Source organism: Bombyx mori, chromosome 28 (genome assembly GCF_030269925.1).
Source record: "Bombyx mori chromosome 28, ASM3026992v2".
In the NCBI taxonomy this organism is placed as follows: domain Eukaryota; kingdom Metazoa; phylum Arthropoda; class Insecta; order Lepidoptera; family Bombycidae; genus Bombyx; species Bombyx mori.
The window spans coordinates 1985318-2129496 of NC_085134.1; the positions used below are offsets into that span (position 1 = coordinate 1985318).

At 39.5% G+C, this 144179-nt stretch overlaps 3 protein-coding genes across 5 annotated transcripts in view; 2 read left to right on the plus strand and 1 right to left on the minus strand.

The window, feature by feature from the left end:
- Positions 1-5985: 5985 nt before the first annotated feature.
- Positions 5986-57845, plus strand: LOC101740566 (homer protein homolog 2). Of its 3 annotated transcripts, none has more exons than XM_012696685.4 (10): positions 5986-6123; positions 13419-13575; positions 14451-14582; positions 15393-15560; positions 16839-16907; positions 18064-18206; positions 47037-47203; positions 48022-48137; positions 48525-48641; positions 50901-57845. In XM_012696685.4, the coding sequence occupies exons 1-10, from the start codon at positions 6098-6100 to the stop codon at positions 50940-50942; spliced, it is 1137 nt and encodes a 378-aa protein (XP_012552139.1). In that variant the 5' UTR covers positions 5986-6097; the 3' UTR covers positions 50943-57845. The 3 variants fall into 3 exon arrangements, with proteins under 3 accessions (XP_012552139.1, XP_004933593.1, XP_062532753.1); XM_004933536.5 differs by having other exon boundaries at positions 48025-48137; XM_062676769.1 differs by lacking the exons at positions 47037-47203; positions 48022-48137; positions 48525-48641; positions 50901-57845 and adding an exon at positions 36165-38524.
- CPR133 (cuticular protein RR-2 motif 133) lies at positions 23757-26475 on the minus strand (the record flags this gene model as incomplete). Its single annotated transcript, NM_001173166.1, is given in 3 exon segments — positions 23757-23971; positions 25052-25148; positions 26323-26475. Coding segments are annotated over 3 exon segments (465 nt in total), but the record flags the coding sequence as incomplete, so codon positions are not given.
- A 6590-nt stretch (positions 57846-64435) lies between the features above and the next one.
- Positions 64436-144179, plus strand: part of LOC101740701 (uncharacterized) — a 186290-nt gene continuing 106546 nt past the window's right edge. Inside the window, exons 1-21 of the mRNA XM_012696631.4 lie at positions 64436-64600; positions 74767-74994; positions 75344-75481; positions 81045-81203; positions 87460-87630; positions 87967-88073; positions 88669-88793; positions 96732-96823; positions 99534-99628; positions 100587-100710; positions 101549-101758; positions 102006-102176; positions 102775-102918; positions 104957-105083; positions 105872-106014; positions 106987-107161; positions 110878-110969; positions 120348-121759; positions 136253-136397; positions 136841-136954; positions 143487-143612. Coding sequence (XP_012552085.2) covers positions 74992-74994; positions 75344-75481; positions 81045-81203; positions 87460-87630; positions 87967-88073; positions 88669-88793; positions 96732-96823; positions 99534-99628; positions 100587-100710; positions 101549-101758; positions 102006-102176; positions 102775-102918; positions 104957-105083; positions 105872-106014; positions 106987-107161; positions 110878-110969; positions 120348-121759; positions 136253-136397; positions 136841-136954; positions 143487-143612 — 3873 coding nt within the window. The 5' untranslated portion in view covers positions 64436-64600; positions 74767-74991. The remainder of the gene's footprint in view (positions 64601-74766; positions 74995-75343; positions 75482-81044; positions 81204-87459; positions 87631-87966; positions 88074-88668; positions 88794-96731; positions 96824-99533; positions 99629-100586; positions 100711-101548; positions 101759-102005; positions 102177-102774; positions 102919-104956; positions 105084-105871; positions 106015-106986; positions 107162-110877; positions 110970-120347; positions 121760-136252; positions 136398-136840; positions 136955-143486; positions 143613-144179) is intronic.

Consider the following 144179-nt stretch of genomic DNA (forward strand, 5'->3'; position numbering starts at 1 on the left):
TAATCCTTCGTCTGACACATACGTAGTCCCAAACTAGATTACCCTGTATTATACAAACCATAGACTGATATACTTACTTATCTATATAATATTAATACGTGAAGCAAAAACCATATGCGTATAATAAGATGTTGAATTTTCCAAAGTTTCTCCTGAAAAATTACATAATTTGCATAAGTGACGTTATCGCATCGTATGTGCGATGTGTTCTCATGATGAAAACAATAATATGAGTCGTCTGTTATCAAAGGTGGCAATCTGTGCATTTGGACAAAAAAATGTTATTGATATGTCAATACAGATTGATTTGAATATAATCGTCTCCTTCAAAGAATACGGTTCAAAACCTGCATTAAATAAAGTATTAACTTAACCTGCTATTTATCTAAGATGTCGTTCAGAAGAAATTTTGTGACTGCCAATGGAATACAAAGTCAATAATTCGTTTTTTCTGATTTACCAATAATTATCCAAAAGTCACATTGCCGGCTTTGATAATAGTCGACTCAATATTTTGATTGTTGTATAACTGGTATAAACTGTTTCAAACAGCTACCGGAATATACGGGCATAAATGATGTCCTTGACATATTATTAATTACCTAACAAATATTTATGTTTTCACACCGCCATGACGGGTAATTCGTAAAGAATATACACACACACACACACACACATACACAGACACATACGGTTAAAAACAATTTTCCTTTTGCAAACACGTTTTGCAGGAAATAACCTTGGTAAGTACATAACTTCCTAATGCGTCGGAAGGAGTACCTTTGTAGCATAGTTAAATTAATTCAACTAATTTACCAGCGAACCTTTTTTACAATTAGCAAAGGTGTTATAAAAAGCAATTTAAATTTACGCCCCAATCATTACAATATATCATCTCACAATCTTGAAATGTATTTATTTAAAAGTGAAATTTATTTAAGAGCTTAACAAAAAAACTAGTTAAACTTACCTAAATAAAGTTACAATTTTGTTATACTAGACACATTATTAAATCATTGTCTATGGCTTTATTAGAGTGGAATATCTTTATATACTATCTCTCTTGGCACTCCAATATGGCGTCTGTTCGTATCGCGGTGAAGGCAGATAAAATTAAATACAAATATTATATTTAGTGATATTATAATATTTAAAAATATATATTAATAGTATAAATACTATATTTATAAGTATACAAATACAATTGTTTATTGTAAGACCCTGTTATTTATTGGACGTTATCTATATTATGCATCTGTGTAACGGACCAAGTTCAAGGCGTCTAAATATCTAGAAAATTTGCACGCGTTTCGATTACGTTTGATAGTACGATATTGATACTTTAGCCTTTAATCTTGACGGCGATCATGACGATGAGGTTATTTTTTTATGTTTGTGAGATTACTGTTGGCCCGGAGGCCTTTCCAGATTTACTAGGGCAGGTGGGCGAGCAAGGGCTCATCCAGGAGTGGTGGGATTTGCTAACAGCTGCCCGAGCGCCTCGCCGAGCCGAGCGCCGAGCGCCAAAGGAGACCTAACAATTCAAGAGCAGCTGCTCCGCCTATGAATCTACTACCGGATCGGAATCGCAACCCGCTGACAAGATCCGGCGAGAAACTCTGCGGGCTAAATTTATTTCTAGTTCTGCTTCATATTAACCATTTGACTGGTATGTGGGTCAAAGGTGCCCTACGTAAAGCACTGAGCGCGTTTCACACTGGTGGTAGGACCTCTTGTGAGTCCCCGCGGGTAGGTACCACCACCCCGCCTATTTCTGCCGTGAAGTAGTAATGTATTTCGGCTTGAAGGGTGGGGCAGCCGTTGTATACTGAGACCTTAGAACTTGTGTCTCAAGGTGGGTGGCGCATTTACGTTGTAGATGTCTATGGGCTCCTGTAACCACATTAACATCAGGTGAGCTGTGAGCTCGTCCACCCATCAAAGTAATAAAAAAAAAACTGAAGTACTTGTGTCGATTTCTGTTATTAATCGCCCGGATTCGCTAACTTCGCCTTCTTTTGTTTTTAATGTATGTTAGGTATGTTATTCGTCTTTTAGGTCTCTTACCAATAGAATCATTCTCAATTTGGGGAGTCTTAACGACGAAAGGAAAGATCTTCCACCGAGCGGGTGATATTTGCTCGGTAGACCGACGGTCCGAATGTTGTTGTTCGGAACTTGTATATATGCGCTTTATCTTGAAAATGTCGTAAGCGAGATTCAGGCATCTGTCAATTATCTTGCGTCGTATGATGGCTACCCGCCACATCACTCCCCTCCGAGACTGAAGGTCGTGTCATTTTTTTTTTTTTTTTTTTTTTTTTTTTTTTTTTTTTTTTTTTTTTTTTTTTTTTTTTTTTTTTTTTTTTAATTAGCGTTGTCCGTGCTGAGATTAGCTTGCAAGGGCCAGTGCTGCTCGAAGCCTGCGGTGAGTCGAGGCTGAGCTTGAATGCTGCGTGCGTGTAGTCCATGTGTGCAGAGCTGCCACGCCGGAGATGTGTGACCCCAAGCGTTGATGATCCGGTCGTGGGCTGCGATGAACTGTTGCGGCGTGATGAGGCAGTGAAGTTGCGTGCCGTAGGACCAGGAAGCGCGGTGAGTCGGCTGCGATGGTCCTGTTGAGGCTGCGATGCTGGCTTGCTGTGGGACGACTGTCAATGACGTGCTTTTATCTGCGAGAATGCGGGGATTGTGGTAGCCGGAGTTCTTGATGCGCTGAAGATGAATCAGATGGTTGCGTGTTCACATCACGTCGCAGGTCACCAGTTTATGGAGATATACGACAAAGGGAAGATCTTCCACCGAGCGGGTGATATTGCTCGGTAGACCGACGGTCCAAATGTTGTTGTTCGGAACTTGTATATATGCGCTTTATCTTGAAAATGTCGTAAGCGAGATTCAGGCATCTGTCAATTATCTTGCGTCGTATGATGGCTACCCGCCACACTCAATATCTACGGATTCGTCTTTCCCAGACTCTACTTGATATTCCGTAACAGAGCATACCCGATCCTGTAGACCGAATGGTAAACAGTCGACGTCGCCCTAAGCAGTCATTACAGATCCTCTCGATCCATTAGCGGTGCTTTTAGGTACCACAAGCACCGGTCACCGTCCTCGTAGAATCCGTCGCTTGCGACGAAGGGCTCGACGAGTGAATTAACCCATAGACACAGCCCACTGAGTTTCTCGCTGGATCTTCTTAGTGGGTCGCGTTTCCGATCCGGTAGTAGATTCTGAGAAGCGCTGCTCTTGCGGGAAGCTGAAATATCTAGGCTATCAGCATAGGTTGGAAAACAAGGAACAGAAATCGTTATAGGGTGATCTACATGGCAGTCAAAGGTTTAATGAGTGTTGTTTATAGTTTTTAAACTATATTTCAGAGGATTGTTTTATTTTATCAATATATTGATACGTGAAGCAAAAACTTTGTACTCCTTTTTACGAAAATTGTGCGGACGAAGGAGTATGAAATGTCCCACACTTGAGAATATAGAGAAGGAGTGCAGAATGCTAATTTTTTTTTTTATTATGCGTAAAAAAATACATTAAACCTTTCCAATTTCTAAGCTTGTTAGTTTACCGCGTAGCCAAATTCAAACACGAAGAGTGCTCGCGTTTAAGGCTCTTCCAGTAGATTATTAAGGCAAGGTCACTAAGTTATTATGTGGTTGGCACGGCTATAAAATAAATAGATGTGTCATACAATTACGTGGACCGTTCCTTATTGCTTTAACATGATTGATTGTGTTTATCTAGTCTTTTTTTTTAAGCTGTATCTTGTATTTTTGTTAATCACCTAAACATTAACGTATTTTGTTTGCGATTAAAGGTGGTAAGGCCAAGAATAAGCGCAGTAGATCGTTAAAATCAATATATAAATCTACAGTTGTTTTTACGGATGTTCCGTTATAACTACTGAACAATGCATCCGATTGACTTGAAACTTGGTATCCATGTAGAAAATACATGTACTTAATGGATAGGCTAATATTTATATGAGCGTTGGACTCCCTACACCAGTTGCGGGGGCGTTAACGAAGAGAATGTTTGTGGGGGTGAGAAATAATAATGTTAATTTTTAATGCCCAGCGAAGTGGACGGGTAGAGCTAGTATTATTATAATTTCGAGAGACGTACCGGTAGACGTAGCGTGGGTAGGCCTCCCACAAGATGGACTGATGGCCTATTGAGGTTCCCGGGGATCCGCTGGATGCAAGCAGCGCAGGACTGATCTTTATGGCGAGGCTTGGGGAGGCCTATGTCCATCAGTGGCCGTCTGTGGGCTGATAAGAAGAAGAAGAGATCTTTCAGATATTAAGCTGGAAAGAAGGATGCTTAGTAGGTAACTGCGCTTTGATTTTAGCGAAAAGTACGAGAAGCGACAATATCGAATACACGTCCATTATTGAGCTAGGTTCGGGTAATAAGGCCAACGTTCCAGGTTCAAGGTTCAAGGCCAAAGTTCAACGTCACCAAAGAAATGTAGCTAATAAGGCAGTAATTACATTTTTTGAGGATTTAATAATCGATTAAATCGTTTTTTATTTATTTATTTTTAATTTTTTATTGCTTTGGTGGACGAGCTCACGGCCCACCTAGAGTTAAGCGGTTACCGGAGCCCATAGACATCTACAACGTAAATGCCGCCACCAATCTTGAGATATAAGTTCTAAGGTCTCAGTATAGTTACAACGGCTGCCCCGCCCTTCAAACCGAAACGCATTACTGCTTCAAGGCAAAAATAGGCGGGGTGGTGGTACCTACCCCTGCGGACTCATAAGAGGTCCTACCACCAGTATCCACCACGATCGTTGGGTGAATTGAAAGTTTTCTGGCGGGAGAAAGAGGAAGGCTTTATACAATACCTATGAGACTTAGACGATCTCAAGGTGGGTCATATTTGACTTCTACGGCTTTTGGCAATCAGTTAACGCCAATGAGTCCTGTGATGGTTTGACAGAGTAACAGTAAAATAAGATTAGTTATAGATACATTTGTCTGATATAATATATTGATTTCAGTAAATTAATAATGTCATTACGTAGTAAGATTCAGAAATATGTTAAGATCCCAAAAAAATTATAATGAAATTTCTGATGCTACCGAAATAATATAACGACAGCAAAAACGCGAGATTAAGCCGTAAAAATAGTTTTAATAATGTCTAGAACTCGCGAAATCCAAAGAAATTCAATAAAATTAAATTCAATTGTTTTAATAAATTACAAGTGTGAGCGAATGAGTAATGTAATGTCGATCCGGCTTTTACAGCGTTACATAAGTTTTTAGTTCTTACATCTACAGAACGGTTTTATTTTTATTTGGTGAACTCAATTACTTTCACTCAGCTTACACCATGACTTAATGCGTGTGGTCGAAACGGGTTGAGAATGTCAGTACAGCACTACACTTAATATACAAGAAATGTCCTTAGGTATCTCAGTTGTCAAAGGGTCATATCCAATAGAGTAGAAAGTCGCAAAGACTTGTCGTTACTATTTTTTTAAATTGTTAACGATTAATTAGCAAACCAATTTTTAACAAATTTTAATTTAGTGACATCTAGTGAAGAGTAGTTGTACTACATCAACATAGGAGCATTAAAAAAAATGTTGCTCGGTTATTTTGTTTCCATGCTTAAAGACTGATTCAAGTGGTAAAGGACGGCAGGTCCATTCACACTATTTTAAAATGAAAATGTTTTATTTATAATTATTATTTTCAAGAAAAACAAAAATAGTTAAGCCTTTTAACAAAACAGACAAGACGTTCAGTGACATCTAGCGTGCAGTAGTAAAGTCATTGTTGAATGAAATGTTAAGAAATTAGGTGGCTTATGGACTACCGTGTATTTACAAATGTATTAATACAAGATTTTTTTACATAACTTTGTTAAAGTAGTAATAAAACAGTTCATGTTAAAAAACTATGAATAGAGTCATTTTTTGTACCATCCATAAACATTCTGTAGAATTTTGCTATGTTCAATTGACTTTTAGTCTTTAGTCTATGGGTACCGAACGCTTATGACAGATCTCAAGTGAAAAATTAGGGAAATATGAAGTAAAATATTTTCATTAATTTTGTGTTTTAAATGACCGCAGGAAAAGAAACAATGGGGTGAGTTAATTTTTATGCTTTAAGTTATAAATGTCGAAGGTTTTTTGGAAATCCAAAAGAGATTTCACTTCAAAATTCATTCCTGTTAACACATTACTGGGTATAGGGTGGGGATGCATTTACCACTTCGAAGGGATATTTTTGGACAAAAAATAAATGCCTTTAATTATTAACTTAAAATAAGTGTATACTAAAAGGAATGAAGAAATAAAATATTTAAAAATAAAAACAAAAAAATTACAGTATTATTTTGCGTTTTAAAGCGCCGTTAAGTATTTCCGCTTAAATGATTATTTGCACATCGATTGAATGATTTTGCCCGACCGCAGTCGTTGGCCCTTTGGCCTTCTATTTATAAAGCCTGCGTTTTCTAGTTCATTAAATTGTATCAATTCATGTGCGCCTGGTATCCTGTTTAGAATACCGAGAGGAATAACATAAATATATGAGGTTTTCCTCATTAATAATAAACATTTAAGAAAAACTATAAAAAAAAATAAGAATAATATTTATTAAAAAAATATATTTTCTTCAAAATTAAATATTCACTGTCATGAAAGACAAATTCAATTATTAATGAACAAGGAGCTAAAACTATACCAAAGTTATTGTGGGAACATAACGTGAAGTCTTAAAAATCAATATATCATTTCAACTCTATCATTCAATACTCATCATGGAAATGTATACACAACATATTGTAGGTTTTTTAAATCCAGATTGAAAACTTTTATAATATAACATTATTGACGTAGTAGTGACCTTGTCAATAGTGATAAAGGATCCAAGTTCAATTCCAGCTAGTCAGTATCTTTAAGATACTGTGCATGCATATTCAAAACCTAAATGAGTGTTTCTGGTACCTATAAAATAGGAAATCGACTCTTAAGGTTGTTGAATATAGTGCTTACTTTTGACTGAGTGTTTCTCTAAATTAATTCAAAAAATACGAGTTTAATTTTAATTTATTTATATTTTACATTTCGATCGTAGCAGGTGTATTGGTTGAGGCATGAAAGGAAATATTTATTTATACAATAAATACAAGTATTAATGATAAATACAACATAAATGATAAAAAAAATCAAAATAATAAATACAATTATGTACTGAATTACTACAATTATACTTTACTTTATTTACTACTAATTCCATTTCTAAATTAAATATCAGCTTAGATTTCTGCTGGTCTATGATTGAATATGATAAGTTGTAGTTGTATTGCTTAGGTTCTTTGCTAGACAAAAATAGATGAAGTATGTTGATCACAATGTCAGTGATCTTTCATGTGAATAATGTAGTAACAAATTTGTTTTGACAAAACATTGAAGTCAATTTTAATTCCGAATTACATTCAATACAAGCTGTACAATAATGAGAACAGCTCACACAACAATATGTTACAAAGTAATGAACATACCACAAAACATTGTAAGGATTGATAATATTTATGTATGTAGATAGACACGCTTCCTATAATTATTTCACAGGTTTTCATGGCACCAGCAATGCATCATATTTTTATATTCCTAGAACAAAGTCTGATCTGTCTTCATAAATAATCTATTTTTGTTGATCATTCCTGTGTAGTTCTTTTTGTGTGGTCTAATGTCTATTACATTTTGTTAGTTAAAATGATTTTGGTCTAAAATGTCTACTTAGACATTTTAGACCAAAATCTGTACATAAATAAATACTATTTAAAATGTTATCTTTGATAAGTTTTAACAGTGTATGTCTGGATTTATGTTTCTAATCATTAGAAATGGGTTTCTCAATTATGAACAATAGGGCTTTTATTTTATGGTTCGTTTTTTATTGTTGTGTGCAGGCAGACGAGAGGCTGCATATGCACTGTGATAACTATAGGCTGTAGAGCAAAAAATAAAAATAAATTGCAACATAAATGCTATTTCTATCTTGAGACACTTGAGATTGTAGTTAGATATGCATTATACTTTATCTCAATTCAAATGCTTTAGTATATATGTATGCCTGTTTGTATTTTAATAACCGAAATCGGTACATATTAGCACAATAAATCTAATAAGGCTTGTAAGAAACACATAAGCAGAAGTATCTTTAAACAGAAATACGATTAGTAAACTAGTAATAGTCCAAATGTATACAATAATATGCATGTAATGTATGTATATACATGTAATGTATATATATATAACATGTACATACTAGCTGTACCCACTCACTTCGCTAGGCATTTAAAATTAACATTATTATTTCTCACCCGCACAAAGATTCTCATCATTAACGCCCTCGCAACTTGTGTAGGGAGTCATACACTCATATAAATATTACCCTGTCCATTAAGTACATGTATTTTCTACATGGATACTAAGTTTCAAGTCGATCGGATGCATGGTTCAGTAGTTATAATGGAACACCCGTAAAAACCACTGTAGAGTTATATATTGGTATAGATGTATGTAATAATCTTCAAAAATATTACTGTATCCACTATGTTGTTGACTTGCTGACTATTTTAACCCAAAATGATATCTGAATGTTTGTTTGCATTACTTTAGAATTGAGTGGGTAGGTCATGTTTTTGTACTTTTATTATTGTTTTTAAAACAATCATGGTCCTGATGTATGTTAAAATTGCCCTTGTCAAACTATGTGAGGTCGCGCAATATGTCCTCTTTTCCGCTTGGGGTCATCATACGCCATCTCTCCACTGACACCTAGTCTCCATCCACACAAAATCCATCCATCCAAGTCTCTTTAGGACTGTTCGTAATGAAAGAAACGAAAAATCTTATTGTAAATCGGTTTATGCAATTTACAATAGTTAGAGTTTCAATGCTGCATCCGAATTACTTCTGATAGTTTAACATAAAATTTTATTATCGAAATCTTTCAAGTGGCCGCTCGTCGGATTGCAAAAAGATATCGTGTCGTCACACAATATCATTGCGTATTCCATATATTCCATCGGTCGCTTTGTTATCATTCGTCAGATATAGCCAAATATTGTTTTGCTAGTTCAAATAGAAAAGCGAAGATATGCAGTGATGATTTTTTTTTTTTTTATTGCCTTTGTAGGCAGACGGGCATACGGCCCACCTGATGGTGAGTGGTTACCGTCGCCCATGGACTTCAGCAATGCCAGGGGCAGAGCCAAGCCGCTGCCTACCGCTTAATACTCTCCACAAGCCTCGTTTGAAGAAGGACATGTCATAGCGCTCGGGAAACACCGTGGAGGGGAGCTCATTCCATAGCCGGATGGTACGTGGCAAAAAAGATCTCTGGAAACGCACTGTGGATGACCGCAGTGGCTCCAGGTAGTATGAATGAACTTGATGATGATGCTAGTTTATTAAAAACTTTGAACACCATCGCACTCTATGTAGACGGAATCATCCTTTTTGGGGTGCCTGAGAGAAAGTGAGGGTCAGAAACCCAACCATGGTTTCTCCGCAACCTTATCTGGCGCAGATTACCTTTGTTGGTTTTAGTTTTTTCTACCCATTCTAGTAACTTCGAGGGGTTATTCTAGATTCGCCGAATTAGTAGGTGAGCTCACGGGGCTCAAACCTGATGACGCTTAACTCAAACTAGCAAGAGCCGTGCTTCGCAGAATGTACCACCGGATCGGAAACGCGTCCCGCTGAGAGGATCCGGCGAGAAACTCAGTAGGCTATCTTTGTTAAGGATACTTGGCACCTACAGTTTTATGTAGTTTATCATATCGCTCTTATGTGCTGCATTCTTAATAGCTTCGTTCATAGCTTCATTAAAGTTTAATGTTTCTGGCGTTTTGATAAAGAGCTTTCTGTTGTTGTTCTTGCATTTTTTATACTAATTAATCTGGGTCTAAAGAACATGAATCGTATAGGCTGCTATGATGAGCCTGTGTTAAATTTATTTTAAATTTAAATTTATTTTAAAATTGGGTTAAAGTACTATTGCTATACTTTTTTTGCCTACCTATTTTTAGTAACCTCGTGGGGTTATGTTAGCTTCCCCAAACGTGTAGGTGTCTTAGCAAGAGCAGTGCTTCATTACTACCACCGCTTCTACCACCGAATCGGAATGACGACCCACTGAGTAGATCCGGTGAGACGGAATCGACGAGAACAGCGACCGGTGCTTAGAATTCCTGAAGGCATCGATACGGTATCGGGAACATCCGACGTGTTTAGTGAGAAGACGACTGTTTACCGTTTGACCATTTTGTTATGGTAATACTATGGGTCTATTAGAATATTGGATATTGGTACTCTGACTTTGGACTATTCTATGCGTTTTGTGTGAGAAGTAATAGATTTCTAATGAAATACGTACTCAACAGATGTTCACGATTGACTTCCACGGTGAAGGAATAACATCGTGTAATAAAAATCAAAACATGCAAAATTATAATTTGCGTAATTACTGTTGGCAGGACCTCTTGTGAGTCCGCGCGGGTAAATACCACCACCCTGCCTATTTCCGGTGGGCTGTAAGCTCGTCCACCCAGCTAAGCAATAAAGAAAAAAAAAACGTGTGGCACTCGGGAACTGCCGCGGTAAAGCTATTGCATAGCATTTTTTATAAACTTATGCAATTATAATTAGACAATGATAATTTAATATTAAAACAATAATAAAACAAGACTACGCTATATTAAACATTAATAAAAGCAAAACATTAATTGTCCCCTTCACACTCATAAGCTAGACCGCGCGAGAGAGAGAGATGGGCAGACTTTTCATGATGCGCATGCAGTGTGACGTCACGCCACGCGCTTATTCACAAACACTACACAAGCGCAACGTGTGAATGCGTTGAACGCGAGCTACATAGTAGGCGTAGTGGGGTTGTCAGGTTATTTTCGTTACAGAATTTCTTGATTCAGTCGCGCTCAAAGCCCGCGATAAAATCTATGCAATAGCTTAAAATTTATTCTGGACAAGGCGGCTCAAAAATTTTTTATTCGTGTCTAACGTAAAATATGTTCAGGAACGCTCCTGTTTGGCGATGTCCTCTCAGTGATGTTGACATTGTTAATGGAACACGCGTAGGCTGTGTGTAATCGCACGCTTGTCCGTCAACGTAAATAATAAGAACAAATATAACAAGTTGTATCGGAACCCGTCGGGTGTGTTTGTTCACTCTACACCTGTCCGTACTCCGTACACGCAGAGCGCTAAATTTAGTTTTGTTTAACCACAACTGGCTGTCTGTCGATATAATAATAAATGTAGTTTGCCACGTTTCGCCGTGCTATTTATTGAGATTAGAGTTCAATAACTTCGGGCCTTTTGCGAGACGAGAATTATATTTTTTAGATTTAACTACTTTACTGGCGGTAGGACGTCTTGTGAGTCCGCACGAGTGGGTAACACCACCCTGCCTATTTTGGCCGTGAAACAGTAATGCGTTTCGGATTGAAGGATGGGGCAGCCGTTGTAACTATACTGAGACCTTAGAACTTATATCTCAAGGTGGGTGGCGGCATTTACGTTGTAGATGTCTATGGGCTCCGGTAACCGTTTAATACCAAGTGGGCCGTGAGTTGAAATTTGTGGATACTTTTTTTCATATACACAGTCCACTGAGTTTCTCGCCGGATCTTCTCAGTGGGTCGCGTTTCCGATCCGGTGGTAGATTCTGCCAAGCACTGCTCTTGCCAGGGCCAGTATTAGCAACATTTCCGGTTTGAGCCCCGAGAGCTCACCTACACGCTAGGGTAACGCTGATATAGCCTCTCAATGCTATCGGCATAGGTAGGAAGCAAAAAGAAAGTTATGAGACAGATTCTCATTTATATATACTATAGATAATTATACGTATGTTAGGAATTAGACATGCACACAACCACAAAGTATATCACGGAATAAATAAAAAGGTCACTAATGTATCAAAGAGGGTGGCTTACCATATGTCTAATTAACTAACACTTATTACTACAACTTCCAATTGATAAGAAGCGAGAGTTTACTTGTAGACCTTATACTTACGAAATATATCAGCTGCGGAAATTGAATCGGCGACAAATACGTTGCTAAAACAGATTCTCCGGTGACCGGGAGCTAGGGGGTTTCCGGCGACCTTCAGCGGGCTACTGATAAACATCGTGGGAGTCATACCCACGCGGTCTCTTCCCTTCGTGGTCTAGATTTAGCCAATTATAATACACTAGCGACCCGCCCTCGCTTCGCTTCGGATACATTAAAACACACATGAAACAAAAAAAAAAAAAAAGTAGCCTATGTTCATCAGGGACAATATCGGCTTCTAATGGAAAAAGAATTTTTCAAATCGGTCCAGTAGTTTCGGAGCCTATTCGAAACAAACAAACAAACAAATCTTTCCTCTTTATAATATTAGTATAGAAGTATAGACAACAATACAAAGTGAAATTCAAAGTTATTTTGTCGAATATCCGCTTATTTATCTATATATCGACTTAACCTCAAATTTCAACAATGTCACTATCATTAATTGTCACAAATTTATAGAAAATCCAACTAAAAAAACCCCACGCCTTTTTACAATAAAATCATTTTTTCTTACACTATTTTTAATTCAAATTCATTAAAATTTATTTTCTATTTTTTAGTTGGATTTTCCATAAATTTGTTAGTTTTTTTAAACTGTTATTTTAAATTTATTTATTGCTTTACGAAAATGTAAAAAAATTTAAATATATGCTTCACGTACTCATTGATTGTAAATAAGCGAATCATGACGGCCCCGCGGCGTCCAGATTTTAAGCTGTCGATACGGTGCCGGCGTTTTTTTTTATATTTATTGCTTAGATGGATGGACGAGCTCACAGCCCACCTGTTGTTAAGTGGTTACTGGAGCCCATAGACATCTACAACGTAAATGCGCCACCCACCTCGAGATATAAGTTCTAAGGTCTCAGTATAGTTACAACGGCTACCCCACCCTTCGAAACGAAACGCATTACTGCTTCACGGCGGAAATAGGCGGGGTGGTGGTACGTACCTACCCGTGCGGACTCACAAGAGGTCCTACCACCAGTGAGTACGCAAATTATAATTTTGCGGGTTTGGTTTTTATTACACGATGTTATTCCTTCACCGTGGAAATCCATCGTGAACAATTGTTAAGTACGTATTTCATTAGAAAAATTGGAACCCGCCTGCGGGATTCGAACACCGGTGCATCGCTACATACGAATGCACCGGACGTCTTATCCTTTTAGGCCACGATGACTAAAACTTTAGTATGTAAATGTCTCAGGTGCCAAATGTTATCCGTTTTTGGGTGCAACTGGAGATCAGTAAATGGAAGTAAAGGCAACAGCTTATGTCTTGTTTCAGTGAGCAGCCGATATTCACTTGCAAAGCCCACGTGTTCCACATAGATCCCAAGACGAAACGGTCATGGATGTCGGCCAGTTCTGCAGCGGTTTCCGTTTCGTTCTTCTATGATTCGTCAAGGAACCTCTACCGCATCATCAGCGTTGAAGGAACCAAGGTATTTATTTATTTGGGAAACAAACAGTACAATACAAACATATAATATTTAAAAAAATAGCTAAAACAATAACCAAATATGTTTCCACAATTAAAATCACATATAGGTAGAAAGTGAACAGAGAAGAGGAATTTAGAAATTTAAGTTACAAAAAAAACAAAAGCAGCACAATACGCACATATTATTTTGTACATCAACTTACACTATAAAACTATAATACTCATCGGACTAAATCACCTTATAAATATTTTAAAATAGCTTTTCTATGTTTTATTACTGACATAGGAGGGGGAGTTTCGTGATTGTTATAGTGGTGGCGTTTGCTAAATACACCCGGAAATACCGCCCTTGTATCGAGCACAACCAGCCCCTCTGCTGAAGATTTTTCTTTTCCTCCCTTGTAGCATATGGGGCTATTCTAGCTACACCCAGATGGGTAGGTGAGCTAACGGGCTCAACCTGAGAGAATTTGCTAACACTAGCCCTAGCAAGAGCAGTTTCAATATACCCGAGTGACTTCCACGGTGAAGGACTAGCATCGTGTAATAGAAATCAAACCCGCAAAAATTATAATTTGCGTAATTACTTGTGTTAGGACCTCTTGTGAGTCCGCACGGGTAGGTACCAACGCCCTGCCTATTTCTGCCGTGAAGCAGTAATGCGTTTCGGTTTGAAGGGCGGGGCAGCCGTTGTAACTATACTGAGGCCTTAGAACTTTTATCTCAAGGTGGGTGGAGCATTTACGTTATAGATGTCTATGGGCTCCAGTAACCAGTTAACATCAGGTGGCCTCTGAGCTCGTCCACCCATCTAAGCAATAAATAAAAAAAACCTAAGTCCACAGTCGGTGGTGATAGGTCTTTATTGCCCGACAGGCGGTGATCAACAGCACGATAACGGCCAACATGACCTTTACGAAGACATCCCAGAAGTTCGGGCAGTGGAGTGACGTCAGAGCGAACACTGTCTACGGTCTCGGCTTCGCTTCCGAAGCCGAACTCGGAAAGGTGAGAAGGAACTGTGATATCTATTTTCAGAGGACCTCCTCCAGGTGTAATTGATGCTATCAGATCGGTTATAGGCTTACGACTTGTCTCTGCCCCTGACATTGCTTATATCCATGGGCGGCGGTGACCACTCACCATCAGGTGGGCCGTACGCTCGTTTGACTACCAGAGCAATAAAAATAAAGATTTCACGAAAAAAACCCAATAGAAAAATCCATAGACGCAATTGTTAGAATTCCGTAATCCACCTAGTGATATAATAAAGTAATAGTCTCAAGGTGGGTGGCGCATTTACGTTGTAGATGTCTATGGGTATGGGCTCCGGTAACCACTTAACACCAGGTGGGCTGTGAGCTCGTCCACCCATATATGCAATAAAAAAAAAGTATTGATTAATATCTTATCTGAAACGGATATTTGGTTGGATTAGGGTGATGGCATTGAGATGTGTTCTAAACTGTGTCAAATGATAGTATAGTCGTTTATGGGGGAGTGAGTCATGGGCAGAGCCAAGTCGTTGCCCATCGAAAAGGACTAATAAGTTAATCCTCCTTCGAAGAAGGCATGTGATTTCTTTAATGATTTAATTAGCGTTAGAAATGATGTTCAGCTTGGTTGCTCATCGGGGAATCTTGATGACCATCCATAACTAAGCAGCATTAATTAAACAGCAGTTTCATTGTTCTTTGATATAGTTCACGGCAGGTATTTTAGGCTGGTATGGTACCAGTATTTTATAAATAGCTATCTCGAAGCGTTCGTCCTATCCCAAGTGGTCCCTGTCTAGTATAGAAAATATTGTAATTCCAGTTTATCGAGAAGTTTCAAGAGGTGAAGGAAGCTATTCAGGCCCAGCAGTGCGGCGTCGCGGGTAAAGGCGTGAACGGCAACAGCGGGGCCGCCACGCCCGTCGCCAGCGCCACCGCCAGCCCGCTGCTCGCCGCCCGCCCCGCGCCCGACGACCAGCCCCCGGCCGTGGTAAGTCCGCGCGCCGCCCCCTGCGTGGGGGACCGGCTGTGATGAGTCCCTGCACAGGGGGACCGGCAGTGGTGAGTCCCTGCAAGGGGGACCGGCCGCACCGCATGTTACAAGGTGAACGGGAGCATACACGTTGATGTCACTTAAGACCAGTGTCTTTACTTTCTCGATACCGTAAAAGCTAACTCTTATTTGTATGCAGTGGGAACAGCGCCCCTAGCGGCAAACACTATACAAATTTGAGTTAACTTGGCACACAGGTAAGCCATGAGCTCGCTCACTGTTCTAAGCAATAAACGAACGAATCTAATAGTAAATGACCTACACTAATACTTAAAATATGTCCCACGGGTTGGGTTGAGGATACATTTTTTTTTATTGCTTAGATGGTTGGACGAGCTCACAGCCCACCTGGTGTTAAGTGGTTACTGGAGCCCATAGACATTTACAACGTAAATGCGCCATCCACCTTGAGATATAAGTTCTAAGATCTCAGTATAGTTACAACGGCTGCCCTACCCTTTAAACCGAAACGCATTACTGCTTCACGGCAGAAATAGGTAGGGCGGTGGTACCTACCCGTGCGGACTCACAAGAGGTCCTACCACCAATACATCACAATTACATCACCAGTGCATTTGTACATCACAAGAACCTATCATTTCAGTCAATCGAATTGGGCTTTAATTGTTTATGGCTTTGGTCGTGAATTGAGTGAAGCCGTTGCAGTATTTCATTCCCGATCCTGCGGACAGAATGGAAAGCAATCGACGTCGCCCAAAACACGTCATTTCGGATCCTCCCGATCCACCAACGGTGCTTTTAGGTACTTCAAGCACCGGTCACCGTTCTCGTCGAACCCGTCGCTTGCAACGAAGGGCTCGACGAGTAAATTAACCCTCAGACACAGCCCACTGAGGTTCTCGCCGAATCTTCTCAGTGGGTCGCGTTTTCGATCCGGTGGTAGATTCTGCGAAGCACGGCCCTTGCTAGGGTTCGTGTTAGCAACGTCGTCAGGTTTGAGCCCCGTGAGCTCACCTACTAGTTAAGGCTACGCTGATATAGCCTCTCAAGGTTCTCAGCTTAGGTAGGACAAAAAAAAAGGGTTATTGTATTGGTATGAGCAGGCCACCTCGCTTTGACAGTGGCAAGTCAAAGACCATACACTGTCTGAGTCTGTCGACCAGTACTGCTCACAGTTGATCAGAGACCACAAAAAGACTCGGTTATAAGAGAAGGGAAATATTTTTTTATTAATTGTAGTATAATTTGTTGCAGCCCAACAAACCGGAGACTGATGAAATGGTCGTTCACCAGAGAGCTCACTCTGTGTCTTCTACCATACAGGTAAGCGAAGGGTGTTTATTGAGCTTCTCATCTTCTATCTTATTGTTATTTAAATCAATCAAGTTACTGGTGGTAGGACCTCTTGTGAGTCCGCACGTACCACCCTGCCTATTTCTGACGTGAAGCAGTCATGCCTTTTGTATTGAAGGGCGGGGCAGCCGTTGTAACTATACTCGAGAGCTTAGAACTTGTATCTCAAGGTGGGTGGCGCATTTACGTTGTAGATGCTTATGGGCTCCGGTTAATCACTTAACACCAGATGGGCTGTGCTCGTCTACCCATCTAAGCAATTAAAAAAAATATGGTCGTAATTTTAAATGTAAAACAGCAATCTACAGCAAAGTTGGATAAACCCCGAGCAGGAGGAGGTCGTGAAGGCGGGCATTCCGATTGCATTACATTGCGTGTTCTGTTTAAAATATTAGTTACAAAAAAAAAGATCTCATATCGTCTTTTTGCATTAAAAGTGTACAATTTCCAAAAATATTCGAATTTGAGTTAATATGTGCTGTGAATGTACCACCTATAATATGCGGAATCATTTGGTATCACCAGTATTTTACTCATAAATATTGTCGAAAGAGCGTAGTTTAGTTTTAGTTTTTTTTTTTTAGTTTACCTATATTTTGACTACTATTAACAAAATTAATACATAATTTTATCTTACTTTAAAAGACAGATAATGTAACTGGTAAAAAACAAAATAAAAATGTTGCAAAGATGTTTAATATTACAAATATCACATGTTTTAAACCTTTAAAACACTCTCCTGTAAAATTGCTAAGTTTTTTTTTTTTCTATTTTATTTTTCTTAGTTGGGTCGACGAGCTCACAGCCCACCTGGTGTTAAGTGGTTACTGGAGCCCATAGATATCTACAATGTAAATGCGCCACCCACCTTGAGATATAAGTTGTAAGGTCTCAGTATAGTTACAACGGCTGCCCCACCCTTCAAGCCGAAACGCGTTACTGCTTCACGGCAGAAATAGGCGGGGTGGTGGTACCACCAGTAATTGTACAGTTTTAATGCGAGAAGACCATAATAATATGTAAACCTTTTCGTTTTTAAATAGACGACTGCGGTATTCTCTCATCACGCAGTTAGTTGAATGATAACGATTTCGTAAACGTATGTGTCGGTATTTGCTTTTCTCAGGGCGGCTACGCGACGGTGGGTCGCGCGCCCCGCGGCCCCCTGCCCCCCGCCGCGCCCCCCGCGCCCGAGCCCCCCGCGCCCGAGACCGCGGAGCAGCAGCTGCGCTACGAGAACGACCGACTCAAGCTCGCGCTGGCGCAGAGGTAACCCTTTACCAGTCACCTCGAGGGGTCGCTCGAGACGAAGGGCTCGACGGGTAAATGTAACCCACAGACACAGCCCACTGAGCTTCTCGCCGGATCTTCTCAGCGGGTCGCGTGTCCGATCCGGTGGTAGATTCTGCGAAGCACGGCTCTTGCTAGGGGCAGTGTTAGTAACTAGCACCTACTCGCGTAGTGACGCTGATATGGTCTCTCTAGACCAGGGGTGGGCAAATATTTTGATAGTTGGGCCACATAGCAGATGAAAATTTGACCTCGGGCCAAACAGTTTTTTTTCTAATTTTATATTGTGCATACATACTGTAATTGTTCAATTATCATAATTATATTTTCGAATAGGAGGCGCTGAAAAGAGCGGTTGTCCGGGAGAAAATTTTGGCTCCCACCGGCCCTGATAATGTGTATCAGTATTGCTTAATATTTTATCTAAATAATTTTATGCACCAATTTATGTTAGACAAAAACGAATATTTGTGTTTTTAATAATAATGTATACAATGCTTCACGGGCCTAGACAATCAGATTAGGTAGGAAAAAAAAGGGGTCCTTTACCGAACTACCGAACGAGTTGGTGACGACGTTGCTAACACTGGCCCTAGCAAGAGCAGTGCTTCGCAGAATCTACCACCGGGTCGGAAACGCGCGTGTCCGCATAAAGGAAACAAATTAAGATGGCGTCATAGTAGCTAGCTAATGGAAAGATATAAAAAACAACGCCATAAACTATCACAGTTCACTTCAAGTCATCACACTTCATTCTGTTTAAAACTGCTATATACTATATAAGAAGTCGTCGTGGCCTAACGGATAAGACGTCCGGTGCATTCGTGTTGAAGCGATGCACCGGTGTTCAAATCAGCTCACAGTCTACCTGGTGTTAAGTGGTTACCGGAGCCCATAGACATCTATGACATAAATGCCGCCACCCCCTTGAGATATGAGTTCTAAGGTCTCAGTATAGTTACAAAGGTTGCCCTACCCTTCAATCCGAAACGCATAACTGCTTCACGGCAGAAATAGGTGAGTTGGTGGTACCTACCCGCGCGGACGGGTCCTACCAGCAGCAAACCTTACTCGGGCAGATTTAATGCTACACGCGAACTTGGAGCTGGTATCTTTTAATGACTGAAGTCATCGTGGCCTAAATGATAAAACGTCCGGTGTACTCGCGTTGAACGATGCGGCTGTGCCGGTATTCAAATCTCACAGACAAGCTAATTTGTCCAGACGACAAAGGCATAAGATCTTTATGCATAAAAAAATTGTGTCAAGTTGTTTGTCCGCGATGAACTTTTGAACTAATAAACAGAATTTACTGCAACTTCGCATTCTATGTGTTTTTTGGTATAGCTTGAGATATAGTATAGTTTTTATCTACATTTATAATCATATTATTTTTGTATGGCAGTTATTTAAAGGAAAGAATTTTGCGGTAATTGTTTTACTTTCTTAATCAGTGTTTCTTCAGTAATAACGATGGTTTGTTAATTGCTTAGGATCTGTGAAAGTGCACAAATGTGCGATAGTGAAACAAAGTCGCTGGAAGTAGCTTCTCGGCTTCATCAAAAAAGTCCACTGAAAAGTCTCAGTTAGTAACGAATATTTTACTGAGACTAAACTTCTTTCCATCTCATCTCGATTCATTTGATGTCATTCCAATTGATAAAATTCTCAAATTAATTAACTTTATATCATTTTTCATATCAAAACGGAATTTAAGAAGAAAATTTAAGTTTTGGCTTAAAGGTCTCGTTACCAAGCCATAAAATTTTAAAGAAATTAGTTTTATAGATGTCAGTGTTGCTAATTTAAAGAATTAATGCTCTTGTATTCGGCTTCGGTCAGTATTTAACAGATGGCGCAAAATTCGAAGTCTAAATTTTTTTTAAAATTATCTGTATATACTCGAATAGTGATCGATTTTTATCTCCTGTGCGATCCTGAGCCACGGATCCGATTGTGATACAACACGGTGCAATTGTAGTAGGAGGGGCTTTAGGCTTTTGCCGTAGTACTACCCATGTACAATAGATGGCGCTTTAATAATGTCAACAAATCGATCTTTTTCTTACAACCAGCCATTGTCTTACGGAATCGACACCGGATTCTCTAATTGCGCTATGAAAATCAATTCTAATTATACGTCTTGTGACGGTGGACGCCGGTGGACGGTAGGCAGTGGCTTGGCTCTGCCCCTGGCATTGCTGAAGTCCATGGGCGACAGTAACCACCACCATTAGGTGGGCCGTACGCTCGTCTGCCTATTAGGACAATAAAAGTAAAAAATAATAAATAATAGCTTAAAAAAACTAAAAAACACGCTTTATATAAAATTATTATTTCAATAATATCTTAAAAAGCACCCCACGCTTTTTTACAATAAAATATATATTTTTTTACACTATTTTCAATTTAAATTTATTAAAATTTATTTTAGATTTTTTAGTTGAATTTTATATAAAGCGTGTTTTTTAGTTTTATTAAACTATTATTTATTTTTCATTTTTTAGTTGTATTTCAATTTTTTCAATATATTTTTCATTATTTTTTTTAAATATTGAATTGTCATCGGTCCTCATCCTCAATAAATCTACAAAGTTTGAATGAAATCTGGCCGTTTAAAGTGGGTCAAAATCACGTCTAAAGGAGTCGGTTACAAACATACAAACATACATACAATGCCAGGACTAAAGGCTTCGTCAACAGAACGCGTACTTAGCGCCGCGTACTTAACGTCGCGCTCTTTACATGTCACACAAATTGACTAGATGAGTCCAACGCTCCTTGACGCAACGCATATTAAGAAATCGAGTGATTCATATGTGGCATTGTATAAGTATGGATATTTTCTAACTATTTATATCATTTTGCGGGCGTTATCTAGTATTTTAATACACATTCACTCGGACGCTAAAATAAAATTTGTAAAAAATTACAACGCCTGACGTCAAAGCGTCCTAACGCCGCGACACAGCGCTGCGTACTTATAGCGCTGGCGTTCTGTTTGACGGTATGTTACCATAGTAGTACAACACATCTCTGCGTCATAGCGCGCCGTCAGTTTAGCGCTCTGACGCGCGCTAATTACGCGTTCTGTTTGACGAAAGCTTTACCATAGTAGTACAACACATCTCGGCGTCATAGCGCGGCGTCAGTTTAGCGCTCTGACGTGCGCTAATTACGCGTTCTGTTTGACGAAGGTTTTACTTTGTATTAACTTAGAGCGCTAAATCCAAGAACATTCCTAAAAAAAATTCGAGACCGTGAGTGAAACGAGCAGGAAACACTGGTGAACGGTCGAATGACTACTTGAACGGTCGAAAATCGCTTGAACATCTTATATAAGAACGGTCAATTATTAGGTATTCGTTCTTTTTCGTCTTTTTGTATGTCTGTCTTTTCAGAAGTCAAAAAGTGTACTGAGTCGCTGCTGGTCACGCCCTCGTTCCATTTATTTTCGAATTATTTTCAAATATCTGTCTTAGTTTGTCTATGTCTAGTCATTATAGGTTTTATGTCCTGTCAAAGAGGTTGCACGCCACGACAACTGGCGAATTCTAAATCTAAATAAAACCATAAAATTCATAACGATTCTTTAATTTTAATTTCAAAGCATTTGTTTTCTTTGTACAGAACTTAAAAGTAACAACAAATAAATGTAACTACGCAGTCTCATAGTCTTATCAACATTAAGACTTCAGAAATACACACAATAACATTGCCTATATCAGTACTTAGTGGACTTGTAGTCTGGCAATAACTTATGGTCTTGTTCACAACGGAAGACTTATCGAAGCCTATAGAACGTTTATAATGGGCTTATATTAACTATACTACAGCGTTTTAGCTTTTTCGAATGATTACGAATAACATTTCGAGACGGTCTTCTTGGAACAGCCTTATAAGCCTCTGTTAACTCATCATGAATAAGACCATTAGTGCACAGTTATAACAATTTAGTGGGAACTTGTAATTTTAGATTTTATTCATTCATTATATATTGTCTGTTGTATGTGCCAAATATAAGTTCAAGTCATCTAAAAACCATTCAATTATATGAAGCATTATTTTAAATTTGGGCCTCTCAAAGTACTATTATTAGCGAATTATGCTTACATTGTATACATTTAAAATATACGGATAGGAGTGATCAAAAAAATAATTTGTTGTACATTACATTAGCGAAATCATCGCAAGGACATTCAAGAATAAATAGGAAAACGTAAAAACAAACTTAACTAAATAACAATTATAATACCAATCGTATTTTCTTATAACACTATATTAACATCTAGACTTTGTCAGGGAGCAGCTATCTTTGTTACATCGACGATTTGACTGTCGGTTGTGTTTATAATTTGGAATGTTAATCTTCAATACCTTTGTGCCAGTAATTGAGTGTTATCCGGTCACCGTCCTCGTCGAACCCGTCGCTTACGACGAAGGGCTCGACGAGCGAACTAACCCATAGACACAGCCTACTGAGTTTCTCGCCGGATCTTCTCAGTGGGTCGCGTTTCCGATCCGGTGGTAGATTCTGCGAAGCACTGCTCTTGGTAGGGTCAGTGTTAGCATCACTACGGTTTGAGCCCCGTGAGCTCACCTACTAGTTAAGGTTACGCTGAAATAGCCTCTCAAGGCTATGAGCTTAGGTAGGAGATGAGTGTTATTTAATCTTGCCGAAAAGGAAACCAAAGTTAGCAACAGCCGATTGGCCCTTTAAAGGGTTTAGGTACCGACCACTCAAAACCTGGGCGCCGAAAAGATTCTCTTGTTTACTATCAATGAGAACGCGCAGAAAATATTTATTTTTTTGGAAAAAATAATAATAATGATAATCTGCGTAATCACTCACGGCAACAGAAGGCAAATTTCCATGAAAAATAATCCCGTATAAAGCTGCTTTCAGACTATGCACATAGTACATAGCTCATAGCACAATAATATCGCGCACCATACATTGCTATGGACACGTTCACACTGTACTGTACTATATATTATTGGCTAAGTATACGCTGCTATACTATACGGTATGATAGTATAGCGTAGTCTGAAAGCAGCTTTATCGCAGCGCTGGCGTACAATGCGTTAAAATGCTCTATGCCCTAAACGCCTTAAAATTCTTCAACTACCCACATAATTTAAAATAGATATCTGAATACCTTAAAGAAAGCTTTTAGATGCATTAAAAAAGCATTTCTCTGCAACTGAAAGGTATTTTAAATTCCGATATTGGATCTAACGAATTCATAACATTTCAATATTGAAATAATTATTACGTTATAATATACATCTTGTAAAAAGGAATATTTAAAAAAACCTAACATTTTTTTTTATCTATGTTTAAAAAAAAAAACATGCTCGCTGAGTTTCTTGCCAGTTCTTCTCAGTACGGAGGCTAGTTTTTGTGAATTGGCGGTAGTTCTTTTTGACGTTTTGAGAGAAAAAAAATGATTTGATTTGATAACCGATTTTTGTGTTAATCATGATAACCGACAGTAAAATCAGTCGACGTTGTACCTACCTATTGCCTTAGTGTTCGAAACTGGCCGATATCGGAGCGTAACCCTCGTCGAAATGTCCGTAGTCGTGCTGGTATTGGACCGGCTCGTGGGCTGGCTTGGCGTGGTACTCCTCGTGCTTAGGCGTGCCTATCTTGTGCACGACGGCATTGAAGCCGTTCTTATCGTCGGCTTCATATTCGACAACGCGTTTTGTGCCATCTGTCTCGACCAGGGTGTAGGTTCCTGAGAGATTTGAAAACGTCACGTTTTTTAATTGCTTAGATGGGTGGACGAGCTCACAGCCCACCTGGTGTTAATTGGTTACTGGAGCCCATAGACATCTACCACGTAAATGCGCCACCAATTTTGAGATATAAGTTGTAAAGTCTCAGTATAGTTACAACGGCTGCCCCGCCCTTCAAACCGAAACGCATTTGTGCTTCACGGCAGAAATAGGGAGGGTGGTGGTACCTACCGGCGCGGACTCACAAGAGGTCCTGCCACCAGTAAAACCGTAACCGATAGATCATCTGCGATTTGAATTCGGTTATTCAAGTTCAAAATGGGAATACAGTGAAAGATCCTTCATTCGCGTTTTTACTATTTGCGGATTATAAAAAAAAAAAAAGCCGAATTCCTATCTATCTTCATGGCTAAAGATTTATTTATCCGCGGATCTAATTGGTATATACACATTGATAAAAAGGATTCCAATATGTCGGTATCCAACCGAATATCCTTTATAGAAGCGTCGTCAAAAGGACTAATAAAAAAAGCTAAAACGGTCTTATACAGTGTGTCCCAAAAAATAGTGTCAATCCGAAGTCCAGAAGTAAAGCATCACTAGGATTATCCGAATCACTGTTATGTGTGTTCCGCTATTTTTTATAGTTTTCGAAATATGATTTTATTACCTTTTTTTTTCTCTGTGATATGGCACTTTTTTGGTCACTGTGGCGCGAATAGTTAAGGTACATGCTTGATTTTTTTTCATTGTTAGATAAACGCTAAGCCTAGCTAATTCAGAACTATTTACATTCCATAACACTAATGTAACCCAATTTTTTTTATTGAAACTAAAAAAGTCATAAATCTCCCTTTCTTTTTTGTAAACTTTGAAGCCCATGTTTTTATTTTGTCATTCTAAGAACGTATCCCCTATAATCCCATATATGTCAATTACCATTCCATATTCACAGTTTCTGTATTTGCAGCATATTTATGGACCATGTGCCCCACGAATAAAGAGATTTTACTGTACGCAAATATAAAATTGATGCAACTACATAATGTCTTTTGTTTATTAAGAAAGAGATGCTTTACCTTTAACCTTGTCACCGTCTCTAGTCTCCCAGTGCTCTTTCTCGTCGCCAGTGTGAGGATCTTTTACGGAATAATCGAAAGAATATTTCGGATGTGCCTAGAACATATATAGTACATATGTGTTAATTACTAAGATTATCGATGATTATTTTTGACTGGTAGTTGAGCGTTTTGTGGCCCGCACGGGTAGGTACCACCACCCTGTCGATTTCCACCACGAAGCAGCGAGCCAGCCAGTAAAAACTGATAGTTATAACTCATGTTTGAAGGTGAGTGGCTGCATTTATGTTGTTAATGACTGTGGACTTTGGTGACTGCTTGACACCAGCATGGCCATGAGCTCGCCCACTCATAAAAATAAATAAATAAATGACTATAGATATGAAATTCTGAAAAAAATCCGCATATTTTCCTTCAATGCCTATAGTGGAATCGTTCTCTTAATTAAATTTTGTTTGTAGGGTAGGTAGGCTTTTTTGCGTATGTGTGAAACGATTCATGACCCTCGTGTAATGTGGTTGTGAAAGAAATAGATATCACGATTTGATTATCGAGACCTGCCTTCGAATGTTTTATTTTATTTTATTGCTTAGATGGGTGGACGAGCTCACAGCCCACCTGGTGTTAAGTGGTTACTGGAGCCCATAGACATCCACAACGTAAATGCGCCACCCACCTTGAGATAGAAGTTCTAAGGTCTCAAGTATAGTTACAACGGCTGCCCCACCCTTCAAACCGAAACGCATTGCTGCTTCACGGCAGAAATAGGCAGGGTGGTGGTACCCACCCGCGCGGACTCACAAGACGTCCTACCACCAATAAAAATAAATAAATGAAGTCTAAAGAATGTCGGTCGAAGTCTTTATTGTATTGTTTAACGAACATATCTTAAACAGGACTGTCGTACCCATGACGGGTTCCTAATATACTTCATAAACACCAATATCAAAACTGTCGATCGATTCCTTTTATGAATATTAAAGGAATTGCAATTGTAGTCTGATTTTATTATCGTTTTTGTACGGCACGCAATGAACGTAACAGATGCGTAAGGTCATCGACCCCTGTAATGTGTTTTTTCTGTGACCACTGCTTCTTTCTTGAAATTGTAACTTCAATAACAAATTCGCAAAAATTCAAGTTTATGTTTAGAAAATGAGTAACGCTTACTCGTTATGCTTAATATATTATGATTTGGGCTTGTTTCTACGGGACAATGAAAAAATTTAATTGAAAAAAAAAATACCCTTCAAAGTGCTGGTAATACTAACATGGTAATCCAGTTCATATTCTTGGCCGTGGTGTTCATCGGATGCTTGGTGCTGTTGATGAGAAATAGGCTTGTGATGGTAGCCTTCGAAGCCTCCGAAGTCTTCGTATTGGGCCAAGGCCGATCCCACTACCAGCAATAGAGCGAAGGTTTTCTGAAATCCAAAAAAATGTATGATAAATATTTCTCAAATAGTCCCGTTTGTTTTGAGGTAGATTCAGAACTATGGCTTAGGATAAAGCGACGTTCGAGCCGAAACTATGTATGTATGTATCATAATTCATTCATTAGTGCGACGGGCCTAATACGCAATGGACATCAAAATCTGAGATGTTTAAAGACTCTTATCTCTAACACTGTTAAGAAGGGAATGCTAGTTGTGGACGAAGAGTAGTGGATAGGGAAATGAAAGAAGATTGTCAAGCGTCAAAGTGTTGGGTAAAAAGCCGTGAAAGTTATACGTGAAGATACTTAATATAGGTATAGAAGATAAATGAGGTCTTAGTTTTGAGATTGTATAGAAAGTTTTATAGTTTCTAAATACAGCCATAGTTTGTCTTTGTTAAAAAATGTTGTACACTGATAGGTCCTAATATGTATCGAAATATTATTTTAATATTTATCTTTATTAGAATTTTTTATTAGAAAAAAACAAAAAAAAAGCCCGCTGAGTTTGTTTCGCCGGTTCTTCTCAGGACTGTGGCTTTTTTTGGAACCGGTGGTAGAGTTAACATGGTTATTTATATTTTGACATTCAACAAGTGTGTCATACTGACATCTAAGTTGAAATAAATGATTTTGAATTCAATATCTCTTAATTCATTTATCGATCGTCCGAAAAAGTTCACTAAACGATAGTATTTCTAATGTCAAATTTGTTAGCTAATAAAACTATTTCCGTTGCATCTCATACAATTTTTATCGAAATACTCACGCTCCATGAAATTGACAATTATCTCAGCGCAAACACAGAACGATTTAGGGAGGAATCGTAACAAAAGTTACTTGTTTCCACCCTTTGTTTCTATTAAACATAGCCCCCATGCTCTGAAACCCGTTGCGAACTCAAATACCGCGACCGCTTAGAAACTCTCTGTCTATTTAATTACTTGATTTTGCTCGCGAGAGCGTAATCTCATATATCGATTTCTGTGGGTCCACTCTGAGAATTACATCTATTCGATTCGTTCTTCTTACGCAGTGAAGATATTCATTTGTTAAATAAATAACAGTTTATTGGATGTATTTGCGTTATAATTAAAACTTTATATATTTATTTATTTAACGGCCGTCTGGTGTAGTGGTTAGTGACATGGTCACTACATAAGGGGGTCGCGGGTTCGAATCCCGCCAAGGGAAGATATTTGTATGATAAATATAAATGTCTTTTCCAGGGTTATGGATGTATATTAAATATATGTATGTGTATAATAAAAATCTTATATTTATTTCCGTTATCTGGTACCTGTAACACAAGTTCTTTACGAACTTATCACGGGACCAGTTAACGTGGCGTGGTTGTCAGTAAATATTTATATATTTATTTATATATTTAAATATTTATATATTTATAAATATTTATATATTTATTATATATTATTTATTATTGCTTCGATGGGTGGACTAGCTCACATCCCACCTGGTGTTAAGTGGTTACTGGAGCCTATAGACATCTACGACGTAAATGCGCCACCCATCTTGAGATATAAGTTCTGAGGTCTCAAGTATAGTTAAAACGGCTGCCCCGCCCTTCAAACCGAAACGCATTACTGCTTCACGGCAGAAATAGACAAGGCGGTGGTACCTACCCGCGCGGACTTACAAGAGGTCCTACCACCGGTAAAAATGTTAAATGAAATAATTATTAAGGCTCTTGTCTGTTCACAAAATCTTACATACAAATAATAGCTGATATATACTCCCGGACAGATCTATCGGCCCACCTGACATTTATTTTTAGCTAGGGACCGTCAAAACTTAAAACACTAGGTGGGCCGATAGATGTGTCCGGGAGTGTACAATGTTCCTAGATGGTTCAAATTCGATACCGCTTTTGATTAGCAACGAGCTTGCGGTCCATCGGATGTTTAGTCGTGGCCGGAGCTCACAGATATTACGTGAATGCCACCACACACATTGTGCGATGTGGTGAAAGTATTTATTGTATTCGTAAAACGAATGTTACGCCTTTTAAAAAGATAAAAAAATAATAATCTTACCGTTAATTCAATTGAACAAGTAACGGTGATATATGGCATCTTTATAATTAAAGGGGCTTAACTAAAAAAAATTTAGTAAATGAATTTTATACTTTGTTTTATAGTATTTTTTTTTATTGCCCTTGTAGGCAGACGAGCATACGGCCCACTTGATGGCGAGTGGTTACTGTCGCCCATGGACTTCATTAATGCCAGAGGCAGAGCCAAGCCGCTGCCTACCAGAGGTATATAAGAGGAAGTGTGAAAGTAGCCCCGCTAAGCAACAAATAAAAGAGCGGACGGTTAGCGTGGTATGGACATGTGATGCGTAGAGAGAAGATGCATGTGACTAGGAGATGTATGGAAATGGTAGTGCATGGTAGAGGGGGAAGAGGTCGACCGAAGGAGACATGGATGGAGTGTGTGAATGACGATATGAGAGAGAGAGGAGTGAGTGTTGAGATGACGGCTGATAGAAGAGAATGGAAGAGAAAAAATAGCTGTGCCGACCCCCACCTAGTGGGATAAGGTGGAGAAAAAGAAAGAAGAACGACCTAGGAACATGTTTTCTATCAGTTTTAAAAAATTAAACAGCATCTTTTAGTCTAGAAAAGGATAAACGTACTCTTTCCGTCTCTTTGAAATCTAGCGCTTACCTTAAAGTATTATAATTGAAAAACAAAAAAATTAAATTTTTTTTTTGGGTTTTACTAAAAAATAAGGATATTGGATTAAACCACTTCAGGTCCAAAAGTGCGATCTCTCAAGCAGAATGTTTGAATACGAATAACGATCGTTATATTAATGAGGAAGCGCATAAAACGATAATCGGATCCTAAAGAAGACCGTAATCTCCGTTAAAGCGAACTTCGTTTCAACGTATTAAATGAAATCGAATAAAAGATTGGGAGGAGGGTTTACGATGTGATTTGCTATCGCGAAAGCGTTTCCGAGAGATTTGTGCGTCGTCCCGACGAAGGCCTGAGAGAAATCGTCTTGTGTTATACAAAACTTAATATTAGATAGTTCGATATTTTGTGTTGTATTGTGGGTATTGTTTGGTAGACGTGAACGAGGTCACGGTTCTAAGTGGTTACTGGAGCCCATAGACATCTACAACGTAAATGCGCCACCCACCTCGAGATATAAGTTCTAAGGTCTCAGTATAGTTACAACGGCTGCCCCACTGCTTCACGGCAGAAATACGCGGGGTGGACTCATAAGAGGTCCTACCACCAATGAACTTCGAGTGGCAACCGTTTGGCAGGAGAAAACCTGATCGCCCTGTACATGCTTGGCGACGCGTTGTCGAGAGCAAGATGAGGACTACCGGCAGGCCTGGAGTGATGTTAAGGACCAAGCGGGTCAAGCGTCAAGTGGAGACAACATGTGAATGAAGGCCCTATGTACCAGCGGGGTACCCTAGGATTACAACAACTTAGATATTATACCGACGTAATTACTGCCACGTACCTCAAGACAGCTTCTAAGTTTTAGATAAGTAGTACAACAGCTACCCCTACCTTTTTTTCCATACCTAAGCTGATAACCTTGAGAGGCTATGTCAGCGTAACGTGTAGGTGAGCTCTCGGTGCTCAAACTGGGAGGCGTTGCTAACACTGGTCCTGGAAAGAGCAGTGCTTCGCAGAACCACCACCGGATCGGAAACGCGACCTACTGAGAATATCCCGCGAGAAACTCAGTGGGCTGTGTGTATGAGTTAGTTTACTCGCCGAACCCTTCGTCGCAAGCGACAGTTTCGACGAGGACGGTGACCGGTGCTTGAGGTACCTAAAAGCACCTTTAGATCCGGAGGAGCCGAAATGACGTGCTTAGGGCGATGTCGACAGTTTACCAGATACGACAGTAATTTGCTGGTTCGCGCTTTTTACGTTTCCAACTGTTCTACTAACGGACTTGTAGTTTATAGACAGCAGAGTGACGAGTAACTCTTTATCGCGGGAAAAAACTGTTCCTTTAACGCAGCCAAAACCGCGGGGCTCGTCTAGTGATTTATGAGGTAGACCGCATGTGAAGCTGTCTTCTGTCTTATCTATAAATCTATAAATAACAATTAATGACGTAATGTCTTTCGAAATTCGATCGATATAAAAAAATTTTATGTAACAAGCTCACAAAAAAAAAACGTGTTATAAATATGACGTAAAAATTTATGATATCCAAAAGCATTTTCTCTAAACGACAATTTTACGATGCAATAAGTTTCGTTGTTGTTAGCTCGCGGATTATTGTTTTGTGGCTGTGGTTTTTTTGTTTATAGCTGTAAATGGTCAGATAGTTTATCGGTCCACCCGGTGTTAAGTGGGCTATCGGCGCCCGTTACAAAGTTATAGGGCGCACTTTAATTCGGTCCCAAAAAAGACAAGATGCCACTTAATGTTACTACGATACTATAAAAGTTTTTTCCCCCTACCTAATCGTTGACAGCCTAAGGGGCTATTCCAACTTCGCGCGGACCGGTAGGTGAGCTCACGGGCTCAACCTGAGAGAATTGCTAAACACTAGCCCTAGCAAGAGCAGTGATTCGAGGAATCTACTACCCGAGCGAAACCGCGACCCACTGAGAAGATACGGCGAGAAACTTTTATAAAGTTTGTAAAAATGGGCTCAACCTGAAAAAGTTTGCTAACACTGGCCCTAGCAAGAGCAGTGCTTCGGTATTACCACTGCTTCTACCACCGGATTGGAATCGCGACCCACTGAGAAGATTCGGCGAGAAACTCAGTGGGTACCTATATAAAAGTTTGTAAAAATGGGCTCAACCTGAAAACCTTTGCTAACACTGGCCCTAGCAAGAGCAGTGCTTCGCTGAATCTACCACCGCATCGGAATCGCGACCCAATGAGAAGATACGGCGAGAAACTCAGTGGGCCATTTTCGGGAGTGCTCCACGTAACAAAACAATCGACATATTACTTAACCGTTATCAAAAATGTCAAAGAAAGTTATATGATCAATGTTACACCTAAAAAGCTGCGAGCGGTGACTTGCTTAAAGCGCTCGAAAGTTGACACCTCCGCGTGATGTAACCAAGCCACTTGACATTTGTGTCAGACAATCCGCTATTTATGTATACTATGTTCAGTTGTGATGAGCATCATTTTTATATTTAATTTTAACATATTTTTTGTGTGTTTGCCAATGTAACGATGTTATTTCGTACAGAGATGGATAAATTTAATCCATAAATAAAATAGATTAATGTACCCAAAGTTTTTAATTGCTGTTCGTTAGTCTCGCTAAAACTCGAAAACGGCTGGACCGGTTTGGCTAATTTTGGTCTTGAATTATTTGTGGAAGTCCAGAAAAGGTTTAAAAGGTAGATAAATATGAAAATGCTCGGAATTAAATAAAAATAACAATTTTGTTTTCCCTTTAATTACCGGACGGATTTCTTTAATTTGTTTTAAGTTTATTTTATACAAAAGTTTAGCTCTTTTATATAACGATTGAGGCATTACGAAGTCTGCCGGGTCAGCTAGTCGTTAATATAGTGCGATATAAATACTTTTATGTTTCTCTTATGCGATAAATTAGTAATTGTGTGGTATCCTCGAGAGGGGAAAATATTAAAAGGACGACCGTTGTAAAGGTGGGTAGATGACATAAAGACCGTTGCAGGCTCAACGTGGAAGAGGAATTGCCACGACCGGGACTTAGGCAGTATTTGGGGGAGGCCTATGCGAAAGCAAAACAATCTTTGCCGATGTCAAATGCTTAGAAAAATTAGATTAATAGTATGTACCTAAATATGAGTTAAGGCTGTTAATAAAGACTTCTTTATCTTTTATTATATAGTGCTAGATTCATAACGCCTATCCAATTCCATTATCACATCTTTTATTGTATTGTATATAAGTATTGATTGTTACGACATAGTTAAATTTGTTTTGGTGTTCTTTACAAACGTGCCTAAATTGCGGATTAATTTTATGTTAATTTGTGGTTATACCCCTCAGCAGGTATCACGATGGTAGGGTAGTTAATTTAAAAAAAAGGGTAGTTAATTTCTTAGTTAAGTACCATGTGGGAACAATTATATTTGGATCCGCACTTTGTGTTTCTGCTCAGGTCGCGGACAATTCTCCCTCAGACACAGCCCACTGAGTTTCTCGCCGGATCTTCTCAGTGAGTCGCGTTTCCGATCCGGTAGTAGATTCTGTGAAGCACTGTCCTTGCTAGGGTTCGCGTTAGCAACGTCGTCAGGTTTGAGCCCCGTGAGGTCACCTGCTGAAATAGCCTCCCAAGGCTCTCAGCTTAGGTAGGAAAAAAAGGACAATCCTGCGTCTACAAAGAGCGTCTGTTTATCAACCTCTTGAAGTTTATGATAAAGCTCTTCAAAATTTAAGTTCATTCGTTTCTACACATTATTAATCACAAAAGTTCCGCGTCGAGCAAATTTTTTTTTCTTTTTCCTTTTCTATCGCTTAGATGGTTGGACGAGCTCACAGCCCACCTTGTATTAAGTGGAAGCCCATAGACATCTAAAACGTAAATGCGCCACCCACCTTGAGATATAAGTTCTAAGTTCTCAGTATAGTTACAACGGCTACCCCGCCCTTCGAACCGAAACGCATTACTGCTTCACGGTAGAAATAGGCGGGGTTGTGGTACCTACCCGTTCGGACTCACAGAGGTCCTACCACCAGTAAAACCACCAGTACTACGACACATTATTAATCATAAAAGTTCCGCCTCGAGCCATTTTGATTTGTTTCTTTTACAAGAACTTCCCCGTACCACAGTATGTATAATAAGTAAGACATTTATTACTTCCCGCCGTAGCTAGCGTGTGTCAAACGGACACGCGACGCGGTTTTCGCTTTCTTCTATCAGTTTCAATTCAGTTCCAGCACGTAAGGGTAATTGTTTGTTCAGTTTTCACTCCCTGTATAGTTTGAGAATTGGCGGACTTTGCATTAACAGGAAAAGCGTGTCACAAATTTGATGAATGCGTTGTTTAACATACAGTCGCTTCTATAGTTAATGAATTGGATGAGGTTTTTTAGAGGTACACTAATTACACGTCATAATGTTCTAATTGTAAACTTATACATAGTTCCTTTAATATTTCTATTGGGCAAATTAACACAGAACTTTTACTTTTTTTTAAAATAAATTTACCTTTAATGAGCAGTAATCTTTATGCCGTTCAATGTGAAACAGACATGAATACCGAGTCAAAATAAATGGAGTTTTGGTCCTGATGGAACTGGAGTGATTAGGTCAAAAGATTACGCCGAAATTCGTCAACAAGTTATTACTTAAAAGGACATGTGACTGGTCTTGTAGACGCGAGTATCTCCTTGAGTATCCCATCTCCATGTTAATTTTTAACATTTTAACTGTGTTAGGTCGACTTGTCATCCCATGGAGCTCAGACTTTAGACACGTTACGTTTCTTTTTATCGGGATTGAAAGCCCGAACGTGTGAGTGCCGAACCTACTGTATACTTCTGTGTCCTTAGTGCGAGTTTTTTAACTTCTCGATGGTATAAAAGTTTACTTAAATTTGAATGGAATTGGAACAAGTGCACTACGTTTGCCGCTAGAGGCGCTGTTCCGACTCCATACAAATCTGAGCCTGACGCCTTCAGCTCTAACACTAGGAGCAGGCTTAGGGACCTGGTAACCGTACTCGTCGAACTCGACAAAGAGGTGGACGTGCAACCTAACCCATGCATCAGCCCGCCGAGTTCGCCGGATCTTCTCAGCGGGTCGCGATTTCGATCCGGTAGTAGATTCATTCGCGAAGCAATTGCTCTTGAGTTGTTAGGTCTCTTTCGGAGGCGCTCGGGCAGTTATTAGCAAATCCAACCCCTCCTGGCTGAGCCTTTGCTCGCCCACCTGTCCTGGTGAAACTGGAAAGGCCTTCGGGCAACTAGTAATCTTTCAATAATAAAAAAAAAATCTTAGTTAACTTTTACGCGATCGAAAAGTTAAAAAAACTCGCACTAAGCTCACTGATGTTAGTTAATTGAAAGTCGAGAGATGGATAGCGGAAATCACGTTGTCATGTCTCCAGCTACCTAATGTAAGGCCGTACGACTATCTGGATCCAAGTCTGTGGCTTAATCGGAAGCCAAAAAAAACTAGAAGATAGTTTTGTTCGCTGACCAAAACCAATAATGTTTAAATTGCGATATTTTTCTTGATTGTTTGCTTCAACCAATCAGGTTGTCGACGGAGATTCGATATCTTAAGCCCATATATTAAAAAAAAATATAATAAAGTAAATCAAACTCACGCTTGTCAATTCCATATTAGTGACGCACACTGTGCACTTTATGATAAAATGTTATGCTTTTGTGTGTACACCGGTGTACGTTCACGAAATGTATAATTGTATGTTGGATATGTGTTCGAACTTATACCCGAGAAGTGGTTAATTCTTCTGCACTCCCCCCCCCCGCGCGCCCCCCGCGTGGTGGTGGTGACTTATGGCGGCGTCGGAAGGGGCCGTTTGAGTGCGGGCTATAGTTCTTTAGCGAAAATATAGCGAGCAATGTCCGAACAGTGTCTTCACGTGCGATAGTGTTTTTTATTTATTGCTTAGGTGGGTGGACGAGCTCACAGCCCACCTGGTGTTAAGTGGTTACTAGAGCCCGTAGACATCTACAACGTAAATGCGCCAATGGGCTATAGAATGAGCTCTCCTCCACGGTATGACATGTTCTTCTTTAAAGGAGGCTTGTGGAGATTATTAAGTCGTCGGCAGCGGCTTGGCTCAGCGGCAGCGGATGGCCTCACCATCAGGTGGGTATGCTCGTCTGCCTACGAGGGCAATAAAAAAAATCCATCTGGAGATGTAAGTTCTAAACTAAACTAAACGTTTGGAACCTCTGGGTCTGCGAAGGGACTTCAGTTCCGTCTGTACTTAATACCATATGTTCCATTGGGAGTGTTCTGAGGAATTGTTTGAGATGATTCCATCATCTCGTTTTTGCCATCGCACCATCTGACGCCGGAGTAGATCCATACTAGTCATCCATACTACGTGGAGCCACTGCGGTCATCCACAGTGCGTCTCGAGAGATCTTTTTTGCCACTTACCATCCGGCTTTGGAATGAGCTCTCCTCCACGGTGTTTCTCGAGTGCTATGACATGTCCTTCAAACGAGGTTTGTGAAGAGAACTTAAAGGTAGACAGCGGCTTGGCTTTGCCCTTGGCATTGTTAAAGTCCATGGGCGACGGTGACCACTAGCCATCAGATGGGCCGTGCGCTCGTCTGCCTACTAAGGCAATGAAAAATAAGATAAAATAAAGAGTAGGTTGATTTATTGAATTAAATTGAATGAGTTCTACATTGAACAGACTAAATCATCATTATTTTGGGCATTACAACCGCACCAAACCTGGTCCAGTAAACATCTCCGGTTCTATTTATTCGTGGCGTTCCTTCGAATAGACTAAATGGCTTTCTAAAATAGTATTATAGATATGCATAGTAAAAATAGGAACGGTGAATTTAAAATGTCGGCATAAATACGTAGAGAGAGAGAGAGAGAGAGAGAGAGAGAGAGTATTATTTATTGTACACCAAAAAACAAATAAACAGTGCGATACATTAAACACAAAAAAAGTACAATTGGCGGTCTTATCTCTAAGAACGATCTCTTCCAGACAACCATCAGGTGGACAAGAATCATTTGGGAACGAACTACGCGCGGTGTACCATTCCAGTGAAATACATATCCCTTTAAGGTCGATCAAACACGTTAGTGCACCTTCGTTTAAAAAATTCCCACGTCTTGCGGAATTAACTTTACGGGACGAAGACTGCACCACACGAGTGTGCATGAATTACGCTACACGCTTTATAATAATTTTTGCGCGATTGACCTGTTAGTCGGTCTTTGGTGAGGCGACAAAGATGACGGCGTTCTTTGACAATGGTAGCGGAGTGCGTAAGTTCTGATATTTCGTACAAATTGTTATTGAAACTTAAGCCATTGTTATTATTTAGTTACTGCTATTAAAAGTGATCTATTTTACTAGTTTATTTTCTGTTGAAACTTACGATTTCAAACTAAAATTACACCTTGAATATCAAAAGTCACGATAATGACGTTTAGGCTTAACTCTGTTTTGAGCATTTTTAACTATTGACTAACATTTTTTGAATTTAACAGCTATATTTTTTGTTTTTGTTAGTGAGACCGTTGGACAGCGATTTAATATTACATCTGCTTCAAGACGGAAACGATTCTGAAGTAGAAGGTATCGATGATGATGACGAATTGCCTCTCCAAAGGCCTTGTAACCCTGCTGTCATTGATGTTCCATCACCACAATTTCCAATACCGCCCCCAGCTCAACCTCAACGTAGAAATGTGGTTCAAAACAAAGCAAAAGCCAGAAGAAGACTTTGGAGACAGGAGGCTTTTAGTCAAAAAGAACATGGCTACCCACAACGCGTTCAGCCGGGTGTTATCAGAGAACCCTTAGAATATTTTAGCGACTATTTTAATGATGATTTTTTTGAGTCAACTGCGTTTTGTACCAACAATTATTTCATGCGCCACAATGGCCGTATCTTAAACACAAATGCCATTGAATTAAAGAAACTGGTAGGCATACATTTCATCATGGGATGTATCCCATACCCGCGGTTGTTCATGTACTGGCGAGAAGGATTACGATTGGATATAGTCACGAACGTCATGGCCAGAGACAGGTTCAAGACTCTGCGTTCAGCATTGCACGTCGTTGACAGTGACACTGCTCCGACAGGAAATACCAACACACTGTGGAAAGTACAACCAATACTTGACCGGGTTAAAAAAACATGTGATCGACTCGAAAGACAGCCGGGATATTTTTCCATAGATGAACAAATGATCCCTTTTAGTGGTGTATGTCCACGTGGGCTGCGACAGGTTATCAAAACCAAGCCTCGACCCCAAGGTTTAAAAGTTTTTGTGGCCACCACACATGATGGACTAATGATTGACTTTGAAGTTTATAGAGGTGCCAGCACTTCAATGGGTGACAGATCTTTGGGAGTTGGAGCGTCGATAATTTTACATCTTTCTAAGTCAATTCCAAGAGGCAGCTGCATTTATTTTGACCGGTACTTCTCGTCAATACCTTTGCTTGAAAAGCTAAGCACTATTGGGCTACACGGTACAGCAACGCTAATGATGAATCGAATACCTGAACGGAAAAACATCGATTTCAAACCTGATCGCCGTATGAAACGTGGTGAATCGCAACAGTTCGTGTGTGACGATGTCGTAGTTGTTAAATGGATGGATAACAAATCCGTGCTAGTTGCATCAAACTGCACATCTGCTGACGATACAACATTTGTACAGCGTTGGAATAAAAATATCTCTGCTTTCACTGATGTTACCGCGCCCAAAATAATCGCTAATTACAATAGGTACATGGGTGGTGTGGACATCCTTGATCAATCAATGGAGTACTACCGCACCTTTATGAAGACGAGAAAATGGACGTTAAAGGTCATACTCCATTTCTTTGATCTGGCTCTTTGTAATGCATGGCGCTTGTATAAATTGGAATGTGCAGCAGCTGCGATCCCAAATAGCAAAGTTATGGACTTGTTAGAGTTTCGGATGCAAGTAGCAGATGGGCTTACCAACACGCCTAATCGCCGAAGGAGGATTAGCGAGAGTGATGAAAATGCTGTCGAAAATGTAGTGCAAAATAATAATACAAGGTTTAAGAGAACAAATCAGCCCTCTCAAGCCAAAAAGTACGACGGCTACGACCACCTTCCATGTTTTGAAAGCATTGATAATCCTCGCGCATGCAGAATGGAAAATTGTAAAAGCAGGTCAAAGATTCGGTGTGTAAAGTGTGATGTGTATCTCTGCCTCAAAAGAGGACAAAACTGCTTTGCAGCATATCATACAAAATAAAACCTAGCTATATTATTTGTAAGACTGATTGAAACAATTAAAAAAGACTGATTGTTATAATAATGTTAGAAGAAATAAATATTGATTTTGATAAAATTTGGCTCTTATTTCCATTAACGAACACCATAATATTCAAAAACCCAATAACATCACTATCGTGCTCTAGTTCATTTAAAGCCTAAACATCACTATCGTGCAGAGGTAGTACCTGACTCTGGAGGCATTTTGGATTTTTTATTTTATTTTTTAATGAAGGCATTAAAGCTTCCCTTCCCTTGTATTAGAAAATAAAATGAAATTTTAGCAAAAAAAATTTTAGACCTGAAAGGGATATACATATATGTACACATGCATATAAACACACATACATATCTCCGTAAATATACATACAATTAATACAAAGTATTATATATAATAATTATTATTAAAAATAAAAATAAAAATTAAATTTTGCTTCTTTACACATAAATAAGAATAAGCAATTTACATACAAAAGATACTTAAAAAATACCTTTGAAACATATACAATTTAAGTAGATACCAATTTCAGAAATCTACCTTGTCACGTATTAAATTGGTTGACTAATATTTACGTAGCTCACAACTTCAAATTTTACCCGGTGCTTTCATAGCGTATATCTTGCGATGTCCAACAATGCTTAAGCTATAACAACAAAAAAAAAGTTAAGCGATCACTATCGATGATTTATATAAGCGAATGAGTTGATCGGTTTTAGTTTGGTTACATGCTGCGGGCTTGGGGTATGCGTCGAAATCATTGTGTGATTAGGGTCTTTGCATAATCTCATTATGTGTGCCGATGCGTAATGACGAGTAAAATACTGGCCTGACGTCAGTGGTTACTATTGCACATGTGATTTTAATCTGTATATTAATACGTGAAGCCAAAACTGTGTACCCCTTTTTAGGAAAATTTCGCGAACGGAGGAGTATGAAATTTTGCACACTTATAGAGAACTAGCGACCCGCCCTCGCTTCGCTTCGGAAACATTAAATTTTATTATTGATAGGCGAAGCCCGCCATGTTGCGCGCGGTACGACAATAACTGCAGGTGACGCCGCGGGGCGAAGCTAGTCTAAAAAAAGTAGCCTAAGTTACTCCTTATATCATCAGCTATATATTAGTGAAAGTCTCATCAAAATCGGTCCAGCCGTTCCAGAGATTAGCCGGAACAAACAGACAGACAGATAGACAGACAGACTAAAATTGTAAAAAATGTTATTTTGGTGTATGTACCGTATATATATTCATATGCATGTAGTAAAAAGCGGTTATTTCAATACTGCAAACAGACACTTTAATTTTATTTATATGTATAGATATAGAGAAGGAATGCAGAGTAATAATATTTTTTTATTATGCCCAAAAAACGGTGCGCATGCAAATTGGTGCGCGTGAATGAAGTGAAACTTCTTTTTCGATGTATAGTTTTTCTTTATTGCTTAGATGGGTGGACTAGCAAGCCCACAGCCCACCTGGTGTTAAATGGTCACTGGAGCCCATAGACATTTACAACGTAAATGCGCCACCCACCTTGAGATATAAGTTCTAAGGTCTCAAGTATAGTTACAAGTTAGCCCCACCCTTCAAACCGAAACGCATTACTGCTTCACGCCAGAACTAGGTAGGATGGTGGTACCTACCCGCGCGGACTCACAAGTGGTCCTACCACCAGTAGTAAATGGTAGGGAGTAGTAGGTAGTATTGTAGTTTTCTTCATTTTTCATCTTTAAATCAGATTGCTCTTGTTTTTATTAAATTCTCATACGTTCTTTTGGGAAATTAATTTTTCGTTTAATCATGACGGCCAAGATGTTTGAGGTCATCCGCTAAACGACTCACGAGTACTCTTGCTTGAACTTCAGATTGGATCGACTAGCGTGCTAATAGTAACATAAAACAATACGGCTTATACGGCTACCGAAAAAAATATTATCGATTTTCTGAGATTGATTCTTTAGTTAATATCGATAACATAATCGATTTTTTTTTATTAGACAATCGATTTGCATACGCATCGATCTCAAATCTCCCTATTTTATAAATTTAGTCAAAGCATAACGTGGTCCTACGAGAATACCTTTTTGAATTTGAGTTCAAGAACATTACGGCAGTAATGAGCTTAATGGCAACAAACTAAGACCATCTGAAAGAATTACATGAGGTATCTTTAAAAAATTCTAAATTTAATGGTACGTGCCCCATCATGAACACGCGACTTTTGCATTAGAGGCATGCATGAGACCAACGAAGTATGAACGTTACACGTACAATAAATTATGATGTAAAAATGTAAGTAAAATGTGCATATTTTTCCGGGACTCTTAGTACTTATGTATAATTTATTTATTTATTTAATACGTTACTATATGTATTTTCTTTAATAATTTAATAATAATAGTACATCGCAATATACCTGCTGTATCTTTATCTTTTCCAGAATTTTCTGAATTAAACGGTTGTCTGGACGAAATCGCTTTTAGCGATAAGACCGCCTATTGTACAAATGTATTACTGTTTTCTAAGGTTAATTGTGTTTTGGTGTGCAATAATGTTCTCTTTCTCTCTCTTTTTCTCTCTCTTTTCTCTCTCTCTCTCTTTCTCTCTCTCTCTTTCTCTCTCTCTCTCTCTCTCTTTTTTTCTCTCTCTCTCTCTCTACTTATTGAGGGCCGCATTCGGGATAATATATCAAAAATTTCTTCTCCCTACTTACATATTTACTGAAATGCGTAAAAGAGATAGAATATTTGTTACTGTTAAACTAAGATTAAAAAAAAAACACATTTGGTTATTACTCGTAGTATAGATACTCAGATAGAACTGGGGTAATTTTTATTCGGGCATGGTGCCTCATGCATGTGTTTTCGGGCACGCGGTGTATGTGGGTCTTGACGGTCCACAGATTTTGGAAGAGGACCGCGGGCCCATGGATGTTTTTGAGGCCTTAGGAGGGGGATACCTCATGAGGATTTCTTGGAAATATAAAGAAAATGGTGGGTTCCCACGTCGTTCCACGGCAGTGCTTTTCGAAGAGATTTAGTTCTTCGAGGCCGTTGAAGCCTTATTTGGCCAATTAACCGCAGACAGACATTCGGCGTTGACTGTTTTATGGTGGAAAGTTCAAAGTCCAACTCAATCCTCCTCTTTTATCATCCCGTCTTGGTCTTATTCTCTTGTTGCCAGCGCGCTATAGTGACAGTAGCGTGCGGATAGCTTCTATACCCTCTGATCGTTCCGTGCGACAGTCGTTCTTCTTCTTTTTCTCCACCTTATCCCACCGAGGGGTCGGCACAGCTAATTTTTCTCTTCCATTCTCTTCTATCAGCCGTCATCTCAACACTCACTCCTCTCTCTCTCAAATCGTCATTCACACACTCCATCCATGTCTTCTTTGGTCGACCTCTTCCCCCTCTACCTTGCACTACCATTTCCATACATCTCCTAGTCACATGTATCTTCTCTCTACGCATGACATGTCCATACCGTGCGACAGTCGTTATAAAAGATAAAATAGATTTCGATTTCAGATCCCAAAGTGTATTGATGGCTTTTATCTTTTAAAGTATATGGGTTCCGATAACCACACAATTTCAGCTGGACCGTGAACTCCTAAACCCAAATAAACTAGTCTGTTAAATACCATTTATTTATTTATTTAAAGACTAATTTAACCCAAAGTTTTGAGAACGATCGTCTTCTTGGCGTCTCTCTCTTGAATACCTAACTTACGTGTTATGTATGGACTTTAAATAACACATTATTATTGGGAACAGTCGAGCGTGCAACCCAATGGGCTGTGCTGATTATGCCATGTTTAATAAACGATAAAACCAATATGTTGAGACACATACGTGTAACGTAAGACCGGATCTACTGTTCCACCATTGAGCTCCAAACATTCTCTAGGGCAATTAGTCATTATTTACGCAGTGGGTTATTAGTGCTCGAATTTCGGCCGCATCCTAACTGATGATAGGTATATTTTACTTTAACCACTTTGGGAAGAAATAATCTTTGTATGTTTTTTTTGTTGGTTAACACTAAAGCTACCTTGCCTACCTATACTAGTACTCGAGGGGTCTTACTAGTTTCAACTAAGGTGTAGTCGAACTTACGGGGCTCAGCCTGGCGAATTATAATACTAGCCCTAAAAAGAGCAGTGCTTCGCCGAATCCACCATCGGATCGGAATCGTGACCCACTGAGAAGGGGTTTTAATATGTGACGCTCGAAGTTATTTTTTACTGGAAGTTAATTTTTTACTGGTGGTAGGACCTCTTGTGAGTCCGCACGGGTAGGTACCATTACCCTGCCTATTTCTGCCGTTAAGCAGTAATGCGTTTCGGCTTGAAGAGAGGGGCAGCTGTTGTAACTATACTGAGACCTTAGAACTTATATCTCGGGGTGGGTGGCGCATTTACGTTGTATATGTCTATGGGTTCCAGTAATCGCTTAACACCAGATGGGCTGTGCGTGCGTCCACCCAGCAAATCAATAAAAAAAAACTGAGACGACATAGGTACATAAGTTTCGCTTTACTTTTTATTTATTTATTTTTCTTGCCCTTGTAGGCAGACGAGCACACGGCCCACTTGATTGTGAGCGGCTACCGTCGCCCGTGGACATCAGCAATGCCAGAGGCAAAATCAAGCCGCTGCCTAAAACTTCACTTAAAAATTAGCATTCGGCATAGGACTCGTATCGACACAGTTGCGTCATTCGATTGGACTATCCCCGTGAATGACATACCCATTTCGGCGTAGACGCTCTAGGAAAAATGCAAAAAGATTGTGGAATTATAATTAAAATCATCCCTGAGTCATTCTTCACCAACGCAACCAGGCCACTTACAAAGTTTCCACATAACCAACTCGAGTTAGCGAACGTTGAAATGATCCTATCTCTGTCCACGTTGCGGAACGAACGCGTATTGATCGTAACGCTGTTTGATTGTTCAATTATCGTGTTTATACTATAAACCCCCTTGCTAGACATTCTTCTTCTTCTTCTGAACGGTCGAATGACTACTTGAACGGTCGAAGGTCACTTGAACATCTCATATAAGAACGGTCAATTATTATTCGTTCTTTTTCGTCTTTTTGTATGTCTGTCTTTTCAGAAGTCATAAAATGTACTGCCTCGCTGCTGGTCACGTACGCCCTCGTTCCATTTATTTTTGAATTATTTTCAAATGTCTGTCTTAGTCTGTCTATGTCTAGTCATTATAGGTTTTATGTCCTGTCAAAGAGGTTGCACGCCACGACATCTTCTATATCGCTCCCTCACTACTGAGGATCGCGACCACATGTGACGTTCTTCCACTGTGTTCGATCATGGGTGGCGTGGACCGCATGGTACAGATTACCACCAAGTGCTTCTGTTACTAGATCTGACCATCGGGCTGGTGTTCTGCCCTCGGCGCGCTTGTCCTCTATGCGACCCGCAATTATGAGCTTCTCTAGTTCATGTCTGGGAGACATTAGACCGCTTCAATCGTCTGTGCCCTACTAGCCCAAGAGCCCATGGGCGAATACCTGTTGTATTTGACCAGACCTGACTTTTTGTACATTGAGACCCCTATACCTACCATGCATGAGGTGGGGACTCACTGATGTCTTTTTTTTATATTTGATTTTTTTTAAATGTTCATTTTTACAATGAGTATTATAACGTTACAATTATTGCAATATTGAAATGCCCGGAGCGAGCAACTCATTCCCACTTTGTGCAATCTTCTAGATAATCATTGACTTTATAGTAAGCTTTATTGCACAGATGTTCTTTAATAGTTTTCTTAAACCTATGTATATAAATAACATTGTTAAAGAGTATTGAGTCATCAGCATTATCTCAGCCTGTCCACTGGCCATTGCTGAGCATATGTCTCTCCAATTGTAGTCCAGTGTGGCCGGCCCGGTTGACACTTAAATCTATTTTAGTGTTTGGGTGTTTCTTTTTTTTAACTTTTTTTTTATTTTATTGTTTAATGGTTTGGATGAGCTCACAGCCCACCTGGTGTTCAATGGTTATTGGAGGCCATATACATCTACAACGTAAATGCCACCACCTATCCTGAGATATGATTTATAAGGTCTCAGTTTTTGTTACAACGGCTGCCCCACCCTTCAAACCGAAACGCATTACTGCTTCACGGCAGAAATAGGCAGGGGTCCGCGCGGGTGGGTACCACCAGTACCCACCCGCGCGGACTCATAAGAGGTCCTACCGCCAGTAATGTTTTGAAATACAGAAAATTCTATTTCGCTCCGACCGTTTCAATATTATACTCGTAATCTAGGATCTCGGTAATTACTGTGTTAGGATCGCGTGTGCGAAGCTAAAACATTTTGTTGTGTAATTGATCTCCGATTTATCGAAAGTGACGTTTAAGTGGCTGTCGTAGCGTTAACTATGAGAGTTCGTTAACGTGAAGCGATGCTTTTGTTAGTGTTATCTATACTAATATTATAAAGAGGAAAGATTTGTTTGTTTGTTTGTTTCGAATAGGCTCCGAAACTACTGGACCGATTTGAAAAAATATTTTTCCATTAGAAACCGACATTGTCCCTGATGAACATAGGCTACTTTTTTTTTTTTTGGTTTCATGTGTGTTTTAATGTTTCCGAAGCGAAGCGAGGGCGGGTCGCTAGTGTTTGTAATAAAAGTTAGTGTGTCACTGGCCGTCTTGAGTATCACTTGTCCCCATACGCGCTACACAACACTGGCGACGAGGTACCCACACTAAAAAAAATATAAAAAATGTTCGAGGCTGAGGAGGCGAGCTTGGAGCCTCAAATTATTAGGGAGCCCAGGTTTCCTAAACGTAACCGTTCTAAAGTTAATTATAGACAGTTTTACTAAAATTGTTATGGGATGTAATTGTTTAGTTATTATGTATTAGTTTTAGTTTCGTTTAGTTATTGTTACCTATACGTCTTGAATTGTTAAGGGAGGAAATGTTATGTTTGTAATAAAAGTTAGTGTGTCACTGGCCGTCTTGAGTATCACTTGTCCCCATACGCGCTACACAACAGTTAGTATCACAGTTTAGTTTTGCAAGTAATTATGCTTTGGGATTGACAACGGATATTTGAACAAAATGACAGAGGCAAGTTTGAAGTCGTCGTCGCCTAAAGGATAAGACGTTCGGTGCATTCGTATCTAGCGATACAACGGTGTTCGAATCCCGCAGGCGGGCACCAATTTTTCTAATGCAATACGTACTTAACAAATGTTCACGATTGACTTCCGCGGTGAAGGAATAACATCGTGTAATAAAAATCAAACCCGCAAAATCATAATTTGCGTAATTACTAGTGGTAGGAAGTCTTGTGAGTTCGCACGGGTACCACCGCCCTGCTTATTTCAACCGTGAAGCAGTAATGCGTTTCGGTTTGAAGGGTGGGGCAGCCGTTGTAACTATACTGAGACCTTAGAACTTATATCTCAAGATGGGTGGCGCATTTACGTTGTAAATGTCTATGGGCTCAAGTAAACACTTAACACCAGGTGGGCTGTGAGCTCGTGCATCCACCTAAGCAATAAAAAAAAGTGCTGAAAATTATAAAAAAAAAATCTTAAATCGATTGTCAAAACAAACATAGTCTACTGTTGTTCCATTCGAAGTAGTTCGAAAAGACAGTTTAACTTGTAGATAAGTAGATATATGATGAATTTACATAACAATTTTCAAGATTGCTTTCGCATACACATCAGCATATCAACGGCGAAGCCAAGTTTGGGCTACCGCTAATGAGAATCCTTTCAAACTTGTGCGTCTAAACTATGATGACAAATCGTTTTTTGAGCGAAACACGACAAATTACAAATAACCGGGTTATCGAAATGCAAAATCATCGCACGTTTGATATGTAAGAATATGTAACGTGTGCGATTTTACCGCTTCGCAGTTCGCGCGTGTGTGTCGCGTGAGCTGTTTTAACTTGTACGTCTTGTTGCTGTGTGTGTATTGGACACGCGAATATCACGATAAAGGAGCTGTTCATGTGGGAGACTTGTGAAGCAGTGCGATATATAGAATAGATTTTAGATTCACCGAATTTGTAGGTGAGCTCATGTGGCTCAAGCTTGACGTCGTTGCTAACACTAACCCTAACAAGAGCAGCACTTCGCAGAATCTACCATCGGATCGGAAACGCGATCCACTGAGAAGAAGATCCGGTGAGAAACTCAGTGGGCTGTGTCTGTGGGTCAATTCACTCGTCGAGTCCTTCGTCGCAAGCGACGGGCACGACGAGGTCGGTGACCGGTGCTTGTGGTATCTAAAAGCACCGTTAGTGGACCGGGAGGATCCGAAATGACGTGACTTGGCCACGTCGACTGTTTACCATTCGGTCTGCAGGAATCTTTAATGCTTTCGTTACATGACTAACAAACTGTAAATTTTCATTTTATTTAAGGTCCTCTTACTTAATACTTATCTGGATTATATTCCAGTATGATAAAGGCTTACATTCGGCGAGAGTTACAACATGTCGTTGTTGTAACTCTCGCCACACGTAGTTGGAATAGCTCACTAGGCTACCAACAATTAGATAGGGGAATAAACAGCATATTTGCTCAACAGCTCTGCGAATGCCAAGAAGTGGGAGGTAGAGCTGGCCACGTTGAAGAGTAACAATCTTCGACTGACGGCCGCCCTGCAGGAGAGCACCGCCAACGTGGATGAATGGAAGCGTCAGCTGCACCAGTACAGGGAGGAGGTCGCCAGGGCGCGCCACTATGCTGGAAAAGGTATTCTCATCGAGCCGGTATATTTTAAAACTTAATATAGAAATGACGTGTGGATTTTTTCGATACGAAAATCTATACTTTTTTTGGTTGACTGATAGAGAATGCCTTGGGCATTGAGTTCGCCAATGTAAATTTTACATGAAGTGTAATAAATTAATAAATACACTCATATATAAATCTACAGTGGTTTATACGGATGTTCCGTTATAACTACTGAACCATGCATCCGATTGACTTGGAACTTGGTATCCATGTAGAAAATACATGTACTTAATTGATAGGCTAATATTGGTCGCGATTCCGATCCAGTGCTAGATTCAGGGAAGCACTGCTCTTGCTAGGGTTAGTGTTAGCAAATTCTCTCAGGTTGAGCCCGTGAGCTCATCTACCTGTCTTCGCGAAGTTGGAATAGCCCCATAGGCTATCAGCGAATAGGTAGAAAAAAATACTGTAATGCGCGCGCGAGCGCACGGCCCACCTGATGGTGAGTGGTTACCGTCGCCCATGGACTTCAGCAATGCCAGGGGCAGAGCCAAGCCGCTGCCTACCGAGCCAAGCCGCTGCCTACCTCACTTCGAGTAGTTCCGATTACTGATTGACTGCGTGCCATTCCTACAACGCTTTTATAGCCGATACCTCATCTCTAGAATTATCGAGAATATTCCACACCTCTCTAGTAGCAGTTTCCGCTATCTGACAATAGATGGCGTTGTGATTCTCGAGCGTTCTGGGTTCTACTAGATCCTTCGATATTCGTTCGACTATTCGGCGATAGATGGCGTTATTCGAACCGGCGTAACAATACATTGTATCCGTAGCAGGGGACGCGAACGAGGTTGAACAGCTGAGGCAGCGCGTGGCCCAGCTTGAAGCGGAGCTCGCCCAGAAGAACGAAGAGCTCGCTCAGATCACCAAGTCCAAGAAAATCGAGCAGGTATTCAGTTTTGTATCCGACAGACAGACGTGGCTTTGAATTTGCACAGTTATAAGGCAATGAACTTTTGGCCAATATCGGCCAAGTGGAAGTCTTCCCGCACAGTTCATCATTTGCATTTCAGGAAGTCAGCGAGAAAGCAAAGGACTGATATTGTGACTGAAGGGTGTTCAAACCGAAACGCATTACTGCTTCACGGCAGAAATAGGCAGGGTGGTGGTACCTACCCGCGCGGACTCATAAGAGGTCCTACCACCAGTAAAGAAGCCAAGTGGAAGTCTGTCCGCACAGTTCATCATTCGCATTTCAGGAGTCATCGAGAAAGCAAAGGACCGATATTCGAATCTGACAAATGAATGATTTTCATCAATTGTAATCTGTCGACAGGACGCGGAGGCCAAGTTAGCGCAGAGCCAGCTGGAGCTAGCCATAGCGGCCCAGGAGGGGCAGCGGCAGGTCGTGCAGGCCCTCGCCGACCAGCTCGCCCGCCAGCTCGAGGACCTGGTGAGTACACTGCAGCAGCGCTATTGCAAGGCCATTCAAATATTACGTAAGCCCTATAGGGGGGCAGAGTAGTCTTTGCTTTTTTTTATGACAGTCTAGAATATGGTGATTACGTCAGCAGTAGTTATTTACACATATTGGCATTGCTTGAAAACGAAACGCATTTCCGGGGATTCCCATAAATAATGAATACGTTTAGGTACTCGCTTGGAACCGATTAGGGGAATTGTCGCGCGCATATAGTGTTCTATCCTATGTGTTCTATCCTAAGTGTTCTATCCTAAGCTTACTTTCTTATTTCTAGATAATTCTAATTCTAGTTATAATTAACTGCAGCTCATGAATCATTAAAAAATTTGAATACGGGGGGGGGGGGGGAATAGAAAGAGAGAGTTAGAGTGAATGCGTAGCAGTCGAAAGATGAAAAATGAAGAAAACCACAATACTACAAATCGAAAATTAAGTTTCACTTCATTCACGTGCACCAAGTTACACGCGCACCGTTTTTCTTTTCCGGATCCCTTTGACGAGACGACGCGATTGCCACTCGCATTGAAACTCACATTGTGGTTCTCCTTGCGTCAATAATCCTCAATGCTGATGATCGTGGTCTCCTATAATAACTTTCTCCCGCGCCAGCCCTGTCTATCCTCAGCCCTGATGATAGCATTGTGGAGGTGTTGAGAGTAGAGCGTAACTGCTGGAATTTCTGCTTCCGTCAGTTAGTTCTTTTGTCGTCTGGTTCGTGCCCGTCTTTAAGGAAGTAAAAAAAGTACTGCCTTTTTTTAACTCTTGTGAATCCATTTACGGATACCCGGTCCGGTAACGAACCGGGTTATGTCGGACTCCGGTGCCTCCTGAGAGGAAGAGGGGGACGAGGATGGCCAAGGTCCTTCAACTCCCCGAATTCCTCGTAGGAGACTACGCCTTGAAAAAGCAAAAAAAAAAATTCTGCCTTCCGCTAGTCACGTACGCCCTCGTTTCATTTCTCTCTTAGTCCGTCTGTCTTAGTCTGTGTCTAGTCGCTGTAGGTCTTATGTCCCGTCAAAGAGGTTGCACGCCACGACAGCATACATTGCCTGTTACCGCCAGCTTTTCTACATGGTCACCTCTCTTTCTGGCAATGTCCATATTGAGTTGAAAGTCTCAATGTTATTGCTGCTCCATTCCATAAACCGAAACGAGAAACAGCGAATATTATTAGCTCTTTATAGATTTTATTGGCATATATCTAGCGCGTAGCACGAAAGGAGCCTCTGGGTCTGCGGAGGGACTTCGGTTCCCTCTGTATTTTGTACCGTATGTTCCATGGGGAGTGCTCTGAGGAATTGTTCGAGATGATACCAGCATCTCGTTTTTACCATCGCACCGCCCGCCACCGGAGTAGAGTTCATCCATACTACCTGGAGCCACAGCGGTCATCCACAGTGCGTTTCCAGAGATCTTTTTTGCCACGTACCATCCGGCTATGGAATGAGCTCCCCTCCACGGTGTTTCCCGAGCGCTATGACATGTCCTTCTTCAAACGAGGCTTGTGGAGAGTATTAAGCGGTAGGCAGCGGCTTGGCTCTGCCCCTGGCATTGCTGAAGTCCATGGGCGACGGTAACCACTCACCATCAGGTGGGCCGTATGCCCGTCTGGCCCGTAAGGCAATAAAAAAAAAAAAAAAAAAAAAAGGACCATACTCCGACAGCTCGTGTGATCTTATTAAATTTCGATGAAAATAGCCTTGTTTGAAATCTTCGTATGTCTGTGGCAGTAACATTGAGCTATTTGTAGCTTGTAAGAGTTTAGTTTATCTATATATTAATACGTGAAGCGAAAACTTTGTATCCCTTTTTACGAAAATTGCGCGGACGGAGGAGTATGAAATTTTTCACACTTATAGAGAATATAGAGAAGAAGTGCACAATGCTAATAATTTTTTTTAAATAATGCATAAAAGATACATTAAATCAATAAAGAAAACATTACACACACTACATACCATGTGTTTGACGCACACACGCATGCATGCTATTTATTGTCAAACTTTTGTTCTTGACGTCTGTTGTCAAATTGAGAATAGGTTATATATTGTTTCTTTGTTAATATTTTTTATAGTGATATAGAAATTTGTGTTTATAGAAGTATAAAATACAATCATAATAGTGCATACAAACTTACAATTCCAATTAATTATAGTCGAATTTCGACTACTGCGGGACCACTAGTATAAAATTATTTTGTAATAATGTATGTTTAATCAAATTTTACAGGCAACGATTCATCGAGAGCTGAACACGGCTCTGCAAACATGAGACGCGGCCTGCGCCCCGCCCCCCGCTATATACGCGTCCGTGTGTAAAGAACGACCGGATATTAGGGGTGATAGGCCGGAGATTAGGGGGGAGAGGCCCGAATTTAGGGGGGAGAGGCCCGATTTTCGGGGGGACCGACCTGAGATTAGGGGCGAAAGGCCTGAAATTAGGGGGGAAAAGCCAGAGATAAGGGAGAGGCCGGATATGAGGGGCGACAGGTCGGATCGGCGTTTGCCCCTCCTGTTAAGACCGGACGCTGAGGAGCCCACCTACGTCACAGTCAAAGCGAAGAAATGAAAAGGAATATCGGTATTTCGCAAGGTGCACGAGTTCTTTTAAGTGTTTTTTTTTCTATATCCATCTCCATTCGTTCTCCACAAATAACGATCTATGTTTTTCACGTCCATAGCTTTACTTATTGATATTAAGTGTGTTAATGATTTCAATTTTTTTTCGAATTTTTCTACGCCTTTAATAAGTTAAGGGGGATGGTCGATTGGTGTTGCCATTATTGAACACTAATGAATGCACAATTCCACAAAAAAAAAAAATTTAAATATATAGGTTTTTGACTTCTAATTAAATTTCAATGACATGTCTTCAAGTCATGTTTTTTTTGCATTTTCTTGTATTTTTATTTGTTTTTGTTTTGTTAATTTTAGAATAGAATAATAATAAAAATATTAATAATTTTGGAATAGAAATTGAATTTGATGTTAAAAACCTATAATAATTATAAAAAAAAAAAACTTTATTTAGTTACTTATTATTTGAAAAGAGCAGCACATGAATTTTTGATACTTGATATTAAACTGAATATCTTTGTACTGACACTTGCACAGAAAGTTGGATCAAAAATAATAAAAATAACGATCTGACAGTATAATTATATAAGAGATGTTTTTTTTTTAAAGTAGAGGTATCATCCCCTTCATAGTTGTTGTGAAATAACAACCAATACCTCTGTAACTACTCACCGAAACCTACTTAAGAGCAAAACGCATCAATTGTGATACGTCTAAAGTCATTATCATTCTGCCCCCATATGACGTCATATGTAATGAAGTTCTATTCGTTTGAGTCTTGTAACTTTTTTGGAAATTATAAAAATGAACTCTGTCCTATTCATTATTGACTAACTTTGGGGATGTGATTCCAACGTAGAGTTAGTCGGGTGTGAGGGGGGTTGGGACGTCAGTATTTGAACTAAATCCAAATGAGTTTTTTTTTTGTTCTTTAGAGATACATGTATGCTCTAAATTGTAAGCTGAAGGCGAATAGTTATCGAATACCCATCAAGTTAATTATTATATTAGTTATTTATTCGCTTGCTCATTGTTTGGGGCGTAGGTAAAAAACATAAATAAAATACTCTTTATTTTTTAATTCGAATTAGCCGCATCATGTTAACGCCAAAAACGTTATGAATAATAATTTAAATAGTATAATTATATTATTTACATAGATATTTAAAATGTTTATTATATGTATTTGTAATTGATTGATTGCATTGTATTTAGAAGTTGCACGGTGGAATACCGAATCATGGATTCTATCTATCTCTTTCTCTTTGAATACTCTATCTCGCTCTCTCTCTCTTTCTCTATGTGTATTTAAGTTGATTGTATATTTTAAAGGACGCATTTGCGAATGACGGTGCACAAAAACAAACAGATAATCATTATTATTTTTTTTGTTACTAAAGAAATACAATTTTTTACTAAAGAATGTGTTACTAAAGAATTACTGTTTGATGCATCCTCATTTGCCGGCGTCTATGAACTTACGGCGAACTGTGCCATTGTAGTAATCTTATTGTTAAAATAATATTTAAAAAAAAACATATAAATATATAACTATATAATTATAATAGATATTATATTAATTAATTATTAATTAAAAACATTTTAACGATTCGCGTTTGATCCTTTAACTGCGAGACGGTTGCAGGAAAATGTAAATAATAAAATGTTTTTGTCTCTTTCCCTCGTGGCGTACTGTTGATGTGTGCGAGCGAGAAGGAACGACGTTGGACTATAGTAGTTCTTGTCATGGGTCTCTGAATTGTATCGATAGAATAAACTTTAATCGTTTTATAGTAGTAAGTTTAAATATATATAAATTTTTTGTTTGTTATTAATTAAAGCCGGGTGGGCCGTCGATAAATCGATTTCAAACGCTTTCAAACGATCGATTAATCACCGAGAAATCTATACGGGAAATAAACCGATATGTTTTTATACGCGGGATGTTTAGCAAATATATTTGTAATGCTGTGGTATATGCGAATAAACAAAACAATGATTGTCGAATAACTATTAAAAAAATACATATCGAAGGGTGAAAGGCGTTTTTTTTTGTTTCGAGCGACATTTTTGCAATTTTACAGGAGATACATTTGAAGTTTTAAATTTGGAAAAAAATATCATAATAAAAAAAAAAAATTACTTCAGCTATTTCAATGGGGTAGATTTAATTGAAGTTCAATTAAAAACATCGAATTGTTGATGCTAATATCAAATAAAACGGACGTTTAATTACAAAGATAATTAATGTCACTTAAATAAAATAGTCTTTCACTTCTCGATATAAAAATGTATTTACAGTTTTATATTTTCTCGGACGATAGATGGCTCTGTCAGCCAAGTTTCATGGCTTCAGAGATAGTTTAATTTTGATTGATTGCTTGCGGATAATATCCACGATGTCTTCCCACGCCGGTTCGAAAGTGGCGAAGGATTAAGAAATAAGTTTACAATTAATTAAATACATACATTATTTGAAGGCTTCTGTCATGGCCAAGCTGACAGTTTGTTGACAGTGTATTGGCCAATTGACACCGTTAATAACACGCCTTTCTGGCTGCCGCTTAAAACGCTACCGATTGAATCAAATTTGTACGGATAATACAAGAGCATAATAACATTATGGTTTATTTTAGAAAACATTTTATATTTCGTTCCTACCGTGTAGGCTATTTAGTATTGTAATGTTATTATCTATGTATGTTTATTGATGTTTCGATGTTATTAATTAGTAGGTATGTAAGTGAAATAGTAGCTACGGGTGTATTTTTGTGTTGGAGTCGTGTGAAATTAAAATTTGCTTTAAAGTTTTATTGAAAATATCGTTAGTGCGTTTCGGAAGTATTTCTAAAGTTGGCCGGTAGATGTCGCTTTGATGCATTTTTTTTTTGAGATCCAATACTGTAATCTTGATGTGTGTTAACTCTTTTCGTATTGCGTAGAGAAGTTAAATCTGAAGATGCGTCCCAAGGTTAAAAGTATACTCGTAGATTCGTATAAGAATAGTTAGTTAGGTAGTCTAGGACGACCACGTCATGATATCCGTCTTATTTTTTTCTATCTCGAATATTTACCGGTTCGTTTTGATTTGATTTCTCATTATCGAAAGCCCTGTAATTTAATAGGATCCCCCTAGAAAACTAGTGATATTCGAATTTTGCACAGATAACACGGAGATGCGCATTTAAAAAAAAAATCGAATTGAAAATGCAATTCTGAAGTTTTAATGTTTTGAATGACCATTCGAATGCGTGTGTTATCTGTGCGAAAGTGAAACAAAAAAAAAATGAAACCTAAATAATATCATTGTCAAAGGCTGAGGACGATTTTTAAGATATACAATGTCTTCAAAACAGGGTAATTTTTATTTAAACGTTTTCATCTTTTTTTCCTCTTCCTTTCTCACTTTAGGGAACTTGTTGAAGTTAAATGGCAATTTAAAAATAAATAAAAGCTAATTGATTTGAAATACGGTACCGCAATGATATTAAATAAACACGAAACAATATCCGGATTTGCCTTGCCGACCAAAACGTACGGATTTAATTACGCGAAAGCAGCAGACTTTAAACCTTTGGGTCATGTTAATAATCTCACGCAAGATAGATGTTAATATATAAAAAAACAGTTTTAAAGTTTGACAAGCGGTGATCTAATCTGCAATCAATAATTTCGCAAGGTCATCGGTCACGTTTCCAATGGGTATGCACTGGTTTATTGGTATTCATCACGGAGGGTAGGGGTGAGGAGAACATCCTCAAATGGGAAGCAAGTTGTAGGTGTCTAGATGTGATCAGGAAATAGCGACTCGAAATCCTTACAAAATAGTACTAGCGAACAGTGGTTTTTTTTATTGCTTACATGGGTAGACGAGCTCACAGTCCACTTGGTGTTAAGTGATTACTAGAGCCCATAGACATCCACAACGTAAATGCGCCACCCACCTTGAGATATAAGTTCTAAGTATAGTTACAACGGCTGCCCCACCATTCAAACCGAAACGCGTTACTGCTTCACGGCAGAAATAGACAGGTCGGTGGTACCTACCTGTGCGGACGCACAAGACGTCCTGCCACTAGTAATTACGCAAATTATAATTTTACGGGTTTGATTTTTATTACACGATGTTATTCCTTCACCGTGGAAGTCAATCGTGAACATTTGTTGAGTACGTATTTCATTAGAAAAATTGGTACCCGCCTGAGATTCGAACACCGGTTGGATCGCTCAACCCAAATACACCGGACGTCTTATCCTTTAGGCCACGACGACTTCTAACTGGATCGGAGAGATCCCGCGAGAAACTCAGTGGGCTGTATCTATGGGACTTACATCGTCGTTATATGGAACGCCCAATTGATACAAGGCATGGCTGCGAGATAGTTGAACTTACCTGTGTGCTAAGTGCGAGTTTTTAACGCTCTCGATAGCGTAAAAGTTAATTTAAATTTGTATGGAGTTGTAACGTTTGCCTACGTTTGCCGCCAGGGGTCCTGTTCTAACTGCAAATTTGATTTAACTTTTACGCTATCGAGAACGTTGAAAAACTCGCACTAAGCACACTGCGTCGTTCGAAATCATACAAACAGTACTTTGTTGAAGTAATAAAGAAGCCATTTTAGTTTGCCTTTGACGAATAGTTTTGTATACTAAGAGATGGTACTCCTTACATTTGCCCTCCATAATGTATATTAAAAAGAAACTCTGATTTTTGGGTAAATTAAAAGTGAGAAACAATTTAATATATCTGGAATATACTAAAATTTATACTCCTTAAGTTTTTCTCGTAACAAACAGTATTATTTTGATCACACTTTATTTATTTATTGGATGTATTTGTAATGTATTTTCCTTTCTTAGGCAATTTGATAAGAAATCTGTTTATAAATATATATATAAATGTATGTGTATGTCGTTAAAACTTCGAGATTCACTGTGGTCGGTGTAACTGGGCAAACCAAAATTAGACAGGCTAGTTGAGGTCCGTTGGCCTACCAATTAAGACTCGGACCTCATGTCTCAAGGTGAACTTTCACACTGCAACACCCGCCTCTTTCTGCGGTGAAGCAGTAATGCTTTTCGGGTCAGGTCGGTCGTGTTTGACATCAGATGGGTAGTGAGTGAGCTCGTTCACCCCTCTTAGTAATAAAAAAGGTAGGTTTTTCTTTTGATTAAGAGTTGGACCGTCACCGAGCGTGAAGTTATAGGCCTGTGAAAGATACAGCCCTAAAACTTCAGTGTTCAGTTTTTTTTTTGTTAAATTTATATACAAATAAATTAGCCCTGGCTCAATCACGGCCGCGGTGGATTCGTCGCTTTGATTTCGCGTAGTGTATACATTATTCTGTTGAATAATAACTAAACGTATGTTGTACAGTAGAAATAATTGTTATAACCGATTTACAAATGTTTCTTTTCTTATTATTATTTTTATATAAATGCGTGTCTGACTGGGAGACACACATTTGTATCTGCAGTATGAGTCGATGAAGATTAACACGAATTAATAACTCTGTAGCGGTATTTACGATATCTGAATATCTGTTTTGGATGATTGGTCTGGCCGCGTTAAGGAAAAAGAAAAAAAAACTGAATATGTAAAATGTCTATTCTTATTGTATAGGTATTAGCGACTCGCCCTCGCTTCGGTTCGGAAACATTAAATTTTATTATTGATAGCTGAGTCCCGCGATGTTACCCGCGGCTATCGTCGTACCGCGGGTGACGACGCGAAAAAAAAAGTAGCCTTAGTTACTCCTTATATCATCAGCTACCTATCAGTGAAGGTCTCGTAAAAATCGGTCCAGCCGTTCCAGAGATTAGCCGGAAAAAACAGACAGACAGACAAAAATTGTAAAAAATGTTATTTTGGTGTATGTAAAGGTCATAAACGCATATTCAATTTAAGGAATTGTCGGTTGTTATGCTAAAACAAATAGGCGTTAGAATCGAATAGTAAAATCTACAGAGTTATTGATCGTACGTTACGCCATTAGGCTTTTCATAAGCAACTGTTATAATTGTAGTTTTAGTGGCCCGAACTGCCCACCGACTTTCCGAAAGGAGTGCCAATGTTTTTTTTGTTACTAAGCGTCAAAATTCGGGTCACTAAAAACACATGATTCGCGTGTTTTTTAGCCAGTAATTAATCAATCTACCTAATGTTATTCAATGGACTGTGTTGGGTTTTACAATGACGCAACTTATGGATTAATTAAATTGCTTTAAGCGCCACTTAGGGTATATTGTAAGTATGATTTTGAGCTTAATAGCTTACGAAATAGCGCAGAGTCTGTTTGTCTCAAATGTAAATATCGATATTGTAAATATATTTATTATTTGATCGTAGAAAGTTTGTATCTTTGGTAGTATTCTAAACTTTTTTCTCGGAACTACCCTCGTATTTTATTAAGATAAACGCCATCTATTGATTAAGGGACAAAACTTTTTATTTCCTTTGTTCGAAGTTAAATACCTAACCTTCACTGTCGTGAAATACAACACAGTCTTAAATACGTGTATGTAAGTAATATCTTCCATTAGTCTCGTAGTGACTGTGTCGTGCAGTTTGCGTATTAAAAATTAAACATGAATTTAATTGGCCGTTTTATTTTAATCGAATTAATATGTGTATATCGACGCTTGAAAGCCGAACGTGACTAAGCGACAATAACTGCTTTGTACAAAATGATAGGCAATAACCAAATTCCATGCGCAAAAAAAAAAAACTAGGTCTATTGAAATAATTTCAATCCTACAGCTAGATTCGTTAAAATAGCATTTTTTGCGTATTTCAACTTTAAATTATTATTAGTCTACTGTAAAGTTCACGCATTGTCGCTTAGTCACGTTTGCCTTTCAAGCGTCGATATATATTTTTCCTCCCACCTAATCGCCTATTCCTAAGAGGCTATTGCAGTTATTCTCGGGCGGGTAGGTAATCTCACGGGCTTAGCCTGAGAGAATTTGTTAACGCTAGCCCTAGCAAGTGTAGCGTTTCGCAGAATCTACCACAGGATCGGAATCACGACTCACTGAGAATATTCCGGCGAGAAACTATATGTGTCTATGGGATTGAACGTACGTCCGAAGAATGGTGACACGTGTTCATATAACCAAATATATTTATGATGACTTTTAAAATTTTTCTAAGACTCCAAAACGCACTGGTTACTCATAGATTTTAACGTCTCGGAATCCGATAGCTACGGTCGGAAGTGAGGACGCGCATTATCGTGAATAGCAACAAATCTTATCTCCTACAAAGTATTGAATGGTCTGGAAGAGATCGCTTTTACTGATAAGACCGGCTATTGTACAAATGTATCTGCTTGTTGACTGTTTTTGAATGTAAATTGTGTTTTGGTGTGCAATGAAGTGTATTCTCTCCCTCTATCCCTACCTCCCTCCCTTCCTCCCTCCCTCGACCCTCAGCAGCGAGGAAACGAAGCGAGGAGGCAGAATGTCCTTCATTCTTCAATGGAGGAAGTTCTATCCGCTGGATTGGTCAAGTGAAAATCTTTACTAAAACCCCACATAACGAGTGCGTGCGCCAAGCCTCAGCTCGCGAGCTATGGAGAGCAGCTGTAAAGGCTTTAATAAACAAGGATTCCACATGACCATGACTGCTCTGCCAAGTATAACCGACTATGATGATGATGATGATGAAGACTGTCCTTATAAAATTTCACACCTCATTGATGTGATGGCTGGTAAAGTTATTCAAACGTAAATGCATATAAGGATTTGGAATAAAGCTAAATACTTGAACTCTCGTGAAGCATAAAAATGTTGTGGCAAATTTTGTAGAATGGTTTTTCGGAGTAGTTCCTAAATCTAGTTCTCTGGCCTTGTAAGTTGTCAAAGTTCTATTAGAGTTGAAATATTGGCAATTAGTGGTAGTTTAATTGCTTTTTAAGCTACCCTTCTATAGAAAATCATTTAATTTATTTAAATAAATACCTATAAATTCTAGATAACATTGTTGCCTTAGGACAACAGATGGCACGACCAGTCTCATAAAAAGTCCCAAAATTGGTTCAAATTCGTCAACATTGTCGGTGACGATATTTTAAGTGAAATTTTCTTTAACGCTGTATTAGTTTTAAATTTGACGAAACGTAAAAGGGATACTGAAAGAAGACAAATATATAGATCTTCAGGACTTAGCATGTGAGAAAACGAGATAGAATAATTTTTTTTTTTTAAATGCTTGGATATGTTCACGAGCTCACAGCCCACCTGGTGTTAAGTAGTTACTGGAGCCCATAGACATCCACAACGTAAATGCGCCACCCGCCTTGAGATATAAGTTCTAAGGTCTCAAGTATAGTTACAACGGCTGCCCCACCCTTCAAACCGAAACGCATTACTGCTTCACGGCAGAAATAAGCAGGGTGGTGGTACCCACCCGCGCGGACTCACAAGAGGTCCTACCACCAGTAAAATTCTGAGAGTTTCACTCCTTTTTTTTTCTACCTATGCTGATAGCCTTAAGATGCTACTTCAGCTTTTACCTTAAGTGTAGGTGAGCTCACGGGGCTCAAACCGGAAGTGTTGCGAACATTGGCCCTAGCAAGAGTAATGCTTCGCAGAATTTTCCACCGGTTCGAAAATGCGACCCACTGAGAAGATCCGGCGAGAAACTCAGTGGGCTGTGTCTATGGGTTAATTTACTCGCCGAGCCCTTCGTCGCAAGCGATGGAATTGGCGACGACGGTGACCGGTGCTTGAGGTTTGACTCCTTTTTTTTTTTTTTTTTTTTTCGGGTAGAGGGCCGAACCTCCTACGAGGTCCCCGCGCAAAAGGGGCGCGCGGGGTATGTGAGACTCAACGATCTGCATGGTGTTGTGAGCAGACCGCGGGCCCAAGGATTTTAGGACCCACCCACTAAACGACTCCCCTGCACTCTTACACCCGACGTCCGATCCCCTCCGAGGTCAGAACCCGGATGAGGTAGGGGGGCTACCGCGGTCAACACTACAACCAGACGGCGCGGCTCACCCCAAGGACGCCCAGCCGACGGAGCCTTCGAGGCGAATCGAAGGCTCTGAAACGTCGGCCGTCTCGGTACGGCAGCCCGTCGGGCCGCCCAGACGGTGCCGCTGGTGTCCCGGAATACCCCGCTGGACCAAAACCAGCCTGCCGGGTCGGGACGCGATACACCGTCGACCGGTCGCTCTAATCACTCCACGGCGGCGCGCTAGAGTGCTGGTAGCGCGCCGCGCGGCCTCACCCCCTCAGGTCGCCCCTTGACCTTCACCGGGGGGAGGCCGCCACCTACAGGGGCCGGGACGTACGGGCGTATTCCCGCCTCCGGCCCCCGGCTCGACGGCGACGGATCGGTGCGGAAAGGGAAGAGCTCTCCCTCTCTCGCTCCGCCGCCTCCTTCTGCGATATGGTGGACTCGCAGAAGTCGAGCATCGCCTTCCAGGACGCCTCGCTGCCGAGCATCGTAGCCACGACGCGCGGCAGCGAGAGGTCCTCTCCAATGACCGCGACGAGGGCGGCGCGTTGCTCGTCAAATCCAGAGCAACGCGCCAATGCGTGTTCCGCTGTGTCTTCCTCGTCGCGGTCAGCGCAGTGGTGGCACTGCGCCGTCGGTTCCCTTCCGGCTATTTTGAAAAGGTACCGGCCAAAACAACCATGGCCGGTCAACATTTGCGTCAGCCGGAAGGTGAGGCATCCGCGGTCGCGGCCCACCCAGTCCGCGAGAACCGGGCGGACCGCCTCGACGGTACGGAGGCCGGCCGACGGGTCCGCCAAGCGGCGAGACCACGCCTCCAGCACGGACCGCCGAGATTGGAGCCTCCGCGCTCGAACTACTCCTTCGCCGGGGCGCCCTTCCCCCCTAGAACGAAGGTCGCTTCGCCACCGGTAATCGGCAGCGAGCGCCTCCGCCTCCAGGTCCCAGGGTGGCGCCCCGGCGAGCAAGCACGCCGCCTCGAAGGAGACGGTGCGGTATCCTCGGATCGCCCTGACCGCGATCGCGCGCTGCGGACGTCGCAGCGCCGCGACGTTCTTGCGGGTCAGGGCGTGGCACCATACGGGAGCCCCGTATAGTGCCATCGACCGCACCACCCCCATGTAGAGGCGGCGCGCCACCTGAGAGGTTTGACTCCTACCGTTGGAGTTGCACATAATTTTTTTTACCGTTCACCGTTTCACTTGGTCGTTGCGAACTGAAGATGCTGCTGTTGTAAGGATCACGACCAAGTCGCTGTATACCCTTACCACATCTTGCTCAAATTAAGTCGTGGTAGATCCTTAAAACCTAAACCGTAATCTATAGTCACTGGTGGACCTGGTAAACGTACACAGGTCTTATAACTGAAAATTACAAATCTTTTTGAATACGTTTGTAACAGTCAGTGATGAAGTCTTACAAATCTACGAACACCAGCAAAATGTCACGTTCCGCCTGAGCGTGCAAACGAGAGCGCGGAACAAGCGATAGAGAGGCACGATCGGCCCAAGCGCTGGTTTGTGACATATTTATCTCTCTACTCGCGTGAAGTCAGAGCTAGCTGCTCGAATAGTTCAGCTACTGATGTTACGACGTAGAACAATCGTCCGTAACCCGACTTTAGAGATACCCATTTTTTTTTAAATTTTTTAAGCTATTGCATAGCTTTTATCGCGGGCTTTGAGCGCGGCGACTGAATCAAGAAATTCCGTAACGAAAATAACCTAACGCCCCCACTACGCCTACTATGTAGCTCACGTTCAACACGCATTCACACGTTGCGCTGGTGTCTGCGCTTGTGTAGTGTTTGTGAATAAGCGCGCGGCGTGACGTCGCACTGCATGAGCATCATGAGAAGTCTGCCCATCTCTCTCTCACGCGGTCTAGCTTATGAGTGAAGGGGACAGTTAATGTTTTGCTTTTGTTAATGTTTATAAATATAGCGTGGTCTTATTTTTATTATTAATTTAATATTAAATTATTATTGTCTAATTGTAATTGCATAAGTTGATAAAAAATGCTTTGTAATAGCTTTACCGCGGCAGTCCCCGAGTGCCACACGTCTTTTTTTTATTAAATTACCGAATTTTGAATCTGAACCATTAACCCTAAGACCCATTCTCGAATTCACTACAACGCATAGAAAAAAAACCCATCAAAATCGGTTGAGACGTTTAGGAGGAGTTCACTAACTTACACACGGACAAAAGAATCTTATATGTATGTTTATCAAGATGAGTGTATAATTCTGTCGCAGAGCCAGATCAACTACGACACTCTATTTTATCCTATTGCGGCTACAACCTCATATCTTAGGGCGTTCTTTTGTCCATTTATTCAAAAGAAATAAAAGAAAATGATATTATGCTTAAACACTGTCAAGGTTAGTTCATTACAATCATGAATATCTCAACCTTAGATATTGTTTTAAACGAATTATTCTGTCCAATTTAAGATGCTTTTCAAATGACGCGCTTCGCTGCAACCTACCGTTGTTCACGAGAAAGAGCAGTATAAGTTACAGATTACAATTTTTTCTCGATTGGTCCTTGTTTTCCTGTTTGAAGCGAAATTAAAAAGGGTACGTGTACTTATGTACGCGCTTAAGAAGTTATACGTTATTTTTATTAAATTTCTTTTTTTTAAATATTGAATAATTAATAATAAATATTTAATGTTAAAAATGAATGCTAATAACACTTTTTTTCACGAGAGTACATACGCGAAAGTTCACCTGCGGCTATATTCAGACTCGCCAAGTTACGTCGGTCGTATTGTAATGAGCGATTTAGTGGGCAATTTCATTCTGTTAATTTTGTGTCACGGTGCGCGCGCATCGTAGAATTTCACTCTCATCAATTTTTCATAACGCGCCTAAAGAAGTATAACTTCAAAAAGTGAAGTCGAATATTTGCAGTTTTAACTTTTTATGTATTACTTGTAATTGGTTACTATTTATGTTTAAGAAATTTCCTTGCTAAGATTTCTCCATGTAATTAATGCTAGAAACTGTAGTCTAGTGAAGGAAATTCTATGATCGAGACAAAAAGTATGTAATTTATAAATGTAATAGAAGGAAAATCTTCAAAAGTATTCTATTTAATTTCCTCGGAGACTAAATTCTATGTATGTTATAATATAAACAAGTTCATCTTTTTTTAAATTCGCTTCTAAATTTCGATCCAGTTTCAAATAACAACGATGCTAAATAACTTATAACATAAAAAATCCGAACACAAAAAAATCTAGAGAATTTTACTGTTGGTAAGGATCTCTTGTGAGTCCGCACAGGTAGGGACCACCAACTTGCTTATTTCTGCCGTGAAGCAGTAATGCGATTCGGTTTGAATGGCGGGGCAGCCGTCGTAACTATACTTGAGACCTTAGAACTTATATCTCAATGTGGGTGACGCATTTACGTTATAGATGTCTATGAGCTCCTATCTGGACGATAAGACGAAGTGAGAGGGTAAAGATCGACGCTTTTGAAATGTGGTGTTGGAGACGGATGTTGCAAATTCCATGGACAGCACGCCGGACCAACCTGTCCATTCTTAAGGAGCTCGGTATTTCCACAAGGCTGTCCGCTATCTACTTCCAACGTATTCTCGCGTACTTCGGCCACATCGCTCGTAGAGGCCCCGATAACTTGGAGAAGCTGATGGTAGTTGGTCAGGTTGACGGGAGAAGATCACGCAGACGCTCACCTACCCGCTGGTCTGATCTGGTTAAAACACTCACCTGCCTGCGAATAACCGAGGCTATCAAGACCGCCGAGGACAGGAAGACGTGGGGAAGCATTGTGCATCGAGTGGTCCACACTTCAGACTAGACACGACCTTCAGCAATGAAGAGACCGACTCAGAAGAAGATGAGCTCCAGTAACCACTTAAAACCAGGTGGACCGTGAGCTCGTCCACCCATCTAAGCAATTAAAAAAACACGATCCACTGTTCTAATTACTTATAATTATAGTGCAGTAATAAAACAAGATATCGTCACTAGAGGGGTACTCCCTACGCTATGTTATCAAACCCCTAATAATATTTCTGCCCAACGAAACCAACACAAAAAACCGTTGACCGTATAATATAATGTCCATAAAAACTGACATTGGAACGTCAAAAAAGAAAATACCATAAAATTATAGTTATGTTCCTTGGCGTTATGCGTTGAATTTTTCGCCATCGATTTCCCTCAGCGCATGTCAAATTTGGCATCACCCAGTACAGCGCCGCGGTCGTCGCGTTTGCACGTGTCCCACTGTAACACGTAGCCAGATATAATGTAATGTTGAATTAATAAATGTAAACCGTATTACACATTCCGTTCGTATTATTAGCGGTTATTTCAAAAGGAGTTTTACGGATCATCGAATGTCCACAGAGGTAAAGTAAAAATTATCTATATATGAAAATTATTTTGTATAAGTTAGCTGTAACGAATGCTTTTGTCGCCGATGCCATAGTTTTTGTCTAACAAAATACTCTTGACGTTTTCAGGATTATGTAAATTAAAAAGGGCGAAGCCATTAGCATTTAATTCGGGAATTAAATCTCTTTCATTAACATGATGACGATATTAAATGTATATTGGGTATTTTAATTTTTGAATAACTTAACGAAACAGCCTTTGAATAATTCTAGTTCATAAATTTTCCTTTTTCCTATATTTTTTCTTGATTCAATATATTAAGACTGTGGTCGGAGTTAATAACAACATATCAGTAGTTTTTATTACAAATGCAGGTGTCATAAAAAATAAGACACGATAAATTTTAATTTAATGTATTTAATATTTATGTAAAATTAGATTTTATAAGTAATTTAAGTAAATAAAGGAAGGGCTGGAATTTAGTACAAAAAAAAAACGAAAACAATATTACACTTTATTAAGGTATTTATTTACATAGTGAATTATTGAAACCTTAAAAATTTCAATTATTAATATATCAAAATTTGAAAACTATTATTTTCTACAAGAAAAAATGTAGCTCACAAAACCAAAATTTAATACGTAAAATGAATTTAAGTCTTGCGGCGTCAGTGATTAATGTCGAATTTCAAACGCTGCGAACACCTAGTGGATATTTTCTTTAGAGTTTTCTTTAAAAGTCAGACGTTTAAAATTAAAACATGTACCACAGAGGAAAGATTAAAAGAGTAGATACGAGCAAAACAAGAACCAGGCAATATTCGTATTGGATTTGGGTCTTTCTTGTCCTCTTTCTTGACTCATTTAATCTGATTCTTGGATTTCATTTAATATTCTTAATTAAGTACATTATAACAATTTTTTAAAGGCATAGATTGGGAATTGTACATAATCACTATTTCAATAATAACATTTATATAGTTTTCTTATATACACATATATAGGTACATACATCACTTGTATTAATATATTTAGTATTCTTTTAATTGATGTCCATGAATTAACGCGTCGAGCCGACTTTTTATTCAAGAAAATTCTTGACAGATTAAAATTTTCAAATAGCTGTAAAGATTAATGCTTTTTTAAACATTCAGTGTTAATATCTACTGAAGTACATTGGAAATTTTTAATAAAAAAAAACAAGACTTGTTCCCACAACAAATAAAATTGTATATTCAATTGTTACGACAAATTTTAATTTATATTTTCTAAGGATTTTTTTGTTCAGTCTCGTAAATTCAGATGAACGCAGCGCTTCGCTTCGTCGGGGGTGGTGTTAAGCAGGATGGTCTTTTAAAATGATTTCCCTGAATTCCTACATAGAATGTAACTTACTGTAGAAAACACAGATAGAACCGAAGTTCATGGGGTGCCAGAAAACAACCGATAATTAGAACAGTCAATCTTTTACATATGAATGTCGATTTAAATAGATATTTTATTGCTTAGATGGGTGGACGAGCTCACGGCCCACCTGGTGTTAAGTGGTTACTGGAGCCCATAGACATCTACAACGTAAATGCCGCCACCCACCTTGAGATATGAGTTTTAAGGCCTCAGTAATTACAACGACTGCTCGACCCTTCAAAGCGAAACGCATTACTGCTTCACGGCAGAAATAGGCAGTGCGGTGGTACCTACCCGTGCGGACTCACAAGACCGCCTACCACCAGTACCTAATTACCCAAATGATAATTTTGCGGGTTTGATTTTTATTACACGATGTTATTCCCTCACCGCGGATGTCAATCGTGAACATTTATTACGTACGTATTTCATTAGAAAAATTGGTATCTGCCTACGGGATTCGAACACCGGTGCATCGCTACATACGAATGCACCGGACGTCTTATCCTTTAGGCCACGACGACTTCAAAACATTCAGATTATTTTCGTTGCTAGCTATTCGATTTCGTTCAGTCATGTTTATTGTTATTTTAATTTTTATCTTATGGAACGATGTTTTTAAATTCAAATTTGTTTGAGATGATCGTCTTTACGTCTTTTTTATATTCAATCGGAGCAACGCTCAGGCTTACTGCATGGAAATGCCACGAAAATTTCTTTACTGCTAAGGTACTTCTACCGCCATCGGAGCAGGATTCATCCATATTATCTGGAGCCGCTGCGTTCATCGACAATGCGTTTCCAAAGATCTTTTTTGCCACGTACCATCCGACTTTGGAGTGAACTCCCCTCCACGGTGTTTTCCGAGCGCTATGACATGTCCTTATTCAAACGAGGCTTGCGGAGAGTACTTAATGGTAGGCAGCGGCTTGGCTCTGCCCCTGGCATTGCTGACGTCCTTGAGCGACGGTGACCACTTACCATCAGGTGGGCTGTATGCTCGTCGTCCTACAAAAGCAATAAAAAAAAAGGTAGATCACAGTTCATTTGGTGTTAAGTACTTACCAAAGCCCATTGACATTGCTAATAACATCGCAACATCCACCTTGTGAGACATGAGATTTAAGTCTCAACTCTGATGAGTTAAAACCGGCAGTTCCCATCATGGGTTTCATTCAGTGACCGATTTGAACTAGATGTGTCTTTTGCTCAAACCCGACTTACATCGCGGCGTAGGTACATAACTCTCAAATGTTTAATCTTCGCCCTAATGCATTCTGTATCAAATATTAACGTCTTACTGGTGGTAGGACGTCTTGTAAATCCGCACGGGTAAGTACCACCATTCCACCAAGTGCCTATTTCTGCCGTGAAGCAGTAATGCGTTTCGGCTTGAAGGGTGGGCTAGTCATTGCACTATACCGCGACCTTAGAACTCATATCTAAATTGGGGTGGCGGTGTTTTCGTTGTAGATGTCTACGGGCTCCGGTAACCATTTAACACCAGTTGGGCTGTGAGCTCGTTCACACTTCTGCCGTAAAGCATTACTGCTTTACGGCAGAAATAGGCGGGGTGATGGTACCTACCCGTGCGGACTCACAAGAGGTCCTACCACCAGTCATTACGCAAATTATAATTTTGCGGGTTTTGATTTTTTTTACACGATGTTATTCCTTCACCGTGGAAGTCAATCGTGAACATTTGTTAAGTACGTATTTCATTAGAAAAATTTGTACCCGCCTGCGGGATTCGAACATCGGTGCATCACTACATACGAATGCACCGGACGCCTTATTTTTTTATTTTATGTGTTTAACATATAAGCTTAGGGGCATTCGCTACCAGATGTCGCTAGTTTCCATACAAAAAAAATATTTGTCTTAAAGTATCGTAGTTTCAGGGCTCTGATGTCTGATATAGGTTTCCGGATAAAAAGTTCTGCTTTTTACTTCAAGATTACTTAGTCATTCTCCAACATTGTCTTATTTTTTATAGGAAGGATAAAATAACAACAAAGGACTCCAGTAATACAAGAATAAATTACAAGACAACAAAAAATGTTTTCAACCCAAAATTATTTGTCACGCTACATAACTCGAACCCTTCGCCCTGTTATAAGACGGCCCTGTACCCTTTACTGCTGACACATCCCTATTTCCCTGCTCAGTCAGTGCTTTTAGTGGCCAGCAGTAAACTACAATTCCCATTAGCCTTAGTCCATTTTCGATCTCCGTCGCGACAACACGTTTGTGGTTTAAAACTTTTTTTTAAAAAAGGCTATATCCAGAACCCGTATAACAGCCCGATTCCGTGGGTAACACAAAGTTTCACCAATTCAAGAATAGATGACGTAACATTATTTTTGTTTTGTAAGCCCCAGGGAAAATTTCGCTACGTTCAGAGGGGGACACGAAAACATTCAACTCAAATAATTCAGTCGTTCTTTAGAAGGGAAATTCTTGGGGAACGCACGAATGACTTTGTTACGAGATAACTTATGAGTCGTCTATTATCAAAGGTGGCAATCTGTGCATTTGGACAAAAAAAAATTATTGATATTTCAATACAGATTGATTTGAATATAATCGTCTCCTTCAAAGAATACGATTCAAAACCTGCATTAAATAAAGGTTAATACTTAACCTGTTATTTATCTAAGATGTCGTTCAGAAGAGTTTTGTGACTGCCAATGGAATACAAAGTCAATAATTCGTTTTTCTGATTTACCAATAATTATCCAAAAGTCACATTGCCGGCTTTGATAATAGTCGACTCTTATGTTATTTGCTTTTGTAAGTCGATTTTTGATAAGCTTGGAATTCGAGCTACGAGTATACGTGCTCGCAGCTTAACTGATGAGTAGACGATGACCGAGCTTTGCTCGATTTTGGATAACGCCATCTTGTTGTGTCTTTAAAGCGGTTAGTTGCCCTCAATTAAGAAAAAATAGTATTATTATTCGCCAATAGATGTCGGGAAGAGTTGATTATTGAAAACACGAATAGAACAACATTTTCTGAAAATGAATCGTAGCTAGATCGATTTATCGCCCCCAAAATCCCCTGTATACTAAATTTTATGAAAATCGTTGGAGCCGCTTCCGAGATTCAGATTATATGTATATTAATATACAAGAATTGTTCGTTTAAAGGTATAAGATAAGGCGTTGTGATAAATCACTCTCTTTTTCAGGTGTATACGCATGAAATATGCATATAAATTTTAGAGTACTTCACAAATATTTAAGTATGGATCACAGAGACGAAAGTAAAACACGGCCGTCCGTATTAATTAGAATAAACTCTTCGGATAATTGAAACAATCATACCAATTTACCACCACCACCCTGCCTAGTTCTGCCGTGAAACAGTAATGCGTTTCTATTCGGTTTGAAGGGCGGGGCGGCCATTGTATATACTTAATTATACAGACTATAATTAATTGAAATTGTAAGTTTGAACATTATTAAGGTTCTATTGTCAAACTATTATATTTCGGTAAACACAGATTTCGCTAAGACTACGCTATAAACAAATAATATTAAAGACAAACAATACTAATCTATTTTCATTTTGACCACAGAATTTAAACAATAACCAAACTTTGACAATAAACAAAAGAGTATAAATGCGTGTTTGTGTGTGTGTGTGTCAAATACATGATAGTGTGTGTTATGTTTTTGTATTGATTTAAAGTATTTTTATGCATAATGCCATGAAGCAGTAATGCGTTTCGGTTTGAAGGGCGGGGCAGCCGTTGTAACCGTACTTGAGACCTTAGAACTTATATCTCAAGGTGGGTGGCGCATTGTAGATGTCTATGGGCTCCAGTGACCACTTAACACCGGGTGGGCTGTGAGCTCGTCCACCCATCTTTCATTTTTCTCTCGGAATTTTAATGTCGATTCGAGTCTAGTGCCTTTCGTATCGAGTTATATATAAAGGAGTACAAGGCTATTTGAGGACGTCAGCGCAAAAGTGTCCTAAGCTTATAGTTAGTATGGAGATAATGAGGTTGGGATTTACTTTTACATTGCTTCGTAGGCAAAAACAATACGCGCCAAAGATAATCTTTACAAAGCCATCTGTTCTCTATGGGTGAGACTAGGGATAGGCCGGTTTTGCATCAAAATTTATTATGTTTTAAATAAATTGCAATATATAAGCGCGAATGTGAAAAATAGTGGGTTAGGCCACTTTTGCACTGACGGTCGCATTTAGTTTAAGCTACATAATACGCAACATTTATCTTTGTAATTAAAGGTGCGTTTTATTTGGTATTAGCATCAACAGTTCGATGTTTTTAATTGAACTTCAATAAAGTTTACTCCATTGAGATAACTGAAGAAGTTTTTTTGTTATTTTTTTTATTGCCCTTGTAGGCAGACGAGCATACGGCCCACCTGATGGTGAGTAGTTACCGTTGCCCATGGACTTCAGTAATGCCAGGGGCAGAGCCAAGCCGCTGCCTACCGCTTAATACTCTCCACAAGCCTCGTTTGAAGAAGGACATGTCATAGCGCTCGGGAAACACCGTGGAGGGGAGCTCATTCCATAGCCAGATGGTACGTGGCAAAAAAGATCTCTGGAAACGCACTGTGGATGATCGCAGTGGCTCCAGGTAGTATGGATGAACTCTACTCCGGTGCCGGCGGTGCGATGGTAAAAACGAGATGCCGGTATCATCTCGAACAATTCCTCAGAATACTCCCCGTGGAACATACGGTACAAAATACAAAGGGAACCGAAGTCCCTCCGCAGACCCAGAGGTTCCAAAAATTGTTATGATATTTTTTCCAAATTTAAACTTTAAATACGTAGCTGTCGTGCAAAAATCTCTTTCAAACAATATTTCCGGGCCTTTTCCTTTTTCCCCCATCACATTCGTGAAAATACTCGAAATGAAGACATTTGATTTGACTTTTAATCAAATCAAATGTCTTCATTGTGGGTCAGTGGTTGCGAATATCTTATTTCTCATGAGGATAATGTAGCATCTCACTACTCAATCGGGTAAGGCACGCGATATTGTAATAACTATTATATAATAAATAAAAATCATCTATGATTAATCGAATTCCTGAAATCCAATATGTTAATTAAAAAAATGAATATTACGTCATCGACGTGTGCCGATTTGTGGCGGTAGCCAACATACAACGCAAGATATTTGACAGATTCTGGAATCTCGCTTACGACATTTTCAAGATAAGCTTGCATATATAAAAGTTCCGAACAACAACATTCGGACCGTCGGTCTACTGAGCAATATCACCCGCTCGGTGGAAGATCTTCCCTTTGTCGTTTAAACATCCCACACATTTAATATATTTTTTTTAATTTAACTTTTTTTGTAAACGTTTTGTTTAAAATATTTTTTTTTTAAATTCAACGGGTATCTTTTTCGTGCTCTCGAAAAATATCAATGGCTTTACAGTATTGAATTTTACGGATTCCTATTATTAATGAAGTAGTCGCCTTCTTAACATGCATTACTATTCACTCCGGCGTTAGCAAATTAGCTTGTTTGTCGCATTCGGCATTGATATCGCAATGGGGCCGGGCGAGTACGTGCCGAGAATCACACAGCATTAAGGGTTGCCAGCGCGCCACGAAACTTTATAAGTACAAATTTATTGCTGTTCTGGTAACACTTGTTTCAGTTCACCTTATAAATATTTCCGGGTGCGTATACGGAAGTTAACCTTTTTATTTGTTTTATTTCATAGATGGGTGGACGAGCTCACGGCCCACCTGATGTTAAGTGGTTACAGGAGCCCATGGACATCTACAATGTAAATGCGCCACCTACCTTGAGATATAAGTTCTAACATCTCAGTATAGTTACAACGGCTGCCCCACCCTTCAAACCGAAACGCATCATTGCTTCACGGCAGAAATAGGCGGGGCGGTGGTACCTACCCGCGCGGACTCACAAGCGGTCCTACCACCAATAAAAGTGTGAAAAATGAGTGAAAAGTTTCAAATTAATCTGGCTTCTTGGAGTTAGAAGGAGTTCTTCTAGGAGTTTTATTTGCGTTCGTGTATCAATGTCACCAGAGATTCCTTTAAATAAAAACAAACATCTCTACCGAGCAAATAAAATCGTCTTAATAAACAAAATGAACACATACGCTTGTGATAGAAAGAGATAAAGAAACCAGACTCTGCTCAAGGTGGTTTGTCGTTATTTTTTTAATTAAATTATATCTGTCGTCGTTTACAAGACTTTATAGTTTACCTTAAATTGCATATTTACCAGACCTTCTTGCTAGACAGTCGTGATGGCTATATCAGTCTTAATATACCAAAAAAAATTGGTACCAATATAGTATGCATGTGAAATGGTGGGTGTTCGTAAATAAAATGATTCTTGTAGTATATATGATATTATTATCATATATTGAACGGCGAATTTGATATCTTTTTCTTTATTGCTTATATGGGTGGACGAGCTCACAGCCTACCTGGTGTTAAGTGGTTACTGGAGTCCATAGACATCTACGACGTAAATGCGCTACCCACCTTGAGATTTAAGTTCTAAGGTCTCAGTATAGAATTACAACGGCTGCCCCACCTTTCAAACCGAAACGCATTACGGCTTCACGGCAGAAATAGGCAGGGCGGTGGTACCTACCCTTACGGAATCACAAGAGGTCCTACCACCAGTAGAGAAATAAATGAAGAAATAAAGAAATGAAGAATGAAGGAGTAATGAAGTTTTTTTTTTTTTTTTTTATTGCCCTTGTAGGCAGACGAGCATACGGCCCACCTGATGGTGAGTGGTTACCGTCGCCCATGGACTTCAGCAATGCCAGGGGCAGAGCCAAGCCGCTGCCTACCGCTTAATACTCTTATAAATGAAGGAATATAAAAAGCAAAATCAATTATACAATTCCGTCATTGCTGATGCCATGTAATTTAGATTATAAAGCTGTAATATTCCTCTTATTGAAAATGAAGCGGTCAACCCTGGGGTGACGTCAGGCCACGACACAAAACCTTATCTGACAATTTTCTCTGCCGTTTGACATTGAGTGAATTTATAGCATTTGTTCTCATGGCTTCACTTAATTACGTTTTTAACATTGAATTCTAATGTACTCCAGTGTTAATAATGCACGTGATTGCTTTGTGAAGATTTCTACTAATATATAATATGTATATAATGATATGGAGTATTTAAGAATGAATAAAAAATAAAGGACTTAATTGTGTTTTCTGTGATATAATAAGAAAACAACATTGAAATTTTTATTTATCGTTATTGCTTATTTGAGTGGACGAGTTCACGGCTCACCTAATGTAAAGTGGTTACCGAAGCCCATAGACATCTACAACGTAAATTCCGACACCCACTTTGAGATAAGAGTTCCCTTTCTCTTCAATCGGACCCTGATTGCTGAGGATCGTGACGTCCGTCCGATTCCATCAACTAGCTTTCTCCATCGATCCCGTTCTGTAGCTTGGTGGAGTGCGTTAGAGCTCTAAGGTCCCAGTATAGTTACAACGCCCTTCAAACCGAAACGCATTACTGCTTCACGACAGAATTAGGAAGGGTGGTAGTACCTATCTAGTAGATGTCTATTGGCTCCGGTAACCACTTAATATCAGGTGGGCCGTGAGATCGCCCACTCTTCTAATTCATAAAAAAAAAATTAAAAAGATATTAGCATTCTGCACTACTTCTCTATATTCTCTATAAGTATGAGAAATTTCATACGTCTCCGTCCGCGCAATTTTCGTAAAAATGGTTACAAAGTTTTTGCTTCACGTATTGATGTATAGTTTATGATAATTGTTCATGAAAATCGGTATAGTCCGACTTATTCATGGTAACCGATATAGTCCTATGTGATTGTGATGCTGAACTGTCAGTAGGCAGGGGACATGATTAGAAGAATCGCTACTGGAGCATAAAAATTCTCGAGTTGCGATTGAGTACCGATAGACGTAGTGTGGATGGCTTTACGGTGGACTGAGATAATACCCTGGATGTCGCAATCGCAGGATCGGTCGAGGATCGAGGAGGCATATAGCAGTGGACGTCTGTGGGATGATAGATTGATTAATTAATAGTTGATACACAAATAACCGACCGATAACCTTTGCGATAGGTTAAATAACTTACTGTTTACTGGTCACCGATATGAATCCGGCCACGCATTTTGAAAAATGAGATCGGAGTGTCAATTGTTTTGTTTAACGGTTGAAATGGGGGCAGTTCATTGAGTTTCTCGCCAGATCTTCTCAGTGAGTCGCGATTCCGAGCCGGTGGTAGATTCAGCGTAGTACTTACTGCTCTATTTAGGGCAGATATTAGTAAAGCCTCCCAGGCGGGCGGAGATTGGTCGGGTAAGAGAGTGTAAAGGGAGTCGTTTGGTGGGTAGGGCCCTAAAACATCCTTGGGCCTGCGGTCTGCTCTCAACATCTGCACACCGTTAAATCCCACATACCACGCGCGGCCTAGTCGCGGAATCTCTCATGAGGTTCGGCCTCATTCCCCGTAAGCTCGCAAGCCGAGTTAAAATGAATAGGTTCGCGATACCCACGAAATGCGATTCACATTCGTCTTTAAGGGAGGTTTGAAAAGAGTCCCCTAAATTCTGTGGCAGGGCCATAATCCATAAGCTATATTTAGTTTTAGTTATGACCATCCTCGTTGGAAATAAATAAAAAGTAATGAAAAAATCACTCATCATATTAAGATTGATTCTTCTACTAATTATTGCTTTACATGTGTAAATTATTTTCTTCTCTCTCTTTGTTCCAGAAAACAATACAACGAAGTTAATTCATCGAAAGATCTAGTGCTTTTAAATTAAAGACCAATAAAAGAATGAGTGACGTAACGATTGGATCTTCTTTCGCGACCTCCTCTGAAGTTCTCGGGTATTTCCGTGACAGCTGTCAGTGAGAATCAAACATGGCGGAGAAGGTCAGCTGATTGGAGATACGCCCGCGCAAATTTCGCAGCAAAAAGCGAATAAAGCGCATCATGGTGAGTGATTGTATTAAATAAAAACTATCTCCTTTTTAATTTTATTCTCCGGTGTTGGCTATAGAGGTTCGTGAATAAATTTAGACTGAATCTAAGCAAAAGTAGTGCCTTATATCCTGGCACGCCAATGACAGGAAATAGACAGCATCGACCGTGAACATTGGCAATCATCATCATCAGCCTATAGCAGTCCACTGCTGGACATGGGCCTCTCCAATTGTTCGCCACTGAGCACGATCCTCGGCTTCTCTCATCCAGTTCCTGCCAGTAAACAATACGACTTATTAAACAAATAAAATTGGAGAAGTCAAATATTTTATGTCACCGTTTCAAGGTTATTGTATTACAGCAGGTATTCGGCGAATGGGCTCAAGTTGAAGTGGTGGAACTAGTCAACGATGGATCCGGCTTGGCGTTTGGCATTGTCGGGGGACGGTCCTCGGGAGTGGTGGTCAAGAGCGTCCTCCCTGGTGGAGTTGCTGATAGAGTAAGAACGCTTTCTAATTACTTACATTCCCTTAGATTTGAGAGGGGGGGGGGAGAGGTAGAAAGAGAAAGAAAGAGAGAGAGAATATACACTGCACACCAAAAAACAACTAAGAACAAGAAATCACCGTTGAAGATATTTAATATTAAAAATTGTAATGAACGCGTAGGAGTGAGTATTATCACCCTTCCTATTGCTGCCGTGAAGCATTAATGCGTTTAGCTTTGCAGGGTAGCCGTTGTACCTGCTATAAAACTGAGATTTCAAACTCTTCTCTCAAGATTAGTGGCGGCGTTTACGTTGTTGATGTCCATAGGCTCTAATACCCAGTTAAAAGGAGGCGGGCCGTAAAAGCTTTTAATACGAAGCTTAGGAAAATATGCACTATATGTAGGATATATTTGGATTAACCTGTGCGAAGCCGGGACGTGTCACTAGTTATCTATTTAAACGAATATTAAAATTCTTTCTCGTTGCTAAGCTTATCCCTAGAACGCCATGGCCGATTTAATTATTCTTTAAACATCTTGAACATAATTTTTTTGGGAGAGACAAAACTGAAACAAAAAAAAAACTGTACTTCGACAAAAACGTCTTTCAATCTTTTCATTTAACAGGAGAGTAATTTCTTTCACTACAATAGAAATTCTGCTTAATAAATATGTCGGCGCTACGCCAGGGCTTTCACACATAAGGTCTATTACAATGAAAATATAATACGATTTACATAAATTTTAACATTACTATTGTTTATTACAAAAAGCCGCGTCTTAGTTCCTACACAATTAGCTAGCTATCTTGTGATGGTTATAGCCACTACAACTTCATTTATACAAACAAATGTAATTACTGCGAAACAATTCACAAAATATAGCTTAGTATTCACAATACATATTCTGACATTAATTTATTTTACATAAATTACTTTTAGCTAATATAAACTAACATTGTTATTATCCAGCCTATAATAGATAGTGTCAACAACATGATTTGCATAACAATTACAATACATAATTAAATTATTACTGTTAATTATAATATAAATTATTATCAATATTTATGTTTTATTAATATTTAATTATTTACACAGTCATTTGTGTTTTTAAACAATAATATAAACATTAAACATATTCTGAACATTTTCACATCAAAACAGTGTCTGCTAATTATTAAATATGGTAGAATAACAGTTTCATCTTTTTAATAATAAATAAACAATAACATAGAGTAAACTAAACTATATGCTAATTATTGTCAATAGTGGTGTTTGTGCCCATAAATACGTTTGGAAATTAACATAATACGCTAATGGTTATTTCAAAGAACTGTAAAAGATACATGAAAGAAGGAAATACCAATGTCGTCGCCGGTACGCATGCCAAGCCTAATGGGACATCCCTTAGTTCTTTGTTACATGTACACACAGATAGTTTTCCAATATAACTGAGCCGAGCGCCAAAAAGTCTCGCCAGTGCGTCTACTAAAACTACGGACCGATGCAATTAAATATTATCTATATTTTATTAAATTTCTTTTCTATGTCTAACGCAAAATAAGTAACAATAATATTATGAATACGGATTTTATTACCGGATGGGAAACCCCTTGTGCAATACAATTGACAGTTTGATATCATGTCTTATTAGTACATGACTATTTTTTCCTACCTATTCTAGTAATCTCGAGGGGTTATTCTAGATTCGCCGAGCTAGTAGGTGAGCACACGGAGCTTAGAGCTGACGATGTTGCTAACACGAACCCTACCTTAGCAGAATCTCCCACCGGATCGGAAACGCGAGCCTCTGAGAAGATCCGGTGAGAAACTCAGTGGGCTGTGCCTGTTGGTTAATTTACTCGCCGAGCCCTTCGTTGCAAGCGACGGGTCCGACGAGAACGATGACTTGTGCTTGAGGTACCTAAAATCACCGTTAGTGGATCGGGAGGATCCGAAATGACGTGTTTTGGGCGACGTCGACTGTTTACCATTTGGTCCACAGGATCGGCTATGTAGTTCCCGACAGCCACGTACATGGGAATATGTCTATCGACTCTAGTAAACACTAAACACCAAGCGGACGTGAAGGTTTCCATTCATCCACCAAACAAAAACAAAAACTGCGACGACCTAAACTAAATCTTTAGGTTGATACATTAAGATACCTTTTTTTTTACTTTGCCTAATCCAGTTTATACTATAAAGTTGCACTGTGTTACCAATTCTTATTTTACGGTAAATCTATTCAAATTCAAGAAATTAATATGTGTGCCGATCTTCTAAGTTCTGTGGGCTATGTAAACGAACAATTGGATTGACGTTCAAAAGGTTATGTAGCGTTAAACATCATAGAAGACAAGATATTAGGGTTTTTTTATTTTTTTTATTGCCTTTGTAGGCAAACGAGCATACGGTGAGTGGTTACCGTCGCCCATGGACTTCAGCAATGCCAAGGGCAGAGCCAAGCCGCTGCCTACCAATCTAAATTCCTAAATCTCGGTAAGACATTTACATTCTTGCATATAAACAAGTTCCAAACAATAACATTTGGGCCGTTGTTATACTACGCAATATCATCCGCTGGAAGATCTTCTCTTTGCTGTTACTTCTAAATTTACAGTCTGAACGAAGTTTTAACTAGACGGTTCTCGCTAGAGCAGAGTTCAATCTTACTGCCTGGAATTCCAGCTCTCGGAAGCAGTCCATAACCAGAGACTTCTTCTTCTTCTTCTTGCAGTGCCTCTTCAATCCTGAAGGTTGGCCGTTAGTTTCCTGTATTCATTTCTATCAGCAGCCAGCCGGAACAGCTGTTCGACGGAGGCAATACCGGTCCACTGCCAGATATTCCGGAGCTATGACTTTTTTCTTCGCCCAGCACGTTAAATTTTTAATTAATTAATTTCATTTCATTTTCATTTGATGTGCCCCCCATCTCTTCCGGTTTGAGGGCATACTGTTCTCATTAGCGACATCCCACTGCGGACTTGATTTGGGTGATTCATGGTTCTCTCTCTGGCAGTTGGTTAAAACACTTAATTTATTCGTCTCTTTTTAATTCCGTAACTGTCAATCATGTGTAGTTTGTTGTTTTTCGAGAATCTAATGTCTTACGGCGATGGAAACAAGAAAAACTGCGCGTCAATTCAAGTTTAATTCGCGACCGTCATACTCACGTTCATTTGATTATATGGAGCAATCATTCACAGTGATTTCACACGATTTACATAACATTCGGTCGTTTCTGATGTCCGCTCATACCGTTTCGCGCTCCGGAAGGTTAGAGAAAACGTCGTTTTGTTTTCATTGCGTTTTGTAAATACGCGCTCGAATTAGAATTAATGTGCGAACGCGGGAAACTATATTTGGATTACGGTTTGACAAACACGTTTTGTGAAGGTTAAATGTGTTAAAGTTATTAGTGTATTTTCGTTTGAGAATATAGAGAAGAAGTGCACAATGCTAATATTTTTTTTAAATAATGCATAAAAGATACATTAAATCAATAAAGAAAACATTACACACACTACCTACCATGTATTTGACGCACACACGCATGCATACTATTTATTGTCAAACTTTTGTTCTTGACGTCTGTTGTCAAATTGAGAATAGAATATCCCTCCCGCCCTCCAGGCAATGCGCTTCCAGGTCTGGCGGTTCGAAGCGTTGCGAGTACATTCGACCATAGTGGACTCAGTTGCCTTCTTTATTAGGTCAGTCCAGCGGGTCGGTGAGCGGCCGCGTGATCTTCTGCCTACCGCCCGGCCCTGGACTACCAGTCTCTCCATCGAGTGCTCTTTTCTGGAGATGTGACCAAAGAATTTTAAAACCCTCAGTTGCACTGTTGCACTTATTATTACTTTTATTGCATCCTTAATTATTGGTCCTTCATTAATACTTTGCAAAATACAGAGATTTTTGACAAGCTGCAGTGTAAATTACGTATTAGCCTTTCCGGAATCCGAAATGGTTAAGTCACTTTATAAAATAGTTTTGGTAGGCCTTCAGAGACGATAACAGTATCCCTTATTTTACTTCTTCTGTTGCACAATGGAGTGGCATATTCACTAGATGAATAATCTCCTTAAATAAAGATTTAAAAAAATTATTGGTCCTTAATAAGTATGCCAAATTCTGAGTTAGTCCGACGTTTTGAAGGGGGTCTAAATCATGTTCAAAGATTCCGTTTCATACTAACATAGATACATACGTATGAAACTAATAAAAGCGTATTAAAAAAATAAAATAGCGCTAGTATAGGAAATAGCGACTTGGACAAGGCAGAGCATACGCTCGTCGCCTGCCCCGCATGGGAGGGGTGGCGCCGTGTCCTTGTCGCAAAAATAGGAAACGACTTGTCCTTGCCGAGTGTTGTGGCATCGATGCTCGGCGACGACGAGTTGTGGAAGGCGATGCTCGACTTTTGCGAGTGCACCATCTCGCAGAAGGAGGCGGCGGGGCGCGTGAGAGACGCACAGGCCCGCCGCCGTCGAGCGGGGGCCAGGGAGGCGGATCTCGCCAAAGCCCTGGCCCTCTAAGTGTTTTGGGTCTCCTTCACATGTCGGCCTTGGGACCGGCGAAGGGGGCCTAAGAAGACGACATGCAAGCTACTCTGCACGCGTTTTATGCATGAGCATCCGGGTGATGGAAGGCCGGCTATCCTCAACCCACGCTGGTTCTGACCCAGCGGGGTATTCCATACGATAGACCATTCTACTCGGCGCCATCTAGGCGGGCTTCGGGTAGCCTGCCGACCGAGAGGGCTGGTGGTCGTGGCGCCGACGACCGCCAGTCCGGCGTCCCGAGGGCAAGGGTGATGGGAGAGATGTGCTCCGCACTAAACGCTTCACTTCCCCCCTTTGCTTTTTCATGAGTTCTGTCTCATGCGAGGTTTGGACGCGGGTTGTTGAGCGACAGGAGGTTTTAGTCGGTTCGACTCCGACATGCCCCGCCCTTCATCCCCAGTGGAGGGTGGGAGTCCGGCGATTTCCTACAGAAAAAAAAAGTGTAGGAAATAGAAATGATATGAATACAACAGTTTTAAACAGAATGAATTGTGATGAATTGAAGTGAACTGTGATAGTCTATGGCGTTGTTTTTTAAATCTTTCCATTAGCTACTACGGCGCCACCTTAATTTTCTCCCTTTCCGCGGACAGCGATCCGATCCGATGGTAGATTCGGCGAAGGACTGCTCTTGTTAGGGTTCGTGTTAGCAACGTCGTCAGGCTTGAGCCCCGTGAGCTCACCTACTAGTTCGGTGAAAAACCCCTCGAGGTTTCTAGAATAGGTAGGGAAAAAAACGGACACTTTTAATACACTGAGCTGGTGCTTCTTACTTCTATCCTCCAGTTTCCATAGACATCTACAACGTAAATGCGCCACCCACCTTGAGATATAAGTTCTGAGGTCTCAGTATAGTTACAACGGCTGCCACACCCTTCAAACCGAAACGCATTACTGCTTCACTGTAGAAATAGGCAGGGCGGTGGTACCTACCCGCGCGGACTCACAAGAGGTCCTACCACCAGTAATTACCATATTACAAGCATGCGTTTTTATCGGACAGGACGGCAGACTCAGGAGTGGGGATATGCTGCTCCGGATCGGGGCTGTTACCGTGGTCGGCATGTGCGCGAGGCAGGCCGCCGCCGTGCTACGACAGTGTGGGGCCTGCGTGCGCTTGCTGGTGGCCAGACCGGCCGCATCCAACTCTCTGCCCATGCAGGTATTTATAAAGTCTCCTCATTCGAACTTGGAGGTCGATTGGCTCTGACTGCCGTGGCGTAAATTCACAGCCTTCAGTGCAGAGATAATGTATGATGGAATGCGAAAGGGATAAGAAGATTTCCATCTCCTTTTAAATACATGTTTTTATCAAACGCTTTGTTTGCTTAATCTATACTATTAATTATTAATTAATTATCTATACTAATATTATAAAGCTGAAGAGTTTGTTTATATATACCGACTGCAGCGCCATCTGCCGGGCTGATTTGTGAATCTAAACCATCCAGGGTGCCACTGCAAATGCATACAAAAAAATCATTGAAATCGGTCCAGCCGTTTAGGAGTTCAGTGACAAACAGAGGAACAGAAGAAAGATATTTATTTACTAGCTTCTGCCCGCGACTTCGTCCGCGTGGAATAGTTCACAAATAATGCTTTATTTTAGAAGAAATTTGGTTAGCATAAAAAACGTTATTGTGAGCCAACCTTAATATATAGACATATGCTGTCGCGGACTTTTTTTAGATATTTTAAAGGGGAACAATTCTGTCATACATTATTTTAACGAAACTTTAACCGTTTCTGCAGCGCACGCAGCGGAAGCTCTCAAAAGGTAAAAATAACCCCGAATTTGAAACATTATTTATTTGTGCTCCGCTTGTATTGGTCTTAGCGTGATGTTATCTAACACTGAAAGATTTATTTAAGTCGGACCAGTGGTTCCTGAGATTAGCGCGTTCAAACAAACAAATTCTTCAGCTTTATAATATTAGTATAGATTTATTTATTTATTTGGGAAACAAGCAGTACAATACAAACATACAATCTTTTAAAAAATAGCTAAAACAATAACCAAATATGTTTCCACAATCAAAATCACATATAAGTAGATAGTGAACAGCGAAGGAAAAAACAAAAGCAACACAATACGCGCATATCATTTTGTACATCAACTAATATATAAAAATATTATTAAAATTAGTTGTACGATTCGCCTGCAACCGCGGAAGCTTTGAAGTATTTAATTTAAACTTCGGAAATAATAAGATTGCGCCAATAAAAGCGAGAATGAGCCGTGCAAAGAGTTTTGTGTTTACGTCTTTTCGACATATTACGAAATAAATGCACGTTCAACTTTATTTCCACCTTTAAGGTCAGTCTTCAAGATGATTCCTGTTTGATGTTTGTAAACAAACTAAAGCGTTTTTTCGCAAGATTTCACGGAAAAGTCCTCGGTAGGCGACCTACTTTTATTCAGTTTCAATTGGAGAAGTTTAAATGTAAATGCACATGGAGTGTTTCCACAAAATGTTGCCGCTGCTACACATCAGCGAACCGGGAACGCTGCTGATTGTTTGACGATAATTAAACAACTTTAAGACAATAGACACTCCCCGGCGAGTAATCTCAGCCCACTGAGTTTCTCGCCGGATCTTCTCAGTGGATCGCGTTTCCGATCCGGTGGTAGATTCTGCGAAGCACTGCTCTTACCAGGGCCAGTTTTAGCAACACTTTCGGTTTGAGCCCCGAGAGCTCACCTACACGCTAGGGTGAAGCTGAAGTAGCTTCTCAAGGCTATCAGCATAGGTAGGAAAAAAAAATCATATGTACATTAGTATAGTCCGGCCGCTGAAAGAAGATATTTCTGGCGGGTCGTGAGCGGACGAAAGATCTTTGAGGCAGCATTGGATTTGCGAATAGATACAATGTCCTTCATTGAACTAACGAATTTTTTGTCATTAAAAAAGAAATAATAATGTCATTTTGGGTGAACATGTTGTGGATTGCGCAAAATTTTGTGTGGGAACGATAGTATTTTCTTGTTGGCCGGACCATTTGCTTGTTACTCGTTTTTCTAATGTAGGTTGGCTGTGACATAGGTCGTGACACTAGTTACTTACCTACTCATTACTTTCTTCGGCGGAGAAAGTGGCGCGTTTCGGTCTAAATAAATTAATATTTGAAAGCAATTAACTATAGTTTAATTATAGCATTTCGTTAACAAAATTACTATTAGGACTACTATTCCCAGTTTTTATTTTATTGCCCTTGTAGGCAGACGACCATACGGCCCACCTGATGGTAAGTGGTTACCGTCGCCCATGGACTTCAGCAATGCCAGGAGCAGAGCCAAGCCGCTGTCTACCAAGTGCACAATTAGAAAAACATTGTTTGAACCTCATGTAACATCTTATAATATTAATTCTAAAATCTATTACCGAGATCTTTAATGTACAATTTCACATCGACTATTCAATAAATGTTCGAGCTTTATCGATCGATTCATAACGTATGAAGAGTTATTAAAACTTGCCAACGCAAAAAAAGCCGATAATTGTATGTATTTACTACAAATACTACAATCTATGTTTGTCTGTCTGGTGTTGTGTGAATTGTTAAAAAAATAATTGATTTACTAAGGGAATACCTTTTTTTTCCCTACCTATTTGCTAATAGCCTAAGAAACTATTCCAGTAACGTCAGGACGGGTAGGTGAGCTCACAGGCTCAACTTGAGAGAATTTGCTAATATTAGTCCTATCAAGAGCAGTGCTTCGCAGAATCTACTTATCTATTCTATCTATCTAATCTATCGAATCTACTAATCTATTTACTGGTGTTAGGACCTCTTGTGAGTCCGCACGGGTAGCTACCACCACCCCGCCTATTTCTGCCGTGAAGCAGTAATGCGTTTCGGTTCGAAGGGCGGGGTAGCCGTTGTAACTATACTGAGATCGTAGAACTTATATCTCAAGGTGGGTGGCGCATTTACGTCGTAGATGTCTATGGGCTCCAGTAACCACTTAACACCAGGTGGGCTTTGAGCTCGTGGACACCCATCTAAGCAATAACAAAAAAAAAACTACAATCAGATCGGAATCGCAACCCACCGAGAAGATCCGGCGAGAAACTAAGTAGGTCCGAGGGAATACAACTTAGCTGCTTGATACTGACTTGTTTTGAATATCTGAAAATGACATACGATAGTACTAGAAGACGGCAGCACAAATAGAAATTTATGAAGGCATTTCTGGCGTTCGGCACAAATAGGATCTCTTATTATTAAAATGCTTTGAACTCCAATTGAATGTTCTAAAGGAAATTTTTCAATCGTAATGAAATTGTATTCTCCTGTCAAATATTTTCGAGATTAAGTTCTCTTTTGCCCGACTGCCTATTGGTAACGTTCTTATAATTAAAATTAAGGCCTTTTTCGATATTAGACAAGGTTAGGACTATATTATAATCGAATGGAAAATGTGAAAAGATGTCTGCGGCTGTGATCGTTGTAATCAACAAATTCGTTGGCCTAATTTATTTATTTATTTATAACTTCTTATACTGGAAAGTATAAAGGCGGACTTAATGCCATAGGTATTCTCTAACAGTCTACCTTAGGGGAGTGCAGAGATGAACCTTGGTAGGTGTAGTGTGAAGGTGATATTACTTAAACATATGTGTATATATAACATACATAATATTTATAGATACAAATACTCGTACTTAAATAAATACATACACATAAATATATAGATATACATAAATATATACATATCATAAACATATACATATAAAAACATATATAAACAAATATTATCAATTAGATGACTCTGCTATCTCTCTGAGAAACAGTTCTCGAACCTTTGTCTTAAACGCTTCACGTGTAGTGGCCGACCTTATTTTGAGTGGGAGTATAATTAGTGGAAATTCAATTTTAAAAACTTGCATTTCGGATATGACTGTATGTAGGTATGTACCCTTTTCAAATTGTTAGGTTGAGTAGTTTTTAATTTGCTTTTTTCTCTAATCTACTCACTCTCGCCATACATTCCCGGTACTCGCAATGAACACGTTTGCAATGTGCTTAGTGCGAGTTTTTTAACGCTCTCGATAGCGTAAAAGTTAACTCAAATTCGTATGGAGTTGTAATGTTTGCCTACGTTTGTCGCTAGGATCGCTGTTTCAACTGTGTACAAATTTGAGTTAACTTTTACGCCATCGAGAACGTTAAGAAACACGCACTAAGAGCACACATATGTGTAGACCCAGCATCGCAATACCCAAAGTGCAGCAGTTTCTCGTCGAAAAGCGCGACTTTATTCGCTGGAGCTTATTAAGTTTTAATTGAGCTTATACATTATTTACAAGGCTTTATTCGAATGGGTATTGTTTTTTTTTGTTCAGCTAGCCGAGGTGATAAGTTTACTCCCTTCTTCTTCTTCTGAGTTGGTCTTTTCATTGATGAAGTTCGTGTCTAGTTTGAAATATTGACCACTTGATGCATTATACGTCCTCACGTCATCTTGTCCTTGGCGGTCTATATAGCTTCGGTTATTGGCAGGTTATTTATTTTTACCTTGATACACAATATCTAAGTCTCAGTCGTTTAGCATGGCTGTCCAACTCTTCAAGCTGAATTACTGTTACGCGGCAGAAATATGCGGAACGGTGTTACCTACCCGTGCGGGCTCACAAGACGCCCTGTTTCCTATCCTAAGTTTGATTTAAAGAAGGATATCATGACGACGAGGGTAGTTCAAGCCAGACTCGAAGAGTATGGGGCAGAATTTATCTCTTTAAAGTAGGTACTGTGATTTTCGTGTATAGAAAAAAATGATTTTATTGCATCCCGCCTCGTCATCTCGTGTACACTGTGAGCCCGCAACGTGTAATGAAGGTAGTTGACAAATCGTCTCTTGGAATGAACTAACCGCGCATCTCACTTGATTTAAATTTTTGTCTTACTGTCATTTTCGACCGTGATTGCCGTGTGTATATAAAAAATTTTATTTTTTATTTTTTAAGGGATTTATGACCTGGTAACTAAGACCTTTAGGTCAAGTCTTATTTTAATTTTAATGTTTTTTTTTTATATGAAAAATGTTTTTATGAAATGAAATGAAATGAGATGATTATGATATGGAATGAAATAGAAACTCAGTAAAATTGTGGTCATTTTTCAGTGGACTTTTTGGAGGATCCCGAGAAGTTACGTTCAGCAGCATTATTTCATTTTCCCACATTTGTGCACTTTCACAGATACTAAACTGTTAATAACGTTATTACACATTTAAACCTGAAGAAACACTAAATAGACAAAATAAAACAAATCACAGAACTTCACCGCCAAAAAGTCCTCTTCTTTTTTATCTGTTTAAATATGGCTGAAGATTACAACAAACTTGTTTCTTTTCAATGTCGGTCTAACAATAAATACATTAAAACAGTTTGAAGACATTAAACAATACGTTTTTCTAACAAAACAATTCTGAAACTAAACAGAATGTGATCTGGATTCGATCGATTGATGTTGCGTTTTTGGCTAATGTTACCTTGCCATTGTCGTGGAGGTGATTTGGGGCTATTTTAGTATAGTAATATATGAAGTCATTTGGAAACATTCTATTCTATTGGTCTAGTCTATTGGTTTTAAAAGAAAGCTTTAGAGACAACAAAATTGTTCTTCTTCTTAGTCACACACTTCATTGCCGAAGGTGTTCTTGAAAGACCCTCGTCACACTTTGCACTAACATCTTCCATTTTGTTCGGTTTTGGGCTTCCCTCAGTGTGATTGTAACAGAGACTTCAGTGAGCGTGGTAACTTATTCTGACCAACGAGACAACAATACAGCCTCACAAAGTTAGTTCGAAGTCGTCGTGGCCTAACGGATAAGACGTCCGGTGCATTTGTGTTGAGCGATGCACCGGTGTTCGAATCTCAGGCGGGTACCAATTTTTGTAATGAAATACATACTCAACATATTATGTTCACGATTGACTTCCACGTCGAAGGAATAACATCGTGTAATAAAAATGAAACCCGCGAAATTTTAATTTGCGTAATTACTGGTGGCAGGACCTCTCGTGAGTCCGCGCGGGTAGGTACCACCACCCTGCCCATTTCTGCCGTGAAGCAGTAATGCGTTTCGGTTTGAAGAGAGGGGCAGGCGTTGTAACTCTACTTGAGACTTTAGAAGGTGGAAGAGACAAGGTGGGTGGCGCATTTATGTTGTGGATGTCTATGGGCTCCAGTAACCACTTAACATCAGGTGGGATATGAGATCGTCCACCCATCTACGCAATAAATAAAAAACCCACTAATTAATTAATGGTCCGGTATTTTGCATATATTTCGTGCGGAGTATACGGTTGCTTGTGGTCATTGAACCTCAACCTTCGAAATTTACGGCTGAATCTCAACTAAAGCGTTGTTATTGCTGTGAGGATATATTGGATTTGATTTCTTTTCTACAGTCCTTGGGGACATCACCGGCTCCGGTAGTACCGTCCAGGCTGTTAGCGGACCCCATTGAGTTGGAGCGACGTCTCGCTGAAGCCGGCCACGAGGGCTTCGGGGCGCTCTGCGAGGATATTACTCCGCCATCACCTCCACCTACTATCATCGAGGAGAGATTACATCACAGGGTACGAAAGATAAGCCTTGCATTGTATTGCTTTTTTTTCCTACCTAAGCTGAGAGCCTTGAGAGGCTATTTCAGCGTAACCTTAACTAGTAGCTGAGCTCACGGGGCTCAAACCTGACGACATTGCTAACACGAACCCTAGCAAAAGCAATCTACCACCGGATCGAAAACGCGACCCACTGAGAAGATCTGGCGAGAAACTCAGTGGGCTGTGTCTATGGGTTAATTTCCCCGTCGAGCCCTTCGTCGCAAGCGACGGTTTCGACAAAAACGATGACCGGGCATTGTACAGCGTTATCGTGCGATTTTTGACCTAAGGTTGATGTTTTGTTGACAGCCTGTAGCGTCTATGGTCGCGGTCGTGCCACGCGGCGCGCTAGTTTCGTCTCCGCGCCCGCCTCCGCCTATCACCAAGCAATCGGCTCCACAACCAGCGCCTTTAAGGTTATTAAACACAAAAAACTAGATTACGAAATCTTCCCGTGACCATTAGACTTTTATGGTATTTATCTATAGTCCTGCTTCAATCAGAACCAGGGATTAAGTGTCCATCATAAATTTTTTATTGTTTATTTGAGTGGACGAGCTCACGGTCCACCTGGTGTTATGTGGTTACCGGAGCTCATAGACATCTACAACGTAAATGCCGTCATCTATCTTGAGATAATAGTTATAAGGTCTCAGTTTTCACAGTACAACGGCTGCCCCACCCATCAAACCGAAACGCAGGCAGGGCGGTAATTACCAGTAATTACGCCAATTATAATTTTGCGGGCTTGATTTTATTACACATGTTTTTTCTTCACCTGTTCTGTTACATGTTATTTCTTCACCGTGGAACTCAATCGTCAACATTTGTTAAGTACGTATTTCATTAGTAGGATTAGTACCCGCCTGTGGGATTCAAACACCGGTGCATCGCTAGATACGGATGCACCGGGCGTCTTATCCTTTAGGCCACGACGACTGACTTCAATTTAATATAGAGGCGAAACCGAACTCCTGAATACTGCGTTCTTAAATTTGTACCTGAACGTAGGTTACCATTGGATATGGCAGTTCGAGGCAACGGCTCACCGGAGACATTGAGCTACGAAGTGTCCTTGAACAAGGACACGGCACTTGGGCTCGGCATTACTGTAGCCGGTTACGTGTGCGAGCAAGGTAAGAGTCCTCGTATTTTTTTCTAGCTTTCGTAGTCAAAGGATCATAATTAATTATGGCTCAACTGGCAGTGAAATAATAAATAATAAATAAATAAATATTTACTAACAATCACGCCACGTTAACTGGCCCCGTGATAAGTTCGTAAAGAACTTGTGTTACAGGTACCAGATAACGGAAATAAATGTAAGATTTTTATTATACACATACATATATTTAATATACATCCATAACCCTGGAAAAGACATTTATATTTATCATACAAATATCTTCCCTTGGCGGGATTCGAAACCGCGACTCTCTTGTGTAGTGACCATGTCACTTACCACTGCACCAGACGGCCGTTATGTCAAAATGTCACTTTTGTTAATGAACACCGGAAATGCTATGGGCACAGCCAAAGGGCTACCTATCGCAGATATGTTTTAAAATGGCTATTGACGAAGGACGTGTTACAGCGTTCGAGATATATTGGGAATGCCATAAGGCCAATTTTTCTTAGAGGGGAAAGAGACAAGGCAACGCGCTGAAAACGGGTTCTGGATCATCGATTACGATGAAGAGTTCGACGAGTGAAATAATCCATAGACACAGCCCACTGAGTTTCTCGCCGGATCTTCTCAGTGAGTGGCTATTCCAATTCGGTGGTAGATTCAACGAAGCACTGCTCTTGCTAGGGCCGGTATTAGTCACCTTTGTTAGTGAATATAGGAAATGCTATGGGCATAGCCAAAGGGCTACCTATCGCAGATATATTTTCGAATGGCCATTGACGAAGGACGTGTCACAGCATTCGGGATATATCGCGAATGCCATAGCGTTAGTCCGTCTTAGAGTCGAATGGTACAAGGAAAGCGCTGAAAACGTGCTCTGGATTGTCGATTACGATGAAGAGCTCGACGGGCGAGCTAACCCATAGACACAGCCCACTGAGTTTCTCGCCGGATCTTCTCAGTGAGTCGCGATTCCAATTCGGTGGTACGTTCAACGAAATACTGTTCTTGCTAGAATTTGCTAATACCGGCTAATTTGCTCATCCATAGAGAACAGATAGCTTTGAAAAACATTATTTTTGCGCATACTGTTTTTTTTTATTGCTAGATGAGTGGACGAGCTCACAGCCCACCTCGTGTTAAGTGGTTACTGGAGCCCATAGACATCCACAACGTAAATGCGCCACCCACCTTGAGATATAAGTTCTAAGGTCTCAAGTTAGTTACAACGGCTGCCCCACCCTTCAAACCGAAACGCATTACTGCTTCACGGCAGAAATAGGCAGGGTGGTGGTACCCACTCGCGCGGACTCACAAGAGTTACAATTCATACATCAAGAACACTTACAATTCATACATCATTACCAATTTGAATACGTGAACTCTTGTGTCGAATCGTTTTTCACGTCACTAGCAACGCGACACATGCCTAAGGAAGAAAAAAAGATAGGCTGTCAGATGGAGAGATAGAAACTTACTGATAATAATATAAAAATCGGTTGATTGTCCATATGTACGACTTTAGTATGCGTGTGGAATAAATAAATTTTTCCCATACTGGAGTTTGAGTTCAACACGCAACAACAACCCGATGACAGTATAATTATTTCCTAAACCTTCATTGCAATTTTACAACAGGAATAATACGAATTTAGCCAACTCTACTGCGTTCCGTTTTGATTAAAAGCCATGAATTCGGTGCAAGCCGTATAAAACCTTAAGGCGTCGTCGTATAAAAACAATGAAAGATCCCGTGTAATCTAAAAAAGTCCCACTGGCCCTTGCTCGATGGATACTGTGACCCAGTTTCCGCGACGGGGCCACGAAATGTAAATCCCGAGCTGTGTGTTCACTGCAAACTCTAAAATTAAATTGCTTTAAACTCACGCGGCTATTAACCTTTTAAAGACTACTATTGGCTTTCTCCTGTAGCCGTTTGGCCTGATTGAAATCAGGGCTCTGAAGTTGCGATACTTTAAGACAAATATTTTGAAGTGAAAACTTCTTTAGAATCGTTGTGATTTCAAACCGGATGCAACGGAAAAAACGACAGGTAAGAGACACAAATACAAAAATGTATAGGATGAAGCCAGCAGAGAATGAGACAGAAATATACATACTATTTAATACAGCGCCATCTGTGAGATTTTTTAATACTAACGTGTGTATGAAAGCTCTTGTAGTGAATTTTAATTTAGGATTATACGTGAAATTAAAATATGAATTCACAGAGGACGCTACCTTACAATTATTTACTAATGACAAAATTTTACATATACTTAAGACGTTTAGGATAATTGTATTTTAATTTTGGAAGGTTTCACTTCTACCACGTGTGAATTGCACACATTTTGTTTTTTTTTTCTGTATCGAAACTAGCGGCATCTTGTAGCTGATGCCCCTAAACTTATATGTTGTTAAAGTTAAGGCATTGAATTATTGTATAACTAAACACAGAAATAAAAAAAAAATATTAATCATACAAGTCTTTATTTGTTATAGACAAATTGATTAAATTTTATCAATTTGAGCTTTCAGAAAATTTATAAGATCCTTCAATTAAAAATAAAATATAGGATAGGTAATATGTTACTGCCATCTACAGGAGCAATGAGAAACTAATCGAAGCGAAGCCATCTAGTGGCCGACGCCCGTAAACATCACTGTTGAGTGCTTGCTTTCCTTGTCTATAACTAATTTATGTGTATTATCCATGATTGAAATATCGGTAGCTCACCGGAACTAAAAAACGTGTCAAATTAAATAGGTATTAGTTTATGTTATTGATTAATTGACTCGGCGGTGCAGTATTTAACGTCCCTGATTGTTGCGCTAAGGGTCGCGGGTTCGATATCCACATTGGGTAGATATTTTGTGATGAACAGGCTTATTTGCTTTTCATCTGGATGGTTATTATCTACCTATATGTCGGATTGGTAAGAATTGAACATATGAAGAGTGTGGAACGGAGCGTGAGTTTTTTTTGTTTTTTGTTTAGATGGGTGCACGAGCTCACAGCCCATCTGGTGTTAAATGGTTACTGGAGCCTATAGACATCTACGACGTAAATGCTCTACCCATCTTGAGATATAAGTTCTAAGGTCTCAATATAGTTACAACGGCTACCCCACCCTTCAAACCGAAATAAAATATGCCATAGACATTTCTAACTTAAATTCATAGATTAGTTTATTCACTGATCGTCTAATAACCAGTAGATGTTATAGATTGTACGAACTCAAAATAACACTTTTATTAACGAATGAATATCGCTGTCGTTGTGTTATTCGCCACTCGTTGTGCTCGGGTGGTACAATTCAAAGGCGGTTAAGAGCTTACTAGTGGTAGGATATCTTTTGAGTCCACACGGGTAGGTACCACCACCCTGCCTATTTCTGCCGTGAAGCGATAATGCGTTTCGGTTTGAAGGGTGGGGCAGCTGTTGTAACTATACTGAGACCTTAGAACTTATATCTCAAGGTGGGTGGCGCATTTACGTTATAGATGTCTATGGGCTCAAGTAACCACTTAACACCAGATGGGCTGTGAGCTCGTCCACACGCCTAAGCAATAAAACAAAAGTAGACGAATTCGTCGTCGGAAGGAATTTGATGTTTTTTTTATGATTGTTTTTTTATTTATTTTATTGCTTAAGCGTGTCGACGAGCTCATAGCCCACCTGGTGTTAAGTGGTTCCTAAAGCCCATAGATAGGTGGTAGGATCTCTTGTGAGTCCGCACGGGTAGGTACCACTTCCCTGCCTATTTCTGCCGTGAAGCAGTAATGCGTTTTGGTCTGAAGGGCGGGGCAGCCGTTATACTGTAAACTGAGACTTACAACTCATGTCTCAAGGTGGGTGGCGGCATTGACGTTGTAAATGTCTATGGGTTCCGATAACCACTTAACACCAGGTGGGTCGTGAGCTCACGTTGCATACGTACGATCATAAACCAGCGAACACAATGTCATATACATGTCATGTATCTAATAGCAGAAATATATGGCGTTAGGGGTTATAAGTTATGCTACTGCTATGCTATTTATTTATTAAAATCTGTCCAGTAATTTCACGTGAGATATTAATGAACATCCGTCTATCATGACAAACTATTGCACAAGCAGTATTATTAAGATGTAAAAACTAAAAATGTGGGACCTCGTACGAGGCAAACGCCATGAGCGCAAGTTTCAATACTAAATCGCTACAGCTCACACAATGCACCAACGCCGAACAATATGAAGTAATTGAACCATCGTATTAGACGCAGCGGCTATTGCTCGTGTACCGGTAATTGCTTCTCATTTACCCGCTACGACTCATCTATGTTATGGCTTGTTTAGTTTACTCCGTCAATTTATTGGCATCATCTTTGTTATTTCGAAGTTGAGAGGATCTATTAAGGACCATTATTGGTACGCTTAAAGACGGAGTAGACGGTCAAACTAGACAAGATTCGGTAGCGTTTCTATGAGTTAGGTACTGTTTTTTTTGGGATCATTGTCTGTTTCCTTTTAAGCTACAACATTTCAAATTCACGTCCATACGGATCTATCAGATCCAATAACCCTTGCATTAGACGCCTTTAGCTCTAACACTAGGAGCAACAGAATGGAAAGCAGGCGACGTCGCCCCAAACACGTCATTTCGGATCCTCCCGATCCACTAACGGTGCTTTTAGATACCTCAAGCACCGATTACTGTGCTCGTCGAATCCGTCGCTTGCGACGAAGGGCTCGACGAGTAAATCAACCCTCAGACACAGCCCACTGAGTTTCTTGCCCATCTGTCCTGATGAAATCGAAAAGGCTTGCGGGTCAGTGATCCCTCAATCATAAAAAAACTCAAAATTCTCTCCGACAACGAATTCGTCTAGATTTTTTTTATTGCTTAGATGGGTGGACGAGCTCACAGCCCACCTGGTGTTAAGTGGTTACTGGAGCCCATAGACATTTATAACGTAAATGCGCCACTCACCTTGAGATATGTTCTAAGGTCTCAGTATAGTTACAACAGCTGTCCCACCCTTCAAACCGAAACGCATTACTGCTTCACGGCAGAAATAGGCAGGGTGGTGGTACCTACCCGTGCGGACTCGCAAGAGGTCCTACCACCAGTAAAAATATATGTACATTTATCTATAATTAATGTCAGTTTACCTGCGAAATCCTTATCATACCAACACGACTACACAAAGTCTATTTATATCATACAAAATGCACACCGATAACTCCATAAATAAGATGTTCAGTAGTTTTTTTTATTAAGGTTTCCTTTTATATAGTACTAGATCTATTTTAAAACTCATCTTCTTTGAACCCGAGACGCGATTTCGGATCAAAGTGAAAAAGTTTCCTTACGACTTGTAATTAGAAAGGGTTTGCCTCTTCCGTTTGTCAAAAGGGAAGTTTTGTGTCGCTGTCCGGGGACGCGCGAAAGCTCCTTTGAGGAACTTAATACTGGAACATAAATCGTAATTTTAGAATGAGAAACTTTTGAAGTCGCTTTCATTATAATACTTTGTTTGCGAGCTTTTTGATATAGCTCAAGCCCCTTTTGCTACAAGCTACAAGGTAAATTCTGACGTCACATGATGTGGAAGCTTTACTTGTGCTTTTCCCCCCTCCTACCTATTCTGAGCTTTAAGGGGCTCCTTTGAGGAACTTAATACTGGAACATAAATCGTAATTTTAGAATTAGAAACTTTTCGAGTCGATTTCATTATAATACTTTGCTTGCGAACTTTTTGATATAGCTATAGCTCAAGCCCCTTTTCCTTTTGACTGGCACACGGCACATCTAATAATAAGCTACAAGGTAAATTCTGACGTCATATGATGTGGAAGCTTCACTTGTGCTGGGTTTTTTTCCTCCACCTATGCTTAGAGAGGCTATTTCAGCTTCTCCTTGGCATGTAGGTGAGCTCATGGGGCTCAAACCGGGGGTGTTGCTAACACTGGCCCTAGCAAGAGCAGTGGTTCGCAGAATCTACCACTGGATTGGAAACGCGACCCACTGAGAAGATCCGGCGAGAAACTCAGTGGGCCTTGTGCTGTGTTGCCAGTGTTGCCATTTTGAAACTGAAAGGCATAAATAGTTTATCGCAGAAATAGGAAAGGTAGGTGGGACTAATATAAAGGTGGTACTAATATTTGCTGGTGGTAGGACCTCTTGTGAGTCCGCGCGGGTAGGTAGCACCACCCTGCCTATTTCTGCCGTGAAGCAGTAATGCGTTTCGGTTAGAAGGGTGGGGCAGCCGTTGTAACTATACTTGAGACCTTAGAACTTATATCTCGAGGTGGGTGGCGCATTTACGTTGTGGATGTCTATGGGCTCCAGTAACCACTTAACACCAGGTGGTCTGTGAGCTAGTCCACCCACCTCAGCAATAAAAAAAAAAAAGTAATATAACGCCCTCAAATCAGAAAAATAGAACGTGAATTTCAGTTTCATCGCCTCGTTGACTTAGTGTTTATTGACGTCATAGATAATACACATAAATTAATTATAGATAAGCAACTCAAACACCCAACAAAAATCTTTACGGGCGTCGGCCAATAGATGGCTTCGCCTCTAGATGGCCAGTCCTAATTAGCAGATGAGGATCATCGATTTCAACAATGACCCATATCAATAACCCTGTCAATATAACGAAACATAATAATATTTATTGAAGAATGATTGATACGGGTCGTCGTATCGCCGGAGTAGAGTAGTAGTATTACTACTTACTAGTTACTAGAGTACGGGGAATTATTAACGATTATGAGCGATAAAAGCGCCACTACGCGTATTAAAGATATAGTTGCGATGTCTAAAAACTTATTGTTATCTATATATTAATACGTGAAACAAAAACTTTGTATCCCTTTTTACGAAAATTGCGCGGACGGAGGAGTATGAAATTTTCCACACTTATAGAGAATATAGAGAAGAAGTGCACAATGGTAATAATTTTTTTAAATAATGCATAAAAGATACATTAAATCAATAAAGAAAACATTACACACATTATATACCATGTATTTGACGCACACACGCATGCATACTATTTATTGTCAAACTTTTGTTCTTGGCGTCTGTGGTCAAATTGAGAATAGATTAAATATTGTTTACCTTTGTTAATATTTTTTATAGTGTAGTCTTGGCGAAATTTGTGATTATAGAAGTATATAATACAATCATAATAGTGTACAAACATACAATTCCAATTAATTGTAGTCGAATTTAGACTACTGCGGGACCTCTAGTATTATTAAATACAACAAAGCAAATTTCAAATGACTATATACTGAAAAAAAAAAGTAGCAGTTGAGTGGTACCTATATATAGATAGAATGTTAACTATGAATGTGGAAGGATGTAGAGGAAGAGGTAGACCTAAGAAGTGGATGGATAGCGTGAAAGACGATATGTGTAAGAGGGGAGTGAGCGAAGATAGAGGAGTATGGAACGAGAAAGGATGTTGGAGAGTGGACGAGAGTGATGATTTGATAGGTAGCAATTCAAGAAGGGTGAATAAACATAAATTCTGATTAACTTTGAAGTCATCGCGTCATAATGGATACGCCCGGTGCGTTTGTATCAAGTGACGCGTACTTGCTGTAGCAGCCAATGTATATTCGTTGTTGTTAGTAATGTTAGTTATATAACACAGCACGCTTGTACAATTTCTTGTATTAAAAAAAAACCGGTCTGGGTATGTGTATGAACATCTTTAAAATAATTAAAGAATGAGCCTTTTGATGGCCGTTCCAGAAAAAAGACGATGAATGCGGTGTCTTTGCTTTGCGTTTTTTACGACATAAAGTCCAAATCGCTCGAAGGTTCATAAATTGGCGTCGATTGGCTTCTATAACTGACTGCTCAAATATTTCGGTTGCCTAGTGCGCGGGGAGCCTCTAATTCTATATTTGACATGAAAATACATATACTCATTTGTTTCAGAGGAGCTGAGCGGCATATTCGTGAAGAGTATCAGTGAGGGTAGTTCAGCTGACCTCAGCGGGAAGATGCAGGTCAACGACCGGATCGTTGAGGTAAGATTTCGATCTCATATAATATTATATTCTACGATGTATCATCATATTCGAAGCTATCAGCATTAACGATAACCCGTTTTTCTTACTATCTCTCTTAAAATCTTAAATTGAGGTCTCAGTTTTATGTCGTCTGTCCTACCCGACAATCGGGAACGTAGGAGATATAATACGCTGGTGGTATGACCTCTTGTGAGTCCGCGCGGGTGGGTACCACCGCCGTGCCTATTTCTGCCGTGAAGCAGTAATGCGTTTCGGTTTGAAGGGTGGGGCAGCCGTTGTAACTATACTCGATACTTTAGAACTTATATATCAAAGTGGGTGGCGCATTTACGTTGTAAATGTCTATGGGCTTCAGTAACCACTTGAGGCTGTGAGCTCGTCCACCCATCTAAGCAATAAAAAAAAAAAAAAGCTATACTGTGACGTCACTAGCGCCTACCCACCGTTCTAATTAATTATGAATCCATTCAAACATCCATTGAGTTTTATTTGTGCTGTTTTTTACTCGTAAAATGAAAATCACGGGACGATGGGCAGCTAGGACAGCGTGGGTTCAGTTGAATTATTCATGATATGCGCTGCTCGATAAGTTGTCGTTTTATTGCTTTGGATGTACAGACAGGAGCTCAATGTACCCCGGCTGTAAGTAACCGAGATATCACAAGTCAGCCACGCGTCTTGAAGTCTGAGATCGAAGTCACAAAGGCACGGTACAATAGTCAGAACGATGCTATCTTATCGGCAATGGCTCACAATTTATACCTCCAGGAAAATGCCTTATAACCGTTTTGACTTTGACTGTACTAAAGCAAGCGGATCAAGTATGAGGGAAAGAGAGGTAGAGATAGAGAGAGAGATAATATACTTTACTGCACACCAAAACACAATTAACATTAGAAAAACAGTCATCATGAATCAGTATGAATGCATTATAAAAAGATTCTTATGTATTCTAAAAATACTGTTCGTTTTGCTTCTTCGTGGTATTTAAGTGTTTTTGGAACTAATTGTACGGATACATTAGTTTGGTTTATCTTTTAAATGTCATTTATAGTATATTGAAGATGGTAAACATGGCAACACCAAAAAAAACACCTGAATTCGCGTTATACGAACGAAAACAAAATATGAAACTATCAAGCCTTAAGGTGTTGTTTGAGGTGTAGGTTTAGTGCGAGTTTTTTTAACGTCCTCGATCGCGTAAAAGTTAACTCAAATTTGTATGGAGTTGGAACAGCGCCCCTAGCGGCAAACGTAGGCAAACGTTCCGGCTCCATACAAATTTGAGTTAACGCTTACGCTATCGAGAACGTTAAAAAATTCGCACTACGCACACATTACACGCCGTTTACGTATTTTATTTATTAGTGTATGTGTGTACAATGTTAAAAGCCAGATAATAGCGTGAAATCATATAATACTATAAAGATAATTGGGGAGTTTTGCCAAAACCAACACATACAGCGAAATAGAACGGCAATAAAAAAGTGTTTATGAATTATAATACCATCGAATGTGCGTTACCTCATACGTTTGAGGATAAATTATACAAATTCAAAATAACCTTCAATGTTTTCACGTCTATAGAAATATGTTAAAAAAAAACCGGACGCGAATAACAAAACAATGTTGAAATAGTCATAGGGAATTTTAATAATTCAAGGAAAAAAAATGTAAAATCGTTTTTAATTACTTGTAAATAATATGCGTTTTTAATTTTGTGTTCTCCATATTTTAGTCGTAGCTTTTCGATATATTCGCCTTTTTTACTCTTTTTTTCTTTTGTTACACTTACACACTCTTTAAAAATTGGCCTTAAATAATTAATTATACGTGCAAAATTTATGATAGTTGGAAGTGAAGATAAATTTATTAAACTATACGTCATTAGTCTATTAAACGTACCTACTTGTACGGATACTGTCTCGTAAACAGATGCATATTTATGCCATACGTATCTTATAGTTTTATGCCATACTAGCTGTACCCGACCGCTTCGCTGGGTATTTAAAAATTTTTCTCACCCCCACAAATATTCTCATCATTAACGCCCTTGCAACTGGTGTAAGGTGTCCAACATTGATATAAATATTAGCCTATCCATTAAGTACATGTATTTTCTACATGGATACCAAATTTCAAGTCAACCGGATGCATTGTTCAGTAGTTATAACGGAACATCCGTAAAAATCACTGTAGATTTATATATTAGTATACAATATGTATCTTATAGATGCAAATCCCCCGGATCATCTAAGGCTGTTTTCAGGCTACGCTATAGTATAGTGCTAATATAGTTACTTACTATAGTATAACATAGCAAGTAAGCCAATAATATATAGTACAGTACAGTGTGAACCTGTCCATAACAATGTATGGTGCGCAATATTGTTGTGCTATGAGCTATATACTATATGTTATTATATTATAGTGTAGTCTGAAAGCAGCTTTAGATATTATAAGTATCGCATTTGTAAATTTTGACACGGACTCTCACCACGCCGAGCTTAGAGCTGCTGTGAGGATTAAGGCTAGCGTATAGGTTAGGTCACCTAAAATGATAGTCAAAGACTATTGGATATTAAATGAAAAATTACACTTTTTATTACTTTCATAAAATTATTTTTAAACATGTTTCAATGTTTTATTTTTTGTGTTTAACTACGCACCCTATTCTAAGTTCATAAAAGCGATTTTTGTTCACCAGGTCGATGGTGTATCACTTCACGGCGTCACAAATCATAAAGCGGTGGCGCTTCTTCGTGATTCTAAAGGTCCTATTGTACGAATTAAAGCTTTAAGGTAAGACGATAAGGTATGCTATTGGTTTTTTAATTAATCACTGAAACCAAGAACTTATGGCAGATTAGTTAGATTAGCCACGAAAATGTCGGAGTGCAGAGATTTAGTGGACCAGGTTAAGGCTCAGTCGCAGCTGTAACGCCTGATGAGGGTGATAATGAACAGTGATAATAAACATTCAGAAATGTTACCACCTTTAGAGCAAAGTTCTGCTACCTGGATCGCTGTGCTTTCCACGGGTTTCCAGGGATCATATTTTAAAATCCGCGTCTAGGATAAAACTTTTCCAACAATGTGTCCCGACTATGACATGCCCTTTGTCAAGGGATGTTTGAAGGAAATTCTCGGTGGTATGATCGCGTCGATTGCCGCATATAAGTATGATTGATAGACTTTTTGGCTTTAAAGCGACATTATTTCATATCGACTGGTAGATCAGGCTAGATGCTCGTTTTATTCGGGCAACGGCCGTAGCTCGGTGGTAAGTTACTTAGAGAACGTTGGTTCTACATTTTCAGTGGGTACCTCAGTCGGCTTATGACGCCTGCTAGTATAGATGAAGCTATGCGATACTGGGCTGACACCGAAAACTGCTCTGAGGAATTGTTCGAGATGATAACGGCATTTCGTTTTTACCATCGCACCGCCCGCCATGGGAGTAGAGTTCATCCATACTACCTGGAGCCACTGCGGACATCCACAGTGCGTTTTCAGAGGCCTTTTTTGACACGTACCATCCGGCTATGGAATGTGCTCCTCTCCGCGGTTTTTCCCGAGCGCTATGACGTTCTTCAAACGAGGCTTGTGGAGAGTATTAAACGGTAGGCAGCGGCTTGTCTCTGCCCCTGGCATTGCTGAAGTCTATGGGTGACGGTGACCACTCACCATTAGGTGGGCCGTAAGCTTGTCTGTCTACAAGGGCAATAAAAAAAATTATGACTTTTGGATTTTGTTACAGGTATCTTCGAGGTGCGGGGTTTGAGAAGCTCCAGAAGGCATTAGCAGCGCAAGACGGACGGAAATCCCCCATAGCCCCCCCAAGTCCCTCTGTCACTTCACTTGCTAAATACAGTTTTAGTGTTGTAAGTGCTTAGCTATTTTCAACTACGCTTTTTTGGGTTAAAAGGCCTCAATAAGGCTTGTATAGAGAAGTTTTTGTGCTACTTATGGATCAATGTGCGCTAAGGATCATATAGAAGTGGAAAAGTCTATATAGAATGATTATACAGTTAACACCAATTTTTCTGTATAGTACAGATGGTAGGGCGTCTTGTGAGCCCACATGGGTAGGTACCACAACCCTGTCCATTTTTTTCCGACAATCAGTGGTGGGTTTCGGTTTGAAAGGTGGGGCAGCCTTTGTACTCCTTATATCTGAGGATGAGTGATGGCGCTTACGTTATTGTTGTTACAGTACACCGACCAGTGTAGTTTTGGTCGGTCATTAAAACTACAGTGGGAGTTTTTTTTTGTTGCTTACATGGGTGGACTAGCTCACACCTGGTGTAAAGTGGTTACTGGATCTACAACGTAAATGCTGCCACCCACTTTGAGATATAAGTTCTAAGGTCTCAGTATAGTTACAACGGCTGCCCCAACCTTCAAACTGAAACGCATTACTGCTTCACGGCAGATATAGGCAAGGCGGTGGTGCCTACCCGTGCGGACACACAAGAGATCCTACCACCAGTAATTACGCAAATTATAATTTTGCGGGTTTGATTTTTATTACACGACGTTATTCCTTCACCGTGGAAGTCAATCGTCAGCAATTGCTAAGTACGTGTTTCATTACAAAAATGAGTGCAGTAAAATGACCTCGAGCTGGGAGCGATGGCGGGACATTCACTACCACTCTGTCAAGAGTGAGATAATTGAGAAGAAGAAGAAGATTTCAAAGAAGATTTTATCATTTTTCAGTACGACGAATCGACGGTGATAGAAGTCGAGCCAGATTCGGAGGTCCAGCCGCATCTACCGTCGCCTACCTCCCCCTCCGAGGAGGCGGAGATTGTTATTGGTAGAGACGAGGATTGCTACGAGAAAAACAGACGGATACAGGACAAATGGCGGGAGATACTCTCCGAGGAGCATGATTGGCCCGGACATAATTATAATTACGATATAATTGTAAGTTTTTATAATAATAAACGTCGATAAGCTAGTGTTTTCTCCTGTATTATGGGCGCCGAAAACGTATAAGAGACAATAACATGCACCTCGCACGAAACACTGCTCTTGCTAGGGTCAGTGTTAGCAATCCTCTCAGGTTGAGTCCATAAGCTCATTTACCAGTCGAAGCTGGAAAATTCCCTTAGGCTACCAGCGGTTAAATAAGGAAAAAAATACAAAAATTTAGTTGTCTCTTTCTCTCTAGGTGGGCACCATAATAAAAGACAAGGACAGCGGCCTAGGGATATCACTGGAGGGGACAGTAAGAGTGGTTGGTGGTAAGGAAGTCCAAGCAAGACATTACATCAGGGCCATAGCGCCTAACGGACCCGTCGCCAGATTGGGTCTCCACAAAGTTGGTGATGAACTGCTCGAGGTAGGTTTTTATTTGGCCCTATGATGTATACCTGAAATATCTCCTTTGTCGTATCGCTCTTGTCAGAGCGGCCGTGGCCATCATTTATCTTCTCAGTGGGCCGCGATTCCGATCTCGTAGTAGATTCTTCGAAGCACTGCTCTTGCTAGGGCTAGTGTTAGCAAATTCGTTCAGGTTGAGCCCGTGAGCTCACCTACCAGCCTTAGCGTAGCTAGCTAGAATAGTCCCATAAGCTACCAGGGAATAGTTTTTTTATTTTTTTTATTCCTAAGATGGGTGGACGAGCTCACAGGCCACCTGGTGTTAAGTGGTTACTGGAGGCCATAGACATTTACAACGTAAATGCGCCACCCACCTTGAGATATAAGTTCTAAGGTCTCAAGTATAGTTACAACGGCTGCCCCACCCTTCAAACCGAAAAGCATTACTGCTTCACGGCAGAAATAGGCAGGGTGGTGGTACCTACCCGGACGGACTCACAAGAGGTCCTACAACCAGTAATAAATATTCTTGTGACGTGAGCTTCTTCAATTTACTACTTTATTGGTACGCAACAAGTGATGTTTCAGCTTAACGCACCTCGGTATTATCTTTACAGGTGAATGGTTGGAGAGTATTAGGCGCGCACCACGTCGAGGTGGTAACCAGGCTCAGAGCCGTCACCTCTCCTGTGCTATTGGTCTGCGTGAGGAAACGAGACCAGCAACCGGTCCAACCTAAGAAGGAATTAAGTTTTGCGAGGGTATGTTGATTTTTGTATGGACAACCCAAGGGAAGCCGCTTTTCAAGATGAGATGTAATGATAAATCTATATATTAATACGTGAAACAAAAACTTTGTACCCCTTTTTACGAAAATTGTGAGGAGGAAGGTTTATGAAATTTTCCATACTTCTAGAGAATATAGGGAAGGAGTGCAGAATGCGGTTTTTTTTTTTTTTATAATTATGCGTAAAAATACATTAAATTAATAAAATAAACATTACACACACTACCACGACGCATTTGATATAACACTTATATGCTCTTTGTTTATTGTCAAAGTTTTGTTATTGTTTAAAGTCTGTGGTCAAATTGAGAATAGATTAAATATTGTTTGTCTTTAATATTATTAAAATTTGTCTATAGTCTATATTTGTCTATAGGCCATTATAGTATCAATAATAATGTTCAAACTTTTAATTTCAATTAATTATAGTGCAATTTCGACTACTGCGGGACCATTAGTATTTTTAGTTATCTATTTATATATTTATTTCTGTTTTTTTTTAAACCGTAACATTTTGTTAGTAAGAATGACTTATAATCTATGTTAGTTAGTTATATTATGTTAGTAGTTTAATGATGTCGTGGTTTGGCACGCCACAATGGACATTAAATCGGATAATATTTTAAAGTTTTATTAATTCTGCATTCGCACTAAGGCCGCGCGTTTCAAAATTTTAGGTTTACTCCAACATTAGTCTGGGTTTTTATTAGCCTTTTGACCGCCTTGTAGGTCACCGGTGACCTACGCGAAGTAATCATATCGATTTCTAAACGTCTGGATTGCCTAACTTGGCCTTCTTTTGTGTTTAATGTATGTTTTAGTTTTTAAGGTCTTTTAAAACAGATTCGTTCTCAATATTTTTGGATTTGTCTTTCCCAGAGTCTACTAGATCTTCCGCTGCCTTAGCCACTGTTATTTCCATTTTTTTTATTCTACCTATGCTGATAGTCTTGAGAGGCTACTTCAGCTTCACCCTAACGTGTGTAGGTGAGCTCACGGAGCTCAAACCGGAGTGTTGCTAACACTGACCCTAGCAAGAGCAGTGCTTCGCAGAATCTACCACCGAATCGGAAACGCGACCCACTGAGAAGATCCGGCGAGAAACTCAGTGGGCTGTCTCTATGGGTTAATTCGCTCGTCGAGCCCTCCGTCGCAAGGGACGGGTTCGACGAGGACGGTGACCGGTGCTTGTGGTGCCTAAAAACACCGTTAATGGATCGGGAGGATCCGTAATGACGTGCTTTGGGCGACGTCGACTGTTTACCATTCGGTCTACAGGATCGGGTATGAATGTCAACTACCACTTGACATGGATTTTGTACCCCAAATCGCCCGTGTCAACTACGATTTGACATGGGCCCTCTGTTCCCCCGCCATTGAAACTTGCCTGTCTCTGTTTGTCTAAGGTCTATTTGTATTTAACTATGTTGCTTCTCTGTAAAATTATCTACCAACTTAAACCAAAAAGATATTCTTTGACATGACCTTAAAAAAAAAAAATCTCCTACCTACGCCGAAAGTTCGATTTCCGTCCCGCCGTACAGGGAAGAAAGTGTAACTTTTTATCCCTGGGTACAAGTGTGCATGCGCGTTATTGTCTACGTCTGCTCTCACGCACCTAAAATTCTCCGCAATTGTTGTGCTCGGGTAATTTGCAATATTGTGTTTAGTGTAAAAGTGAAATAAACAAAAGGCAATAAAATTTAATAGTGAAGTATTAAACAAAGATGAGTTCATCAGACAGCTCTTATTCAATTAATAGTAGCTTATTAAAAAATTTAAAAACAGTTAAATTGTTTTTTTCATGAGTACGGGGGTACCCGAGCCGAAGGCGAGGGTGCCAAACACGCAAATGTACTATTGAGCGTGCCGTGTAGGGAATCGGTGACCTCCGTTGTAGTTAACGTATACGTGACGTGACGTAACGTGATGTAACGTGACGTAACGTAACGTAACGTAACGTAAAGCGACTTCAGTAACATGGAATAATCACAGCGGCTTGATATTTTCAGAACAGTATTCTTGGAGGCAGCCTTCAAGACCTGTTGTCTCCGCCGCAGAGGCTGATCAAGGCGAAGTCCGAGAGCTGCGTGACGTCACTGTGCAGCACCAATACCGTCACCTCGACCGATCATGACGGTAGGTTGATTTGACAATATTTTCAAAGCTATGAAGAAAGAGAGGAGTGGCGATTGCTCGTGAGGCGCATAACATCTGCCCACAACAATGATGCTGGATGACGACCACGACCGCTCTGACAAGAGTGATATGACATACGAGGATACGGTGAAGAAAGACCCTGTAGTTTTTGGTCCGGTTTTAGAAAACGGTGGTTAGTGATCCGATTTCTTTATTGGATAGGCGGTTGAATGAGTTCACGGTCCACTACGTATTAAGTGTTTCCCATCGGAGTCGTCATGGCCTAAAGGATAAAACGTTCGGTGCATGCGTATCTAGCGATACACCGGTTTTTAGAATCCCGCAGGCGGGTACCAATTTTTCTAATGAAATATGTACTTGCCAAATGTTGACGATTGACTTCCACGGTGAAGGAATAACATCTTGTCATAAAAATCAAACCCGCAAAATTATAATTTGTGTAATTACTGGTGGTAGAACCTCTTGTGAGTCCACACGAGTAGGTACCACCTATTTCTGTCGTGAAGCAGTAATCCGTTTCGGTTTGAAGGGTGGGGCAGCCGTTGTAACTATACTGAGACCTTAGAACTTATATCTCAAGGTGGGTGGCGCATTTACGTTGTAGATGTCTATCTACTCCATTGGACCATTTGACTTCAGGTGGGCTGTGAGCTGGTCTTCTCATCTAAGCAATAAAAAATAATATAAAAAAACTCTTTTAGACAAAGTTAAATGAATTCAGACCCTGAGAACTCCGACATCCCAACTTATTATAAGCATCGTTTCAGAGTTCTGTACGGAAGACTTGGAGAGGAACAAGTCCAGGTCGTTGGAGCCGCTGAGTGGTCTGGCCATGTGGAGCGACCAGGTCGATTACATACAGCTGGCGAAAGAAGACAGAGGTCTCGGGTTCTCCATACTAGATTATCTGGTAAGCCTTTTTATTTAAGGCGCATTAATTGTAGATAGCGTCGTTTGGTCTAAGATCTTTTCTGCCACGTACCATCCGGCTTTGGAATGAGCTCCCCTCCACGGTGTTTCCCGAGCGCTATGACATGTCCTTCTTGGCTTTGCCCCTGGAATTGCTAACATGATATATGGTAACATGGACATGGTAACCGCAGGTGGGTCGTATGCTCGTCTGCCTATAAAGGCGATAAAAAAAAATTAAAAAAGAATAACCATGAATGTCTTGTGTCTGTGCCCTTGGTCAAGCGTTTGCCTAGTATTGAAAATATTTTCTTTATTTTCCTTTGATGTCATAAAGTCATAGTTTAATGATGTATTATTGGTATTTTTATGAGACCGGGCAGTAATTACACTCCTGTTTCTGTAGCGATATACTGACCCGGTATGAAGGGTAGGAGAGCGTTCTTTTTTTATGGCTTAGATGGGTGGGTCGGCTTACCTGGTGTTAAGTGTTTACCGGAGCCTATAGATATCTATAATGTAAATACCACCACCCACTTTAAGAAAATAGTTCTAAGGTCTCAGTTATAATAGTAGGTCTCAGTTTAAAAGTGGTGGATTCTGCGGAGCACGGCTCTTGCTAAGGTTCGTGTAAGCAACAACGTTAGGTTTGAGCCCCGTGAGCTTACCTATTTGCTCGGTGACGCTGACCATCCCGGTCATCGTTCTCGTTGAACCCGTCGCTTGCGACGAAGGGCTCGACGAGTAAATTAACCCTCAGACACAGCCCGCTGAGTTTCACGCCGGATCCTCTCAGTGGGTCGCGTTTTTCCGATCCGGTGGTAGATTCTGCGGAGCACGGCTCTTGCTAGGGTTCGTGTTAGCAACAACGTCAGGTTTGAGCCCCGTAAGCTCATCGGTCGGTGACCCTGATATGGTCTCTCAAGAGCGTCATCTTTGTTAGGGAAAAATAACGTTGATCCGTGACTTACAGGATCCATCAGAGCCGGGCAGCTCCGTGATAGTGGTCCGGTCTGTGGTGGCGGGCGGGGCGGCGGCGGCAGACGGTCGCCTGGCGCCGGGCGATCGACTGGTGTCCGTCAACGGAGAGCACGTGGCCCGCAGCCCCCTGGCAGTCGCTGTCAACGCAATCAAGACTGCTCCCAAAGGTGCGTCCAGCTTCTGATACCAACGAGAAGTGTGGCGGTAGCCATCGTACAACGCAAGATATTTGACAAATGCCTGAACCTTACGACATTTTCAAGATAAGCTCGCATATATACAAGTTCCGAACAATAACATTTGGTCCGTCGGTCTATCGAGCAGTATCCCACGCTCGCTGGAAGATCATCTCTACGTCGTTATACGCTACAAAAAGACACAAATGGACCAATGAAAGCCGTGTGTCTAAGGTGTTCACGAATGACTTCCACGATAAAAAGCCTCTTGCGTCTTGCGCGATTTGGTTCTTCGAGGCCGCTGAAACCTTATTTGGGTCCGGTTAAGTAACCGCCGCCAGACATTCGGCGTTGACTGTTTTACGGTGAATAAGTTGAAGGACTCGAGAAGTTAACGTATTGCAAACGCCACGATCACGACTAGACTGAAGACTGTGGGTAGGATGTTAAGAACAGACAAATTCGCCTACCCTCTTTCTGGACCTTTTTTCAGTGTTACCGCTGGAACTCGATGACGCGCTACGAAAATATACATTAATTAGACCACAGCTGTGTGGTCCATAATTATTGGACGTTAACACAGACTCGGATAATATATAATACACCTGAATCTTTCTAAATTTAGTTGGAATTTTGTATAATTCCAGTTAGATTCATTCATTCCATACAGTTCATACAATGTTGATTTTATACAGTTTTGAACGTGTTAGAAAGAGTAAAATCTAAATTACCGAAAAAGTATGCCGGTCTGTTGGAAGTCCAATATTTGGACGCCGACACAGATGAAAGCTAACGACAGTTTTTTTCGAACAATTGAGGGTGCATTGTTTGTTATTTAATGTAATATTACTGGATTTAATGCATTCGCTACATCAGCTCGCTCGATTATAAAAGAATAATAGCTAAAAATTGTGTTTCATATTTGGCTACTTTAATTGCTTCTTCAATCAGTCGTAGCGTGTAGCACGGCGTTCCGTAGATAATATCTGAGGTAGAAACACGATAAATAATAGAGGGTGTAATGAATAAAAAAAGAATAAAATATCAATTAACGTATATACTGGTGGAGTGGAAGTATTGTGAGCCCCCACGGATGGAGACCACCATTCTGTCAATTGCCATTGCGAAGCTGTAATGTCTTCCCCTGCGAACGATACAGTAGATAGTTAAACATTTCCATTGAGATTTCCACCTCACAACTCAAAGGCGGCATTACGGCAAGATCGTTCGTACGTTTAATGCAAAAAATAAATTACAAAATAAATTGAACAAGTTAAAATATTAATTTGAATCTTATCAAAATTACATAAGATACGAGTGAAATGAAAGATAAAACAGATTATATGTAAACAAGAGAGCCATAAAACATAGAGCTAAGAAAATTAATGGACATGCTCTAGAGCTTCCGTGTTTGCCTATTGTTATATTATGTATAAATGAGGTTTTTGTAAATTCACAAAAATTCGACAATGAATCCTTTTTTTTTTTTTTTTTTTATGATTGAAAGTTTACTGGTGGCCCGAAGGCCTTTCCAGTTTCACCAGGACAGGTGGGCGAGCAAAGGCTCAGCCAAGAGGGGTGGGATTTGCTAACAACTGCCCGAGCGCCTCCGAAGGAGACCTAACAACTCAAGAGCAATTGTTTCGCGAATGAATCTACTACCGGATCGGAATCGCGACCCGCTGAGAAGATCCGGCGAGAAACTCAGCGGGCTCAATGAATCCTATGCAATACTCATTTTTAAAATGTTTTTTTTTCCCCGGAGTACCTATTGATAGGATATAGATTTTGGACATGGAGCTGATAGCGTTAATGTGATTACACAATTCTGTATCTTAGGCATTGTATTCTACAAGAAAAAATATAAAACCGCAAAAACAAACCAGATTACCACATCAACATTATATTATACTATCGCTTCTTGATCTGGTGATATTAATGAGATACGTAAATGCAAATATTATGAGTGGTGGTGCTGTAATTATTCCAGAAAGAAGATAAGAAGAAACATTAAAAAAAAATTTGTGTACTGTAGTAGTTCTTGTATAGCCCAACTGAACTGGATTTTTCTCTTGAAGTTTATCAATTTTTTTTTAATTTTATTACGTCTTTCCGTAAAAACTGCAATCAATCGATGCTGAGATCTCATTGGAGCGTTTTATTGTATGTACATATATATTTTCTTTAATAATCACTCCATAGTATAAAACGAAGTCGCTTTCTCTGTCCCTATATCTGCCTGTCACTATGTATGCTTAAATCTTTAAAACTACGCAACGGATTTTGGTGCGGTTTTTTTTAATAGATAGGGTGATTGAAGAGGAAGGTTTATATGTATAATAACATCCATTAAATGGTGGAGAAATCAATAATAAATTACAGTTTCCGAAGCGAAGCGAGGGCGAGTCGCTAGTAATCTACATATGTATTTGTTTTTTTTTTATTGCTTAGATGAGTGGACGAGCTCACAGCCCACCTGGTGTTAAGTGGTTACTGGAGCCCATAGATATCTACAGCGTAAATGCGCCACACACCTTGAGATATAAGTTCTAAGGTCTCAGTATAGTTACAACGGCTGCCCCACCCTTCAAACCGAAACGCATTACTGCTTCACGGCAGAAATAGGCGGGGCGGTGGCACCTACCCGTGCGGACTCACAAGAGGTCCTAACACCAGTAATTACGCAAATTATAATTTTGCGGGTTTGATTTTTATTACACGATGTTATTCCTTCACCGTGGAAGTCAATCGTGAACATTTGTTAAGTACGTATTTCATTAGAAAAATTGGTACCCGCCTGCGGGATTCGAACACCGGTGCATCGCTAGATACGAATGCACCGGACGTCTTATCCTTTAGGCCACGACGACTGCTGTATTGTGTAACTTCCACTGCGCGATAGTTATGTATATAATACGTAATTACAATATATTGCTAGTTAGGGATTTAGCAGCCGTCGACGCAATAACAATATCGCTTTCGAGCAAGAGCAAGGTTTATTTATTTTATATATATTGTTATAACTTCAGTGGCGTTTGTAAAAGTGATTTTTCAGGACGATTACCGCGCAAAAATAGACCGAGTGTTGATTTCTGTTTTATGAAAATTGCGCGGACCGAGGTATATAAAATTTTCCACAGGTATAGATAATATAGAGAAGGAGTGCAGAATATATATATTTTTTAATTATGCATACAACACATTATATCAATTTAAAAAAAAATTACACACACTACCATATATTTGACACAACACTATATATAATATATACTTTTTGTTTATTGTCAATTATTGTTTAAAGTCTGCTCAAATTGAGAATAGATTACTATTGTTTGTCTTCAATATTATTTGTCTATAGTGTAGTCTGGCGAAATCTGTGACTATAGAAGTATAATATAAATAGAAGAATATAATAGTCTTTGACAATAGAACCACAATAATTTTCAAATTTATAATTTCAATTCATTATAGTCGAATTTCGACTACTGTGGGATCACTAGTATAATATTATTACACATTAATATCCATTTCAGTACGTACATTATTACATATTATAGACTAAACTCATCAACATGAACTTTAAAAATGTCAACAGGCAGCAAGAATACTTACTGTGGAAATTATTTAGCTGCCCAACTTTATAGGCCTTTAAGGTAATTGAGTTGCAACTTTCAAATTAAGACGCTTTCAATGATTATTGTCATCAGGTATCGTCACAATTGGGATATCAAAACCCCTTCCTTGCAGTACTGTGGTGGGGGGTGAAAAAGCCAACGGCCACAGTTTCCAGAGTAGCCAGGTCAGTATACTTATGGATAAGCCGTCTCATTCGTGTCTAAATAAAAATTACTTTGACAATAAGCATATCGAAGGGTAAAAGGCGATTGAATTTAAGCGTCATTTTGCAACTTTACAGCCATTTAAAGTTTGAAATGTGGAAAAAATATCAAAACAAAAAAAACTTCTTCAGCTATTTGATTGGGGTAAACTTAATAGAATCTTAATTGAAAACATCGAACTGTTAAAGCGTAATACGTATAAATAAAAATGAATTGCTGTTCGTTAGTCTCGCTAAAACTCGAGAACGGCTGAACCGATTTGACTAATTTTGGTCTTGAATTATTTGTGGAAGTCCAGAGAAGGTTTAAAAGGTAGATAAATATGAAAATACTCGGAATTAGATAAAAAATACAATTTTGTTTTTCCTTTGATGTGTCCCCCGTCGGACGGATTCCTTTTGTTTGTTTTAAGTTTATTTCAAAACCAAAGTTTAGGTCTTTTATTTATCGATTGAGCCACTACGAAGTCTGCCGGGTCAGCTAGTACCAAATAAAACGTACCTTTAATTACAAAGATAAATGTCGCTTACACGAAATAACCTTTTACCCTTCCATATTAAATCCACGCCTATCCACATTATGTACAAGATTATTTTATCGGGAACTTTTTTTAAACTAAAAATCATTGTTTATACGGCGTTGTTTATAAAAAATAAATGCATTTAAAATAGGTTATAGATACTGTTTTTTTATGTCAAAAAATAATATTTATATTAATTGAGGCCGTCAGTGCAAAAGTGGCCTAAGCTTGCCATGGTTAGTATAGAGATAATTAAGTTTAAGTTCAATTTTACACTGCTTCGTGGGTAAAAACAATACGCGCAAAAATAATATTTACAGAGTCATAATAAAATGTAATCTATCGACGAAACTAGGGATCAGGATGGGGTTTTGCATCGATATTTATTATGTTTTAAATAAATTGCAATATTAATTAAGTACGAATATGAAAAATTGTTGGTTAAGCCACTTTTGCGCGCACAGCCTCTATTTATATGTACGTGCTATTATACAACGTGTTACAAAATACCCCGTAAAAATATCATTAATTATCAAAGCCAAAAGTTTTATCAACCCTAGTAAGCTGTCATGTCAGGGAACCAGATTATTATGATATTTAGGTAGGTATCCTACCTATCAAGGCGTAGTCTCCCGGTAGGAGGTGGAAGAAGAGGAAGACCAGTCTTCCTCTTCTCCCTCTTCTTCTCTAGAGGCGCCGGAGTCCGACATAACCCGGTCTATTACCCCTCTCGACCGGGTATCCGTAAATGGATTCCTCAGCGTAAAAAAAAAAAGATATCCTACCTATAATATATAATAATAAGTAGGATAAAGGCCTACATACCTATTTTACCGAATAATTATCTACTTTATTGTTTTTCTATTTTTCATTCATAAATGTTTGCTACCTCAGTACAAGAATATAATTATACTCAAGTACTGGCTTCAAAAATGGCTTTAAGTTGGAAAAAAAAATATGTCATTTTCAATTCTTCTAATCGATATCTTAAAACTGTTTCTAGTAGAAATGTAGGTACATTCTGCGTAGCTTACTCTTTGATTTTACTAAAATAGGGTTTGCACATGAGTGAAAATAATAATATTATATATATATATTTTATGTTATGTTATACAGCGTTACTACGGTTCTTAAATATTGTGAATGAGCTCATTATAAGGCCCCATTTAATCTTCTTTCGGTTTTACGGGTAGTTTTGTAACACCCTGTATAAATAAATGGCAGGACCGATGAAATTATTCCTACAAAGTCGATTCGCGAAATTTATGGTTGTAATTATTTAACGTCAATACGTAATGAATTTTGATGATGCAAAACCAATATATTAATCAGGTGGTTATAGTAATTGAGGTCTGTGAAAGTGAAATTTACAAAAACAAAAAATATTTTCAAATGTTTTTTTTTTAATATATACATATTTACATGTTGATTGTGTGTCTGTGTGTGTTGTCTGTATATAAAGTGTCGTGTTATTGTACACTCAGGGGAATAACAGTAAGTTATTGTTTATTTTTATTTTATTTTTTTCTCTACATAATTATGCTTTCGATTCGCTTGAAGCCTACGTACATATTATCATTAGCATGCAGTTTTTAAATTTATTCGATCTTGTACGATAAACGGAATTAGCTCCTCTATTGCCTTGATTTTTTTTTCTTAGATGGGTGGACGAGCTCACAGTCCACCTGGTGTTAAGTGGTTACTAGAGCCCATAGATATCTACGACGTAAATGCTGCCACCCACCTTGAGATATAAGTTCTAAGGTCTCAGTATAGTTACAACGGCTGCACCGCCGTTCAAACCGAAACGCATTACTGCTTCGCGGTGGCTTACCGATGTTTGGAAACTTTTTTGTTTTATCTTCTTTATAAATTAATACTTTTTTCCCTTTAGTGTACAATATGCATGCCTTATGATTGTTCTTATTTTTTCTTTTTTTTCCTTTTTGTTGCAGAGATTGGAATACTTCACGAAGATATTGCGTTTGATAATGTCTTTGCATAGAGACATAATGGAACTTCAGATTGAATATGGGCAAAGGCCTAGGATTGAGAGGGAGAGACACGGAATCAACTCTAAAATTAAAGCTGAAATGATCATGAAATGACGTCACGGCGGATCAGATTATGAATCGGATTTGATGGCTGCGGCGTTGATCGACTGGAGTTTGAGGAGCTGAATGTGTCATTTAGTTTTATATCGACGAGAACAAGCGGCACTCAACGGGATTTTTGTTTTGCCAAAGAATACAGAATACATGGAGCTTTTGTGTTATTTTTATTTTTATTTGTGTGACCGAAATGTGTGCTACAAATGTGGCAAGTGAAGATCTTTATAATACATCGGTAATATTTTTAATTTATCTCATTTTTTTTAGTTTCTTTTCGTCTTTTTTGTTAAGTATTACGTAAATATTAGGTTAATTTTTTAACGATTTTGAAAACTCTGAACACCCTGTATATAACGTTGATTCTTAATGCATACACTCTGTACTGTACTTTTGAATGAAATTCGAATTGCAATGACATTATAAAATCATCGTTGTCCGTGAAGTCATAAGGTCGCTTCTTCTGCGTATGTTAAATTTATTTCATAGCTATGTATAAAGGTTGTGTAGTATCGTATAGCAATTATCATATAGTCAATTAATCGTGATGTGTGATGGAATATATGTATTAGAATGTTCTTAAGAAAGCGACTAATAGCGTCCATTTTGAGTGTAGTCTTATGGTATTGAAGCCGCTTGTAATATTGTTACAAAATGCGGTATTTTAATGCGAGTGTCAGTCTGATATTGGCCAAAGAATGTTTGCATATTGAGCTCAAGATATTTCAGCAAATGTTACATACTTAAATAGTAGTCAACTGCCTAAAATTACCAGACGAGATGATGTAATGAAAATATTTTGTATGTAAAGACGAAAAGGAATCTGAACAAAATAGAAATTTGGAAAAAATTATGCATATAGAGGGGTGAAATACGAGACATTTATCCATATAATTAAAGGTCCGTTTCATTTGGTATTAGCCTCAACAGTTCGATGTTTTAATTATTGAACCTTAATTTAAGTTTGTTCCATTGAAATATCTGAAGAAGTTATTTTTTTTGTTATGATAGTTTTTTCAAAATTGTAAATTTTAAATGTCATTCCTGTAAAGTTGCAAAAATGTCGATTAAATCAAATAGTTTTTCAACTCTCGATCTATATATTTTTTTTAATAAAAAAAACAATATTTTGTATTGTTATTATATTTTATTTATAGCATCATTATTGTTTTACAGTACCCGGCGATAAGCATTGCATTTCTCTTTCGCACTCCACCTCTGTGATATTCCTCAGAGCGATAGTATGCAGTTCTAATACTTACCGTACTATTAGTTCGCGCGACAGAGACATAGCTATACGAAGTTAGCCGATTACCAGAGTCCGATGTGTGGTATTTATTGTCGGGTACTGTACTGTATGATTATGTTGATTGCTTTAACAACATCGATTTATTGAATCCACTCGGTGCCTATCGTGCGTTTTTGAATTAAGAGCTTTCCCTGCATTGCCGACAAGTATTGTTTGTATGAAGCTTACAAGAGTCCATAGACATCAATACGTTGCGATCACTCAACTTGAGTCCATGGTGTGGAAACGTCAATTACGTTTTAAAACAATAGTCTGTTACTGTTTTACTACACAAACTTCATTTGGAATCTTTTTGTGTCTATTTAGAACAGCCTTTCCCAAAGTGGGCGATAACGCCCCCTTGTGGGCGTTGCAGGCTTAAAGGGGGGAGTTAAGAGACCCAGAAAAAAAGGGTGCGTTGTGTAGAGGCGATTTGTAATTTCATTCAGGAAGACTCATAGACACCGACTGAGCTCACGCTAGAGTGGTTCTTAGGTAGGTGAAAAAATGAATGCGCTAAAAAATAATTTATTCTCAAAGTTGGCAATAGACAAAATAAGTTTGGGAACCCCTGATTTAGAACAATATGCATCTTCAGAAGGATTTGTGCTCATTGTTGGATTACGTCATACGTGCTCATTCGGCTCATAACTCACAGGTCACGGACTGTACGATGTACTTTATGTGGACTGTACTGTGTGTTTGATGCGATTTTTTTAACCTTCTCGATAGCGTAAAAGTTAACTCGATTAAGTATGGAGTTGCCTACGTTTGCCGCTAGGGGCGGTGTTCCAACTGCATAGAAATTCGAGTTAACTTTTACGCTATCGAGAACTTTAAAAAGCTCGCATTAAGTACTCGTTTGTGCGGCTAGTTGTACTATAGAAGTACAAGTAATGTTATAAATAAAGGATTTGAGATAGTAATCGTTATTATAAAATATGTAGGTTAAGAGAAATTTATAATTTTTGAAAATTTTATTATTTTATTAAAAAAAGGAAATATTTAATATTTTTTGTTGTATTTATTAAAGCGTCATATTAAGAAGTTTATGTAAATTAGGCTTGGATTTACAAATATGTATTACCTTATTAATTAATTTTTGCAGGCATTCCTTTATTATAATTTTGATATCTTGAAACTGTAAGACGCTTATGGTTATATATACTTTAATTTAATATAAAATACATTATGAGTGAGCCCGCAATGAAAAACGTAGAAAGCTTATGGGTCGATGACCTGACTCATTCAATCACCAAAGTAAGACGAAACGCGTTTTTTCTAATAGTCTGTCTAATAAAATAAGAAAAAAATCTTTTTTTTTGAGTCTTTTTTAGTTCTTCTTCTTCTACTACTACTAATAATTCTACTAAATCTTAAAATTATTTCGAAAAAAGCCCCAAAATAAAGTTTGTATTTAATGAAATGGTTTAATTTATAACAAAATAATAATTACTATTTACAGGTAATTTTAACATATCATAGTTTTTAAGTGTAATGTATTAATGTAATATTTTAATAATACAACGTCATGTTGTTTGACAGCATCCATCTGTACACTTCAGATTGGAAAAATCAAATCGTATATTTAGTTAGGGTTGTCAGTGTAATTAGTTATTTTATTGTTAATGTAAAAATCAATTAAAAATTAACAGCGCATTGAGATTGCATTCTAAATTCTATAATATTTAGTTTGTTCATTTATGATAATTGCTAATTTTATTGTTCAAAAATAATTCAGAGTTTTAAGTGCTTTGAGGATATGCTTCAGCATTCAAAGGTAGACTGGTGGGAGTTGGGTCAGGCAACATGACGTGTATTCTTTAACCGCCAAGGCCTATAGGCCAGGACACAAGGCCAGTGACTTTCGAAATATCCAAATCTATTATCTATCTATATATATAAAAATGGATTGCTGTTCGTTAATCTCGCTAAAACTCGAGACCGGCTGGACCGATTTGGCTAATTTAGGTCTTGAATGGAAGTCCAGGGAAGGTTTAAAAGGTAGATAAATATGAAAATTCTCGGAATTAAATAAAGCTTAGGTCTTTTATTTATCGATTGAGGCACTACGAAGTCTGCCGGGTCAGCTTGTAATATCTATATATTAATACGTGAAGCAAAAACTTTGTATCCCTTTTTATGAAAATTGCGCGGACGGAGGAGTATGAAATTTCCCACACTTATAGAAAATATAGAGAAGAAATGCACAATGCTAATATATTTTTAAAATAATGCATAAAAGATACATTAAATCAATAAAGAAAACATTACACACACTACATACTATGTATTTGACGCACACACGCATGCATACTATTTATTGTCAAACTTTTGTTCTTGGCGTCTGTTGTCAAATTGAGAATAGATTAAACATTGTCTTTGTTAATATTTTTTATAGTGTAGTCTTGGCGAGATTTGTGATTATAGAAGTATTAAATACAATAATAATAGTGTACAAACTTACAATTCCAATTAATTATAGTCGAATTTCGACTACTGCGGGATCTCTAGTATAAATTAAGAGCCGTCAGATATCAATGAATGATTTCTTAAGCAGGAAGTTCTATAGTAGTGGTTTAACTGTTTTACTATCTCGCTTCGAAATTACCGTTACGCGCTGTGGTTCGGGATAAATAAATGTTCCACCAAAGTACAACTAAAAACTGTATTCAACACTTAAATCACTTTAAACACTTCACAAACACTTTAAAACTCTCAATTCGCTTCTTCCGCTTCGCTTCAGGTGATCCGTTCGCTGTTTCGCTTCGAGTAGTTCCGATTACTGAATGATTGCGTGCCATCTCTGCAACGCTTTTATAGCCCATAACCATATCCCTAGAATTATCGAGAATATTCCACAAAAGTCTAATATTGTGTGTTTCCGCTATCTGAAAAGAGATGGCGTTGTATTCTCGAGCGTTCTGCGGCTAGATACTTTGAATTGTATTTTTTTTGACTTGTTTTTTTGTGTACTGTAAATATGTTTTCTTGTTTTAAAAAAAAAAAAGAAGAAAATAGTTGAGAAAATACAAAAAAAAAAAAAAGCCCGCTGAGTTTGTTTCGCCGGTTCTTCTCAGGACTGTGGCTTTTTTGGAACCGGTGGTAGAGTTAACATTTTCTTTTACATTTTGACATTCAACAAGTGTGTTTTTGATGACATCCAAGTTGAAATAAATGATTTTGAATTTGAATTTGAATTTGATATTCGTTTGACTATTCGGCGATGATGGCGTTACTCTTACCGGCGTAACATTACTAATCCAGTTTCTATTTTTAATCTTCTCGGCATCTAATTAGCGTTACCAAAGACACAAAGAAATATAGTTGTTATCTATATTTCTTTGTCCCTTTGCTATGGCTATATCTATTGTATTTTTTTCTACGTCTACGTCACTGTAGGTCTTGGCGTTTGTGTTAAAACACTTTAAATATAAGAATAAATGTGTAGAAAGACTGTGTACCGTCACAATACGTCGTTATAATATGTATAGATATAACAAGATTTGTGACTGTTTGTTCGTTCTAAAACGTGACGTAGGAAGGTCACGGCTGTAGTTATTAGAGCCTCATCAGCTTTATCATAATGTGGATGCTGCCGTCGATCTTGAAACGTAAGGTCCCATGGCATATTGAAGGGATATTTTACTCCATTTGATGGATATACGTCGGCAATAGTGGGTTTTATTGTGAGCCTACCCAGTTAGGTACTTGGTGGGCAGCGGCTTGGATCTGGTCCCTGGCATTGCTGTGAGCGACGGTAACCACTCACCATCGGGTGGGCCGTATGCTCGTCTGCCTATACGGCAATAAAAAAAAAGTTACCACAGTCTCTATATGCCTATCGTGAAGAATTCTCTTTTTGACTTTACGTAGCAAGGTGGGTGGTGGAATTCATATGACTATGATCTTTACCAATTTATATTATTCTAACCTTGAAATCGTCTGCCAGTCGATAGTCGTTTAAAAAGAGGTGGAACCTCAATTTATTTTCATTACCGACTTTTCGGCCGATATAAATACCATTAACCTATTGTCAATAATAATCTATAGATCTTTAAATAAATAAAACTGTCTCAACTAACTAGTTGTTGACATTGAAAGTTTCGAGAGCTTTACTGAGTGACGTCATTTACAAAATGGTTTCCTTCATTTGTTGTAAGAACAATAATATATTCTACATTGCCATGAGCGCAATTGGTCTGAAAAAGTACGTCCTTTTAGGAAACATAATGTTTACCAATGCTATTTACTGTATCAAAGGCTGTATCTCCTGCTAAGTCTCCAAGTTGAATAGTAGGAGGTCCTTATTTAAATTTTATATTCATATTGTGCTATTGGCGATGTAATTCAAGCTCAGATAGGATAGGTAAGCTCTATTGGTCCGCGACAGCGAAAAGTTAGTTAATATATTACGTAAATTGGCCATTTAACTTGTGTCAAGATGAAAAACGGTCACAAGTCTTGTAAAGTAGATGTTAATCGGTGTCAATGCTTTAAAAATGTGTTTTCGATGTTGTTCAAGAGATGCTTTATTATGTGTTGCAATAAATTATTGTGAAAAAAACGGAAACAGTTTTATTTATACATCGGAATTTATAATAAAAATAACTAACGGCCGTCTGGTGTAGTGGTAAGTGACATGGTCACTACACAAGGGGGTCGCGGGTTCGAACCCCGCCAAGGGAAGATATTTGTATGATAAATATAAATATCTTTTCCAGGGTTATGGATGTATATTAAATATGTGTATGTGTATAATAAAAATCTTATATTTATTTCCGTTATCTGGTATCTGTAACACAAGGTCCTTACGAACTTAGCACGGGACCAGTTAATGTGGCGTGACTGTTAGTATATAAAAAAAAATTAAAAAAAAAAAAAAATTGAAATGTATGATGTCATCAACAATTTTACTTCATTCGGGATAAAGGACTTTTTGTGCTTACAACGGTTTCTTGGAGACAATATAAAAAAAAACACCAACTTCCTAGCTTATTACCACAATCAATCGGAATCGGGTAGTGAATATCGTAGCGGCAAATTTTTAAATTTGCATAATGCCTTGTGGCAGTATGTAATAAAAGCGGGTAGAGACAGGTAGCATAGTAGGTTCCAGGTATGCTTATTTCTGCCGCGAAGCAGTGATGCATTCCGGTTTCAAGGGTGGGGAAGACGATGTACTATAAAATTGAGACTTAGAACTCTTGTCTCAAGTTCAACTTTTTGATTTCCAAATATACGTTATCGATATCTATGGGCTCCGGTAACCGCTTAGCACTAAATGGGCCGTAAAAGTGTGATTGTTTACACGTTTAAAAACCTACTTTGACATTTTGATTAAGACGTAATGATATATAATTGCTTATGTATAAAATAATAATCAAAATGCAACTCATTGCAAAGTTTGGATATTTCACAGGAGTGCCTCAATTCCCTTGCCTCAGACGAAAACACAGGCATGGACTCATTCCACGAATGTCTTCAAGAATACGGAGAAGACCTTGAAGTAGTACAAATCTGCCTCGAACCTGAAGATGCTTCTATAAAAGATGATGAAATATCCGTTATCGCTGACTTGAGTTTTGATGACTGCAAAAAGGACATACACCGAAAAGAAATTACTATAGATAGTGATATTATACGTGTAAACGGAATTAAATCCTCGAAATCAGAAGAGTCTCTAGATCATGATGATGATATGACCATCACAGAAGACGACTTTATAGCTCCAAGGGAACTGAAACGAGATATTCGTCGCAAATCAGCTGATATAAAAGAAGATATATGTATTTTTAAGCAGAACAGCAAAGATATATCGACTTCAGACGAAATGGTATTTGCCGTTACTCCAACTGGGTTAGAAAGAATCAGTTTCGAGAAATACTGGAAGGAATGCGATGAAAAAATCGATACAACGACGTTAGAGAGGGTCAAAAGCGATGAAAGTTGGAAGGACGCTAATTCCCCTACCGATGACAGTTTTCACGACGCTACCACGAAAATATCCATCCAAGAGAACAATTCCCTGCTATATATAGATCACGACATCGACGGATACGAAACTTGTCTTGATGATGACACATCTTCGATGAAGTGCGCGTTAAAAAACGATCGTAAAGCTACCTTTGATGACAACAAAAATATAAACAAACAAGACAAAACAGATCATGTTACCAAAGGCACCGATCAAAACTACTTTCAGTATGAGGCAGATGCCACAGACGAGTTCTCATCTCGTCCTTACATACAGGAGCACATAATAAAACAGATGAAATCTCTTAAAATAGAAACAATAAACATTGGAAACAAGAGAAAAAGAAGTCCTAGTAAATCGTCTAAGAAGGAGAGGATGCAATGTGTAGAATATTACAACGACCAAGCTGAGTGTTTGAAAGAAATTAAACAGAAGAAATTAGAAGAACAAAAGAAACATAAAGAAGAAAAGAAGAAAACAACGGATAGAAAGAAAACGGATAGTTCTAGAGGAGAAAAAAGGTGTCAGTTGAAGAAGAAGGAAGTTAGCGAAGAGTCTACTGATTTTGAGGGCAGCTACGTGCCTGGCTGTCACAGGTGCTTCTTAGAGAACTACGCTTATGCTATAACAACGGCGTATATGGCTGAATCCAGTTCATGCAAATACTGCCAAGTTATAAGAGACATGCTGGAAGTTCCCAAAGCGATGTCTGGGAGAAGGAGGTCGGCTCCAGCATTAGTCAATTTATCGAGTGAATCGGATTCTGATGATGATGGGCTGCTTTTCGTGCCTATGGTGCAGGGTAGGAGGAAGTCTGCTGGACCTCTCAAGTTCGTGCTGCCTCCTAGAAGACCGAGGTAAGTGATTTTCACTAATAAAATCTTGCGAAACGGTTTGATAGTAAGGCGCAAAACGCCTGCACAGCACAGCAATGACACTGATTGACGACCACGACCGCTCCGACAAGAGTTATACGACAATAAATAACTGGTTAATTTTCTGGTGGTAGGAGGTAGGTAGTTTGGTATAAATTAATGTTTTTGGAAAGGAAACTTAAAAGTGAGATTGCCTCCTAGTGTTGACGAGCGCTGAATCGAAGCAGTATACAAAACATACTTCACGCCATATATTCTGTGGAAACCTTATAAGCACCTATTATCAGTCGACCTAGAGCAAGAGTTAGGTTACGGTACAAACAACCTTATTTCTAAATAATCACAGGTTTCACTTTATTTCAAAAGGCATGCTAACTTTAAATCTTTGTCAATTAAACAAGAATGATCTGGTAGTAGTAATGTGACGGCGAGTTTGTATTACAAAATGGCATGATTGGAATACTTCAGCTATTTCTTAAGCGCTGGCAAAGTTTGTATGGTAAACTATAAAGTGCTCTGAGGAATTGTTTGAGATGATCCCCTCATCTCCTTTTTATCATCGCACCTCCCGCCATCGGAGCAAAGATCATCCATATTATCTGGAATCGCTGCGTTCATCGACAGTGCGTTTCCAGAGGTCTTTTCTGCCACGTCCTGCTGTTGAATGAGCTCCCCTCCACGGTGTTTCCCGAGCGCTATGACATGTCCTTCTTCAAACGAGGCTTGTGGAGAGTATTAAGCGGTAGGCAGCGGCTTGGCTCTGCTCCTTGCATTGCTGAAGTCCATGAGCAACGGTAACCATCAGGTGGGCTGCATGCTCGTCTGCCTACAAAGGCAATAGAAAAAATAAAAAAATAGTACATTGTGCAAACACGCGGGATGAGAAGCCCTACATTATTCCCGCGGTGCACATACAATTTTTTCTCCTACCAGACCGAAAGTTCGACGTTGTAAAAAACTTAGGACCCGTGAAGTACCGAGCCAGGGTCCAGGGGCGAAGCCCTGGCGGGGGAAGGGCCCCCCCCCTTTCATAAAGAAAACAATTACAAACTACTACTAATTGAAAAGAACTGTTTGATGCACTCATCTTTGTTTAATACTTCACTATTAAATTTTATTGCCTTTTGTTTATTTCACTTTTACACTAAACACAATATTTCAAATTACTCGAGCACAACAATGGCGGCAGAAGTAGACACTAACGCGCATGCGCACTTGTCAGTACCCAGGGAGGAAAAGTTAGACTTTCTTCCCCGTACAGCGGGACGAAAACCGAACTTTCGGCGTAGGTAGGAGAAAAAAATATTTAAGAGATCTGGTTGCTAAGCATCGTTGCATAGTTAGTCTTATACATGTTTAATATTAAATTAATACCGCAAAAAACTGTATGCCAGATTGGTTAATTTAACGTCACCGCGTATAAAGATTAGGGTGCAAGGAAATTTCAAACTATGAACATTTTGTTTAGGTGCATTTTCGAAAACGTTCTTCGAAAAAAATCTTGCCTGATTTTGCAAAACAGTGAAACGTTCAGGCTCTGTAAGTAGGGTAACCATAACTGTAATTAAGGCCTTAACACCTTGTCTCGAAGTAATGGTATTCGAGTCGTGATTATATGGATTCCATTTACATCTCTAAGGACTGGTTATGGTCTGAAGGATAGGACGTCCGGTGTTCTTTTTATTATTGCCCTTGTAGGCAGACGAGCATACGGCCCACCTGATGGTGAGTGGTTACCATCGCCCATGGACTTCAGCAATCCCAGGGGCAGAGCCAAGCCGCTGCCTACCGCTAATGTACATGGTAATCTTCCTATAAGACGGTAGATACGTTCCTACAGAGTCCCGTGTTGTGCGAAATCGTGTTATATGAGACTGAAAGCCAGTCTAAAAATAAATAATAGTTTAAAAAAGTAAAAAAAATACGCTTTCATAGAAAATTCAACTAAAAGTTAGAAAATAAATTTTAATAAATTTGAATTGAAAATAGTGTAAGGAAAATGATTTTATTGTAAAAAAAACGTGGGGTGCATGGTATCAATAGTTATAAATATTTTATGAACAGATATGAGTAGAAGGGTTATTTTGATAATATCCTGAAAAGCACCCCACGCTTTTTTACAATAAAATCATTTTTTCTTACACTATTTTTAATTCAAATTTCCTTCGGTCCTTAATAAGTATACCAAATTTCGAGTTAGTCCGACGTTTTGAAGGGGGTCAAAATCATGTTCAAAGATTCCGTTACATACTAACATACATACGTCTGAAGCTAATAGAAGCGTATTAAAAAGCAGAGTAAATTATCTGAATGAAAATTAAATTATTGTTATTATTATGATAAAGTCGAAATCAAGTCGTAATTAACCCTTTTAATTATGTCGATGACTTGTGAATACCACAATATCATGTTGTTTGTTATATTTCCAATATGGCGGAAAGGGTTGCAAAATTGGCTTTTTTTTGTATAGATACTCATGGGAGTCCGATTTACGTAGTTTTAGGCCGCATGCTCAACGTCAATAAGTAGTTTAACGAATCGATCCCCGAGGGCACTTACATATTCAAATTAAATAATGTACAACAATGGAATTGGTAGGCACTTAGCCAAATTAATATTATAAACCCGAAATGCATCGATATATTTTTTGTTTCTGTGTTACATTGCTCTGTATTTTGGATGAGATTGCTGCGTAGTATAACGTGGTCGTTGGAGTCCATAGAATGTGAATGCCGCTATCCACCTTGAGACATCAGGTCCAAGGTCCGATGCTATTGACAATTTTTTTGTAAAAATAATTTACTCATGCTATTACCAGTTTTGGGTTGTGCATTAAAGTATTAGTCGCCAAAGAATTGAATGCGATACCTGCTGTCTCTGGTACTCAACTACCCACTAAGCATCGAGTGGGCCGTCATTATAACCGCCGATCTAAAGCGATTGATAAACAAAAACCGCCTTTTTTATTTGCCGAATTATTTTTGTATTCAATTTCTATTTTATTTTTTATTTTATTTTTATTGCTTAGATGGGTGGACGAGCTTACAGCCCACCTGGTGTTAAGTGGTTACTGGAGCCCATAGACATTTACAACGTAAATGTGCCACCCACCTTGAGATATAAGTTCTAAGATCTCAGTATAGTTACAACGGCTGCCCTACCCTTCAAACCGATTAGCATTACTGCTTCACGGCAGAAATAGGCAGGGCGGTGGTACCTACCCGTGCAGACTGACAAGAGGTCCTACCACCAGTAAATTTTGTCCTACCACCAATTTTGTGAGCAAGATATTATTTAATAAGTATTTTTCGAGTTAATGATTGATTTCCTCCATCTCTGTTACCCCTTGCGTCACGTTCGACTCAACCTTGAGCTTTCCCCGGGGAGTCCAAGCTAATACGTAATTGGCCATAATGGATTAGGTCAACGAAGAGCTTTTTTTAAACACATTTTCATTAGCTTGACCCATAACTACATACCTAAATGGTTCCGTATAATTTCGACCAAGATATTGGACTCATTTGAAAATTAGCACACGTATCAAGAAACGATAATTTTATTACTCTTTGGTTTAATATCTTGACTGGGATAACGTGGTAAATGAGAGATTAGTGTGGTTTTCAGTTTGTCTCGTTATTTTAGCCGGCTTAAGATTTATATATTTTTTGTGTGGGTAGTTATAAAACCTTCGAGCAAGCATTACCGGGCAATGACAGTAAAATGTGTTTTTAAGGGATTTTATGACCTGGTAACTAAGACCTTTAAGTCATGTCTTATTTTAATTTATATTCTTATTTTTATGAAAAATGATAATGTGGAGATAAATGAAATGAAATGAAATGAAGATGATTAATTTGAGACATTAATCAACTAGGATGAAATTAAATGAAATGAGATATGGGATGAAATATAATCTCAGTAAAATGGTGGTTATTTACTGAAATTTTTTTTAGTGGACTTTTTGGAGGATCCCGAGAAGTTACGTCCAGCGGCTTTGTTTCATTTTCCCACATTTGTGCACTTTCACAGATATTAAATTGTTAATAAACCACCGTTATTACACATTTAAACTTGAAGAAACACTAAATAGACAAAATAAAACAAATCACACAACTTCACTCCTCGCGTTCCCGCCAAAAAGTCCACAGTAAAATGTTGGTTCGAGTTTGTCAAAGAATATCGTAGCGTAGGCAGCGGCTTGGCTCTGCCCCTGGCATTGCTGAAGTCCATGGGCGACGGTAACCACTCACCATGAGGTGGGCCGTATGCTCGTCTACATACAAGGGTAATAAAAAAAATAAAAAAAAATACTGGTGATAGGATGCTTTGGACATCTTATGAGTCCGTACGGGTGGGTACCATCGCCCTACCTTCTACAGTGAAGCAGTAATGCTTTTCGATTTGAAGGGTGGTGCAGCTGTTGTACTGTAAAAACGGAGACCTTAGAACTCATATCTCAAGGTGGGTGGCGGCATTCACGTTGTAGATGTCTATGGGCTCCAGTAACCCATTAACATCAGGAAAGCCGAGAGCTCGTCATCTCATCTAAGCAATAAAAAAAGGCTTCAATTCTGTAGGGTCATACACACATGCTTTATATCGTACGTGGCGTGTTACCTGGCTACGTAATGCAAGGTGTCATCTTCACCATTCCACGCTTATGGGAAAAGTATATTGGGACGACAGTCCAGTTGTAACGGTCATACAGCGAACACAGTTCCACTTAGATAGCTATAATAAAACTGTATGTACCTATTGTATTTTCCTTAAATATACAAGTGTGTGAGTTAATAAAGATTTTCATTTACAACAACTGTTTTAAATTACTGTTCCGCGGTAAAAATGGGTCGCTAAGTACATATACCAAGAACTACGATTTTTTTGCTAGGCGATGATGGTTTATCTCTTTATCTTTTGTGATTTGAGATACATAATAATTTGGTATAGTTGGTATTAGGTTCAGCATTGAAAATCCGGTGACGGACTGTTGTGAAGCCAAGCCAGTGTAAGGTAGATTGATTAAACAGATTAACAGAACTATTGGGACTTTTTGGCGGGAACGCGAGGAGTGAAGTTGTGTGATTTGTTTTATTTTGCCTATTTAGTGTTTCTTCAGGTTTAAATGTGTAATAACGGTGGTTTATTAACTGTTTAATATCTGTGAAAGTGCAAAAATGTGGGAAAATGAAATAAAGCCGCTGGGCGTAACTTCTTGTGTTCCTCCAAAAAGTCCACTGAAAAAATCTCAGTAAATGACCACAATTTTACTGCGATTATATTTCATCCCATATCATCTCATTTCATTTAATTTCATCCCAGTTGATTAATGTCTCAAATTAATCATCTTCATTTCATTTCACTCCATTTTATCATTTTTCATAAAAATAAGAATACAAATTAAAATAAGACACAACTTAAAGGTCTTAGTAACCAGGTCATAAAATCCCATAAAAAAAAACAGAACTATTACAGAATATTGTCGATAATATTTGCCAATGTTTTCTACCGTCCAAAATTGATTCTTCAAAGAAGCAGTAGGTGTATTCTTTGTGTTTCGACATAGCGATGTTTTCATCATATGCGAGTATGTTTAGTTAAGAATACAATGCGTGGTCCGCTCCGCGTGAGCTTATAGGGGATTATAGATATTAGTAATGGTCTCACCGTCATGTCGATAGTTTAATTAAAATTTAATTAAATATAAAATTAGTAATAGACGTGAAAGACAATATGTGTAAGAGGGGAGTGAGCGAAGAAATGGTATATGATAGAGGTGAATGGAAGGAAAAAACATGTTGCGTTGACTTCCGGTGAATGGGAGAAGGGCAGGAGAATGATGATAATAAAATTTACAGGTGGTAGGACGTCTTGTGATTCCGCACGGGTGATACCCTCACCCTGCCGGTTTCTGCCGTAAAACAATAATGCGTTTCGGTTTGAAGGGTGAGGCAGCTCTTGTTGTACTGTAAAAACTCAGACCTTAGAACTATTATCTCAAGGTAGGTGGCGGCATTTACGTTGTCTATGGGCTTCGGTAACCACATAACATCAGGTGGGCTGAGAGCTCGTCCATCCTCCTAAACAATAAAAATAACTAAATAAAATTAGTACCTAATAGATGCTTCGTTTATTTTTTTAGCTTTCTATGATGCTCTTGGAGAATTAAACTATTTCTGCATCGAAGTAGTTCGTTTCGTTTTGGGAGTTTGAACAGCAGATTTTTGTGTTGGTTTAGTGGTAATGACCCTATGGTAATGACCCTATGGTAATGACCCTATGGTAATGACCCTATGGTAATGACCCTATGGTAATGACCCTATGGTAATGACTCTAAGGGAATGACCCTATGGTAATAACACATGACCCTCACTTCTCTCATCTGCTTCTGCATGAGGACGTCTATCGATTTGCAGCTGTTTCATCTCGTATTTATTATTTTAGGTATACTTAGGTGATGATTCTAGTTTGAGTAGATCCTAGAGTACTTTTGAACGTATAATTTACAATTGTGTTTAAAAATTGCGTGTTAATACCATGACCGTACTTGGAATTTTCATTCAAGGGCAATTCGTGATTTCTTGTCGGCAAATATAGGCAGAATCGTGACCTTTTAATGCTACTTACACCCAAGGTAGTATTTAAGGAAAGTAAGATAAGCATGCTAATTTACCGACAGATTATGGGAAAGTAGTAGACTAGTTATCGACTTCAAGGAAGCTGAGCTCACACTGGTCCTCTGTATTAACTGTCTCCACATAGATGAACGCCACTTACGGGACATCTACAACGTAAATGCGATACCCACCTTGAGATATAAGTTCTAAGGTGTCAGTATAGTTACAACGGCTGCCCCACCCTTCAAACCGATACGCATTGTTGCTTCACGGTAGAAATAAGCGCGGTGCTGGTAACTACCCGTGCGGACTCATAAAAGGTCCTACCATCTATCAATAAGAAATAGAGTTCGTCTATTTATTTAAATATCACTCGAATTAAAGATTTTCCCTTGTTTGATCGTTACATACGACTGCTGTTAAAAATATCGATGTTTAAAAAACTATCGATAAATCTGAATTAAATGGTGGCATCCCTATTAAAAAATTGCTAATACCCGTAATTGAGTTACGCTGAGCTGTCCTCAATGCTGCGGATTGTCAGCCACTTAGACAGTTGTTGTTGGTCTTTGGTTAAGTGCATACATGTTGGCCATTGGCCGTTCTTGGATCCAATATCGGATAATGCAGTGTTATTGAAATCGATTATCGGTGAGTTTTGTGTGTGGCAATTTGAAAGTAGGGTGCGACCTTTTTTCCTTTGTGCATGCGAGGGCTCGAAACGTGATCCCGTCCCATGAAAGAGATTAGGCGTTAGGTATATTATTCGTGAATTGGCGAAGCTTACAATGCAACTTTTATTAAGAGGTTTTTAGGGGTTGATAGAAATCAGTAGGTCAATGCTTCTCCTTAGCTTGAGACAAGAGGTAACGCAATAGATAGTAACGCTGTCCCGACATCTTTGGATGCGCGAATGCTTCGTGATAGAAATATAATTAAGTGCACTCTCAAGCAGTATTTTCCAGGTAGAGGCGGCTTGCGAATTATTACGATTTTTAGTACCGTTTTAGTAATGCACGTTGTCTTAATATATATTTTTTGGGACTCATTATTGTGGCTTACCATGTTTGGTGTCTCATTTTGGCACAAAACATATTTCAACTGAGACATACACATGTTTTTTTTTTTATTGCTTAGATGTGTGGACGAGCTCACAGCCCACCTGGTGTTAAGTGGTTACTGGAGCCCATAGCCATCCACAACGTAAATGCGCCACCCACCTTGAGATATAAGTTCTAAGGTCTCAAGTATAGTTACAACGGCTGCCCCACTCTTCATACCGAAACGCATTACTGCTTCACGGCAGAAATAGGCAGGGCGGTGGTTCCCACCCGCGCGGACTCACAAGAGATCCTACCACCAGTAATTACGCAAATTAAAATTTTGCGGATTTGATTTTTACTACACGATGTTATATTCCTTCACCGTGGAAGTCAATCGTGAACATTTGTTGAGTACGTATTTCATTAGAAAAATTTGTACCCGCCCGAAATTCGAACACCGGTGCATCGATCATCACGAATGCACCGGACGTCTTATCCGTTAAGCCACGACGACTTCAAAAGCCACGACGGCTTCACGTTTAAAGTAAAATATTTTTTATCGCCAAACATATATAGTGCCATATGAAGGGGCAGTGTTTCCGTGTGCATTTCTCTTAATCAAATTATCCACTCAACTAAGCGCTGTGCCTAGTGAACTCTGAAAGAGCTGCCGCCTAATTAGTTCTATCCGCTTTGGGTGTTCTTTTTACAGGATCTGTTTTAGCGGTTTTCGAAATTCTAGAAGTAAACTTTAGCCGTACGATTTTTTTTAATCGCTTAAATGGTGGACGAGCTCACAGCCCACCTGGTGTTAAGTCGTTACCAGAGCCCATAGACGTCTACAATGTAAATGCGCTACCCATCTTGAGATATAAGTTCTAAGGTCTCAGTATAGTTACAACGGCTACACCACCCTTCAAACCGAAACGCATTACTGCTTCACGGCAGAAATAGGCAGGGTGGTGGTACCTACACGCGCGGACTCACAAGAGGTCCTACCACCAGTAATGACAAATTTAATTTAGAATCCCAAAAAAATCTTCGAGTTATGAATAATTTTCGAGTGTATCCATCGCGTCCAATAAAATGAAAATCTCAGAGCTCTGTATGAGACCGTCCTGGAATCGGACGAAACGTTGGCGACATTCCGGATAAACCCATTCTGAACCTTCAGCGAATAATGAACCCTAACGTCAATGGAAGTCACTAATCATATCCCAGTAACGTGCGAACTGTACGTAATAATTATTACATATACGACATTTTTTATTATTATTTGTAAATATTATATTCAATTTTTATACACATATAATATAACTTTAATATTATAATATAACAAATCAAAATAATTTAATATGAATCAACTCACACAGTAGAACAAATCTTCCAATGCGCTTGAAGGAGGCATAGTTCCCAAGATACTGGTTACGTTTTTTTTTTTATTATTGCTTAGATGGGTGGACGAGCTCACAGCCTACCTAGTGTTAAGTGGTTACTGGAGCCCATAGACATCCAGAACGTAAATGCGCCACCCACCTTGAGATACAAGTTCTAAGGTCTCAAGTATAGTTACAGTTACAAGGGCTGCCCCACCCTACCTCGTTGGACAGCCAGACTCACTCTCTGTGCAAAGTACCAGCCAGCCTTAGCATCATGTGTAACCCCCCTCAAGCGTTTGGAGATTTCTGACAAAAATTCCGACATCATGTTTCATCATTATGCAAACAAACTTATTTGCCGTCGGCTTAGAACGAGCTTGATAATAATATAGTCGTTTGAGATTTGAATCTGTATAGAAATCGTGAATACATAGTTTTTTGTACATATACACATGTACGGTTGTGCATGATGGAGGTCGAGTTAGTAGCACGTGTCGGTTACAATGATTGATCTGAGTAATGGTGCCTGCATCTAGTACTGTCGCGAACACATTTGCAATTGCTCATTTAATTAATGGCGATAGGTCGTCTTGTGAGTACGCGCGGGTAGGTACCAATACATTACCTATTTCGGTTGTGAGACATTAATGCGTTCGGCGGTTGTACTATAAAACAGAGACCTTAGAATTTATGTCTCAAGATTGGGGGACGTATTGACGTGGTTGATGTCTATAGGCTCCGGTGACTACCTAACATCAGTTAGACCGTGAACACGTCCATCTTAGCAACAAAAAAGCCTTGAATGAAATAATAGACCAATTAACATCAGCTGAAATCGTTCAATAAAGACAATTTTGAACGAAAGAATAGGAAATTGTCTTTGAAATAGGAAATTCTCTTCAAAACTAGTAGAAGCTGTAAATGAGAAGTAATGTAATTGACTAAAAACTTCTCTCCTGTCGTCTCATATTGGTCCTTAATTAACTCTATCATAAAATACATAATACCACATCCAACATTTTTTTTACCTTCCATTTTGTTTCAAACAGTTTTCAACAGAGATATTAAATATTTTTTCGCATTATAAGGGAATTCCGGCTGTGCCGACTGTATTATTAAAAAGCTACGAATCCATTCTTCCAAACTCCGACAAACATTTTTCTTCTGCTGGCAGGTTATGGATAGCTTTAAAATAATAATGCATTCCGATTTTAACAGCACGATGTTGTATTTTTGTCCTACCTGTTGGCTGGTAACCTAGCCCTAGCCCTAGCAAGGTAACACTAGCCCTAGCAAGAGCAGTGCTTTGCAGAATCCACTACATCATTGGACTCACGACCCAATGAAAAGATCCGGCGCGAAACTCAGTGGGCTGTTCGTTCGTGGAACTCTTAGCCCACTGAGTTTCTCGCCAGATCTTCTCAGTGGGTCGCGTTTCCGATCCGGTGGTAGATTCTGCGAAGCACTGCTCTTGCTAGGGTTCGTGTTAGCAACAACGTCAGGTTTGAGCCTGGCGAGCTCACCTATTCGCCTGGTGACGCTGATATGGTCTCTAAAGATCATCAGCTTAGGTAGGAAGAAAAAAAATCTCTTGACTGGTGCTTGAGAGGCTTAAAAGCTCCGAGATTGGATCCAGGGGATCCGACAAGACATGTTTCGGGTGATGGTGGCTTCGCGTTGCCCTCGTCGCCTGGGTCGGATAAAGACGTTGTGTAGAAGTGTCTATGTGCTCTGGTACATAGCTGAATACTGTTAGAAAACCCCCCAAATTACGTATATACATATTTTTTTACAGGTTATCTAGTTATTATAATAGAAATGAGAGTATCAACTCATAATTACTGGTGGTAGGACCTCTTGTGAGTCCGTACGGGTAGGTACCACCTACCTATTTCTGCCGTGAAAGCAGTAATGCGTTTCGGTTTGAAGGGTGGGGCAGCCTTGTAACTATACTGAGACTTTAGAACTTATATCTCAAGGTGGGTGGCGTATTTACGTTGTAGATGTCTATGGGCTCCAGTAACCACTTAACACCAGGTGGGCTGTGAGCTCATCCACCCATACAAGCAACAACAAAAAAATCGAATCTGATTTTAAAATCTGAAATAACAGTTTTGTTGTCGACTGTACTTTTCCTACATTTCAACTTTGCACTATTAACACTTTTCACACACGTACCACGGGGCGACGGCGTTTCACCGGCATTCGTTGTTCGAAGTGACACGAACGTGGTCGTGTGATTGGAAATTGGAAATATTGTGTGATTCGGTAACCGAATTCAATTGAAGCCACGTGCTGTAAATATTAAGTACGTACCAAAGTTTGATTATGAAACGAAGTTAGTAATTCAGAAATAGTTTATGCATCTAAGTGCCATTTTTTAATACCCTTTTGTTAGCTTCAGATGTATATGTATGTAACGGAATCTTTGAACATGATTTTGACCCTCTTAAAAACGTCGGATTAACTCGAAATTTGGTATACTTGTTAAGGACCGATGACAATTCAATATTAAGAAAAATATTCAAAAAATTTAAATTCAACCAAAAAATTAAAAATAAATAATAGTTTAAAAAAACTAACAAAATACGCTTTTATAGAACATCCAACTTAAAAATAGAAAATAAATTTTAATAAATTTGAATTAAGAAAAAATGATTTTATTGTAAAAAAAGCGTGGTGTGCATGGTATCAGTAATTATAAATATTTAATGAACAGACATAAGTAGAAGGGTTATTTTGATAATATCCTGAAAAGTGTATTTTGTTAATTTTTTTAAACTATTTTTTATTTAACTTAAACTTAGATCATATTTCTCAACGCCTGTGACAGTATTCATGCCGTGATGACTATGGGCTCTGGTACCATTCAGCATACGGGTGGCCGGAAGTCCGTTTACTTATTCAATGAAAAAGCCAAACCAGTGCTGTCTTCTTTAATAAGTTTAAAAGCAAATATGGTATTAAAGATACATAGGTTCTTAACGTGTATTGCAATTGTATTATGTGCGACAAATATATTTGTTTAGATATTTCAAACGCTACAGTATCCAACCTTCCCAGCATCTATAGTTAGGAGTCATTGAATTCAATTGCTTAAGTGGTAAATTGAGGGTTCTCGATGCGTTGATATGATGTACGGTTTATTGGACTCGCAATTCGAGCTGGGCTGATTGTAAGCGAGATCTTTGACGCGGTATCTCGCCGGATTCCTCTTAACTGACTTCAAAGAAATTAGGATGCCATCAATTGAACTATATGTTTTTTTTTAATGATGTGTTACTTCTGTCTCTATATATTAATACGTGAAGCAAAAACGTTGTATCCCTTTTTATGAAAATTGCGCGGACGCAGGAGTATGAAATTTTCCACACTTATAGAGAATTTAAAGAAGAAGGGCACAATGCTAATATTTTTTTAAAATAATGCATAAAAGATACATTAAATCAATAAAGAAAACATTAGACACACTACATACCATGTATTTGACGCACACACGCATACATACTATTTATTGTCAAACTTTTGTTCTTGACGTCTGTTGTCAAATTGAGAATAAATATTGTTTGTCTTTGTTAATATTTTTTATAGTGTAGTCTTGGCGAAATTTGTGTTTATAGAAGTATAAAATACAATCATAATAGTGTACAAACTTACAATTCCAATTAATTATAGTCGAATTTCGACTACTGCGGGACCTCTAGTCTATATAGATGGACCGATTTTGATGATTCTTGTCTATTTGATGTTTGTCACGTGGTTCCATTTAAATTTTATCAAAATCTGACTTGCAGTTTTTGAGTTATCCTTAATTAATGCATATTTAATTGACTTGGATTACATTGGTGATCTCATTTTATTTTGGTAAAGGCAATTTATTTATTTTGTTAAAATTGTGTGCTGTTGTCCGTGGACAGCCGCAATTACAAGCACAGCTAATTGTCTACAGCAAAGCTGCATCATTAAGCCTTGTCTGGAGAGAGAAATGTCATAACGGAGGGAGGCAGAGAAGTTTATTCTAGAATTCAACTTGAAATATTAGCTCTTAAAACGTAATATTTGATTTTGTGCCAAGTGTTGAGTAGTAGCCATGAATTCATGACACATTGTGTGGATTAAGGGGGAAGAGAGTACATTCTCAATCAGTTCCTCAGTGAACTCCCCCTTTTTTATTGCTCTTGTAGGCAAACGAGCACACGGCCCACCTGGTGGTGAGTTGCTACTGTCGCCCATGGACTTCAGCAATGCCCCTTAGCAGCAGCTCTCGGCAGCTCCAACTTCTAGAACGATCAGCCATGAATTCTTGACAAATTGTGTGGATTAAGGGGGAAGAGAGTACATTCTCAATCAGGTTCTCAGTGAACTCTCCCTAAAACTACAGTTGCTCTCGGCAGCTCCAACTTTTAGAACGATTGCCTAGACCTATTACTGAATATTCATATCATTCCATAGAAGTCTTGAAGGCAATCGAAGGTTCGATTCGTGGTTCCAAAACTAGACACGTACCTACTGTGCTCTTAGCTTTGGTGGTTTGCTTTGGTAGGGAATTTTTATAGAGCATAGATGGGTCAATGAACTTAGCCTGGCTCACCTGGTAATATTAGAAGTCAACCACGAGTCCGAAGTCATATTCCACCTCATCCTGTCGCTAGGACATATGTTGCAGCTATTCACTAAACACCAAAAGTGGGTTCTTCTGCTCTTTAGAAGAAACTATGAAATGTCTGATTTCAATTATGTCGATTTTTGGTTGGTTTTGCAATTGTTTTTGTTTGTTTAACAATACACTTAGTGTTACAATATTTTTGTATCAATAATCAATTCCTAAACGTCGCAATAGACAAGAGACACATAATAATACGGCTTATTTAGTTCGATGTTATTTATGACAAAGGTTCGCTTAATACAAATTCAAATTCAAATTCAAAATCATTTATTTCAACTTGGATGTCAGTATGACACACTTGTTGAATGTCAAAATACAAATAACAATGTTAACTCTACCACCGGTTCCAAAAAAGCCACAGTCCTGAGAAGAACCGGCGAAACAAACTCAACGGTCTTTTTTTTTTTTGTTTTTTCTCAAATATTTTCTTTTTGTTAAATAAATAAATATATTTACAATAAAGGAAAAAACAAGTCAAAAAAACAATTAAAAAAATAATAATAATAATGAAAAATAAAAAGGCCAGGAGCGAGCGCCTCATTCCCACGTAGTGCCATCTAGTAAATAATCCTTAACTTTATAATATGCCTTTTGATTATGCTTGAAATTGTTTAAGATACTTTATTTCTTGATGACAGCAGTTGATTTTTTTTCTTAAAATCTACCATATTTAAATGTTCTACTCGATTCTAATTTCAATAGAGACATCTTTCTGATGAAATTCGCTGAAAAGGAAGCTTGATAATTTCAGTGAATGTTCTTATATCCTCCAGCTACTGTCCACAAGCGATGACGGTCACGGTGTCGCCGGATCGGCGTGCTGATACCATCGTAGCCCAGCGGTGGGGTCCCCCGAGGAAGGTGACCATCAAACGAAGCCCTGGTGCTCCTTTGGGCGTCAGTATTGTTGGCGGAAAGGTACATGATTAATAATTATTATTTGTTTCGTAAATCAGAAGACGTTTTAGATTTTATTGCTTGATTATTATTATTATTATTATTATTGCTTACATGGGTGGACGAGCTCACAGCCCACCTGTTGTTAAGTGGTTACTGGAGCGCATAGAAATCTACAACGTAAATGCGCCACCCACCTTGAGATATCAGTTCTAAGATCTCAGTATAGTTACAACGGCTGCCTTACCCTTCAGACCGAAACGCATTACTGCTTCACGGCAGAAATAGGCAGGGTGGTAGTACCTATCCGCGCGGACTCACAAGAGGTCCTACCACCAGTAACCCTTTTCTATTGCTTTAAAGATTTTGGTTACTACTAACAAACATCAGGTGTGCCCTATGCAGGTTCATCCGTATATGCGATAAATAAATTAGCTATCACGTTTTCTCCTTTTTGCCCAAAGGTCGATATAATATCAAGCCAAGATAGCGAAGAGGGAGAAGAAAAAGCGATTTTCGGAATCTTTATCAAGAATGTCGTTGCTGACAGCCCTGCTGGTCTTAGTGGAGAACTGCAAGTAAGTGGAGTGGAGAGAGAAAGAGAAATTCCAGTAGTCTAATTAATTCGGACCCTTAAATGGGAGAACGGAGAGAGACGGGTGAAATCGTGAGGTGGCATCAAATCTGCTCTTTCCAATATTATATGACAACGGCCACTCTGTCGAGAATGAAATGACTAAAAAGAAAAACAATTGATATTAACAGGATCATGGTCATAACTGATTTTGCTATAAAATATATCGAAGAGTCATCGTAAAGATGACACAAGCTTTGGTGATCTGTTTCTGCTTTCGTTTCAAATAAAAGCTCTTTTCAAAGTAATGAGAACTAAGCTCATGAATGTACATGTTTTGTTAAAAAGACGAATCGTCGTCTACTAGGAAAGATGAAATAGGGTAAACTAAAAAATCTCTGTCCACAATTAATCATCTTCCTGTAAGTTTTGTCCCCTCTACACGTTAGGTTAAATTAGTATTTTATGATCAACTATATGAATACAATTTTTTTTATTGCTTAGATCAGTGATTATCAAACTTATTTCTTTTACCGCCCCCTTTGAAAATCAATTATTTTTCAGCGCCCCCCATTTTTTATACACCCCTAAAACTTTAAAACCACAATTTCATTAATTTAATTAATAAATGTTGTATTAATTTTAGTAAATGTAGTACCACGTAGTACATATATATTTGTAGATGCTATTATTGTTTCTTCAATTTATTATATGTCCGTACATTGCTACAGAGCCTGTATTTACAAATTTGCAAAGTAAAAATGAATTCTTCTCATCAATATGTTTGTTTAAATTCAGAATTACCAAAATAAATTGCTAGTTCACTGTACTATTACTATGCTAATTTATTAGAACGAAACTATTTTTGTTGAATATCTTTCTCATTAATATAAGATTCTCATCATAAGATAATTAAAAATTTATATTTCGACTAGTAAATAATACTACTAACAATAATAACTTATTAAAGTACGAATAAGATAAACCTGGAAGTCGTAGAGGATTTCATTTATCTGGGCTCCGTCATAGCTAGTAATGGATCCTCCGAAAAGGACCTCAGAAGGCGAATCAGTATGGCAAAGAGAGCTATGTCCCAAATGGACCGAGTTTGGGTGGCATTTTTCTCTACGGCGCAGAGACTTGGATCCTCAAGAAAGCCGACCGCCAACGTATCGACGCGTTTGAGACGTGGTGCTGGAGGAAAATGCTCGGGATTCGTTGGACAGAACACAGAACCAACGAATCCATTCTTACCGAGCTCAAGATTCCAATGCACCTCCGCACTACATGCGCGCGGAGGAGTTTCGAGATCTTTGGACATATCGCCAGAAAGAGAGGTGACAATATGGAAAAGCTGCTGGTAACAGGCAAGGTATGCGGGAGAAGGCACAGAGGCAGAAATCCAATGCGCTGGTTGGACCAAATACGCTCCACTCTCAATACCTCAGTCCACGTTGCTATCCACACAGCCGAGGACAGGCAGGAATGGCGCAAGATGATGCAGGAGAAAGTTATTAGAGGAGGCCACGACCCTCAGCACTGAGGATTATCGACGCAAGAAGGAAGGAAACTACGAAAAATAAATTAATATCATTTCGTATTATAGATAAATATGGGTAATTTTTCATAGAATTTTAGTTTATAATTTAGACCTGGTTCAAATAAAAACCGCCGCCTAAGTCAGCGTTTCTAATAATTAATATCTATACTAATATTATAAAGAGGAAAGATTTGTTTGTTTGTATTCAATAGGCTCCGAAACTACTAAACCGATTTGAAAAATTCTTTCACTATTTGGAAGCTTCACTATTCCCGAGTGACATAGGCTATATTCTTTTTTGAAAAAAATTAGGTATCCTTACTAAAACTCCAATAACCCAAGGTGTAAAAAAAATTTACCTAAAATATTATTTACGTCGCGTGCCCTACGAAAACTATTGATGATAGAATAAAATAATGTACTACGACTTTGTAAAAAACATTATTATTTACAAAAAGTGTCGCGACAGCATAATAATATTTATGCCGCAATAAGTGTTCGTTTATTTAAAAAAATGCCCCTGGTAAGACACGGAGTGCCCCCCTACCTTCGCCGACTGGTGGCTTCCTACTTGGAGGACAGATCGGTCACGTGTACTGAGCACGGTGGGATCGTGCACAGGTTCCCGGTCGTGCGCGGTGTTCCACAGGGGTCGGTGCTCGGCCCCCTTTTGTGGAATATCGGGTATGACTGGGTACTGAGAGGTGCCCTCCTCCCGGGCCTAAGCCTAATCTGTTACGCAGACGACACGCTGGTCATGTCCCGGGGGGAGTTTTGCTGAGTTTGCTTGTCTTGCCACCGCTGGGGTGGCGCATGTCATCGGCAAAATCAGGAGATTAGGCCTCGACGTGACACTCAGTAAAACCGAGGCCATGTGGTTCCACAGGCCGCGGAGAGTGCCACCTGTCGATGCCCATATCGTGGTTGGAGGCGTCCGTATCGGGTCGGGGTGCAGTTGAAGTACCTCGACCTCATTCTGGACAGTTGTTGGACCTTCCGTGTTCACTTTCAGAACCTGGTCCCTCGTTTGTTGGGGGTGGCCGGCTTCTTCCCAACATCGGGGGGCCTGACCAGGTGACGCGCCTTATACGAGGCGCCCGCGTGGGGCCAGTCACTGGCCTTGGGGGTAGCGAAGTTGCTGCAACGGCCGCAACGCACCATCGCGGTCAGGATCATCCGTGGTTATCGCACCATCTCTTTCGAGGCGGCGTGTGTACTGGCTGGGACGCCGCCTTGGGTCCTGGAGGCGGAGGCGCCCGCCGCTGACTATCAGTAGCGGGCTAACCTTCGTGCCCGGGGCGTAGCGCGTCCCAGCCCTGGTGTGGTCAGAGCGCGGAGGGCCCAATCTCGGCGGTCCGTGCTGGAGTCATGGTCCAGGCGGCTGGTCGATCCTTCGGCTGGTCGTAGGACCGTCGAGGCGATTCGCCCGGTTCTTGTGAATTGGGTAAATCGTGACAGAGGACGCCTCACTTTCCGGCTCCCGCAGGTACTCACTGGGCATGGTTGCTTCGGTGAGTTCCTGCACCGGATCGGAGCCGAGCCGACGGCAGAGTGCCACCATTGTGGTTGCGACTTGGACACGGCACAGCATACGCTCGTCGCCTGCCCCGCATGGGAGGGGCGGCAGCGTGTCCTCGTCGCAAAAATAGGAAACGACTGTTCTGGCATCGATGCTCGGTGACGACGAGTCTGAAAGGCGATGCTCGACTTCTGCGAGTGCACCATCTCGCTAAAGGCGGCGGCGGGGCGCGTGAGAGATGCACAGGCCCGCCGCCATCGAGCAGGGTCCAGGGAGGCGAATATCGCCCAAGCCCTGGCCCTCTAAGTGTTTCGGATCTCCCTCACATGTCGGCCTGGGGACCGGCGAAGGGGGCCTAAGAAGACGATGTGCAAGCTGATCTGCACACGTTTTACGCATGAGCATCCGGGTGATGGAAGGCCGGCTATCCTTAACCCACGCTGGTTCTGACCCAGCGGGGTATTCCGTAGGATAGACCATTCTAACCGGCGCCATCTAGGCGGGCTTCGGACAGCATGCCGACCGAGAGGGCTGGTGGTCGTGGCGCCGACGACCACCAGTCCGGCGTCCCGAGGGGGAGAGTGATGGGAGAGATGTGCTCCGCACTAAACGCTTCACTTTCCCTCCTTTGCCTTTTCATGAGCTCTGTCTCATGCGAGGCTTAGATGCTGGTTGTTGAGCGACAAGAGGTTTTAGTCGGTTCGACTCCGACATGCCCCGCCCTCCATCCCCAGTGAAGGGCGGAAGTCCGGCGATTTCCTCTTGACAAAAAAAAAAAAAAACGTGTGGCACTCGGGAACTGCGGCAGTATAGCTATTGCATAGCATTTTTTATCAACTTATGACATTATAATTAGACAATGATAATTTAATATTAAAACAAGAATAAAACAAGACCACGCTATATTAAACCTTAATAAAGGCAAAACCTTAACTGTCCCCTTCATACTCATAAGCTAAACCGCGCGAGAGAGAGATGGGCAGACTTTTCATGATGCGCATGCAGTGTGACGTCACGCCACGCGCTTATTCACAAACACTACACAAGCGCAACGTGTGAATGTGTTGAACGCGAGCTACATGGTAGGCGGAGTGAGGGATGTTAGGTTTTTTTCGTTACGGAATTTCATGATTCGGTCGCCGCGCTCAAGGCCCGCGATAAAAGCTATGCAATAGCTTAAAAATGTATGAACTTGTAATAAAATCTCCTTGGCTATGCTATTTGTATCTGGATGGTTTTGGTATCATTAAAAGTTTAAGTTCGAAAGAAGATTAATTTAAATTAAATTAAAATTATGAAGATGTGTGATTTTACTTATTTTTCGTACTGTCAAGATGAGTGAATCTAATGAAGATATGCGATACATTTTAAAATTTTACTATAAAAAAGGTAAAAAAGCATTGCCAGCCGTGAAAAAATATTGCGATGCTTATGGACCTAGTGCAGTGTCTGTGAGAGTAGCACAAATTTGGTTTAAGCGTTTTCAATCCGAAAATTTTGATGTCAAAAATGCACGTCGCTCTGGTCACCCTATTACGGATAAAATCGATGCCATTTTTGAAAAAGTGGGGCAAGATCGGCATATCAGTAGTTACGACGTAACTGAAGAACTGGAAATTGACCACAAAATAGTTATGGCGCATTTGAAAAAAACTGGGTACACAAAAAAGCTCACTGAAAGAAACCTAATGAACCGTGTACTCATTTGTGATTCTTTATTATGACGTAATGAAACTGAACCATTTTTGAAGAAGCTGATAACTAGTGATGAAAAGTGCATCACGTACGAGAAAGATTGTGGTCAAAGGCCGGTTAGGCTTCACAGACTCTGTTAAAACCCGGGTTAACTCGCAACAAGGTGATGCTGTGTGTGTGGTGGGATTGGAAGGGCATTATACATTATGAGCTATTACCACCAGGCAGGACCATCGATTCTGAACTCTACTGCGAACAACTGATGAGATTAAAGCAAGAAGTTGAGAGAAAGCGGCCGGAATTAATCAACAGAAGGGGTGTGGTTTTTCATCACGATAACGCTAGACCTCACACATCTTTAGCCACTCAGCAAAAATTAAGAGAGCTTGGCTGGGAGGTGTTACCTTGCACCTTCAGATTTCTACCTGTTTCGGTCTCTTCAGAATTCTTTAGGCAGTGTCAGGTTAACATCACGAGAGGACTGCCAAAACCAACTGTCGCGGTATTTTGATCAGAAGCCCCAAATTTTCTATAGCAATGGGATCATGTCCCTACCTACAAGATGGCAAAAAGTTATCGAACAAAATGGTACCGACATACTTTACTTAAATGCGAATAAACTATATTAAAAAATGTTGTGAGTGTTCTTAAAAAATGCGAAGAAACTTTTTCCCCAACCTATTATTATATAGAAATAAAATAGTAAACAATGTTTACAATAAGTGAGCTGTTTAGGCTTACTATACTATTTGACATGGGACGGTAATGGGTAAATTAAGTAAATGAAATTACAAATTTTACAGCGCCCCCCTAACCCACATCAACGCCCCCCATTTTTTCCTGGGCCCCTTAACGCCCCCCTCTAGGTTTCAAACGCCCCCCAGGGGGCGTTATCGCCCACTTTGAGAAAGACTGGCTTAGATGGTTGAATGAGCTCACAGCCCACCCGGTGTTAGGTGGTTACTGGAGCCTATAGACATCTACGACGTAAATGCACCACCCACCTTGAGATATAAGCTCTAAGGTCTCAAGTATAGTTACATCGGCTGCCTCACCCTTCAAACCGAAACGCATTACTGCTTCACGGCAGAAATAGGCAGGGTGGTGGTACCTTACCCGCGCGGACTCACAAGAGGTCCTACCACCAGTGATTACGCAAATTATAATTTTGCGGGTTTGATTTTTATTACACGATGTTATTCCTTCACCGTGGAAGTCAATCGTGAACATTTGTGGAGTACGTATTTCATTAGGAAAATTGGTATTGACAGCTGAGTCCCGCTATGCTATCCGCAGCTATTGTCGAACCGCAGGTGACTGTGGAGCGAAGCTAGTCTAAAAAAAAGTTACTCCTTATATCATCAGCTACCTATCAGTGAAAGTCTCGTCAAAATCGGTCCAGCTGGTTCAGAGATTAGCTGGAACAAACAGATAGACAGACAAAAATTGTAAAAAAATTTATTTTGGTGTATGTATCGTATATAATGCGTGTAGTAAAAAGCTATTATTTCAATATTACAAACATACACTACAATTTTATTTACATGTATAGATAATATCTTGCGCTGCACTAAAATTCGCATGTCAAACAATGACAAAGCATACACGCTGCTTTTAACTTATCTAATAACTCATTTTCACTATGCTTAGCGAATAAATGATTTCTTTATTTCTTTCTTTCTTTCTACAAACAATAGGTAGGCAACCAAAACAAGAGGTGGGCCGTGAGTTTCTCCACCCGTCTGAGCGAAAAATATATTTATCATCCCTAATTTCCTCCAGACAGGTGACAGGATCCTGGAAGTGGACGGGGTTTGCGTCCGATCAGCGCAGCACGAAAGAGCTGTACAGCTGATCAAAGCTGCCGGCGACAAGGTCACCCTCACCGTGCAGAGCCTCCTGGCCTGGGTGCGTATTGAATCGTGCTTGCGAAGGCATGAGCTTACAACTCGTATCTGTGAATCGAAATGTATTTTAATAATAATAATAATAATGAACATTTATTCTAAACATAAATTTCAAAAAAATAATGAAACAAAAATTAACAAAAAAATAATGAGGCTTGGAAATAGTTACCGGCTCAGCAATGTCTAACAGTACCGAGACAATTTGTACTGGGGCGCTGACCAATCATTATCTGAGCTTAGAATAACAACAACAACAATAACCGCAACAACAACAATAAAAACAATGAAATCCATATATTAAATTATAAAAAATTACAATTGCAATGCACAATTACAGCACGGATTCGTTAAAACTTATATTTTTGCCTATTGAATTAAACTTTTTAGTCGTGATTTTTCCAATGTTTTTTTAAGTAGATTTTCAGTTATCTTGTTTAAGTGCTTTGCACACTAAGCTGAAGTTTCGGTTGCCTTAAGATGATGGCCATGTCCCCACTTAAGTCTGTGACGCAAGTGGCGATATTTGTACCCGCTCTGATCTGAGCTGTTGATTGCTTCAAGACAGGTC

Bases quoted from the DNA above. Each gene is read 5' to 3' on its own strand.
- LOC101740566 (XM_012696685.4), top strand. From the start codon at position 6,098: ATGACCGCAGGAAAAGAAACAATGGG. The intron at 6,124-13,418 runs GTGAGTTAATTT...GTCTTGTTTCAG, and splicing joins GCAGGAAAAGAAACAATGGG to TGAGCAGCCGATATTCACTT. The intron at 13,576-14,450 runs GTATTTATTTAT...ATTGCCCGACAG, and splicing joins TCAGCGTTGAAGGAACCAAG to GCGGTGATCAACAGCACGAT.